At 53.3% G+C, this 142,951-nt stretch overlaps 1 protein-coding gene across 1 annotated transcript; it reads left to right on the forward strand.

The window, feature by feature from the left end:
• The first annotated feature begins 7,199 nt into the window (after positions 1-7,199).
• Positions 7,200-99,854, forward strand: LOC140393976 (26S proteasome non-ATPase regulatory subunit 13-like). Its single transcript, XM_072480686.1, has 13 exons — positions 7,200-7,348; positions 25,694-25,772; positions 28,064-28,098; positions 29,967-30,022; positions 43,059-43,102; positions 44,252-44,338; positions 58,734-58,905; positions 72,306-72,385; positions 84,092-84,217; positions 95,237-95,299; positions 97,282-97,362; positions 98,404-98,520; positions 99,608-99,854. The coding sequence occupies exons 1-13, from the start codon at positions 7,248-7,250 to the stop codon at positions 99,701-99,703; spliced, it is 1,137 nt and encodes a 378-aa protein (XP_072336787.1). The 5' UTR covers positions 7,200-7,247; the 3' UTR covers positions 99,704-99,854.
• Positions 99,855-142,951: the final 43,097 nt, after the last annotated feature.

Here is a 142,951-nt window from a genome sequence, read left to right on the forward strand (position 1 = left end):
CCTCCTTCTTTTAATTTAGGTAGAGGTTTTGTTTGCTTATCATAGTTCTCTTTGTGTTTCTCTTTTCGTAATTTGATATGGTTGTGTATCTCTTGATGATCCATATCTAGAATAGTTATCTCAGCTAATGTGGTGCGAATTCTTCTACCCATTAGCATCTGAGTAGGTGTTAATCCAGATGACAATGGTGTTGCTCTGTACCTCAACAATGCCAAAAATAGATCTTTGTTGTCATCAAATGCTTTATTTTTGATTATTCCTATGCCTTTCTCTGCTTTGCCATTTGATTGAGGATAGCATGGGCTTGATCTGATGTGATTGAAGTTGTACTTCTCTGCAAACTGTGTCCACTCCCAGCTTGTGAAACAAAAACCATTATCAGAGACAACGTGTAAAGGCATCCCATGGCGTGCAAAAATTGATTTTGCTGCCCGTATGACAGATCTTGCTGTCGAATCATTCAGCGTCATCACCTCGGGATAGTTGGAATAATAGTCGATGATGACTAGATAGTCACGGCCTTTAAAGTAGAACAAATCCATACCAACTTTGATCCATGGATTGGTGATGAGTTCAGTCTCTTCCATACTTTTTTTGCACTGCACAGGCTGGTGCATTTGACAGATTGTGCATTACTGTACACATTGATAAACATCTCTATTGATTTCAGGCCAATATACCGATTGTCTTGCCCATCTACAACATTTTTCTATGCCCTGATGATCCTCGCGAATCTGTTGCAGAATTCCTTGTCGGAGTCTGGCAGGAATCACTATTCTATCTCCTTTGAGTAGGAAACCATCTATTACTGTGAGGTCATCTTTGATACTTCGAAAGGCAGAGCAACATCCATTGGGCCATCCTTCTTTGAGGTATTTATCACCCCCTGGAGCATCAAATCCTTTCTGTTTCTTCTTTGATGATTCGTAGTTTTCGGTCAGACACTGGTAACATCTCGGCAATAAATGAGGCTTGTGCTTCTACTATGTGTACTATATCTGTATCTGATGTGTCAGTATCAGTGGTAGCTCTAGATAAGGTATCCGCAACAACTAAGTCTTCCCTTGGCTCTTCATGTTGGTTAGTCAAAGTCTTGGTTGTGTGAACCCTTTCAACTAGGTTTAATTTTTCACAAGCATCCACACCATTAGTGATGACTTATCATCTTACACAATCTCAAAGTCGATTGGCATTTCAATGTTGCCAATTCTAACAACAAGACGGCAGGATGCTCTTGTGACTATGTTGTGACCATTATAATTGGTCAGCTGACAAATAAGTTTTTTTATTAGCGGTGTCCTATAAGCTTGTCTTAAACTCTTTTCTGTTATAATATTTGCGTGTGCTCCTCTATCAATTTTAAATGGTATATCTGTGCCATTAATTTCTAACAATACAGTCCACTCTTTAATTATCTTTGAGCTGTTGTACTGGTTTGTCATTACAATCCAGCAATTTAATCCTGGTGACAGCTTCAATCATGAAAGTATCCTTTCGCATGTACGGTGAGAAATCTTCTTTATCAGTTAAGATATCAATTTTTTATCTTAACTCTGAGCACTTTGGATCCTTCTGTAGTCATTGTAGGACTTTTTAAATTTGGTCACTGGAGAAGCTGTTGAGAAAAGACACTGTGCTGCAAAGTGGTTGAACTTGTAACAATTGGAACATTGTTTGCCTTTTGCCAGACTATATTTTTTACTGTCCGCAGTGCATGGACGATATCACGAGTGGTCGTCAGCGTTGTACTCAGTTTTCTTTGCTGTGACACAGCATTAATGGCATCAGCCATGTTTCCCGATTTCACGTTCTTTTCGTTTGCCATTGAAGTAGGCCATTTTCCAAGACCATATTTTTATCTCATCTCATCAAACATTCTTCATTTATGAAACTGTTTTATTGGACTGATTGGCACCGTTTAACATTTATTGGACTGTTTTATTGGACTGATTGGCACCGTTTATAATATAATGTGCCCACAATGCAGAAGGGGACACCCGGATAGACATTTGTTTAAATCCCCTTCTGCACTGATGGAATACACTTGTTCTGCCCAGCAATAGCACGAAGCTGCATCTTAAAATGGCCCCATGGCCAGGAGATCGGGATATCTGCGAGTCAAGACCCTGGCAGTGGGATATATGGCACAAATGTATTGCAAAGACTTATGAAAGAATGAAATCATATATTAATAAAATGGCCAAGGCAGGCAAAGAAACCAGAATAGAAGGAATAAAAGAAATGTATAGATTAGATTAGCATCCCCCACACACACAGCAGGACAAAGATGACATTAACACCTCATCTAGCAAACACAGAAATAAAAGCATAGCACAGCCACAGACATCGGAGGTCGATTTAGTTAAGGAGACACATCAGGGAGATAATGGGAAACACATTAGAGAAGGGAAGGACACCGGAGCAAGCAGAGATAATCTCATCAACACGAACACACTCCATACAGATGCAAATTGACAATGGAGGGACACCGGAGCGAGCCCAGATAATCACATCAACACGGACACACACCATACAGATGCAAATTGACAAAGATGCATATTCTCAGTTTAAACCTGTCTGAGAGATCTAAATCAAAACTACCCTTTAACTATTATGTATGAGCAAATGTTCCCGCTCGAATTTGGATTCCTATAAAAATCCAGAGCGAATGTGTAATTGTTGAGATCAACGTGGACCAAGCCACTGTTTCTGAGCGGGCTGCGTGCGTCTCCCTGAAGGCTTCAGTAATTGTACAATAAAGAACAACGCTTTGAACCTTGCCTTGAGACTCGGCCTCTTGACTGCACTGATACAAGGGATTTTTCCCTACAACACCATGAACTTCGCATATTCAGAGAATTTGTTCACTGACTTTGCACATATTAATCACGTCTTCTAGCAGTAAAATTGTTTGTCTTAGCATTTTTTCACTCATACGTTCGGCATTTATCCTAAATACAACTTGATCACAAAGCATTGAATCGGTAGCAGAGGAAAAGTTTCAGGACTGAGCTCTTAACGTTAAAGCTGTTATGAAAGAATCTACTAATTCCCCTTTTAACTGCAGCCTTTTTCTGAACATGTAGCGCTCATAGGTCTCATTCACCTGCTTCTTACAGTGTGTATCGAACTTCTGTAGTACTATGTTATATTTTGTTTTACCCTCATCAGCAGTAAATTCAAAGGAATTATAAAGTTCCAATACTTGAGTTCCAGCCAAATTTAGAAGTGCTACCTTACGCTGATCGGAAGCATTTTCTAGCGCGGTGGCAGATAGGAAAACTTCAAACTGCTGTTTAAAGAATGCTCAGTTTTGACATAGTTTATCGTTTGTTCTGAAGTAGTCAGTACGGGCTGGTTTAGCACAGGCCTAAATCACTGGCTTTTAAAGCAGACCAAGGCAGGCCAGCAGCACGGTTCAATTCCTGTACCAACCTCCCTGAACAGGCGACGGAATGTAGCGACTAGGGGCTTTTCACAGTAACTTCATTTGAAGCCTACTTGTGACAATAAGTGAATTTCATTTCTTGAGACTCCATCTTACAATCAGTCTTCTTGGATTTTGTTTACTGTCACGTGTACCAAGGTACAGTGAAATGTATTTTTCTGCGAGCAGCTCAACAGATCATTAAGTACATGAAAAGAAAAGGAAATTAAAGAAAATATATAATAGGGCAACACAAGGTACGCAATGTAACTACATAACAGTGGCATCGATGGAAGCATACAGGGGTGTTGTGTTAATGAGGTCAGTCCATAAGGGGATTGTTTAGGAGTCTGGTAACAGCGGGGAAGAAGCTGTTTTTGAGTCTGTTCGCGTGTGTTCTCAGACTTTTGTATCTCCTGCCCGATGGAAGAAGTTGGAAGAGTAAGCCGGATGGGAGGGTTCTTTGATTATGCTGCCCGCTTTCCCCAGGCAGCAGGAGGTGTAGATGGAGTCAATTGATGGGAGGCAGGTTTGTGTGATGGACTCTCTGACGTTTCTTGTGATCTTGGGCCGAGCAGTGATACAGCCAGATAGGATGCTTTCTATGGTGCATCTGTAAAAGTTGGTAAGAGTTAATGTGGACATACTGAATTTCCTTAGTTTCCTGAGAAAGTATAGGCGCCGTTGTGCTTTCTTGGTGGTAGCGTCGACGTGGATGGACCAGGACAGAGATTTGGAGATGTGTAGCCCTGGGAATTTGAAACTGCTAACCATCTCCACCTCGGCCCCGCTGATGGTGACAGGGGTGTGTACAGTACTTTGCTTTCTGAAGTCAATGACCAGCTCTTTAGTTTTGCTGGCATTGAGGGATAGATTGTTGTCGCTGCACCACTCCACTAGGTTCTCTATCTCCCTCCTGTATTCTGATTCGTCGTTATTCGAGATCCGGCCCACTATGGTCGTATCGTCAGCAAACTTGTAGATGGAGTTGGAACCAAATTTTGCCATGCAGTCGTGTGTACAGGGAGTATAGTAGGGAGCTAAGTATGCTGCCTTGTGGGGACCCGGTATTGAGGACTACTGTGGGGGAGGTGTTGTTGTTTATTCTTACTGATTGTGGTCAGTGGGTTAGAAAGTCGAGCATTCAGTTGCAGAGTGAGGAGCCACGTCCTAAGTTTTGGAGCTTTGATATGAGCTTGGCTGGGATTATGGTGTTCAAGGTGGAGCTGTAGTCAATAAATAGGAGTCTGATGTAGGAGTCCTTGTTGTTGAGATGCTCTAGCGATGAGTGTAGAATCAGGGAGATGGCGTCTTTTGTGGACCGGTTGCGGCGGTAGGCGAATTGCAGTGGATCAAGGCGTTCTGGGAGTATGGTGGTGATGCACCTCATGACTAACCTCTCGAAGCACTTATGACTGAAGTCAAGGCCACCGGACGGTAGTCATTGAGGCACGTTGCCTGGTTCTTCTTTGGCACGTGTATGATGGTGGTCTTCTTGTACTCAACACCGACAACTGCCAATCTCCAGACGCAATTCTGCAACTCATCCGCTTCATTCTGGATCACAACGTCTTCACCTTCGACAACAAGTTCTTCATCCAGACGCACGGAACAGCCATGGGGACCAAATTCGCACCCCAATACGCCAACATCTTCATGCACAAGTTTGAACAGGATCTACTCACCGCACAGGACCTTCAACCGACGTTATACACCAGATACATCGATGACATTTTTTTCCTTTGGACCCACGGCGAAGAATCACTGAAACGACTACACGATGACATTAATAAGTTCCATCCAACCATCAGACTCACCATGGACTACTCTCCAAAATCAGTTGCATTCTTGGACACACTCGTCTCCATCAAGGACGGTCACCTCAGCACTTCGCTTTACCGCAAACCCACGGATAACCTCATGATGCTCCACTTCTCCAGCTTCCACCCTAAACACATTAAAGAAGCCATCCCCTATGGACAAGCGCTCCGTATACACAGGATCTACTCAGACGAGGAGGAGCGTAACAGACATCTACAGACGTTGAAAGATGCCCTCGTACGAACGGGATATGGCACTCGACTCATCGATCGACAGTTCCAACGCGCCACAGCGAAAAACCGCACCAACCTCCTCAGAAGACAAACATGGGACACAACCGACAGAATACCCTTCGTCGTCCAGTACTTCCCCGGAGCGGAGAAACTACGTCATCTTCTTCACAGCCTTCAATATGTCATTGATGACGATGAACATCTTGCCAAGGTCATCCCCACACCCCCACTACTTGCCTTCAAACAACCGCGCAACCTCAAACGAACCATTGTTTGCAGCAAACTACCCAGTCTTCAGAACAGTGACCACAACACCACACAACCCTGTCATGGCAATCTCTGCAAGACGTGCCAGATCATCGACATGGATACCACTATTACACGTGAGAACACCACCCACCAGGTACGCAGTACATACTCGTGCGACTCGGTCAACGTTGTCTACCTCATACGCTGCAGGAAAGGATGTCCCGAAGCGTGGTACATTGGCGAGACCATGCAGACGCTGCGACAACGAATGAACGGACATCGCGCAACAATCACCAGGCAGGAATGTTCCCTTCCAGTCGGGGAACACTTCAGCAGTCAAGGGCATTCAGCCTCTGATCTCCGGGTAAGCGTTCTCCAAGGCGGCCTTCAGGACCCGCGACAACGCAGAATCGCCGAGCAGAAACTTATAGCCAAGTTCCGCACACATGAGTGCGGCCTCAACCGGGACCTGGGATTCATGTTGCATTACATTCATCCCCCACCATCTGGCCTGCGAAATCCGACCAACTGTCCTGGTTTGATACAATTCACACCTCTTTAACCTGGGGTTACCCCATCTCTGGATCTGTAAAGATTTAATCACCTGCTAATGCTCGCATTCCTAGCATTGTTTGGCATCTTTGAATTTGTCTATATATATGTTTCTGGAACAGACCTCTTCAATCACCTGAGGAAGGAGCAGCGCTCCGAAAGCTAGTGACATCGAAACAAACCTGTTGGACTTTAACCTGGTGTTGTAAGACTTGGTACTGTGCTCACCCCAGTCCAACGCCGGCATCTCCACATCATAATCTTTTCTAATCTAACTGATTGTTACTTGCAGAGATAAACTCCTGGTACCATATGGTGTTCTTTGTGTTGCAAAATTCAGGATGGTTGGCATAGTGTTCACAAAGGCCACAAAATAGCTTTAACTTGAACAAAACACAAGTTTATTAACACTATTAATTTGGATTCGACATCTACTCCCAAATAATAGTTGATAATTAACATATAATCTACACTCACCTTCAACTAATCGCTACACTATTATAAACTATGATTTACTCTTACACTATCTTTCCTTCAGTCTATGCTCTAGCTAACTCCTTCACTTCACTTCCCACAAAGCTTAACATCAATGTCTTAATTACGTGTAAATCTAGCTCCATCTAGTAATTAATCTATACATTTCATTAACCCTTACAGTTCCTACATTTATGAAAGTACCACACATGGTACCAGGATTTCAGGCGGGAGGTGGTTTCCATGGTAGCAGGGGTCAGGCGAATGGAGGTTTCCATGGTACTTGGGGCAGGGTGATATGTGGTTTCCATGGTAGCAGGTAGTGGGACGAGGAGGTTTCCATGTTTGCAGGGGCGGGACAGGAGGAGGTTTCCTTGGTAGCAGGGGGTGGGGCGATAGGAGGTTTCCATGGTAGCAGGGGGCGGGGCGAGAGGAGGTTTCTATGGTAGCAGGGGGCGGGGCCGAGCTGCACTGCGGCTGTGGGCAGCGGGATGATGAAGGATCCGGTCGCTTTTCTGCGGCGGCAGCAGGAGGCGGATGACGGAGATGGCGCCGAGCGCTGGCAGCGCATGGAGAATTTCTACAACAAGAGGTAGCCGGCACCTGGTCTGCCGGTGATACACCAGGTTCCCCGGGCCCCATGCTGGCCTCAGGAGCCGCCCTCAATTAGCCTCTACGGTGCCGGGCCGGAGCGACTTGGACTAAACGCACCCCTGCCCCCAACGGCCCCGTAACCCCAACACCCCCATTGCCCTGTGACCCCCATCACCCCACTGCCCCGTGACCACCATCCTCCGTGACCCCCCCCCCCCGTGACCCTGCCCCCCCAAGAAACTCCACCCCCACTGCCCTGTGACCCCACCACCACTGCCCTGTGACCCCCCCACCCCTCACTGCCCTGTGACCCCCCCACCCCTCACTGCCCTGTGACCCCCCCACCCCCCACTGCCCTGTGACCCCCCACCCCCCACTGCCCTGTGACCCCCCCACCCCCCACTGCCCTGTGACCCCCCCACCCCCCACTGCCCTGTGACCCCCCACCCCCCACTGCCCTGTGACCCCCCCACCCCCCACTGCCCTGTGACCCCCCCACCCCCCACTGCCCTGTGACCCCCCCACTGCCCTGTGACCCCCCCACCCCCCACTGTCCTGTGACCCCCCCACTGCCCTGTGACCCCCCCACCCCCACTGCCCTGTGACCCCCCCCACTGCCCTGTGACCCCCCCACCCCCCACTGCCCTGTGACCCCCCCACCCCCCACTGCCCTGTGACCCCCCCACCCCCCACTGCCCTGTGACCCCCCCAGCCCCACTGCCCTGTGACCCCCCCACCCCCCACTGCCCTGTGACCCCCACACCACCCACTGCCCTGTGACCCCCCCACTGCCCTGTGACCCCCCCACTGCCCTGTGACCCCCCCCACTGCCCTGTGACCCCCCCACCCCCCACTGCCCTGTGAAACCCGCACTGCCACCTGACCCCCCCACTGCCCAATGACCCCCCCACCCCCCACTGCCCCGTGACCCCCACCCCCCCCTGCCCCGTGACCCCCACCCCCCCGCCCCGTGACCCCCACCCCCCCTGCCCCGTGACCCCCACCCCCCCTGCCCCGTGACCCCCACCCCCCACTGCCCCGTGACCCCCACCCCCACTGCCCCGTGACCCCCACCCCCACTGCCCCGTGACCCCCACCCCCCCCTGCCCCGTGACCCCCACCCCCCCCGCCCCGTGACCCCCACCCCCCCCTGCCCCGTGACCCCCACCCCCCACTGCCCTGTGACCCCCACCCCCCACTGCCCCGTGACCCCCACCCCCACTGCCCCGTGACCCCCACCCCCACTGCCCCGTGACCCCCACCCCCACTGCCCCGTGACCCCCACCCCCCACTGCCCCGTGACCCCCACCCCCCACTGCCCCGTGACCCCCACCCCCCACTGCCCCGTGACCCCCACCCCCCACTGCCCCGTGACCCCCACCCCCCACTGCCCCGTGACCCCCACCCCCCACTGCCCCGTGACCCCCACCCCCCACTGCCCCGTGACCCCCACCCCCCACTGCCCCGTGACCCCCACCCCCCACTGCCCCGTGACCCCCACCCCCCCACTGCCCCGTGACCCCCACCCCCCCACTGCCCCGTGACCCCCACCCCCCACTGCCCCGTGACCCCCACCCCCCACTGCCCCGTGACCCCCACCCCCCACTGCCCCGTGACCCCCACCCCCCACTGCCCCGTGACCCCCACCCCCCACTGCCCCGTGACCCCCACCCCCCACTGCCCCGTGACCCCCACCCCCCACTGCCCCGTGACCCCCACCCCCCACTGCCCCGTGACCCCCACCCCCCACTGCCCCGTGACCCCCACCCCCCACTGCCCCGTGACCCCCACCCCCCACTGCCCCGTGACCCCCACCCCCCACTGCCCCGTGACCCCCACCCCCCACTGCCCCGTGACCCCCACCCCCCACTGCCCCGTGACCCCCACCCCCCACTGCCCCGTGACCCCCACCCCCCACTGCCCCGTGACCCCCACCCCCCACTGCCCCGTGACCCCCACCCCCCACTGCCCCGTGACCCCCACCCCCCACTGCCCCGTGACCCCCACCCCCCACTGCCCCGTGACCCCCACCCCCCACTGCCCCGTGACCCCCACCCCCCACTGCCCCGTGACCCCCACCCCCCACTGCCCCGTGACCCCCACCCCCCACTGCCCCGTGACCCCCACCCCCCACTGCCCCGTGACCCCCACCCCCCACTGCCCCGTGACCCCCACCCCCCACTGCCCCGTGACCCCCACCCCCCACTGCCCCGTGACCCCCACCCCCCACTGCCCCGTGACCCCCACCCCCCACTGCCCCGTGACCCCCACCCCCCACTGCCCCGTGACCCCCACCCCCCACTGCCCCGTGACCCCCACCCCCCACTGCCCCGTGACCCCCACCCCCCACTGCCCCGTGACCCCCACCCCCCACTGCCCCGTGACCCCCACCCCCCACTGCCCCGTGACCCCCACCCCCCACTGCCCCGTGACCCCCACCCCCCACTGCCCCGTGACCCCCACCCCCCACTGCCCCGTGACCCCCACCCCCCACTGCCCCGTGACCCCCACCCCCCACTGCCCCGTGACCCCCACCCCCCACTGCCCCGTGACCCCCACCCCCCACTGCCCCGTGACCCCCACCCCCCACTGCCCCGTGACCCCCACCCCCCACTGCCCCGTGACCCCCACCCCCCACTGCCCCGTGACCCCCACCCCCCACTGCCCCGTGACCCCCACCCCCCACTGCCCCGTGACCCCCACCCCCCACTGCCCCGTGACCCCCACCCCCCACTGCCCCGTGACCCCCACCCCCCACTGCCCCGTGACCCCCACCCCCCACTGCCCCGTGACCCCCACCCCCCACTGCCCCGTGACCCCCACCCCCCACTGCCCCGTGACCCCCACCCCCCACTGCCCCGTGACCCCCACCCCCCACTGCTCCGTGACCCCCACCCCCCACTGCCCCGTGACCCCCACCCCCCACTGCCCCGTGACCCCCACCCCCCACTGCCCCGTGACCCCCACCCCCCACTGCCCCGTGACCCCCACCCCCCACTGCCCCGTGACCCCCACCCCCCACTGCCCCGTGACCCCCACCCCCCACTGCCCCGTGACCCCCACCCCCCACTGCCCCGTGACCCCCACCCCCCACTGCCCCGTGACCCCCACCCCCCACTGCCCCGTGACCCCCACCCCCCACTGCCCCGTGACCCCCACCCCCCACTGCCCCGTGACCCCCACCCCCCACTGCCCCGTGACCCCCACCCCCCACTGCCCCGTGACCCCCACCCCCCACTGCCCCGTGACCCCCACCCCCCACTGCCCCGTGACCCCCACTGCCCCGTGACCCCCACCCCCCACTGCCCCGTGACCCCCACCCCCCACTGCCCCGTGACCCCCACCCCCCACTGCCCCGTGACCCCCACCCCCCACTGCCCCGTGACCCCCACCCCCCACTGCCCCGTGACCCCCACCCCCCACTGCCCCGTGACCCCCACCCCCCACTGCCCCGTGACCCCCCCACTGCCCCGTGACCCCCCCACTGCCCCGTGACCCCCCCACTGCCCCGTGACCCCCCCACTGCCCCGTGACCCCCCCACTGCCCCGTGACCCCCCCCACTGCCCCGTGACCCCCCCACTGCCCCGTGACCCCCCCACTGCCCCGTGACCCCCACTGCCCCGTGACCCCCACTGCCCCGTGACCCCCACCCCCCCACTGCCCCGTGACCCCCACCCCCCCACTGCCCCGTGACCCCCACCCCCCCACTGCCCCGTGACCCCCACTGCCCCGTGACCCCCACCCCCCCACTGCCCCGTGACCCCCACTGCCCCGTGACCCCCACCCCCCCCACTGCCCCGTGACCCCCACCCCCCCACTGCCCCGTGACCCCCACCCCCCCACTGCCCCGTGACCCCACCCCCCACTGACCCGTGACCCCACCCCCCCACTGCCCCGTGACCCCACCCCCCCACTGCCCCGTGACCCCCACCCCCCCACTGCCCCGTGACCCCCACTGCCCCGTGACCCCCACCCCCCCACTGCCCCGTGACCCCCACTGCCCCGTGACCCCCACTGCCCCGTGACCCCCACTGCCCCGTGACCCCCACTGCCCCGTGACCCCCACTGCCCCGTGACCCCCACTGCCCCGTGACCCCCACTGCCCCGTGACCCCCACTGCCCCGTGACCCCCACTGCCCCGTGACCCCCACTGCCCCGTGACCCCCACTGCCCCGTGACCCCCACTGCCCCGTGACCCCCACTGCCCCGTGACCCCCACCGCCCCGTGACCCCCACCGCCCCGTGACCCCCACCGCCCCGTGACCCCCCACCGCCCCGTGACCCCCCCACCGCCCCGTGACCCCCCCACCGCCCCGTGACCCCCCCACCGCCCCGTGACCCCCCCACCGCCCCGTGACCCCCCCACCGCCCCGTGACCCCCCCACCGCCCCGTGACCCCCCCACCGCCCCGTGACCCCCCCACCGCCCCGTGACCCCCCCACCGCCCCGTGACCCCCCCACCGCCCCGTGACCCCCCCACCGCCCCGTGACCCCCCCACCGCCCCGTGACCCCCCCACCGCCCCGTGACCCCCCCACCGCCCCGTGACCCCCCCACCGCCCCGTGACCCCCCCACCGCCCCGTGACCCCCCCACCGCCCCGTGACCCCCCCACCGCCCCGTGACCCCCCCACCGCCCCGTGACCCCCCCACCGCCCCGTGACCCCCCCACCGCCCCGTGACCCCCCCACCGCCCCGTGACCCCCCCACCGCCCCGTGACCCCCCCACCGCCCCGTGACCCCCCCACCGCCCCGTGACCCCCCCACCGCCCCGTGACCCCCCCACCGCCCCGTGACCCCCCCACCGCCCCGTGACCCCCCCACCGCCCCGTGACCCCCCCACCGCCCCGTGACCCCCCCACCGCCCCGTGACCCCCCCACCGCCCCGTGACCCCCCCACCGCCCCGTGACCCCCCCACCGCCCCGTGACCCCCCCACCGCCCCGTGACCCCCCCACCGCCCCGTGACCCCCCCACCGCCCCGTGACCCCCCCACCGCCCCGTGACCCCCCCACCGCCCCGTGACCCCCCCACCGCCCCGTGACCCCCCCACCGCCCCGTGACCCCCCCACCGCCCCGTGACCCCCCCACCGCCCCGTGACCCCCCCACCGCCCCGTGACCCCCCCACCGCCCCGTGACCCCCCCACCGCCCCGTGACCCCCCCACCGCCCCGTGACCCCCCCACCGCCCCGTGACCCCCCCACCGCCCCGTGACCCCCCCACCGCCCCGTGACCCCCCCACCGCCCCGTGACCCCCCCACCGCCCCGTGACCCCCCCACCGCCCCGTGACCCCCCCACCGCCCCGTGACCCCCCCACCGCCCCGTGACCCCCCCACCGCCCCGTGACCCCCCCACCGCCCCGTGACCCCCCCACCGCCCCGTGACCCCCCCACCGCCCCGTGACCCCCCCACCGCCCCGTGACCCCCCCACCGCCCCGTGACCCCCCCACCGCCCCGTGACCCCCCCACCGCCCCGTGACCCCCCCACCGCCCCGTGACCCCCCCACCGCCCCGTGACCCCCCCACCGCCCCGTGACCCCCCCACCGCCCCGTGACCCCCCCACCGCCCCGTGACCCCCCCACCGCCCCGTGACCCCCCCACCGCCCCGTGACCCCCCCACCGCCCCGTGACCCCCCCACCGCCCCGTGACCCCCCCACCGCCCCGTGACCCCCCCACCGCCCCGTGACCCCCCCACCGCCCCGTGACCCCCCCACCGCCCCGTGACCCCCCCACCGCCCCGTGACCCCCCCACCGCCCCGTGACCCCCCCACCGCCCCGTGACCCCCCCACCGCCCCGTGACCCCCCCACCGCCCCGTGACCCCCCCACCGCCCCGTGACCCCCCCACCGCCCCGTGACCCCCCCACCGCCCCGTGACCCCCCCACCGCCCCGTGACCCCCCCACCGCCCCGTGACCCCCCCACCGCCCCGTGACCCCCCCACCGCCCCGTGACCCCCCCACCGCCCCGTGACCCCCCCACCGCCCCGTGACCCCCCCACCGCCCCGTGACCCCCCCACCGCCCCGTGACCCCCCCACCGCCCCGTGACCCCCCCACCGCCCCGTGACCCCCCCACCGCCCCGTGACCCCCCCACCGCCCCGTGACCCCCCCACCGCCCCGTGACCCCCCCACCGCCCCGTGACCCCCCCACCGCCCCGTGACCCCCCCACCGCCCCGTGACCCCCCCACCGCCCCGTGACCCCCCCACCGCCCCGTGACCCCCCCACCGCCCCGTGACCCCCCCACCGCCCCGTGACCCCCCCACCGCCCCGTGACCCCCCCACCGCCCCGTGACCCCCCCACCGCCCCGTGACCCCCCCACCGCCCCGTGACCCCCCCACCGCCCCGTGACCCCCCCACCGCCCCGTGACCCCCCCACCGCCCCGTGACCCCCCCACCGCCCCGTGACCCCCCCACCGCCCCGTGACCCCCCCACCGCCCCGTGACCCCCCCACCGCCCCGTGACCCCCCCACCGCCCCGTGACCCCCCCACCGCCCCGTGACCCCCCCACCGCCCCGTGACCCCCCCACCGCCCCGTGACCCCCCCACCGCCCCGTGACCCCCCCACCGCCCCGTGACCCCCCCACCGCCCCGTGACCCCCCCACCGCCCCGTGACCCCCCCACCGCCCCGTGACCCCCCCACCGCCCCGTGACCCCCCCACCGCCCCGTGACCCCCCCACCGCCCCGTGACCCCCCCACCGCCCCGTGACCCCCCCACCGCCCCGTGACCCCCCCACCGCCCCGTGACCCCCCCACCGCCCCGTGACCCCCCCACCGCCCCGTGACCCCCCCACCGCCCCGTGACCCCCCCACCGCCCCGTGACCCCCCCACCGCCCCGTGACCCCCCCACCGCCCCGTGACCCCCCCACCGCCCCGTGACCCCCCCACCGCCCCGTGACCCCCCCACCGCCCCGTGACCCCCCCACCGCCCCGTGACCCCCCCACCGCCCCGTGACCCCCCCACCGCCCCGTGACCCCCCCACCGCCCCGTGACCCCCCCACCGCCCCGTGACCCCCCCACCGCCCCGTGACCCCCCCACCGCCCCGTGACCCCCCCACCGCCCCGTGACCCCCCCACCGCCCCGTGACCCCCCCACCGCCCCGTGACCCCCCCACCGCCCCGTGACCCCCCCACCGCCCCGTGACCCCCCCACCGCCCCGTGACCCCCCCACCGCCCCGTGACCCCCCCACCGCCCCGTGACCCCCCCACCGCCCCGTGACCCCCCCACCGCCCCGTGACCCCCCCACCGCCCCGTGACCCCCCCACCGCCCCGTGACCCCCCCACCGCCCCGTGACCCCCCCACCGCCCCGTGACCCCCCCACCGCCCCGTGACCCCCCCACCGCCCCGTGACCCCCCCACCGCCCCGTGACCCCCCCACCGCCCCGTGACCCCCCCACCGCCCCGTGACCCCCCCACCGCCCCGTGACCCCCCCACCGCCCCGTGACCCCCCCACCGCCCCGTGACCCCCCCACCGCCCCGTGACCCCCCCACCGCCCCGTGACCCCCCCACCGCCCCGTGACCCCCCCACCGCCCCGTGACCCCCCCACCGCCCCGTGACCCCCCCACCGCCCCGTGACCCCCCCACCGCCCCGTGACCCCCCCACCGCCCCGTGACCCCCCCACCGCCCCGTGACCCCCCCACCGCCCCGTGACCCCCCCACCGCCCCGTGACCCCCCCACCGCCCCGTGACCCCCCCACCGCCCCGTGACCCCCCCACCGCCCCGTGACCCCCCCACCGCCCCGTGACCCCCCCACCGCCCCGTGACCCCCCCACCGCCCCGTGACCCCCCCACCGCCCCGTGACCCCCCCACCGCCCCGTGACCCCCCCACCGCCCCGTGACCCCCCCACCGCCCCGTGACCCCCCCACCGCCCCGTGACCCCCCCACCGCCCCGTGACCCCCCCACCGCCCCGTGACCCCCCCACCGCCCCGTGACCCCCCCACCGCCCCGTGACCCCCCCACCGCCCCGTGACCCCCCCACCGCCCCGTGACCCCCCCACCGCCCCGTGACCCCCCCACCGCCCCGTGACCCCCCCACCGCCCCGTGACCCCCCCACCGCCCCGTGACCCCCCCACCGCCCCGTGACCCCCCCACCGCCCCGTGACCCCCCCACCGCCCCGTGACCCCCCCACCGCCCCGTGACCCCCCCACCGCCCCGTGACCCCCCCACCGCCCCGTGACCCCCCCACCGCCCCGTGACCCCCCCACCGCCCCGTGACCCCCCCACCGCCCCGTGACCCCCCCACCGCCCCGTGACCCCCCCACCGCCCCGTGACCCCCCCACCGCCCCGTGACCCCCCCACCGCCCCGTGACCCCCCCACCGCCCCGTGACCCCCCCACCGCCCCGTGACCCCCCCACCGCCCCGTGACCCCCCCACCGCCCCGTGACCCCCCCCACCGCCCCGTGACCCCCCCACCGCCCCGTGACCCCCCCACCGCCCCGTGACCCCCCCACCGCCCCGTGACCCCCCCACCGCCCCGTGACCCCCCCACCGCCCCGTGACCCCCCCACCGCCCCGTGACCCCCCCACCGCCCCGTGACCCCCCCCACCGCCCCGTGACCCCCCCACCGCCCCGTGACCCCCCCACCGCCCCGTGACCCCCCCACCGCCCCGTGACCCCCCCACCGCCCCGTGACCCCCCCACCGCCCCGTGACCCCCCCCACCGCCCCGTGACCCCCCCACCGCCCCGTGACCCCCCCCACCGCCCCGTGACCCCCCCCACCGCCCCGTGACCCCCCCCACCGCCCCGTGACCCCCCCCACCGCCCCGTGACCCCCCCACCGCCCCGTGACCCCCCCACCGCCCCGTGACCCCCCCCACCGCCCCGTGACCCCCCCCACCGCCCCGTGACCCCCCCCACCGCCCCGTGACCCCCCCCACCGCCCCGTGACCCCCCCCACCGCCCCGTGACCCCCCCCACCGCCCCGTGACCCCCCCCACCGCCCCGTGACCCCCCCCACCGCCCCGTGACCCCCCCCACCGCCCCGTGACCCCCCCCACCGCCCCGTGACCCCCCCCACCGCCCCGTGACCCCCCCCACCGCCCCGTGACCCCCCCCACCGCCCCGTGACCCCCCCCACCGCCCCGTGACCCCCCCCACCGCCCCGTGACCCCCCCCACCGCCCCGTGACCCCCCCACCGCCCCGTGACCCCCCCCACCGCCCCGTGACCCCCCCCACCGCCCCGTGACCCCCCCCACCGCCCCGTGACCCCCCCCACCGCCCCGTGACCCCCCCCACCGCCCCGTGACCCCCCCCACCGCCCCGTGACCCCCCCCACCGCCCCGTGACCCCCCCCACCGCCCCGTGACCCCCCCCACCGCCCCGTGACCCCCCCCACCGCCCCGTGACCCCCCCCACCGCCCCGTGACCCCCCCCACCGCCCCGTGACCCCCCCCACCGCCCCGTGACCCCCCCCCACCGCCCCGTGACCCCCCCCACCGCCCCGTGACCCCCCCCACCGCCCCGTGACCCCCCCCACCGCCCCGTGACCCCCCCCACCGCCCCGTGACCCCCCCCACCGCCCCCGTGACCCCCCCCACCGCCCCGTGACCCCCCCCCACCGCCCCGTGACCCCCCCCACCGCCCCGTGACCCCCCCCACCGCCCCGTGACCCCCCCCACCGCCCCGTGACCCCCCCCACCGCCCCGTGACCCCCCCCACCGCCCCGTGACCCCCCCCCACCGCCCCGTGACCCCCCCCACCGCCCCGTGACCCCCCCCACCGCCCCGTGACCCCCCCCACCGCCCCGTGACCCCCCCCACCGCCCCGTGACCCCCCCCCACCGCCCCGTGACCCCCCCCACCGCCCCGTGACCCCCCCCACCGCCCCGTGACCCCCCCCACCGCCCCGTGACCCCCCCCACCGCCCCGTGACCCCCCCCACCGCCCCGTGACCCCCCCCACCGCCCCGTGACCCCCCCCACCGCCCCGTGACCCCCCCACCGCCCCGTGACCCCCCCACCGCCCGTGACCCCCCCACCGCCCCGTGACCCCCCCCACCGCCCCGTGACCCCCCCCACCGCCCCGTGACCCCCCCCACCGCCCCGTGACCCCCCCCACCGCCCCGTGACCCCCCCCACCGCCCCGTGACCCCCCCCACCGCCCCGTGACCCCCCCACCGCCCCGTGACCCCCCCACCGCCCCGTGACCCCCCCCACCGCCCCGTGACCCCCCCCACCGCCCCGTGACCCCCCCCACCGCCCCGTGACCCCCCCCACCGCCCCGTGACCCCCCCACCGCCCCGTGACCCCCCCCACCGCCCGTGACCCCCCCCACCGCCCCGTGACCCCCCCCACCGCCCCGTGACCCCCCCCACCGCCCCGTGACCCCCCCCACCGCCCCGTGACCCCCCCCACCGCCCCGTGACCCCCCCCACCGCCCCGTGACCCCCCCCACCGCCCCGTGACCCCCCCCACCGCCCCGTGACCCCCCCCACCGCCCCGTGACCCCCCCCACCGCCCCGTGACCCCCCCCACCGCCCCGTGACCCCCCCCACCGCCCCGTGACCCCCCCCACCGCCCCGTGACCCCCCCCACCGCCCCGTGACCCCCCCCACCGCCCCGTGACCCCCCCCACCGCCCCGTGACCCCCCCCACCGCCCCGTGACCCCCCCCACCGCCCCGTGACCCCCCCCACCGCCCCGTGACCCCCCCCACCGCCCCGTGACCCCCCCCACCGCCCCGTGACCCCCCCCACCGCCCCGTGACCCCCCCCACCGCCCCGTGACCCCCCCCACCGCCCCGTGACCCCCCCCACCGCCCCGTGACCCCCCCCACCGCCCCGTGACCCCCCCCACCGCCCCGTGACCCCCCCCACCGCCCCGTGACCCCCCCCACCGCCCCGTGACCCCCCCCACCGCCCCGTGACCCCCCCCACCGCCCCGTGACCCCCCCCACCGCCCCGTGACCCCCCCCACCGCCCCGTGACCCCCCCCACCGCCCCGTGACCCCCCCCACCGCCCCGTGACCCCCCCCACCGCCCCGTGACCCCCCCCACCGCCCCGTGACCCCCCCCACCGCCCCGTGACCCCCCCCACCGCCCCGTGACCCCCCCCACCGCCCCGTGACCCCCCCCACCGCCCCGTGACCCCCCCCACCGCCCCGTGACCCCCCCCACCGCCCCGTGACCCCCCCCACCGCCCCGTGACCCCCCCCACCGCCCCGTGACCCCCCCCACCGCCCCGTGACCCCCCCCACCGCCCCGTGACCCCCCCCACCGCCCCGTGACCCCCCCCACCGCCCCGTGACCCCCCCCACCGCCCCGTGACCCCCCCCACCGCCCCGTGACCCCCCCCACCGCCCCGTGACCCCCCCCACCGCCCCGTGACCCCCCCCACCGCCCCGTGACCCCCCCCACCGCCCCGTGACCCCCCCCCACCGCCCCGTGACCCCCCCCACCGCCCCGTGACCCCCCCCACCGCCCCGTGACCCCCCCCACCGCCCCGTGACCCCCCCCACCGCCCCGTGACCCCCCCCACCGCCCCGTGACCCCCCCCACCGCCCCGTGACCCCCCCCACCGCCCCGTGACCCCCCCCACCGCCCCGTGACCCCCCCCACCGCCCCGTGACCCCCCCCACCGCCCCGTGACCCCCCCCACCGCCCCGTGACCCCCCCCACCGCCCCGTGACCCCCCCCCCCCCCACCGCCCCGTGACCCCCCCCACCGCCCCGTGACCCCCCCCACCGCCCCGTGACCCCCCCCACCGCCCCGTGACCCCCCCCACCGCCCCGTGACCCCCCCCACCGCCCCGTGACCCCCCCCACCGCCCCGTGACCCCCCCCACCGCCCCGTGACCCCCCCCACCGCCCCGTGACCCCCCCCACCGCCCCGTGACCCCCCCCACCGCCCCGTGACCCCCCCCACCGCCCCGTGACCCCCCCCACCGCCCCGTGACCCCCCCCACCGCCCCGTGACCCCCCCACCGCCCCGTGACCCCCCCCACCGCCCCGTGACCCCCCCCCACCGCCCCGTGACCCCCCCCACCGCCCCGTGACCCCCCCCACCGCCCCGTGACCCCCCCCACCGCCCCGTGACCCCCCCCACCGCCCCGTGACCCCCCCCACCGCCCCGTGACCCCCCCCACCGCCCCGTGACCCCCCCCACCGCCCCGTGACCCCCCCCACCGCCCCGTGACCCCCCCCACCGCCCCGTGACCCCCCCCACCGCCCCGTGACCCCCCCCACCGCCCCGTGACCCCCCCCACCGCCCCGTGACCCCCCCCACCGCCCCGTGACCCCCCCCACCGCCCCGTGACCCCCCCCACCGCCCCGTGACCCCCCCCACCGCCCCGTGACCCCCCCCACCGCCCCGTGACCCCCCCCACCGCCCCGTGACCCCCCCCACCGCCCCGTGACCCCCCCCACCGCCCCGTGACCCCCCCCACCGCCCCGTGACCCCCCCCACCGCCCCGTGACCCCCCCCACCGCCCCGTGACCCCCCCCACCGCCCCGTGACCCCCCCCACCGCCCCGTGACCCCCCCCACCGCCCCGTGACCCCCCCCACCGCCCCGTGACCCCCCCCACCGCCCCGTGACCCCCCCCACCGCCCCGTGACCCCCCCCACCGCCCCGTGACCCCCCCCACCGCCCCGTGACCCCCCCCACCGCCCCGTGACCCCCCCCACCGCCCCGTGACCCCCCCCACCGCCCCGTGACCCCCCCCACCCCGTGACCCCCCCCACCGCCCCGTGACCCCCCCCACCGCCCCGTGACCCCCCCCACCGCCCCGTGACCCCCCCCACCGCCCCGTGACCCCCCCCACCGCCCCGTGACCCCCCCCACCGCCCCGTGACCCCCCCCACCGCCCCGTGACCCCCCCCACCGCCCCGTGACCCCCCCCACCGCCCCGTGACCCCCCCCACCGCCCCGTGACCCCCCCCACCGCCCCGTGACCCCCCCCACCGCCCCGTGACCCCCCCCACCGCCCCGTGACCCCCCCCACCGCCCCGTGACCCCCCCCACCGCCCCGTGACCCCCCCCACCGCCCCGTGACCCCCCCCACCGCCCCGTGACCCCCCCCACCGCCCCGTGACCCCCCCCACCGCCCCGTGACCCCCCCCACCGCCCCGTGACCCCCCCCACCGCCCCGTGACCCCCCCCACCGCCCCGTGACCCCCCCCACCGCCCCGTGACCCCCCCCACCGCCCCGTGACCCCCCCCACCGCCCCGTGACCCCCCCCACCGCCCCGTGACCCCCCCCACCGCCCCGTGACCCCCCCCACCGCCCCGTGACCCCCCCCACCGCCCCGTGACCCCCCCCACCGCCCCGTGACCCCCCCCACCGCCCCGTGACCCCCCCCACCGCCCCGTGACCCCCCCCACCGCCCCGTGACCCCCCCCACCGCCCCGTGACCCCCCCCACCGCCCCGTGACCCCCCCCACCGCCCCGTGACCCCCCCCACCGCCCCGTGACCCCCCCACCGCCCCGTGACCCCCCCCACCGCCCCGTGACCCCCCCCACCGCCCCGTGACCCCCCCCACCGCCCCGTGACCCCCCCCACCGCCCCGTGACCCCCCCCACCGCCCCGTGACCCCCCCCACCGCCCCGTGACCCCCCCCACCGCCCCGTGACCCCCCCCCACCGCCCCGTGACCCCACCCCCCACCGCCCCGTGACCCCACCCCCCACCGCCCCGTGACCCCCCCCCACCCCCCACCGCCCCGTGACCCCCCCCACCCCCCACCGCCCCGTGACCCCCCCCACCCCCCACCGCCCCGTGACCCCCCCCCCCACCGCCCCGTGACCCCCCCCCCCACCGCCCCGTGACCCCCCCCCCACCCCCCACCGCCCCGTGACCCCCCCCCCACCCCCCACCGCCCCGTGACCCCCCCCCCACCCCCCCACCGCCCCGTGACCCCCCCCCCACCCCCCACCGCCCCGTGACCCCCCCCCCACCCCCCACCGCCCCGTGACCGCCCCGTGACCCCCCCCACCCCCCGTGACCCCCCCACCGCCCCGTGACCCCCCCACCCCCCACCGCCCCGTGACCCCTCCCACCGCCCCGTGACCCCCCCCACCCCCCACCGCCCCGTGACCCCCCCCCACCCCCCCCGTGACCCCCCCCCACCGCCCCGTGACCCCCCCCACCCCCCACCGCCCCGTGACCCCCCCCCACCCCCCACCGCCCCGTGACCCCCCCCACCCCCCACCGCCCCGTGACCCCCCCCACCGCCCCGTGACCCCCCCCCCCACCGCCCCCGTGACCCCCCCCACCGCCCCGTGACCCCCCCCCCCCACCGCCCCGTGACCCCCCCCCCACCGCCCCGTGACCCCCCCCCCCACCGCCCCGTGACCCCCCCCCCACCGCCCCGTGACCCCACCCCCCACCGCCCCGTGACCCCCCCCCACCCCCCACCACCGCCCCGTGACCCCCCCCCACCCCCCACCGCCCCGTGACCCCCCCCACCCCCCACCGCCCCGTGAACGCCCCGTGACCCCCCCCACCGCCCCGTGACCCCCCCCACCCCCCCGTGACCCCCCCACCGCCCCGTGACCCCCCCACCCCCCACCGCCCCGTGACCCCTCCCACCGCCCCGTGACCCCCCCCACCCCCCACCGCCCCGTGACCCCCCCACCCCCCCGTGACCCCCCCCACCGCCCCGTGACCCCCCCCACCCCCCACCGCCCCGTGACCCCCCCCACCGCCCCGTGACCCCCCCCACCCCCCCACCGCCCCGTGACCCCCCCCACCCCCCACCGCCCCGTGACCCCCCCCCACCCCCCACCGCCCCGTGACCCCCCCCACCGCCCCGTGACCCCCCCCCACCCCCCACCGCCCCGTGACCCCCCCCACCCCCCACCGCCCCGTGACCCCCCCCCACCCCCCACCTCCCCGTGACCCCCCCCACCCCCCACCGCCCCGTGACCCCCCCCACCCCCACCGCCCCGTGACCCCCCCCACCCCCCACCGCCCCGTGACCCCCCCCACCCCCCACCGCCCCGTGACCCCCCCACCCCCCACCGCCCCGTGACCCCCCCCACCGCCCCGTGACCCCCCCCACCCCCCACCGCCCCGTGACCCCCCCACCCCCCACCGCCCCGTGACCCCCCCCACCCCCCACCGCCCCGTGACCCCCCCCACCCCCCACCGCCCCGTGACCCCCCCCACCCCCCACCGCCCCGTGACCCCCCCCACCCCCCACCGCCCCGTGACCCCCCCCACCCCCCACCGCCCCGTGACCCCCCCCACCCCCCACCGCCCCGTGACCCCCCCACCCCCCACCGCCCCGTGACCCCCCCCCACCCCCCACCGCCCCGTGACCCCCCCCACCCCCCACCGCCCCGTGACCCCCCCCACCGCCCCGTGACCCCCCCCACCCCCCACCGCCCCGTGACCCCCCCCCACCCCCCACCGCCCCGTGACCCCCCCCCACCCCCCCACCGCCCCGTGACCCCCCCCACCCCCCACCGCCCCGTGACCCCCCCCACCCCCCACCGCCCCGTGACCCCCCCCACCCCCCACCGCCCCGTGACCCCCCCCACCCCCCACCGCCCCGTGACCCCCCCCACCCCCCACCGCCCCGTGACCCCCCCCACCCCCCACCGCCCCGTGACCCCCCCACCCCCCACCGCCCCGTGACCCCCCCCCACCCCCCCACCGCCCCGTGACCCCCCCCCTCCCCCCACCGCCCCGTGACCCCCCCTCCCCCCACAGCCCCGTGACCCCCGCTGCCCCGTGACCCCCGCTGCCCCGTGACCCCCGCTGCCCCGTGACCCCCACAGCGCCCCGTGGCCGCCCCGCGCCCCGTGGCCGTCCCCGCGCCCCGTGGCCGTCCCCCGCCGTCGTCGTCCCCGCGACCCCCGCCGTCGTCGTCCCCGCGACCCCCGCCGTCGTCGTCCCCGCGACCCCCGCCGTCGTCGTCCCCGCGACCCCCGCCGTCGTCGTCCCCGCGACCCCCGCCGTCGTCGTCCCCGCGACCCCCCGCCGTCGTCGTCCCCGCGACCCCCCGCCGTCGTCGTCCCCGCGACCCCCGCCGTCGTCGTCCCCGCGACCCCCGCCGTCGTCGTCCCCCGCGACCCCCGCCGTCGTCGTCCCCCGCGACCCCCCGCCGTCGTCGTCCCCGCGACCCCCGCCGTCGTCGTCCCCCGCGACCCCCGCCATCGTCGTCCCCGCGACCCCCGCCGTCGTCGTCCCCGCGACCCCCGCCGTCGTCGTCCCCGCGACCCCCGCCGTCGTCGTCCCCGCGACCCCCGCCGTCGTCGTCCCCGCGACCCCCGCCGTCGTCGTCCCCCGCGACCCCCCGCCGTCGTCGTCCCCCGCGACCCCCGCCGTCGTCGTCCCCGCGACCCCCGCCGTCGTCGTCCCCGCGACCCCCCGCCGTCGTCGTCCCCGCGACCCCCGCCGTCGTCGTCCCCCGCGACCCCCGCCGTCGTCGTCCCCGCGACCCCCGCCGTCGTCGTCCCCGCGACCCCCGCCGTCGTCGTCCCCGCGACCCCCCGCCGTCGTCGTCCCCGCGACCCCCGCCGTCGTCGTCCCCGCGACCCCCGCCGTCGTCGTCCCCCGCCCGACCCCCGCCGTCGTCGTCCCCCGCGACCCCCGCCGTCGTCGTCCCCGCGACCCCCCGCCGTCGTCGTCCCCCGCGACCCCCGCCGACGTCGTCCCCGCGACCCCCGCCGCCGTCGTCCCCGCGACCCCCGCCGCCGTCGTCCCCGCGACCCCCGCCGCCGTCGTCCCCGCGACCCCCGCCGCCGTCGTCCCCGCGACCCCCGCCGCCGTCGGCCCCGCGCCCCCCGCCGCCGTCGGCCCCGCGCCCCCCGCCGCCGTCGGCCCCGCGCCCCCCGCCGCCGTCGGCCCCGCGCCCCCCGCCGCCGTCGGCCCCGCGCCCCCCGCCGCCGTCGGCCCCGCGCCCCCCGCCGCCGTCGGCCCCGCGCCCCCCGCCGCCGTCGGCCCCGCGCCCCCCGCCGCCGTCGGCCCCCGCGCCCCCCCGCCGCCGTCGGCCCCGCGCCCCCCGCCGCCGTCGGCCCCGCGCCCCCCGCCGCCGTCGGCCCCGCGCCCCCCGCCGCCGTCGGCCCCGCGCCCCCCGCCGCCGTCGGCCCCGCGCCCCCCGCCGCCGTCGGCCCCGCGCCCCCCGCCGCCGTCGGCCCCGCGCCCCCCCGCCGCCGTCGGCCCCGCGCCCCCCGCCGCCGTCGGCCCCGCGCCCCCCGCCGCCGTCGGCCCCCGCGCCCCCCGCCGCCGTCGGCCCCGCGCCCCCCGCCGCCGTCGGCCCCGCGCCCCCCGCCGCCGTCGGCCCCGCGCCCCCCGCCGCCGTCGGCCCCGCGCCCCCCGCCGCCGTCGGCCCCGCGCCCCCCGCCGCCGTCGGCCCCGCGCCCCCCGCCGCCGTCGGCCCCGCGCCCCCCGCCGCCGTCGGCCCCGCGCCCCCCGCCGCCGTCGGCCCCGCGCCCCCCGCCGCCGTCGGCCCCGCCGCCCCCCGCCGCCGTCGGCCCCGCCGCCGTCGGCCCCGCCGCCCCCTTCTCCCTGGCCCGCCGCCCCCTTCTCCCTGGCCCGCCGCCCCCTTCTCCCTGGCCCGCCGCCCCCTTCTCCCTGGCCCGCCGCCCCCTTCTCCCTGGCCCGCCGCCCCCTTCTCCCTGGCCCGCCGCCCCCTTCTCCCTGGCCCGCCGCCCCCTTCTCCCTGGCCCGCCGCCCCCTTCTCCCTGGCCCGCCGCCCCCTTCTCCCTGGCCCGCCGCCCCCTTCTCCCTGGCCCGCCGCCCCCTTCTCCCTGGCCCGCCGCCCCCTTCTCCCTGGCCCGCCGCCCCCTTCTCCCTGGCCCGCCGCCCCCTTCTCCCTGGCCCGCCGCCCCCTTCTCCCTGGCCCGCCGCCCCCTTCTCCCTGGCCCGCCGCCCCCTTCTCCCTGGCCCGCCGCCCCCTTCTCCCTGGCCCGCCGCCCCCTTCTCCCTGGCCCGCCGCCCCCTTCTCCCTGGCCCGCCGCCCCCTTCTCCCTGGCCCGCCGCCCCCTTCTCCCTGGCCCGCCGCCCCCTTCTCCCTGGCCCGCCGCCCCCTTCTCCCTGGCCCGCCGCCCCCTTCTCCCTGGCCCGCCGCCCCCTTCACCCTGGCCCGGTGCCCCCTTGCCTCGCTGGCGCCCCTCCGGTCCCCCTCTCTCTCCCTCCCCCTCCCACCCCATTCACCCGCCCTGTGACCCCGCCCCCCACCCCACGACCCCCCCTCCCCCGCCCCGCGAATCCCAACCGCCACGCGGACCCCCCCCCCCCCCCCCACTGCACGGTTGAATCCGCACCCCCAACCTCCCCAGTACACTTAAGGGATAGGGTGTCTCACACCTCTTTGTTTCACTCTGCAATTTCTGTGCTATTTCGTAAAGATTAATCATATCCTCTACTTTCAATCTAGGCTCTGGCACCAGCTGACAGTGGAACTGCTGGAGTTCACACTGATTCCATGTTTCCCATCTGGTGATAGCCTGTTGCAGGTATGATTATCGACATTTCTGGCTAAACTTTTAAAGGGACACTTAAAGCAGATATTTCCTCAACAAAGTAATTGTAAGAAGTCTTAGAACACCAGGTTAAAGTCCAACAGGTGTGTTTGGAATCACTAGCTTTTGGAGCACTGCTCCTTCCTCGGGTGAGCTGTGCTCCGAAAGCTAGTGATTTGAAACAAACCTGTTGGACTTTAACCTGGTGTTGTAAGACTTCTTACTGATCTCACCCCAGTCCAACGCCGGCATCTCCACATCAAAGTAATTGTGGGAGAGGAGTGAGTGGAATTGCGTTGGAGTTTTCACTGTCCTCATCTGTGATGGGTTTACAGGTTTGCATCTACAGTTGTAGAACCTTAGACTGTCACAGTCCCTTTACCATAAACAAAAACCAGAATACTACAAATACTGGAAATCTGAAGTATAAACAATAATTTCAGGAGACTGTCGGGGCCGGGCAGCATCTGTGGAAGGTTAGCAATGCAGATCATCAAATGAAATGTTCTTGAACTGAAACATCAATTCTCTTTCTATCTCCACTGATGCTGCCTGATCAAAGTTTTTATCTCCCTTGTGTTAGCCAGTGACACTTAACTTTGTGCTTGGAGTGTCCAACCCAAGTTGGGGGCTGGTTTAGCACACTGGGCTAAATCGCTGTCTTTTAAAGCAGACCAAGGCTGGCCGAAGCATGGTTCAATTCCCGTACCAGCCTTCCCGAACAGGCGCCGGAATGTGGCGACTAGGGGCTTTTCACAGTAACTTCGTTGAAGCCTACTTGTGACAATAACCGATTTTCATTTCATTTTTCATTTTCAAGCTTTGTCTGGTTTCTAAATCATTTCCTAACCTGTATTAAGGCATGTTCATCCGTTGGCTCCTAAACCTTTTCATGCTAATGATGTGCCAGTATTGTTTCTCCCAATTAGGTGTAGTAGTGACCATTGCTAAACTGGAAACTAAGTATAAAACTGTTACAGCTGCAGCAGCATTTCAAGAGCTTTTTCCCCTTCTACTGCAGAACCTCGGCAGTGTTAACCTGTTAAAACACACAATACGTGTGCAGGAGAAAACTCGCATTATATAGACTGCATAAACAAATCTCGCAGACTGTCTGGACATCTGCTACATCCTCGATCTGGATGGTTAGCTAATGTTTGAAATAGGTTGGTTCATTCAGAAAGCTAGAAGTTTTTGATTAATTTTGATCAAATGGTCACAGCATTTATGCAGCCCAGTAAAATATCCCAAGATGCTTCACCGAAACAAGGGTATTAGGAGCGAGGGTATTAGGTGGGTGCGTATGGCACTGGAGACAGCACTGGGTGGGTCAGACAGCACTGTAGAGCTTCAGCCTCAGCATGCTTTGTTTGCCGGGTTTTCCTGTTTGATTCTCTTATACACAACTGAAATGGTCCTTATCAAAGTTGCAAATGACATTCTAGGCGACTGTGAGCATGGCAAGATATTCCCCCTCATCCCTCTAGACCAGTGAGAAATCTTCAACATGATTCATCACATCATCCTCCTCTAAATCTATCTAGCTGGGTGGGATTGCATTTAACTGATTTATTTCTTCACTATCCAGTCATAGCCAGTGAATCATCTTCAGTGACTTCTCCAGCACTGTTGCCTACCCCTGTTTTCCTGATGCCCAAAAAGACCTGTCCTTAATTCCTTCTTGTCATCTACCAGCTACCTCTCAGTGACATCATCTGAAAAATCAGTGTCCTGTTCTATATGTACGCAGCAATACTTCACCCTATCGCCATCAGCTCTCTTGACTCTTCCATTGTCACTGATTTGTCAAGCTGCTTCTCTGGCATTCATTATTGGGTGAACAGACATTGGGTGAACCTCCAATTAAATATTGTCTTTGGCCCCTGGCGCAAACTCTGCTTCCTGACCATCAGTTCAATCCCCCTCTCTAGCAACTGATGTGGCCAGCCTATTCACAACCTTAGTGCTGTGTTTGATCCTAAGATGAACATTCGGCCACAGATGCACTCCACCTCTTAGACTACCTGCTTCTATCTGCAACATTTCTCGACTCCAACCCTGTCTCAGCATACCTGCTGCTGAAACCCCATCCATGTCTCCATTATCTCTAGACTGGACTAAGCATTTTCTGTCTTTTGGCATTGATGTTTAGTAACTCCGGATAAAAGCAGAAACTGTACAAACATGACCGGCTGTGAGAAGCCTGTCTATAGAACAGTAACATTCATTCATATCACATGTGTATGCTCCAAATGTAACATTGCCTTTTTTCTAATCTTTTGCAGTTATATGAACACTTCATAAGTGACTTTGAACATAGGTAAGCATTTGGCAAGATCATGCAGGCTTGGGACATGATTGCAGACAAGTTAAATTTAGCCAGTTCTGGAATGTATGATCTTTTTCTAAGAGTTTTAAAAATGATCTGAGTTTAGACCTTTCGAGCCTGCGTTCCTGACTAGAAGCATCGATGAGAATTAATAGGACTTTGGTGACTATTGTCATGTGATAGTACCTTTAAGACATGGATGCTTAAGCAATGTACCTTTAAGAAAACAGTGATGTCAGGGACTGGGTGGAGCTGCTGTCAGGTCAGCCATTTTGCAGTTTACCTTTGCAGTTTGGAGGGAAAGAGCTGTGTGTGTGTCTGTGTTTTTGCAGTGAGCGGGATCTCTGCCATGAAAGACTATCTCTGGATCATTTGGGTGATTTAAAGTAAAGCCTTTAACCTGATGTGATCTTGTTTAAAGGTGTTAAGTCTCTTGGAAGTTTGAAGGAACATTTTAAGGAATTATTTACTGTTGCAATATTTTCTGAGTTATCTTTGAAGTAAGGGGTGTTAAGAGATCCAATGTTTATTTAAGGTGTTAAGTTGAGTTCATGGAATAAACAGTGTTTTGTGTTTAAAAACCCACGTGTCCATAATTGTAATCCCACACCTAGGAAAAAGCAGTGTGCTAGGAAAAGCAACAAATCCATTAAAGGGAGAGGTTGGTTGAACTCCATGATACATTTTGGGGTTCTGAAAACGCCTCCCCATAACACTATAAAGTGTCAATGGTGGTGTGGTGCACAGTCGGGTGGGTGTTTACTCTAGTTTGTGGTATTCACCCCAGTTAAAGTGTAATAGGAGTAGAATGACCTTTAGAATCAATGGTAAAAGGGCACCAAGGGAAGTGTGAATGTTGCAATTATATCAGGGCATTTTTAATAGATGCTCAAAATGAAAGTAAAATGCACTCGAAATTCTTGGACGTTGGAAGAAAGGAAGGGCAAGTTAATATTTTGGATAGATTCCCATTGTTGTTGAAAAAGTGGTGGCAGCCATTGTCATGAATCACTGCAGTCGTGTGGTGATTGTGCCCCCATAGTGCTGTTAGCGAGTGCCAGGATTTAGATTGACCAATGATGGATGAATGGACAATAGATCCTTCCTTTCTACTCAATCTGATCCCCTCATAATTTTGTACGCCTCAGTTAAATCTCTCAGCCAACTCTTCCAAATAAAACAATCCCAGCCTATCCAATCTTTCCTCATAGCTAAAGATCTCAACTTCACTCCTGGCAACATCATTGTAACTCCTTTGGAATCTCTTTAGTGTGATCACATCTTTCCAGTACTCCAACTGTGAAAGTTCCAACATATTTTTATGTATCACAAATACCTTCATGACCACATTATCTAGCTGTCCAGCCATCTTCAGAGACTGTGAGCATGCACTCTTTTCCTCAAAGCTTCTCCAAATCCTGCCACTCATTGAATATTCCCTTGCCTTGTTTCTCCTTCCCAAATGTATTACGTCACACTGATTGAATTCCATTTGTCATTTTTTTACCCATTATCTCCAGCAATCTACAGAAAACCACAGCTAATTTTCACAACAAGTGAAGACTTAATCATGCCCGCAAATGTTGCCCACATCTCAACAACATAAGCAAAATCCCAGATGGTAGCACAGCACTCCCTACTGCAGCTGACTTCAGGATATACTCAGTGCTGCCAGTCAATGCCTACTTGAGAGCTGCCTTTCAAATGAGTGCCAAGATTTAGCAAAATGGCCAGGGGATTGATTTGTGGCCTATCCAAAGATTTTATTTCCATTCATTCTGAAGTGGTTGTATCCAGTAGTCAACACAGAAGGTTCACTATTATAACACTAATTCTGATATTAATGTTCTCTCACACAGAATAAACCCATTGTCCTTGGTGGAAATTATTCTGCGTGTAGTTCGACAGATGAATGGTATGTTTCTTAACTCTATTTTGGTGTGTCTATTTGTCCTGGTGGTTTGTATGTTACCTTGTCAACCTCACATTTGTGTGTTCGCCCCCACCCCCATATTGTAATGATTTTAAATCATGGTGTAATTGTCCTGAGTTAATGAAAATTTGCCCTGAGGTGGAATCCACAGCTAGTTGGGGGGGGATGGATTGTGTTTTTGCTGTGTTTGTTTTAACAGGCTGAGAGAGGCCACAATATCATTGTGCATTAAATTTACTATATTGTCTGCCTGTCTTGGATGTAGTTCACTGTTTCAGAGGCAGGACCCTCCCAGTACGAATTTCTGCCATATCTGGAGCACTATTCCATTTACAGTAATTGGCCACTTGTGGCTAATTGTGTTTCTGATCAGTAAGTTTAAAAAAAAAGAGACGCCATTGTTGGTCATGTGGTCTCTATGTATATTGCATAGGTGTGAAGATAAGAACATAACGAAACAGGAGCACAAGTACACCATACAGACCATTAAACCTGAATCATTCAATACAATTGTGGCTGATCTCTGCCTCGACTCCACTTCTCACTTGCTCACCATACCCTTAGATTCCTGAAGAGACCAACAATCTACCTTTTCCAGCTTTAGATCGTTGCTCGTAATTTTAGCCTTAGTTTAATTGCTCTTGTTTTATCACCTTTGCTCTTGAGTCGCCAGGTATCTTTCTGATACCGCCACGTGGTTCAAGTCCGAGTAGTGATCAATAATCCAACACACTGCTTAGTAAGAGTTAAATCAACGCACATTTATTATATACAGTAATCAATACTTAAGTATAAAATCTACTTCTAAGCTACTTCCTACAACTAACAGGCCAATACTTAACTTGGAAATGGCCCACCAGGTCAGGGAAACAAATGGCCTTTCGTATGGGTTCTGAGCCTGCGGGATTCGAAGCTGGTACAGGTCGATAGCTAGGAGCGCCTATCTCGTAGTGAGTGTTGAAGTAAGACTTACGATTTGAGCGGTTGTTGCAGAGGTCAGCAGAAGGGTCTCTAAGGGTGCGGAAGGATGAAGAAGGGTCGATTTGAACTTGGACTCTATTCTTATAGTCCCCAGGGGCTTCCCGCCTTTCGGGGCAGACCCTGTACCTGGTTCAATCACTTGGTTCGATATTCTCCAATGCTGGAGCGATTCCTTGATCAATGGGTGGTTTTGGGGTGGTCGTTCACCTCTCTTTGTGTAGGCTCCTGCTGGCGCCGAAAAGTCTGGGTTGGCTTTGTGTGTTTAATTTGTTGCACATTGTTCCTGGGGATTGCTAATTAATATTCAGATGGCTGGTGTGTTGTTATGCTGATGGCTGCAGGTATCGATTCTGTCTGGCCTCCACAGAGGCGAATACACAGTTTTACCTGCAGCTTCTTGTTTGAGTCCTGTTGGCTGATTGTCCCATCAGCCTTTTCTGTTCGCCATTTTAAATCGGGGTTGGCCATTCTAAATCGGGAGTTAGCCATTTTAACTGGCTACATTCCCTCCTTGTGATCCTAACGCGAAGCGTGAAGGATCACATCATTATGTTGCTTTCCATTCCCTGACCTGGGGAGGGGGGGACACTTCCTTCATGGCCTCTGCACTGACCATAGCTATGCACAAAAAGCTTTAACTAACAATTCTAAGGGCGCTATGTCAGACAGGGACATGCATTACAAAACAATAAACTTGGAACCTCTAGGTTATTCTTAATATACTACACTCACCTAAACATTCCATTATCCTACCTTCCTCAATCATACAACAAATTCATAGCATTTCATACAGTCTTTCCTGGCTTGGCAGTCAAGCTCCGGATCATACAATTTTTGCTCATGAACAAGTTCTTTACATCTCTATTTACAACAACAATAAATGCAAGTGAATGCACTTTATTATTTTATTATAGATCGCCGGGGTCTGGTCGTAACCGAACATGGGGGATCTGATCCTATATACCGGGGTTCGAGCGCGGTAGGCTCTCCTTCTCCATTTTCGTAGACGCATAGTCTGCACGATGCAGCAGAGTATCGCCACGCTAGTAGTGTTTCGATCACATAGGACAGGGAGTACCAGGTTATGAACCTGGCACACCAAGAAGATGTAGTGTCGCTGGTGACTGGGCTCTGGGTACTGTGGGGCAGTGAAACATTAACGGCGGGGGGGGGGGGGGTTTGAAGTCATGGGGTTCGCGGTCACGCGCAACCAAATGTCCAATAACATTATGTTGATCCATATGAAGGAAGTCCTCATGGCTGTTCTCTTTCCTTTTCTTTCTTTGTTTTCTCCGGTCCTGGGGCTTCTGGAGTTCTGTATAAACAAGCATTGTGTCTGTAACTATCTTTGTTTAATATCTGGTATGCTAGTGTGTCTGTCCTTTGGTGCCAATTATTCCCTTTATAATTGGTCACTATGTGTGACTCCCTCATTTTTTCTCAAAAAACAAATTTCAGGACAAGGCACACTTCCCAATAATGAACCAGTGCTGATTTAGCATCCAAATGTTCCAGGATGTAAATAGCAGATGGCCGGCAACCTAAAGGATACCTAAACAAACAAAACTTTTTGAAATGAAAATGCCAAAATGAGGTGCGTATGGGTCGCGACGGGTAAGAGTTGGATGGAGTCCCCGGGTAGGACGGCTACCAATGCCGTATCTCTCCTACCCGAGCGTAGTTGACCAGCGGGGGGTTCCCAGGCAGGGCGGGTCTCAAGCCGTTTCTCCACTGCCTGAGCAACCGACAAGTACGGGCAAAAATGTAGTCATCGTGGTGGGGCTGCCGTAGTGGTTCTACCCTTCGAACCAGAAGGGCAGTTACGATCGGGCGTCTGGTACCTGAACCAGTGTCTGCCGACAAGCTAGTTCCTCTGAACAAGTGTCTGGCAACGGTGAGTCTCTGTGGGCAAGTGCTCAGGTTTCAGGTGAATTGGCGTCTGGCAATGGTTAGTCTCTGAAGGCAAGTCCTCCGAGGTTTCGGCCGAATAGGCGTGTGGCAGTGAGAAAAAAGTCTCCTGTCGGACATACAACATTTAACAAACGTACACAACATAAAACATTCTGCAGGTTCCATCAGAAAGGACAACACCTCTCCCAAGTGGTTCCTTTAAAACATCATCTGGACACCTCCGTTCTCGGCTGCGAACAGGGTCGCAAAGGGGTTGGCGGTTTGGGAGTCAAACCTAAGGTCGTCCTCTTCTCCCGGGTGCCAATGGAGTGGATTAGGGCTGAAAGGGCTGCATGGTGTGAGTTGGGGTCGCTCTCGTCGTTGCGTACGAGTCGGTATGAGTTGTCACGGTGCCAATAATTGGTGTCTAGTTATGTGGGGACAAAATCGGGGTCGTCAGTGTGGTTCGGTGGTCGGTGGTGTGGTTTGTTCAGGAAAGTGATCAGGAAGGGATCATTTGGATCGAAGTAGGAGTCGCTGGGTGTGGGTCCTGGTGCATGGGGATAGTAGGGAGGCGTGCTGTGGCTATCATCCGAGTCACAGTCGCTGTCTCTGCTGCTGCAGTCTGTGGGCGTTCCGGGGCAGAGTGTATATTTTGGGGGTGGAGTCGAGGTCGAGTCCATGGCTGGGCTAGCCGTGGTGGGGGTTGGTAGGGTTACGTTGGCTGTGGGCGGGGTGTGGTGTGCTGCGTCGAGTATGACGTGGTGTGACTGGTTCGACTGTGTTCCATAAGCCTTCAGTTAGTTTATATGAAACCACGCAGTCTTACCATTGGTGTACTTTATTTTGTAAACGGAAGGGCTTACTTTATCCGCAATGGAATACGAACCCGAGTATTTTGGTGACAGGAATGTGCTGGGGTTATATGCAGAAAGCAGCACTTGCTGTCCGATACTGTACTCAGTCGCATGCACTGTCTTGTCGAAACAAGCCTTGCTCTGTTTCTTTCTGGTGCCCAATTTTACTGCGGTTGCTAGCTGAGCCGTTTTAACATTTGCAACTAATTGCTCCACAGCTTTCTCGTGTGTGAGGGCCGTCACCTCGGGGCTGGTCAGGTCCAAACCTAACAAATATTCTGTGCCTTGCATGGGGCGTCCGGTCATGAGGGTGTGTGGGGTGTAACCTGTGGATGTAGAAATAGTGTTACGCAAAAACATCAGCGCAAAAGCTTGAGTCCCAAGTGGTGGTGTTCTGCTGGACCATTTTTCTGAGGGTGGTTTTTAGGATGCCACTCGACTGTGGGTGGTATGCTATGTGGAATTTTTGGGTGATGCCAAATATCGTGAGGACGTTCTGCATGACACGTCCCGTAAAATGGGAACCTTGGTCGGATTCAATGCTGCGGGAGAGTCCCCATCTTGTAAAGATGTGGTGGGTTAGAATCTTGGCTGTGGTTTTTGCAGTGTTTGTGCGGGCTGGAAATGCTTCCACCCATTTTGTAAATGTGTCTATGACCACAAGTACATATTTATAGCCATTCCTGCAAGGGGGGCAATGGACCTATAAAATCAATCTGGAGGTTAGTCCTGGGGCCATTAACGGGTCGGGTGTGGCTGAGTTGGGCCTTTTTGGCATATATGTTGGGATTATTCTGCGCACAGATAAGACAATTTTCTATGTAATGGCTTACATCTTCCTTTAAATTTGGCCACCAACAAAGCTGTTTGAGATGGGCTGTAGTGGGATCGATTCCCTGATAATGGAGTCCCGGGTAAATGGAGTTGAAATCAGCCATGATTGAATGGCGGAGTGGACTCGATGGGCCGAATGGCCTTACTTCCGCTCCTATGTCTTATGGTCTTATGATGTCCATGACCGTCATGGAACAAACAAATCAATTGATTCAAGTCCTGTTCAGGAACCACATAAAGGGTGTCCTTTAACACCACACCGTCATGTGTGGTCAGTGTATTTCTAAACCTCTTGTAGGATGCTGGATACTTCCCTTTTACAATCTCCGTGAGATTGCTGTCCTGCTTCTGGGCCTCTACTAGATCCTCGGTCTTTGCGAGACCTGAACTGCACACACTGGCGCGCTTTCGAGGAGTTTCCAAAAATACCCATGTCTGGAACCTGCTTTAGCCAGTGCGTCGGCTTTTACATTTCCAGAGGGGAGGAACGATGGTGGCTGTGGACTTTGATGATCCCAAAAGTCCTGTTCTGAGCTTTTTCTAAAATATGATGGGGCTGGGGGGAGGGGTTTTCCGTCTGCGGAAACAAATCCTCTTGCTTCCCACGGGCAGAAATTCCGTAAGGCTGTTACAGACATAGAGGCTGTCCGAGTATATGTCTGCTGGGCTGGGGAAGGAATCTGGGTGCTCAACTATATATGCAATGGCCGCGAGCTCTGCTGCCTGCCCGCCTAAGTGTCCGGGTAGTTTCAACGATATTTCCTCGAGGGCGCGTCCCTGCGCGTCCTCGACATATATACTGCAACCTGTTATGCGTTTCCCATCCAAGACTGGAAGATCCATCCACATAAATCTTTATGGGCTCACACGTGTCCTTGTGCGGGGGGCTCTGAGTTGAATTACCTATCTTTCTGGGGGGTGTTTTAACGATAAAGGGGCCTGTGTTGTAGTGTGGAGAGATAATCTCAAATTCATGGGGGGTTCCGGGGTACTGTAAATTGTTGGCTAAGTAGGTGTGTGTCTTTGTCCTTTTCACAGTGATGTCCTGTCCCTGCAAGAGAAGGGTCCACCTGGCTGCTCTTATTTGGCTTACTGTACCGTCCTTCAGTCGTCCATCCAGTAAAAGTTGGGTGGGGGTGTGTTCGGTCAGAATTATGATGGGGTTCAGTCCGGTAATATACGAAAAGTACTGGACTGCCCAGAAAACTGCGAGCAGGTGCCTCTCACAGGCTGAAAATCCCTGCTCCACAGCATCTAAAAGTCTGTAGGCGTAAGCTACGGGCCTTAACTGTTCGTGCCGTTCCTGGAGGAGCATGGCTGAAAGGGTGCGGTCTGTGGTCGCTAACTCTCTGGCGTAAGGGGAAAGCGGGTCTGGAACATGTAGTGCGGGGGCTGCTATGAGTGCCTGTTTTAAAGAGTCCACAGCATCCGTATGCTGCGGAAGCCATTCCCAGGGGGCTCCTTTCTTTAGGAGGTCTGAGAGGGGCGCTGCCTTGCTGGCGAAACCGTCAATGTGGTTTCGGCAGTAGCCAACCAGTCCTAAAAACGACCGGAGGGCTGAAACGTTCTGGGGAAGGGGCAATTTAGCAATCGAGTCAATCCTTTTATGCTCGATCTCGCGTTTACAGTGCGTGATAACTGTTCCCAAATATATCACTTTTTCTTCCAAAATCTGGGCCTTTTTGGAGTTGACTCTACAACCAATTGAATGTAATAGTTCCAGGAGTTCGGACAGAAGCTCAATGTGCTCTTCCTTGGTGTCTGTCTGCAGTAGTAGGTTGTCTACATACTGTACCAGACATTTGGGGTGAGAGAATTTTGCCAATCCATTTGCCAGCTGTCGGTGGAAAATGGAGGGGGAGTTGTGGAATCCTTGTGGAAGGCATGTCCACGTGTACTGCTGTGCTTTAAAGGTGAAGGCAAATTTGTACTGGCACGCCTTTGCCAATGGAATGGACAGAATCCATTATGTCCAAAACCGTGAAGTAGCGAGAATTGAGTCCCTGCTTGAGCATGGTCTCGGGACTTAGTTGCTACGGTGGGGGCAGCTGCAGGGGTGACTTTGTTGAGTTCCCGATAATCAATGGTCAGTCGCCATGATCCATCGGGCTTTCTCACTGGCCAAATCGGGGCATTATTAGTTGGTGGCTACTGATCTAAGTATGCCCTGCTCTAATAAGCTCTCTATTACTTTGAAGATTTCTCCCTCTGCCTCCAGGGGAAATCCGTACTGTTTCTGGGGTCTAGGGTCAGGTCCTGTTATTGTGGCAGGCATGTCCACGTGTACTGCTGTGCTTTAAAGGTGAAGGCAAATTTGTACTGGCACGGAGCCAGTCATCCGTCCACAGTCGTGCTTGTGGGTCGCGAATGCTGCCCTGTTCTTTTGCAGAACTGCCCTAACCTGCTTGTCCGTGCTAAGCGTGGTCGGGTTGAACCAAAATTCGCCTACTGCCCTAATTTTGTTCATATACTCTCCTATGTTGGGCGTTGCGGAGGCTCTTGCTGATTTCGCTATCTTCCAGACACACTGGTTGACTGGATCGAATGAAAGGTGGTGGGATTCATGAAATCAGTTCCCAGAATGTGTTCTGCTGTGTGGGGCAGGTCAACTAAAATCACGGGGTGTTTGGTGGTGATGGTTCCGATTTGAATGGGTACAGGAGCTGTGATGTGTCCCTGCTGTGAGTGGCCTGTAAAGCCGCTGAGGGTGATCGTGGCTGTAGTGGGCCACGTGTCCGTTTGAAATAGGGTGGAGGAATTTATGGTGGTGTGGGACCCTCCTGTGTCCCCGAGAAATTTGATAGGCTGTCCCCGAATTTTAGCTGCAACTACTGGTCGTCCTGACCTATCCCAAAGGGTGTTGCAGACCCAACTGGGGGAGCCCGTACACCGTCAGTCCGTTCCGGTCAAGTCCGTCTGATCCGAACGGGCGCTAATGCTATGAATGGGCTCTGTCTTTTTCTTCACCAGAGTGCCAGTCTGCTGGGCTCTCTGTGGCTTTTTAGGGGCATTGCATTCTTTTGTGAAATGTCCCAACTGTCCGCAGTTGTAACACTCCTGTGACTTGGGTGGGGGGCTGTTCTTTCCCTCATTTACCCATGCGGGGTTCTGGTGTGTTGTTTTTACTGCCTGCATATCTGCGGCGGCCTGCTTTTCCTCGCTATTTTTAACGGTGGGTTTGCTCTGAACAGATTGCTCCCAAATGCGGGACAATCTTTTCACTACCCACTTCTCGTTATGGGCCTTCTCTGAGGGATCATAACTCGTACAGGCTTTCTGTCCTGTATCTGTGGCATGGGAGATAAGGGTGCGGGTCCATTTGGCCATGTTGTCTGGGGACAAATGGGCATGGTCTACGTCTCCAAAGACTGCTGCGAAGTGAATCCACAGGCGTCCAGCGAACGTTGTGGGGTGCTCAGATTTCTGCCTACATTTGTTGAGGCCATCTGCGGGGTCACCCCAGTTATACCCGATCGCATTCAGGATCGCGGTATGCATTTCTGCAAGGGTGCCTCCTCCTACATTCTGTGGGTCGGGAAGGGCTGCTACTACCGATGGATCTAAACTTAAAACCATGAGCTTTACATGCTCTCTCTCGTCCAGGCCGTACATGTTCGCCTGATGTCTAACTGTGGCAAAGAAATGGAGGGGGTCTGAGGCAGGGAGGAACAATGTGATCTTCTCGCACGCGTCCCGTAATTGGGTCACTGTTAAGGGGGTGGAATTTAGATATTCCGCATCGTCCGATGTGGCTGTGCGGTGGGTGGTTACAGGGTTCATTGGAGCTTGAACTATCTGCTGTGTGGGGGGTTGTAGTGCTTTTCTCTTTTGGGGCTTTCCCTGCGCACATGTTGCCTGAACATATCCCTGCGCTGTTTTTTGTAACTCTTCCCAATCAGAGCCGTCTTCCTGGTCTAACTTTACCCCAAAGGTTTCCTGGAAGCCTTTCTGAACAGAAAGCCGTGATTGCAGCTCTGCAATCTGCTTCCAGCACTTTGCGTGATCTAAGGTGCTTTGTCTTTGTTCTGTGGTGGCAGCATGGAGTGCTCTTAATGCTGCCTTGAGATCACTACACTGTTTCTGTAATGCCTCTACCTGTTTTTCTGTTTCTTCTCTTACCAGGACTGCACGTTGCGTGTCCTGATAGGCCTTTTCATATTGCGACCGGAAACTGCGTAAATGCGCCAGACAAGACTGGTGAGCCCGTTTGGCGTTATCCACCTCTCCATCTTTTGCTGCCAATTTCCTCCTCAATTCCATATTCTTTCTTTCAACTTCGCTTACATCGACCTTACTCATCCGATGTGTGCCCTTAACTTCTTTGCGGAGCGTCTTAACGACCTCCTCTGTGCCTCACAATTGTGCCAAACAGGACACGATTGCCATCGGCTTGCGAGCTTTTCCCAAGCTCTTTTTGTGGATCTTGCTCAGGTTCTCCCACCAAGTATGTCCTATACTCCCGGCACCTGATTCCTCATTGTCACAGAAATCATTCCAAAGGGGCCATCCTTTCCCTTTGAGATATTTACTGATTTCCTCCTCCCAAATGGGACACTGTCCCACTCTACTGCTGCTGGTCGCTGCGACCGCAAATTCCTCAGGGTTCATGAGGCGCTGCATTGCCATCTTTCCTATCCGACTGCTTCTAAATTTGGAACAGGGGGCTAAGGCGGTGTTGTGAATACGGGTACGGCTTTCGGTACTTTCCGAAAATTCAAACGTCCGACAGTTTTGACTCAACAAAAATCCATCAGTTTTACCTTATAGCCCTGTTAGTTACGCATGCATACACACACTTCTGAATTATGAGTATTGATCAGAGGTGCTTGAACACTTGTGGTTTTCTGTGTCCAATTGGGTTTCTAATTCAAATTCTTGGGTTCTCCTGGAGTGGTTTTCCACTTCTAGATCGGGTCCCGGCGGAGTCGCCAAAATGTTGCTCATAATTTTAGCCTTAGTTTAATTGCTCTTGTTTTATCACCTTTGCTTTTGAGTCGCCAGGTATCTTTCTGATACCGCCACGTGGTTCAAGTCCGAGTAATGATCAATAATCCAACACACCGCTTAGTAAGAGTTAAATCAATGCACATTTATTATATACAGTAATCAATACTTAGGTATAAAATCTACTTCTTAGCTACTTCCTACAACTAACAGGCCAATACTTAACTTGGAAATGGCCCACCAGGTCAGGGGAACGAATGGCCTTTCGTATGGGTCCTGAGCCTGCGGGATTCAAAGCTGGTACAGGTCGATAGCGAGGAGCGCCTATCTTGTAGCGAGCGTTGAAGTAAGACTTACGATTTGAGCGGTTGTTGCAGAAGGTCAGCAGAAGGGTCTCTAAGGGTGCGGAAGGATGAAGAAGGGTCGATTTGAACTTGGACTCTATTCTTATAGTCCCCAGGGGCTTCCTGCCTTTCGGGGTGGACCCTGTACCTGGTTCCAAGTGATTGGACTTTGTCCCAATCACTTGGTTCCATATTCTCCAATGCTGGAGCGATTGCTTGATCGATGGGTGGGTTTGGGGTGGTCGTTCACCTCTCTTTGTGTAGGCTCCTGCTGGCGCCGAAAAGTCTGGGTTGGTTTTGTGTGTTTAATTTGTTGCACATTGTTCCCAGGGATTGCTAATTAATATTCAGATGGCTGGTGAGTTGTTATGCTGATGGCTGCAGGTAGCAATTCTGTCTGGCCTCCCCAGAGGCGAATACACAGTTTTACCTGCAGCTGCTTGTTTGAGTCCTGTTGGCTGATTTTCCCATCCGCCTTTTCCGTTTGCCATTTTAAATCGGGGTTGGTCATTCTAAATCAGGAGTTAGCCATTTTAACTGGCTACAGGATATACTCTTTCAAGCAACTGCAACCTCGAGTTGAGAATTCCAAAGATTCACAATCCTTGAGTAAAGAAACTTTTCATCTTGGTCTGCTATGGTCCCTTATCATGATAATTGTGAATTTTAACCTGGGTTTGTTTGTTGGTAACATAGTGAGATGAAATGCAGAGAGGGCAACATTTTTGTTCATTGAGTGCTTTATTTCCTTGGTTACTGGCTGTTGGTAAATGTTTATATGTTATTAAGATCTCGGACCAGACCCTAAAACCGCAGTATTTTATTTTAATTTTGTAAGACTTTGAGGAAAGGACACTTTGCTCCAGGAATGATTTAACGCAAAATAGGGATACTAAATGCGAATGGATTAGAGAAGAATGTTAAAATTGAGGCTTAGCTATACCTGTGCCTTATGTTCCTTGGGAGCAATGAAGGTTAAAAATAAACCAGTAGATCTTTTTGACATGACCTTTGCTCTCTGAAGGGGCTGACTATTACTCGAGTTTTTGTCCTGGGGCACTCTTTGCACTCCAATTTCTCTTTTCGTATGACCCTTGACCATGCATAAGCTGCTAATCTCAAACTATACAGCATAATCACTGGATAATAGTTGGTATGAGAACCAGAAAGATTTATTTTCCTCCTGCAGCCCTCCCCTCAGCCCAGAGGTGTTAGAAGCAGTTATCAAATTCCTCCCGCTAAGATCAGTTAGCTAAGCACAGCCAGCTGCTGTTGAGGCAGTAGAAATGAGCGGTTATTTCAGTTACAGAAGGTGTATTAAAGCCTGTAAACATCAAACACTGTCTCACCATTCCTGCTGCTTTGGTAAATTAGTTGTTGGTCAGTACTGCACGGAGTCATGTGGACCAGAAGGTTTAGTCAATGATCCATGCCATTGGCCCATCTGAGCCATGACAGCTATTGAGATGCAGCAATCTGTTTTTGAATGCCGAGACACTGTGCAGATTGGAGGGAGAAGCTATTCTGAACTCCGACTACTTGTGTAATCCATTGAATCCTGCTGGAACGTGCATGTCTGTGAAGGTTAGGACGTAGAACATAGAACATTACAGCGCAGTACAGGCCCTTCGGCCCTCGGTGTTGCGCCGACCTGTGAAACCACTCTAAAGCCCATCTGCACTATTCCCTTATCGTCCATATGTCTATCCAATGACCATTTGAATGCCCTTAGTGTTGGCAAGTCCACTACTGTTGCAGGCAGGGCATTCCACGCACTTACTACTCTCTGAGTAAAGAACCTACCTCTGACATCTGTCCAATATCTATCTCCCCTCAATTTAAAGCTATGTCCCCTCGTGCTAGACATCACCATCCGAGGAAAAAGGCTCTCACTGTCCACCCTATCCAATCCTCTGATCATCTTGTATGCCTCAATTAAGTCACCTCTTAACCTTCTCTCTGACGAAAACAGCCTCAAGTCCCTCAGCCTTTCCTCATAAGATCTTCCCTCCATACCAGGCAACATTCTGGTAAATCTCCTCTGCACCCTTTCCAATGCTTCCACATCCTTCCTATAATGCGGCGACCAGAGTTGCATGCAATACTCCAAATGCGGCCGCACCAGAGTTTTGTACAGCTGCAACATGACCTCCTGACTCCGGAACTCAATCCCTCTACCAATAAAGGCCAACACTCCATAGGCCTTCTTCACAAACCTATCAACCTTAATAGAGACTTAATAGAGGCATACAAAATGATCAGGGGGTTAGATAGGGTGGACAGTGAGAGCCTTCTCCCGCGGATGGAAGTGGCTGGCACGAGGGGACATAGCTTTAAACTGAGGGGTAATAGATATAGGACAGAGGTCAGAGGTAGGTTCTTTACGCAAAGAGTGGTGAGGCCGTGGAATGCCCTACCTGCAACAGTAGTGAACTCGCCAACATTGAGGGCATTTAAAAGTTTATTGGATAAGCATATGGATGATAATGGCATAGTGTAGGTTAGATGGCGTTTGTTTCGGTGCAACATCGTGGGCCGAAGGGCCTGTACTGCGCTGTATCGTTCTATGTTCTAAATCCCATCCGGCCCAGGGGACTTATCTATTTTCACACTTTCCAGAATTGCTAACACCTCCTCCTCATGAACCTCAAGCCCTTCTAGTCTAGTAGCCTGAATCTCGGTATTCTGCTCGACAACATTGTCTTTTTCCTGTGTGAATACTGACGAAAAATATTCATTTAGCACCTGTCCTATCTCCTCGGATTCCAAGCACAACTTCCCACTACTGTCCTTGACTGGCCCTACTCTTACCCGAGTCATTCGTTTATTCCTGACATATCTATAGAAAGCTTTAGGGTTATCCTTGATCCTACCTGCTCAGTGTGTGTGTTGGAGGGGGGAGTGGCTGTGTGCAGTGGGATCCTGAATTACCTGTCATGGGTAGGTGGTGACAGATAAACTTTGCATCAAATAATATTTCTGCCGCTTTTCTCATTCGGGAGTTAAATGTGGCATTGCATCATAAATATGTTGAATCATTTTGTGTAAAATCCTTCACAATGGAATGGATGGTTCGTGGTAAAGGGCCAATGAAAGCGTTCATTGGTGACCACCCTGCAAATTGGAGATTTGCACCTTGACTTTGGTTTCTTTATATTTCTTCCTCAGATGCACAAATGGCTTTAAATCTACTTGAAAAGACATGGGAGAAGGTAAGGTGAAGAAGGCAGTATTAAACTGCTTCAGTACTTTAATATCCAATTTATACTATACTTCAACCTGTACTTGCATCCATAGCTTTCAGAATCTTGTGTTGCATGCTCACTGAATCAAAGAATACTTATACAAAAGCCAAATACTGCAGATGCTGGAAATTCAAAATAAAGACAAAATGCTGGTCAGGTTGTTTGTGGAGAGAGAAACAATCAATGTTTCACCTCAATCTTTCATTAGAACTGGGCAAAGTTAGAAATGTAATAGCTTTTAAGGAAGTGAACCAAAGGGAAGGTCTGTGATAGGGTGGAAGATGTGAGAGATTAAATGGGAAAAGAGTTGGTGGTGCAAGGCCAAAAGGAGTGGTATATAAAGGGAGTGATATATCAGGCAAGTAATTGGGATTGGATAGTGGTTCCAGGGAGACTCGGGATTGTGTGTAGTTCCATCTGAGGTGGTCAGATACGGTTCCATACAGAACGGGAATGGGTCAGGTTTGGTTATGGTTCCACAGCGACAGAGTTGGTCAGATTTAGATAAGCTTCCATGCGGGCTGGGAGTAGTTCAGATTTGGGTAAGATTCCACAAGGAATTCAAATACCAATTCCTGGATTTGTGCTTGGAAATTGGCAAAGCAAGGAATTAAGGCAAGTGGCAGTTCTGCCAAGGCCCACAGGGTGTGGAAGGCTGTATGGGCTGGCGTTGATGGGTGTGGGTATGGATTACCAGCAGAAACAGAACAGTTAAGAGCTCCCATTGGAAGGGAGAAGATGGGCTGTTAAATTTTAGGAAACCAATAACTGGGCAAATGAGGTTGTGAATCGGTGGGCATCTGTCCAGGGCTTCAAGCTAGAATTCTAGAAGTAAAGATCCACTTACGCTCCTATTTCTGAGAAACTGAAAGGTTAAGTATAATTGCAAGTGTCCAAACCTCCAGCATCAACTAGACCCGAGGAGTGACAGAAATAACATGCATGACCTTCTTGTCAGCATTGGAAGTTTTTTATATTTATAGATAAGATTACAGAGCATGTGCATGTACTAACTTTATTTCAGAAATCATACAAAAATGTCTTGGGGTGATTCCAAAGCCACCCATGTGAAGTGTCCCAAGAACTGATAGCAACCTTTTGTCTTTGATCTAACAGGTGAAGGGCAATGATGAAGCCATGATTCTCTGTAGGACTGCTATTGCTGCTATTAAAATCAAAATTGGAGACCTCCAGGAAACCAAGGTACCACGTAATCATAGAACCATAGAATCCTACAGTGCAGAAGGAGGCCATTCGGCCTATCGAGTCTGGACCAACCCTCTGAAAGAGCACTCTGCTTAAGCCCACTCCCCTGCCCCATCCCCGCAACCCTACCTAACCTGCACATCTTTGGACTATGGGGTGAAACCGGAGCGCCCAGAGAAAACCCACCAGACAAGGGAAGAAAGTGCAAACTCCCAAGGTCAAATTAAACCCAGGTCCCTGGTGCTTCTGAGGCAGCAGTGCCAACCACTGTGCCACTCTGGACATAGGAATTCTGCAGCAGGTGGTCAGAGCTGGAGAGAAAGCCGGTGTCCATCTTGCGCAGGGAGTAAACGGAGTACGATTTGAAATGGAATATCAGTGCTTCTTTGCTAATTGTGAATGGAAGGGCACACCCAAGAGAGACAAATGGGGTTATTTGCTTTATTTGTTGTTATTTTGGCGAACTTTTCCAGAATATAGTTGGTGTTTGTTTGAGTGCTGTCGAACAGGTCTGTCTTTTGAACTAAATCTTTAACGCTACTACCTGCCACTAAAAAGAGAGCTGCTGGTGGAAAGGGTTAACTTCTCTGCTTGTTAGCAAGAAGACAGAGCGCAACAATCTGAGATTCTTGAACTCAGTTGTGTGCTTCATGCTTTGAAAACAAAATTCCCATTTGAAGATGGAACAAACACTGTTTTTGGTTGAACTCCAATTATTTCTAAACCTCTCTTTTTTTTTTCAAAGATGATTTAAGATTTTCCACATCAATCAATATGATTAAACAACCAGATTGCCTCAAATGTCCCAAATTCTAATTTAGATCATGAAGCATTCAAGAAATTTAAAATTGCAATTTTTATATGTGGGAACTCCATGTCCGGAGCTGAAGACCCACATAATTCAACACCAGCATTGCACTCTGGTCACAATGAAAGCCAGGCTTTCACAAGTTGACATGTTTGTCCACCACCTTAATTCAAAAGAAAAGATAATGGGTGCAATTTTATGGCTGCGTAACGCCTGAGCGAGAGCGCGATGCGGCTGTTCGATTGCGGGAGAGGCCAAAATCGAGAGCCGCGCCAGGCGCCGATCAGTTTGCGATCTGACCGGCCCGCTCCCATTGGCGAAATCAGGATTGTGGCGTAATCTCCATACAATTAACGGGAAAGACCCCTTATCTAACAGCCTTCCATGATCTAATTGCCACCCCAGCAAGTGGTCACGTGGGCGCTGCAGGAGACTCTGCCTCAACAAGGGGTCTGTGCGGCACCTGTGCCATGTCCTTGTGGACTTGGCACCACATGGAGGATGAAGATACCCTCTCCCGGTGGCCGTCAAGGTCACCGCAGCTCTGAACCGTTACCCCCTTAGGATCATTCCAGGGCTCAAACTCGGTCTTGTGTGGCATCTCCCAAGATACAGCCCACAAGTACATCTGTGAGGTCATGGATACCCTGTTTGCTTGGGCAGCGAACTACATAAACTTTGACATGGACCAGGCCCAACAAGGTGCCTGGGCAGTAGGATTCTCTGCCATCACTGGGATGCCTCGGGTCCAGAGGGTAATAGATGGCACCCGTGTTGACTTGCGTGCACCGGGCTGTCAGGGTTCCATTCATTGAACGTCCAGCTCATGTGTGACCACCACATGAAGATCATGCACGTGTGTGCACGCTTCCCAGGGAGTGTGCACGACAGTGACATCCTGTGGAATTTGTTACCACAGGAAGTAGTTGTGGCCAAAACCCAAGAGCATGAATACTAATACTATGGAAGCCAAGTTTCCAGACTGTGTTCGGGATGGTTTTCTATGTAGAGGAAACAATTAGAGAACAGGTTCTTTTAGACTATTATGTAAAGAGAAAGGACTGATCAAACCGGGGCAGCACGGTAGCCTTGTGGATAGCACAATTGCTTCACAGCTCCAAGGTCCCAGGTTCGATTCCGGCTTGGGTCACTGTTTGTGCGGAGTCTGCACATCCTCCCCGTGTGTGCGTGGGTTTCCTCCGGGTGCTCCGGTTTCCTCCCACAGTCCAAAGATGTGCAGGTTAGGTGGATTGGCCATGATAAATTGCCCTTAGTGTCCAAAATTGCCCTTAGTGTTGGGTGGGTTTACTGGGTTATGGGGATAGGGGGGCGGTGTTGACCTTGGGTAGGGTGCTCTTTCCAAGAGCCGGTGCAGACTCGATGGGCCGAATGGCCTCCTGCACTGTAAATTCTATGATAAGCAGTTGGATACAGCACCTGGGCGAAGGAGATCAAAGGAAATGGGTGGAAAGCGGCTTAGGCTATTGAATTGGTTGATCAGCCAAGATCATAATGAATGGCGGAGCAGGCTCAAAGGGCTGGATGGCCTCCTATTTCTATAATATCAGGCCCCGGGGACTTGGCAACCTTCAGCCCCAATACAACCTTTTTTACCACTACAAATTTCCTTCAATTCCTCATTCTCCCTAGTTCCTTGGATCTCTAATTCTGGGCATTTCTTGTATGTCTCTGTGTGAAGACAGACAAAAGGGCAGTTTATCTACCTGAATATAGGCAAAGGCCAATAATGGGTGGGTAAAGCGGCGTTTAAGCCGCTTGGGTTTCTCCTCCGTATCATTCGGAACACAGAAATAAAAGGCAAGGGGCTGGTCCCACAATGTCTCACTGACGGGATGGCTTCTGAATGAGCTTGTCCTCCCATCAGCAATTTAGTTCTTCGAAAACTGGGGTTCCTTTTTTAAAGGCTGGCCTGCTGCACAAAAGTTCTCTTGGCAACCCCCGCCCCTCCCCATCTGCCCTTGTGCCGATGTGAATGGATGTTCTTACGGTGGGAGATGATTGAAGCATAAGAAGCCTTACAATGATATGCTAATGTAAGGAAATGATGGTACTGATGGTGACTATCAGGAAACGCGCTACGTCACTGGAGGGCGAAGGGGACAATCACATCATACTTTCATGTCTGCGTGAAACACGATTTGAATTTCACACACTATGCACTATGTTCCGCTCCCATCACTAATATTGTCAGAAGAAAACGGGAGCGGAAAATCTTAACCAAAGTAATCATTTAGCTTCTCTGCCGTTTCTCTATCCCCATTTCAAATTCTCCTGACTCAGCCTGTAAGACAGCCACATTTGTCTTACCCAAATGTTTCCTTTGTAAAAAGGTAAAGTGGCCATAGTTCCAGATGACCATAGGCTACTTCCCCCTTTGAGGCGGAGAGCTGACTGGTGGTGATTTAACCTGAGGATCACCACACCTCTGGCAAGGAGCAAGGTTGAAAAACCGCCTTGCTCTGTATAACTGCTGTCCAGCCAACTGAGCTAAACCGGCCCCGGTTATTTGTCTCCTTTGTACGTACCTACAGAAGTTTTGACGGTCAGTTATTATATTTTTGGCTAGTTTACACTCCTATTCTATTCTCTCTTTATCAATTTCTTGGTCGGTCTTTGCTATATTTGAAAATCCTCCGATTTACTCCTATTTCTGGGAAACTTGTGTGTTTTTACTGATTACCGTTAACCACAGTTGACTGACTTTTCTTTTTGAGTCTTGGTGCCTTAAAGGAATGAATTATTCCTGTAAACTGTGTAATCATTCATTACGCACTGTCCATTGCATATGATCAGACAAAACTTTTAATGTATTTTCCCATCCACGTGGCTTCTGATTGAACTACCTCACATTCAAACATAATAGAAAATTCTGTTATATTATGGTCACTCATTCCAAAAGGTTCTTTTACAACCAGATTATTGATTAGCCCTTTCTCTTTACATAATAGTCTAAAAGAACCTGTTCTCTAATTGTTTCCTCTACATAGAAAACCATCCCGAACACAGTCTGGAAACTTGGCTTCCATAGTATTAGTATTCATGAGATTGACCTAGTCGACATGCAGATTGAAGTCACCCACGATTACTGTATTGCCCATGCTACATGCTTAATAATAATCTTTATTATTGTCACAAGTAAGCCTACATTAACACTGCAACAAAGTTACTGTGAAAATCCCCTAGTCGCCACAATCCAACACCTGTTCGGGTACACTGAGGGAGAATTCAGAATGTCCAATTCACCTAACAAGCACGTGTTTTGGGACTTGTGGGAGGAAACTGGAGCACCCAGGAAAACCCACGCAGACAAGCAAACTCGGCATGGACAGTGAAACAAGCAGGAATCGAACCCGGGTCCCTGGCGCTGTGAAGCAACAATGCTAACCACTGTGCTACCATGCCAACTATCTCCTGATTCTATGCCTCACACTGTTTGGTGGCCTATAAACAACTCCTATTGATGTTTGCCGTCCCTTGCAGTTTTTCAGCTCCACCCAGATTCCACATTTTGTTCTTCCGATCTGAGATCCTCCCTTACCATTGTACTGTTTCCATCCCTTATTACCAGTGCAGCTCTGCCTCCTTTTCCTTTTTGCCTGTCCTTCCTAAATGTCGAATATTCTTGAATATTCAGTTCTCAGCCGTGTTTCCGTAATGGCAATTAAATCATACCCAGAAGTTGAGATCTCCGCATCTTCTCTTCGTCTGATTCTTATCACACTCGTCATTTTTAAACTGCTGTCATACCGCTTTCATTATTCCCAGATGGCATGTGGATTCCCAAGTCTACATTCCACCTCACATACTGGGTCATTACCATCTATAATAGACCATATCCACCCTGCCTGGAGAGGTATCTTTCCCACATCATACTTCATCATCAATTCTTCCATAGTTTTTCCACTCATTTTGTCAGATCTACTCTGGTACCATCTGGGTTGCCAAATCAATAAGTCTTCAGCCTTGTGCATTGCAGGTTTAAGCTTCTTTACGTTCTTTACGGTAGCACAGTGGGTAGCACTATTGCTTCACAGCGCCAGGGTCCCAGGTTCGATTCCCGGCTGGGTCACTGTGTGAAGTCTGCACGTTCACCCTGTATCTGCGTGGGTTTCCTCCGGGTGCTCTGGTTTCCTCCAACGGTTCCGAAAGACGTGCTGTTAGGTGAATTGGACATTCTAAATTCTCCCTCCGCGTACCCGAACAGGCGCCGGAATGTGGCGACTAGGGGCTTCTCACAATAATTTCATTGCAGTGTTGATGTATGCCTACTTGTGACAATAAATATTATTATTATTTATCTGAAGTTATAAGAAATGACAATCATAGAATAATTTACAGTGCAGAAGGAGGCCATTCAGCCCATCGAGTCTGCACAGGCCCTTGGAAAGAGCACCCCACTTAAGCCCATGCCTCCACCCTATCCCCGTAACCCCAGCTAACCTCACTAAGGACAATTTAGCATGGCCAATCCACCTAACCTGCACATCTTTGGACTGTGGAAGGAAACTGGAGCACCCGGAGGAAACCCACGCATACACTGGGAGAACGTGCAGACAGTGACCCAAACCGGGAATCGAACCTGGGATCCTGGAGCTGTGAAGCAACTGTGTCAACCACTGTGCTACCACGCTGCCCAATAAAGATTCAAAATTACAGTTGGAGCAGATACAAAAGATTATACGGGAAATTAAGTCTGAGTTGGTTAGATCAGTCACACTATACTGATTTGGGTACCAATTGTCTTTTTACAACATCGTATATGTGCTTTTCAGGGTGGATCTGGATGTTATATTAACAGGATGCTAGGAATTTTGAATACAAAATGTTCATAGTATAGTGACTTCTTTGTCTAATACTATGGAGTAAAAGACCACCTTTTTAAAAAATAATAATTTTTATCCAAATTTTCACAAAGTATCAACAACAAAATACAGAAAGAAGAGAACAAACCCCCCCCCCCCCCCCCCCCCCGTATACATAAATAATAAATTAACAGCCTTCATCAACACAAAAGCAAATATACACGCCCACTCAAAAAAAAAAATTAACCAACCCCCCCAGAGCATGTGGGTGTGGTTTGCTGGGCTCCCTGAGCACCTAACACACCTGTCCTCGCACCCAAAGACCCGGCTTATCCTTGCCCCGGTCATGTGAGCCCTATGCAGCCCCTTAAATTGCATGAGGCTGAGCCTCGCGCAAAAGGAGGAAGAGTTCACTCTCGCCAGGGAATCCGCCCACGTCCCCTCATCAATCCCCTCGCCCAACTCCTCCTCCCACTTACCCTTTAGCTCCTCCACCGAGGCCTCCTCCTCCTCCTGCATCACCTGATACGTTGCCGAGATTCTCCCCTCTCCAACCCACACCCCCGACAGCACCCTGACCTGGACCCTGCCTGGCGGCAACAGTGGGAACTCCACCACCTGCCACTGAACAAACGCCCTTACCAGCATATATCTGAAGGTGTTCCCCGGGGGGAGCCCGAACTTCTCGAGCTCACCCAGGCTCGCGAACTTCCCATCCACAGACCGGTCCCCCATCCTTCTAATACCTGCACTGTGCCAGCTGAGGAACCCTCCGTCCATCCTACCCGGGACAAACCGGTGGTTCCCCCGTATCGGGGACCACACTGAGGCCCCCTGTGACGTCTCCATTGCCCCCAAATCTTGAGGGTAGCCACCACCACCAGGCTCGTGGTGTACCTCGTTGGAGGAAGCGGCAGCGGCGCCGTCACCAGCGCCTCCAGGCTCGTGCCCACACAGGACGCCATCTCCAACCTCTTCCATGCCGCCCCCTCCCCCTCCCCCTCCATCACCCACTTACGCACCAATAATACCCACAGAGGTTAGGCAGTGCCAACCCCCTCCCTATCCCTGCACCGCTCCAGGAACACCCTTCTCACCATCGGGGTCTTCTGCGCCCACACAAACCCCATAATGCTCCTATTAACCTGCCTGAAGAAGGCCTTGGGGATCAGGATGGGGAGGCACTGGAACAGGAACAAGACTGATCATAATATGGTAGAGTTTAATGTTTAGGTTTAGGGTGAGAAATGTGTGTCTAAAACTAGTGCCTTAAACACAAAGGGTATGAAGACAGCATTTGCTAAAGTGAGCCATAACAATAGGTTAAAAGTGATAGAGAAGCAGTGACCGATATTTAAGGAGATGTTCCATTAAGACAAACACTCCATGAGAACGATGCACATCGTGACTAAATACGGAAGATAGGAAATTGAAAGAAAAGGCATCCAGCGCAGCAGATTTGTAGTAGCCCAGAAAATTGAACATTTTTGAAAGGAGCAAAGTATGTCTTTAAAAAAGTTACAGTATGAGAGAAAACAAGCAAGAAATATAAAAACAGTGAAAGCTTTTACAAGTATGTAAAAAGGAACAGTAGTTAGTGAGGTTGGTCCCTTCGAGGGTGCAACTGGGGAATTAATCATGGGAAACAAGGCAATGGCTAAGAAAACGTATTTTGTATTTGTCTTAACCATAGAAGACACACAAAACAATCACAATAATAAAATCATGGAGCAAAAAGGAGGAACTTGAAACAATCACTCGGAGGAAAAAGTACTGAATGACTGAATAGGAGGAAAGGCTGATATGTCCCCTGGACCTGATTGCCTGCACACTAGGGTCTGAAAAGAAGTGGTACCAGAGATGGTGGATGCAATGGTTGTAATCCTCCAAAATTTCCAGGTTCCAGCAGTTAGGAAGCCACAAAAGTAACACCTCTATTCAAGAAAGGAGGGAGGTCGAAAGCAAGGAATTCTAGCCACTTCGCGTAAAGGCTATCATTGGGAAAATGCTAGAATCTATTATTCAGGAGGTAGCAGCATGATATTTAGAAAATCATAATAGTCTGACGGACTTTGTGAAAGAGAAATTACATTTGATAAATTTGGGCAAAAACTTGGCAGATGGAGTACAATGTGAGAAAATATGAAATTGTTCACTTTGGTAGTAAGAATATAAAAGCAAAACATTATTTAAATGAAGAGAGATTTCAAACTCCTGTGGTAGAGGTGCCAATACCGTAAGTAATTAGAAAGACATGAAATTAGGGCAGCACGGTGGCACAGTGGTAGCACTGCAGTCTCACGGCGCCGAGGTCCCAGGTTCGATCCCGGCTCTGGGTCACTGTCCGTGTGGAGTTTGCACATTCTCCCCGTGTTTGCGTGGGTTTCGCCTCCACAACCCAAAGATGTGCAAGATAGGTGGATTGAACACGCTAAATTGCCCCTTAATTGGAAAAATGAACTGGGTACTCTTTATATATTAAAAAAAAAAAAAAAAAATGTTTTTAATGAAGAAAGCCATGAAATTAGAAAGACATGAGGAATAGTTGGCCTTTATTAGGGGTGGAGAATGAAATTGGAAAGACTTACTACCATTGTCGTCGTCTTCTTCGGTGATCACTCTCTAACGAGTATGATTGTCCACTTAAGATACTCCGTATTACTAGTCAGGGGTTCTGTGGATTGTCGCATGGCTGATGAGCCCGATCCTAGAGCCACATCTTCGCCAGCACAGTTGACAGGTGTTTCCGGGTAATAGGATAGGTCCTTGGATTCTAGGTCACTAGTATTCCTTTCTAAGGCTCCTTTTCCAGGCCTCCCCGTGCCGTCGCGTGTCCTTGAAGAATTTTATCCCTTTAGTCAGCAGGTTCCTCTAATTAGATCACTTCTGAGCAAGGGTCTCCCAGGCGTTGACACCTTTGTTGCCTGAGAGAAAAGGTGGCTCCCCAGGTAGGGAAAATGTTCCACGTTTTGGTAGTGTTTCTCCATGGACCTTGATAGAAACATAGGAAAAAAAAGGAGCAGGAGGAGGCCATTCGGCCCTTCAAGCCCCATCCACCATTCATTATGATCATGACTGATCATCCAACTCGATAGCCTAATCCTGCTTTCCCCCATATCCTGGAGAAACATAGAAAAAAATTATATTTTTTATATATAATATTTATATATATATATATAGATATTTTTAATATAATTAATAATTATATACAATATATAATGTGGCCGAGTCCGGATGTTGCTCTGGGATGGGTTGGTAAAGGACTTGGGCCTTCTTGAGGTTGAGGCTGAGACCGAATCTTTGGTTTGCTCCTGCGAAGGGGTCAAGCATGGTTTGGAGATTCTCTTCTGAGAGAATGGAGATGGCAATACCATCTGCATATTGAAGCTCCAGGAGCGATGACGTTGTTGTTGTCTTCTTGGATTTCAACTGTTTGAGGTTGAAAGGTTTTCTGTCCATCCTGTAGATGGTGTTCACTCCATCATGAAGCTTGTTCTTGACAGAGCAGCACGGTAGCACAGTGGTTAGCACTGTTGCTTCACACCAGGTTTGATTCCTGGCTTGGGTCACTGTCTGTACGGAGTCTGCACGTTCTCCCCGTGTCTGAGTGGGTTTCCTCCAGGTGCTCGGTTTCCAACCACAAGTCCTGAAAGATGTGCTTGTTAGGTGAATTGGACAGTCTGAATCCTCCCTCCGTGTACCCGACCGAACAGGCACTGGAGTGTGGCGACAAGGGGATTTTCACAGTAACTTCATTGCAGTGTTAATGTAAGCCTCCTTCTTACAATAATAAAGATTATTACAAGGTGAAGGATAGGATAGCAGCGATGAAGATGATGAAAAGGATGGGGGCGATGACACATCCCTGATTGACTCCAATCTTGACCTTGAAGGTTTCTCTTTTATTTCCATCGGTGAGGACTGTTGCCGATATTTTGTTGTGGAAGATTCGGAGGATGTTGATGAATTTCTCTGGACAAAAGCCTTGGTCAGATCGATTAAGGCCTGGAGAGTGGTTGATGTTCCTGGCATGAAATTTCTGAGCAGTGAAAATCATGTTTGTTGTTCCACAGTTTGGATAGAAGCCACACTGGCTTTCTGGAACAATTTCTTCAGAGACTGAAGAAATGGAGAGTAAAGCGATTCCTTGATCGTTCGCACAATCCGCTTTGTCTCCTTTCTTAAAGATGGTGGCGATGACGATATCCTTGAGGTCGGTATGAATTTCTTCTCTTGTTCCAGATTTTCAGGAACAACGGATGGAGATGGCGTGTAATCTCTTCTCCTCCAAGTTTGAAAATCTCCACTGGAATCCTATCCATTCCTGCGACTTTTCCAATCTTCACGTGTTTAATGCCGGCATTGACTTTGTCCACATTTGGTGTGAGTCCGAGATAATCTTTGATGGGGAGATGGCAGATTTCCTCAAACAGGTCCTCATGGCTTAGGTGTTCTTCGAAGTGTTCTCTCCATCGGAGGCTGATGCTTTCTCTGTCTCTCAAGAGGGTTCCGTCTTTACTCTGTACTGGCATGAGGCCTAGGGTATTGGGTGCATACATTGCCTTGGTGGCACATAAGCCCTGGGTGCCATGCTTGCTGGTGAGGAATTGCAGCTCCTTTGCTTTCTCAGTCCACCATTGGTTCTTGATTTTCCTAGTTCTTATTTGTATCTCCACCTTTGCTGTTTGATGAGCTCTCCTCTTTGCCTTGCTGGTCATGTTGTTTTTCCAGGCGTGGAGAACTTTCCACTTCTTGTCGAGTGGTCGTTCTCGTCGAACCAATCTTGGTGTTTTCCTGGTCTTGTAGCTGATGCTTTCTTCACAGCTTGAGATGATGGCTGCCTTCAGCTCTTTCCAGTTTCCCTCCATGCCATTAGAATGGACAATTTTGAGATTTTGGAGAAGACATTGTTGGAAGTTCACGAGCATGCTTGGCTCTTGAAGCCGCTCAACGTTGATCTTTTTTCTGAGCTGCTTCATCTTCCTCTGCTTCTGATGGAGTTTGATGGACATAGCGAAGCGGATGAACAAGTGGCCTGTCCAGCAGTCATCTGCACTGGTCATTGCGTTGGTGCTAAGGGCATTCTTTTGGTCTTTGGATCGGATGATGACAAAGTCAATCCTGTGCCAGTGCTTTGATCGTGGATGTCTCCAGGAAGTCTTGAACTTGTCATTTTGTTGGAACATTGTGTTGGTGATGATAAGCTTGTGTTCTGCGCATTTGGTAAGCAGGGGAGCCCCATTGGAGTTGCAATTCCCAACTCCTTCCTTCCCAATGGTACCTTTCCAGAGATGAGTGTCCTTTCTAACCTTGGCGTTGAAGTCCCCAGGGAGGATGATCTTCCTTAGGAATGATGTGGAAATGCCGGTGGTGGACATAGTAAGAAGTCTTACAACACCAGATTAAAGTCCAAAAGGTTTGTTTTGAATCACTAGCTTTCAGAGCGCAGCTCCTACATCAGGTGAGTCACCTGATGAAAGAGCTGCGACCTGGTGTTGTAAGATTTCTTACTCTCCAACATTCCTAAGGAACAGTATGGTGTCCAGGTGGAGTAGAAGCCACCTTTTGACACCTCATCATTGGCACCAAAGATTGGGGCGTAGGCACTCGTGACTGTTGCCTGCTGATTCTTGGCAAACTGTAGACAAAGGGTCATGAAGCGCTCGATGATGCCAATAGGGGGCTCACAGAGTCAGTTGATGAGTTTGCTCTTAATGACAAATTCAATTCCATGCGTCCTTGGCTGATCCTCGGGTCTTCCTGGACAGAAGTAGGTAGAACCACTGCCATCTTCCCTCAGTTCCCCTTCGCCTTCTCTTCAGGTCTTTTGCAAGGCAGCAAGTCGATGTTGAAGTGCCTGACTTGTCTGCAGTTTTCTGTTCCAGTTGAATGTTTTGCTAATTTTCCATGAGGTTTCGTACATTCCAGGTTCCGAAATTGAGTTTAACTTTTCTGACTGCAGGTAGATGAGACTGCTGGATGCGGTTTTCCTGCCAGGTTGGAGATGAAACAGACTATTTTTAGAGCACCTTTTCTAGCTTCCCCATGAGGAGTTAGCAGAGTGGATCCTGAAGAATCATGAAGGAAGTTGCCGAAATCCTCTCCTGTTCCTATTCCAAGAGCGAGACGACTGAATCAACCGCCTACGTACCAGTCTGAAGCTAAGGACTTCTTGATCCCACAATCCTGTCCACGTCCCCTCTCGCTGATCGCCGCAGGGCTTATCTGTATGTTGGTTTCCTCTCGGTAGAAGCCTGGTGTGGAAGATCTATTGACGTGGATGTGCCATTGCACATCAACAGACACATGGTCCCTGCAGAAGATGGGCCTAATTCAAGTTGACAACTGGTGATCTCCCTACTGCTGCATCCTTCATGTGCCATTGCAGCCTTTGATACCATACGAGTATATTCCACCTGATCCACTGTTGAGGACTTGTTTTGGATTGAACTTTGTCTGGTTCCTCCCCTTCGACCTTGACCGTCATCGATGACCATGCCAGAAGTTTAAGACTTCCGACGGCATTGCTCTCTGGATCAATAAATACATTCAAGCTCTCCACCATGGCAAGGTGACAATCCACTGAAAGGGTTACAACTGTACAGAGCATTGGTGAGATCATACCTAAACTACTATTTACAATTTTGGTCTCCTTCCTTCAGAAGGGGTATATTTACTTTGGAAGCAGCTGAGAGGCTGTTAACTCGCCTGATTCCTGGAATTAAGGTATTTTCTTAATGAGAAAGGGTTGGCAGGTTGGCCCTATGTTCATTGGAGTTTAGAAAATGACAGGGTAGATGCTAAGAGGATATTCCCCCTTGTGGAGGAATTTAGAATTAGGGGAAACCGTTTAAGAATAAGGCATCTCCCATTTAATTTGGAAGTGAGGAGGATTTCCTCTGAGAAACATGGATCTTTGGAATTGTCTTGCACAGAGAGCACAAGAGACTGGGCCTTTGGAAATATTCTCGGCCGAGTTAGCAGATGTTTGATGTACAAGGCAGCGGAGGTTTATTTGGGACAGGCCGGAAAGTAGAGTTAAGGCTACAATAAGATCAACCATGATCTTATTTAATTTATAGGTGGAGCAGGGTCATTGCGCAGAATAGCCGACTCTTGCTTCTATTATGGTCTCATTGCCTTGCGCTTGATGTGAGTTAGGATAAAGGTGGCAGTTTTGGATGAGCTCAGGTTAACAAAGGGTTCAAGGTGGGAGGCTGGCCAGGAGAGCATTAGAAAATTGTGCAGAGGTAAGAAAGGCATGGAGGCGTGTTTCAGTTGAGACAGGGACAGAGATGGACAATGTTATGGATGTGGAAGTGCCAATCTTGGTGATGCAGAGAGTCGGGTTGGAAATTTAGCTTGGGGTCAAGTAGGATGCCACGCTTGTAGTCCTAGACTGAGGGAGGGTCTTTCTGATGAGTGTTTAAACTAAGATGCAGTCAGATCAGTGTAACATATCTCGTAGCAGCCTGTGAAGAACAAAGTTCTCCTGCTGGCCTGACCAATATTTACCCCTTGGCCAACACCCTTGAAATAAACTAACTCCATTCCTTTGTGTACTCTTTGTGGGTCTTTGCTATGCACAGATTAGCTTTCATAACACCAGACTACCCTTCAAAAGTAGTAGATTGCCTGCAAAGTATTTTGGTATGTCTTAAGCATGTAAATTGTGTTCTATAAGTGTTCTGCCTTCCTTACTGAAGGTGGCACTTGACCTCTCCAATGTTACAGTCTGCTGAACAATTTGAAGTGATTACTGGGCAGTATTACTACCAAGGGGCATGAATGATGTTGAACATATTGAGAATTCCTTTAATTCCAGAAAAAATAATCACTCCTATGCATTTGTGATTTTTGTACTGTTCAGGCGCTGGAATATTCTGTACAGCTGCTGTGAAAATGTGCTCAGTGAAAGATAAATGGTTATGAAATACACTTGAGAGCTTCATGGACAATCTGAATCTACCGAGAATATCTTTGTATGTGAAACCTGTATGAATCAATATACTCCAAAATATAGAAACATACTGAGAGCAGCAAATAACTTGCATGCTAAAATATACAAGAGGCATTCTGAAATCACATACATTTGCAAGTTATAAACTATGATCGGCCTTGAATTCACCAAGCTCTTTTACAGCTTAACATGGGCATAGTGGGTCAGTATGAGACAGTAAGGGTTTTGTGACAGAATTGCTTATCCCAGTATCAATGATGTGGAGATGCCGGCGTTGGACTGGGGTGAGCACAGTAAGAATCTGTCTATATATGTTTCTGGAACATACCTCTTCATTCACCTGAGGAAGGAGCAGCGCTCCGAAAGCTAGTGACATCGAAACAAACCTGTTGGACTTTAACCTGGTGTAAAACTTCTTACTGTGTCCAGTATCAATAGCAGCAGAGAAACCACTCTGTCTCTGGGATTACCTGTTTGCAAGGCTCTATATCCCAGGGAGAGAGTAGTTTCTCAGTCTCCAAGGATACTGGGTAAAGAACTCTACTAAATTTCTTGCAATACGTACAATGACCATTTTGAAAATTGAGGCATTAGCCTTAAAAAAAAAAAAAAAAGCTTGATGACAGTGCCGAAAGGTGTTATAGAATTTCCAGGTTTCACTGTATCTCAATTGGAGGCCGTGTACAGACCTAAAAGATGTGATACTCGTGTGCATTGTAATCTTCCATGAGGTCATTATCTCTTCCTTTGGTCAGTGATATTCCCACTCTAACCTGTTGCATTGATCCTTCCACTTGTTAGAAAATCATTGAGGAAGTTGACGAGATGCTGCAGAAGTTGCCAGGAGTGACATCCGTCCACGGCAGGTTTTATGATACCTCCAGCAGTTACTATCAGGTGGTGGGTGATCATGCTGCTTACTACAGGGAGGCTCTGCGGTATCTTGGCTGCACCGAACTCGCTGACTTGTCAAGTAAGTGTCGAGCTCTGTTCCTTTTCGAAATATTGCAGTTCAGCTCTTTTAGTGACTGCTGGTTTTGCAAGAGCTGATTACAGAGACGCTTCATAATGTCTCGCTCTTTTCTCATTCCTCCTTTAAGTTTTTCTTTCTCCTGTTGTGAGACAGGGTTTAGAGAACCCCAAAGTGTATCATGGAGTTCACCTGACCCACAACTTTTACTAGATTGTGGTATGGGGAGCACTCGGCCCACTCTACAGGTGTGGTACAGCAGAAAAGCAAAAGTGTTTTTTAAAGCAAAGCAATGTTTATTCTATGAACTCAAGTTAACCTTTTTAAAACACAGTGAACATCTTAGCAACCATTAATTCAAATACAACCCCCAAAGACTACAACACTAAGTAATCCTTTAAGCTTTCCTTTTAACATCCATAAGACTTGAAAACAAAACTTTTAACAGAAGCACCTCAGGTTTAACTTCACTACTGAGAACAGTTACCACGTTGAAATCAGCAAATGGACACTCATAAGCTTGCAGAGATTCACACAGATCCTGCTGTAATTGCAGGTTCTCCAAAACTAAAATGAAACCAAACCCACCCTGCAGCAAAAAGCCTAAAGTGAAAGTAAAAAGCTGACAGACATCCCAGCTCCACCCACTCTGACATCACTGCAGTAATAAACACCCATTTCTTAAAGGTACTCTCACTACAGATATTTATATACACACCCATTTCTTAAAGGTACTCTCACATGACACTCCATTTTTTATCCACAAACCTTCTCCAAACTAATGTTGATTCTGCTTTCATCATTGTTTCTGATTTTGCATTCCATGTGGAGGAATACGTTGGGTAATTATGAATCTTAACTTTGCTATGAATTCAAAATGTCTCTCAAGGCAAGACCATTTAGAGACCTTGGGCGGGATTCTCCACTCCCGCGCTGAAGTGCCCACGGCGTCGTGAACGCCGTCGAGATACAGCCCCTATCCCGACCGATTCAGGGCCCGATAATGGGCTACGATCGGGGCCGCGTCATCTACACGCGCCAGGCCTTGTCGCTGCGTAAAGGCGGCGCCGCATACATGACGCGGCTGGCGCCGCATAACTGGCGTCACCTGCGCATGCGTGGTTGCCATCCTCTCCGAGTCTGCCCAGCAAGAAGATGGCGGAAGGATCTTGCGGGGCCGCGGAAGGAAAGAGGTCCTCCTTCAGAGAGGACGGCCTGACGATCGGTGGGCACCGATCGCGGGCCATCCCACATTTGAGGTACCCTCCGGTGCAGGATCCCCCCCTCCCCACCCCGCAGGCCACCCCCCCAGCGTTCCCGCGCTGTTCCCGACGGCAGCGACTAGGTGTGGACGGCGCTGGGGGGGAACCCGCCGTTTTGGCCTGACCGCTCGGCCCATCCGGGCCTGAGAATAGCGGGGGTGCTGGAGAATCGCCATTTTGGGTGTCTCCGGCGATTCTCCGGCCTGCGTCCCGCGGAACTCGACGGGGCCGTTCCCGCCGCTTGGGAGAATCGCGGGAGGGCGTCGGACTGGCGTCCCGGGAAATATCGGCGGCCCAGGCGATTCTCCCAACCGGCGCGGGAGTGGAGAATCTCGCCCCATGTTTCTACACAGGCAGGCAATAGTGACTTTGAATGAAATGGGAGCAATCCAGCAGTCAGAATGACACAACCTTATCTGCAAGGTGCAAAATATGCTTTTTGCTTTTAGACAAATTCCTTGCGTGTCTGTGTGCGTGAGCACGCAGGCTCTGTTTGTATTAAGCAGAGCAGCAAGCCTGATTCCATTGGAACATGAAAGTTGTCTGGTACTCTGCCTCTGTAATTTAGTAAGTAATTTACTCTTGTGTGCTATGTGTAATTAAATCATCACCTTGATTCTTTATAGAGGTACAGCTTTATGATTTTACTGACCATATCACATAGACACCACTCTTGCCCCTTAAGGCAGCCATGGCTCAGTTGGTATCACTTATGCCTAGGAGTCCGAAGGCTGCAGGTTCAAGCCCCAGTCCAGAATCTGAACGTAAAATTCAAGATTGATGATATCCAGTGCAGTAATGAGATGGTGTATTTCAGTTAAGAAACTAAACATGGGCCCAATCTGCGCTCTCATAGAATTTACAGTGCAGAAAGAGGCTATACGGCCCATCGAGTCTGCACCGGCCCTTGAAAAGAGCACCCTACTTAAGCCCACACCTCCACCCTGACCCAGTAACCCCACCTAACCTTTGGACATTAAGGACAATTTAGCATGGCCAAACCACCTCACCTGCACATCTTTGGACTGTGGGAGGAAACCGGAGAACCTGGAGGAAACCCATGCAGACACTGGGAGAACGTGCAGACTCCGCTCGGGCAGTGACCTAAGCTGGGAATCGAACCTGGGACCTTGAAGCTTTGAAGTAACTGTGCTAACCACTGTGCTACCATTCCACCCATGTGGACAGAAAAGATCCCATGACACAATTCCATGCCAAATAACCTCCTTCTGCAATGTACTAATTCACTGGTGATCAGGAGTACAGCAAAACACACCACAATGGCCCAGATTTTATCTAATTCCCTTTTGCAGGCTGCTGTTAAATCTGTATCCTCCAGTTAAATCCATGCCACTTGCTGTGTTTACAAAATCCTTCTACCTCGTGTCACCTCTGGTTCCTTTGTCGGCCATCTTAAAACTATGCCCTCTGGTCATTGACCCTTTAGCCATTGGAAACAGTTTATCTTTAGTAATATGCCAAATCTCCTCTTCACATATGCTTGTCCATTCCACCTGTCTCCTTGTCGTCTTGAAATCTAGCACTACCATTGCTGTTTACTAGTCCCAGTTTTGTATTACCTGCAGATTTCAAAATTGTGCCCTGAACGTCTAAGTTATTGCTGTATATCTTAAAACATCAATGTACCCTGGGAAACATCACTCCATCCAGTCCGAGAAACAGAATCATAATTGTTCGAGCAGGAGGGGACCATTTGGCCATTGTCTCTGTACTGGCTCCCCAATGACTCGTGCCATTCCCTGTAACCCTTGCATGTTTTTTTTTAAATTCATTCATGGGACGTGTGCCAGCATTTATTCCCTAAATACCTTTGAGGGGGCAGTTAAAAGTCAACCAAATTGTTGATTCCCAAAATTCTTTCTCCGTCAGTCTGGCCTCAATAAAAGTCGAGATGGATTTGCACGTAAATATAAGTTATTTTATTCAGCTTGCAAGCTTGATTCATTTCACAGAAACATAAGAGACATCCAGTCTCCTACATCCCAGAAAGCGAATGAACAAAGAGACAAAGGGATCTCTGCAAATCAATTCAAATGGTATCAAGTTTCACATACTCGACACCCATAGGTCATCCTATGTCCCTCCTGACTTGTTTGATCTATTCTGATTGGCTCACTTCCAATCCCTTTCTCTGGCCCCTATCAATGCAGCATCACTCTCATAGACACACCTCTTCCTGCTTTTTCCATGCGGTCTCAAATCCCTTTGTCTCTATCTGCCAGAATCAAAGTGGCTTATTTCTACATTACATTAACTAATATCTCTAAAGTAACTATTTTATATCACATTCGTCATTCCCTCCTTTTATCATTCCATGATAACCGAACTATCCAATCCATAGCTACGGTTCCTCATCTAAAAAGATCCGTCGCTGCATTTCCAATTCCTGTCTTAGCCCCCCTTCATCTGCCTCACCCTCATGGATTTTAACAGTTAAATCTTTTTTTTTCGGTGATTGGGGCGCTGATCTGATCCAGTGCACCCCGCATTCTACCCATCACACATTTAAGGATGGCCAGGCCCACAAAGATGCAGCCAATAGCTACCACTAGATACATGGCCATGTTTATCAACCAGTCCTTCCATCCTCCAAATCCCCAGTTACCCCAAGAGCCAGGATCCTGCATCCCGCCCAAGTGATCCCGTATGCGATCCATAAATTTAGTGATGTTAGCGGTCAAGTCCTGAACTCCCATGATACACTTGCCCTGTACTATGGCGCATACCCCACCCTCACGGGCCAGAAGATAGTCAAGAGCATACCGGTTCTGCATTGCAAACAACCGTAGCTGAGACAACTCCTTAGTTATTGCCCCGAGGGCTCCCAAGGTTTCATTTCCCAAGATGGTAAGGCCGCAAATAAAATAATTCCGATCACTGACAGCCAAGGAACCCCCCACACCTCCCAGTGTCAATACGCTCAGAATGCCCCACCCGGCTGAGTGGCCCCGGTTGGGTGCAAGAACCTGAGGTTTTTTCCAGTTCTCGCAAATTCAGCAGAGACTGCCCGGCGTGCTAACTGATTATGCAGGTTCCACGCCGAAGGGCAGGGGACTGTGGTAGGGACTAGAGTCCCTATAGCAATTCGGCGGGGAAATGGGGGTGACAAAACGTTGGTCGCTGTACCATTAAATAAAAAGTAGTATCCTTGTTCCGTGTGGAGGCTAGCATCACAATCAGCATATCGGTTGCGTAAGGACCCCCCAGTAGCCCAGTTTATCCAACTTTGAAATGCCCATTCGGGCCGCCCAGCAATGCGGAAAGCCCTAGTCCCAACAGTGATATGAGAGACATTCGCCCAGCCACAGAGGAGCTGGAGGCCGGCGTTCAATGGAACGCAAGTGGTGTTGTAACCAACGCATTAGCCAGACGCCTGGGTGATATGGCACCTCCTGTCCGTACAGGTGGGAAACAGACATGTTATATTTGTGTCCACCTCCACCAGCAAACAGCCGTATCCTTCAATGCTGAAGCAATTCTCGTACGACCGGGAATCCCTATTGGGAGTGAAGTGGCTAGGTATGTACGCCCTCCACCGTCGCAGCCTATCGTACTGTGAATGGGAATTATCCCGAGGAAGGGGAAGGCAAATAGCCGGTGGTGCTGAACCCGGATCGTAAGGAAGAGTGACCTGATCGGGCAGTGGTTCGGAATGCTGACAATGAACCACCGTTTGGGGAGTGCCCCAAAGCGGTGAAACAGAAAATAACCTCGACACCGCTGCGGGGTTTGGGTAGCAGACAACCCGTCCCTGGCCATACAGACGGTGGTAAATCTGGTAGAAGAGATTCATACTACCCGGGTTTTCCTCAGTTTGGCCTTTAATTAACTTAAGTGTATCTCCCGGTAACCTACGTACTTCCCTTCTCATACGCCCCGTCCTCTCTCTAGTCCCTTTCTCTTTCTCATAGCCTCTTCCTACACTCTTCTGACAGCCTGATTTTACCTTTATTGTACCACTCTTAACACATCCAAAATCAAATTTACATGTATTCCAAAAACAAGGCAATGTCCATGCAATGTTCCCTTCCCATCGCCGGGACCGGTGCAACTGCTTCATGACTCCTGCATTCTCCTTAACTTTGATGACCTTCCATGAGTCGATACCATGTCCTCGTATATGGGGGCAGCGAAGAACATCACCTTTGCATAGGTGATGTATCCTTGTAGATTGGTTGGGGCTACACAGATACATAATATTCCCCTTTTCCATGTCCATCGCCAATAACACGCCAAACTAAGTGAGGCCAAATATCAGACAGACGATGCGTAGCCACTCCATCATGCTCCACACCTGTAAAATAGCACTGGAGAAGGGAGGCAGGTTAGTATCCGACCTTTTACAGCAGTGGAGATGGACTCAATTTACAATGATGTAGGTGGACCCAAGCACTTCGCCCCTCCACTTTAACTGCTGTGGGGGTGGTAAGGAGAACTTGGAAGGGCCCGTCCCATCACGTCTCCGACCCCTTCCTAGTCCAATTTTTGACCATGACATAACTACCGGGCTGGACTGAAAGTGAGCTAGGTACTGGGGGCAATGGCTGGTGAGCCGCGCGGACCTGGCCATGGAGTTCCTTGAGCACTTGCGTGAGGGCTAGAACATAGGTGGTCATTTCTTCAGTCATCTGATGAAACTGAACCAGTCTGGGAACCTGCAGGCTCCAGGGAGTTCTAAGAGGCCTGCCATAAAGAATCTCGGCGGGAGAGAGCCGGGCCGGTCCCGCAGGTGTAACCCGCAGCTGGAAGAGGGCAACGGGGAGCAACTTAAGCCATGCCAGTCCCGTGTCTGCTCTTAATTTAGCCAATTTAGTTTTGAGGGTCTGATTGTGTCTCTCAACCAACCCGGCCGCCTGCGGTCTGTAAGCACAGTGTAACTGCTGGCGTATGCCTAACTGGGAGCAAAACTCCTTGTTAATTTGTCCAATAAAATGAGGCCCATTATCAGAACTTAACTGAGCTGGTATACCGAACCGGGGAATGATTTCCCTCATCAAGACTTTAACCACAGTAGCAGCTTTATTATCGATAGTCGGATACGCCTCGACCCATCTGCTGAACACATCCACAATGACCAAAACATATTTGTAACATTGACACCTTTCCAACTCAATGTAATCCATTTGGAGCGTCTCAAAGGGACCACTGGGCAACGGGGTTTGCCCCTTCCCACAAGGGATACCTTTTCCGGTGTTATATTGCTGACAAATCAAACACCGATTACTGATACTTTGGGCCAACCCCTGCATTTTAGGGTGCCACCAAGTGTCCAGCAACAAATCACTAGTCCCTCGATCCCCACAATGAGTTGCAAAGTGTACACATTCAATGACCCATAAAGCCAGCACATCAGACATACAAGTTTGATGTGCAGGCGTGGTCCATAAAGAGGAAACCGAATCATATGTACAACCTAACCGTTTCCACATTTGTTTATCACTCTCAGGAGCGTCCTCCTGTAACCTTATGACGTCTTGGATGGTTGGCATTGACTTGTCAGAAGCAGACATATAGTAGATCGTTTAGTCTGACTAAAGATCTTAGGCACCATCACTTGCTGAATTTGCGCGGCTGTTCGCGCTGCACGATCTGCTCGTTCATTACCAACGTCAACTGGGGTTGTACCATTCGTGTGGGCAGCGCATTTAATACCGGAAATCTGCGCTGGCATAAGGAGGGCCTGCAGTAGGTCATTAACTAAACCCCGGTGGGATATTTGACCACACATAATCATGTCAGGTTGTTCTGACGAAATGTCACTCAAATCGCCCCTTATTGTGGTAGTTTCCTGAATCAAGGCTAAACAGTCGTGACCAGGCGCGTCCTCATGGACAGGGGGACCGCTAAGAAAACAGGCTGGATTGATAGTGGTACAGTATTTAAATGTCAGACGTGGATTGTTCAAAAGGTATATCTCATACCTATTCTGACGAGCTGCGGTAAGATGCTGAGTCTGCAGTTGCCTCAGTAGCGCGATGACCGAGTGGGAGCTATACAACGTAATATCCTGTTGGAGGGTGAGAGCATGTAATGGCTATGCGATGGCATTGATTGAACGTAAATCCTGTACTAATCGGCACTGGTCTGGTTTGGCTGGTTTAGGCACAGCAAGTATGGGGGTGTTACATTCTGATTGGCAAGGGACCAAAATACCCTGTTTCAACAGCTCTTGAATTAATTTATCTATTGATGGAGCAGCTTGAGATTTCAGGGGGTATTGTCGAATGGAAGGTAGCTTTACATGATCCTTAATCATCACCTTAATAGGTGTAACATTTGTCTTTCCCACTTGTGATGGGTATTCCGCCCAGACCTGTGGATTGACATATTCCAACACATCATGTCCCCTGTGATGCTGCAGTCGAGTGTTAATCGTTTCAGGGTCCTCAAAATATTTTATGGTAGTGCCGTCCGGCATGACTTGAAGTGCGTAGTCTGTTGGATCTGAATGATCCACTGCCCTCCTGACCATTCGCCCCATATCCCTGGCATGGTACTGGTCATGGACCTGACGTGTAATATGAGGGTTTACCGAAGCTGACTGTGGCCATAAATGTGGTGGTATTGTAACAAAATCGGCTGTACCTTCTTTTCCCGTGACTGTGGCTGTAACCTTGACTGGCCATTCGGTCTCAAGTAATGGCTGGTATTTGTCCTCCAACTCCCTGTTTCGTCCAGTTCTGTCATAGGCCAGGGTAACGTGATGCAGTGACTGTTCAACGTCTAACGTCCACCACTGGGGGGTGATAGAAATATAGCACTGTTGTCTCATCCTCCTCTTCGCTGATCCACCCACCCAAAGTCACTATATTGGGGCTCCTGCTGGTAAACTACCATTTCTGCCGCTTGTTGGGGTCGCAGATCATCCTTTTTCATTACATACTCAGTCTTAACCTTTGTAACTGAGCCTCCTTCTTGGTCTACACCCTCCTTCCAGTAAAATCTGACTGCCCTTGCCATCTGGGAAGGGTCGTTCTCTGTCCAATTCATGTTATTACATTTCACAGCAGTAACCACAGAAGGTGGTAGGCAATGCATTAACATAGCACAGTATTGAGGGGAATTCTGACCATTTTGATACAGCAAATCGCCTGACTGCCCCCGGTAGATTTCATTAAAACGCTCCAGAAATTCCTCTGGCTCTTCAGTCTTCCTAGGTTTTAGGTCTAAGATAACAAAGATTTATGGGCCTTTGAAATGTGCTATTCAACGCATTCAAGATCTATGTCCTTCTATCGTCGTCTAACGCATAGGCCTGCTGGAGTGCGGCATGACTAGCATAATTCAAGTGGTTAAGATAATTGCGGTACTCTGCTGGGGTTAAAATCTGCTGGACTAGGGCCCAGAGGTCCCTTGAATCAGCTTGATAAATTGAGATGGTAGTTCTCAAGGAATCCACGAAGGCAGCAGGAGATTTTTTTCTATCTGGGATTGTAGCCATAATAGCCATCATCTCACTGGGTGTCCATGGGAAGTAAACGTCTATCGTGGGGTTCGCTCCCGCAGTCCCTGGGTCAGGGTTTCGCATCTTCCTAATCGGTAACTGTCTCCGAATGTCACCAGGGGGCACTCTAGCTATTTCCCCTGGTTGTTCCAAGACTTCAACGTCTCTCCCTGTCACTAGGGGGAGTTCTTTCTCTTCAAACAAAGTTGTTTCAGCTTCCTTTGTTCCCGTATCTTGTGATTTCTCCTTAGTTTGGGGAGACTTAGGTGATATGCTTAATTGTTTCTGGTGAGCGTCAAGCCCCTCTCTCGCTGTCCGAGATCTTGTCCTAGAGCTAACTGGGCTTGTGGGACAGAGTTCCTTTTGCTCTTCCGGTTGTGAAGTTGGTAAATCAGGACTCACACTATCACCCAAAAGGGCTTGAGTTTCTGGCATATTTGAAATCTGGTGAGCAATGACTGGGTATATATTATTGTACTCTGGTGGTTCTGGAATGAGCGCAGACCATGCTATGGGTGCAGACGGAACTTTTACTGACTTTTCCAAATTATTGAATTTCTCTTCTTCTGTCAATTCAAGGCCAGCCATTGAACTACGTAGTTCGTCTCTTGTGTGACCCGGGTCCTTCCTGTCTCTATTTGCTCTTTTTTTTTTTAAACTTAAAAATGTTTGAAAATTCAAATTGAATTACTGCAACTTGCAAGCTTAGCTCTGATAGACAAAGACAGAGAAATGTACAGCACAGGAACAGGCCCTTCGGCCCTCCAAGCCCGTGCCGACCATACTGCCCGACTAAACTACAATCTTCTACACTTCCTGGGTCCGTATCCTTCTATTCCCATCCTATTCATATATTTGTCAAGATGCCCCTTAAATGTCCCTATCGTCCCTGCTTCCACTACCTCCTCCGGTAGTGAGTTCCAGGCACCCACTACCCTCTGCGTAAAAAACTTGCCTCGTACATCTACTCTAAACCTTGCCCCTCTCACCTTAAACCTATGCCCCCTAGTAATTGACCCCTCTACCCTGGGGAAAAGCCTCTGACTATCCACTCTGTCTATGCCCCTCATAATTTTGTATACCTCTATCAGGTCGCCCCTCAACCTCCTTCGTTCCAGTGAGAACAGTGATCTCAACTCAGAACTAAATTTACAATTTGCTTAACACAAACTTGTATAACATTTACAACTTAATTATTTCTTTATCTTAACAATTTTTCTTTTAACAAGTTTTTTTTTCTTTTACATACACATAAGTATTAGCAAAATCAACTATCATCTCCAGATTGACACTTTTTAAAATGGTGTCCATGATCTTCTTTAAGTTTCTATTCATCTCCAGATAAAATGAGATAAACCTTATTTCAAGTAAGTAAAACTTAAGATTCTGGCAATTTCAATCAATTGCTTTCGAAAATAATAACTTTTATCAAAGAGGTGGAGAAACCCACTGGTTTCCTTTAATTAATTCAAAACGTAACTTTGCTGGTGTTCACTGACTCAAAGGAAAGGTATCCGATTACACTAGCGACTGGTGCTGTTATCTCAAGGCCTGAGTGAGAAGCACTGTCTGTCTTTCACTTTGCCTGCTGCTGTTAACCCTTTGAGAGACTTCTGCTTCAACCAATATGCAGCATTCCCCACAATCTCAACTAGTCCTCGGAACTGCGTTTTTCGCCAATACAGTCCAAGGAGACAATTTTAGTTTAATCAACTATATATTTAAAACACTCTCACATAGAGTTGAACCATCTTCAGATTTAAAAACAGTTATACTGGACTGAACCTTCAGTACTGAAGTCCCATCAGCCCCTGAACCCATATAATAGACTGAACCTTCATTACTGAAGTCCCATCAGCCTCTGAACCCTTATACTTGGAATTGAATCATCATTTGAGATGTCACATCAACCCAAAACCCTAACCCAAGCCGAAACAACAATATGAAATCCCATCAATTAAATTGCTAATCCCCAGACTGAACTGTGATTTCGTCGAGGCGGTCTTTCTGTGCCAACCGCGAGTGACCAGACTAATCAGACGATAAGAAGAGGGGAACAATCAATGCGCGGTCGTTTTCCAGTTCTACATTGAGGGCCCTTTGTTCCCCATCCTCCTGTTCATAATCAGTCTAATTCTGATTTCGCAGTTGGATCAGGATCGCCCTGAGAAATCCCGGTTTTCGGCACCAAATGTTGATTCCCAAAATTCTTTCTCCGTCAGTCTGGCCTCAATAAAAGTCGAGATGGATTTGCACGTAAATATAAGTTATTTTATTCAGCTTGCAAGCTTGATTCATTTCACAGAAACATAAGAGACATCCAGTCTCCTACATCCCAGAAAGCGAATGAACAAAGAGACAAAGGGATCTCTGCAAATCAATTCAAATGGTATCAAGTTTCACATACTCGACACCCATAGGTCATCCTATGTCCCTCCTGACTTGTTTGATCTATTCTGATTGGCTCACTTCCAATCCCTTTCTCTGGCCCCTATCAATGCAGCATCACTCTCATAGACACACCTCTTCCTGCTTTTTCCATGCGGTCTCAAATCCCTTTGTCTCTATCTGCCAGAATCAAAGTGGCTTATTTCTACATTACATTAACTAATATCTCTAAAGTAACTATTTTATATCACATTCGTCAAATTGCTGTGGATCCGGAGTCACATGTAGGCCAGGTAAAGACGGCAGAGTTCCTTTCCTAAATAACAGTGAACCAGATGGTTTTTTACGACAATCGACAGTGATTTCATTCGACTTCTGAATCCAGATTTTTTAAAAAAAATTGAATTCAAATTTCACCATCTGCTGTGGCGGGATTTGAACCTGGATCCCCAGAACATTACTCTGGGTCTCTGGTTTACTAGTCCAGTGACAATACCACTACACCACAATCTTCCCCTATTAATCTGATGCCTTCTTGAATGCCTTGAGTGAACCTGCCCCCACAACACTCCAGGCAGTGCATTTCAGACCCAAACCAGTCATTTACCACAACTTGTATCCTTTAGCCCAGCAGTCATCAATCTTTTACTTTATGCGGACCATAGATCGTCACCAAAAGCTTTTGCAGACCTCAAAGTACGCAAGCCATTTTAACATTTTTTACACCGCCTACGGATGACGATAGTCAAGCTAATATATCAACGGGCTACTTGTAATTATTTACGTTGCACATTCTCAAGTATATTGCGGATTATATTACACAAGGATGTTTGTGATGCAAATTACATTGTGAATAATAATGTAATATTGATTATGATACATGATTAGCGCCAAATTGTATTCATTTTTCCACAGACCACCTGCAGTACTCTGGTCATCAGTGGTCCACGAACCACAGTTTGGGAACCACTGCCATAGCCAATTTTGTACCATACTCCTACAGCCCCCTTCAGCCTATTGGCCCAGTTTGCTTGCAAACCTAATATGTAGTATCAAATGACTTTTGAAAGACTGATGTCCTTGTGCATGAATCACAGAAAGTTGGTTTGCAGGTGCAGCAGGTAATTAAGAAGGCAAATTAAATATTGTCCTTCATTGTCAGAGGGATGGAGTTTAAAAACAGGGAGCATATGTTGCAGCTGTATATGATGCTGGTGAGGCTACACCTGGAGTACTGTGTACAGTTTTGGTCCCCTTATTTGAGAATGGATGTACTGGCACTGGAGGGGTGCAGAAGAGATTCACTAGGTTGATTCCAGAGTTGAGAGGATTAGCTTAAGAGGAGAGACTGAGCAGACTGGGACTATACTCATTGGAATTTAGAAGAAGGAAAGGGTTTCTTGTAGAAATACAAAATATGAAGGGAATAGATAAGATCAATGCAGGGAGGTGCTCTGGCTGGTGAAACTAGAACTAGGGGGCAAAGCCTCAAAATAAGGGGGACAAATTTAGGACTGAGTTGAGGAGGAACTTCTTTACCCAAAGGGTTGTGAATCTGGAATTCCCTGCCCAGTGACGCAGTTGAGGCTACTTCATTGAATGTTTTTAAGGCAAAGGTAGGCTTTTGAACAGTAAAGGAATTGAGGATTATGGTGAGCAGGCAGGTAAGTGGAGCTGATCTTATTGAATGGCGGAGCAGGCTCGAAGGGCCAGATGACCTCCCCCTGCTCCTAGTTCTTATGCATACTGCATCCCCTTCATGCACCCTCACTGTTACCTCATGAAAAATCTCAATCAAGTTAGTTTGCCCTCAGTAGTTTTCTGTTGGATCTCCTTTGTTATATTGTGCTTATCCAAGTGGCTGGTAATTTCCTCCCAGATTATTGTTTCTCTGAGGTTCCCACTACCAATTTGAAACTTGTTAAACCTATAATTGCCAGATTTATCTTGTCTCTTTTAAGCAAGAGTGTAAAATTAGCAACTTGCCTGCCTTTAGCACCACCAAGAAGATTGTCCAGCACCTCCACAAGTTCTTGCTCTCTTCAACAATCTACGGTGCATTCTCATCCAAACGAGGTGATTTATCCACATCCAGCCTTTCCAGTATTGTCTTTACTTTTATCTGTGCCATCACAAGTTCCTTGCTTACCATAACTTTGGCAGAGTCCTCTTGGTGAAATGTTTGTTTTACTGGGTGACATATGCTTGTTGCATTTAATTTCCACTTGTGCTTAGTATGAAGCAGTTCTCAAGCTAGTTGTTTAATTGTTTGTTTTCGTTCTCGATAGTGGGTTCACAGCAGCAGAGAGCATTCACTCTGGGCCTGGCTGCACTACTCGGTGAAGGCATTTATAACTTTGGTGAACTGGTGAGTATCAAACGAGAGGACTTGCAATCAGTCCTGACTTTGCTCATGAATTTCCTTCCCACATGCAGTGCTTCAGAATTGTTATGGTTACTGAGCATGCAAATGGGATTCCCACCCTGTGGGTTGTATACATTTATGAAATTGTTCTTAAATGTACAGTTCTTAAAAGCTGTAGAATTCATGAAATAGTGATGTGAATTTGTTATGTTCAGTGCATTGCTAATCGCCTTTTAGTGCTGTGTGTGATACTGCGCATTTAAATTTTAGCAGTGCATTATGAGGAGCCCATTGTGTTTGCTGATCTGATTGGCAAACATATGAATTAGGAGCTGGCATAGGCCATTCGGCCCCGAGTGCCTGTTCTGCCATTTGATAAGATCATGGCTGATCTGATTGTGGGCCTACCTTTTCAATTCTACCTTTCCTGTTTACCCCCTATAACCTTTGATTCTTTTGTCAATCAAGAACCTATCTAATTCAGCATTAAAAATATTCAACGACCCTACTTCCACTACTCTGGGGAAGCAAATTCCACAGATTTACAGTCCTTTGAGAAATTCCTCCTAACCATCTGAAATGGGGTCCCTATATTTTTAAAATGTGTCCCCTAATTTTAGTCTCAGCATGCACCCTGTCAAGTCCCCTCAGGATCTTACGTTTCAATAAGAATGCCTCTCATACATCCCTTTCTTCATGTTGTTTGTTACCTCAAAGAACTCTGATAAATTAGTCATACTTCCTTTCCCTTTCAGTTCCCAAAGGACTGTAAATCTGTGGAATTTGCTTCCCCAGAGTAGTGGAGGTAGAGTCATTGAATATTTTTAAGGCTGAATTAGATAGGTTCTTGATTGAAAAAAGGGAAAGGAAAGTGTTGACTCTGCCTGATTGCAGAAAGATTTTCTGAGTGCCTTCCTTGGGCGACACGGTGGCGCAGTGGTTAGCGCTGCTGCCTCACAGTGCCAAGGACCTGGGTTCAATCCTGGCCCTGGGTCACTGTCTGCACCATCTCCCCATGGGTTTCTCTGCTTTCCACCCACTAGTCCCAAAAAGACGTGCTTATTAGGTGAATTGGATATTCTGAAATCTTTGGGCGGGATTCTCGACCCCCGCCGGGTCGGTGAATCGCCGGGGAGCGCTGTGAATCCCACCCCCGCCAGCTGCCGAATTCTCTGGCACCGGAGATTCGGCGGGGGCGGGAATAGCGCCGCGCCGGTCGGCGGACATCCCCCCCCCCCCCCCCCCCCCCCGGCGATTCTCCGGCACGCGATGGGCCGAAGTCCTGCTGCTTCTATGCCAGTCCCGCCGGCGTAAATTGAACCAGGTCCCTTACCGGCGGGTCCTGGCAGTGCGGGTGGGCTCCGGGGTCCTGGGGGGTGCGTGGGGTGATCTGGCCCCAGGGGGTGCCCCCACGGTGGCCTGGCCGGCGATCGGGGCCCACCGATCCGCAGGCGGGCCTGTGCTGTGGGGGCAATCTTTTCCTACGCGCCGACCATCAGCCCCTGCCATGGCAGATGCGTAGGTGACCCCCCCCCCCGCGCATGCACGGGGATGACGTCCGCAGCCGTTGACGCTCCCGCGCATGCGCGGACTCGCGCCGGCCGGCGGAGTCCCATCGGCCCCGGCTGGCGTGGCGCCAAAGGCCTTCCACGCCAGCCGGCGGGGCGCCAACCACTCCAGGGCAGGCCTAGCCCCTAAAAGTGCGGAGGATTCCGCATCTTTGGGGCAGCCCGACGCCGGAGTGGTTCACGCCACTCTGTCCCACCGGGACCCCCCCGCCCCGCCGGGTAGGGGAGAATCCTGCCCACACTCTGTGTACCCGAACAGGTGCCTTAGTGTATCGACTAGGGGATTTTCACAGTCACTTAATTGTAGTGTTAATGTAAGACTACCTATGACACTAATAAAGATTATTATTGATAGATAGATTCTAGCTGTCAGTAAAGTCACCATAGTCCAGATGACATTGGCTGCTTTCACCTTTTTGAGGGGGAGAGCTGACTGGTGGTGACACACCTCAAACAAGGTGTCAGGTTGAAGAAGGCAGGGCCTTCATGATTAATCTCAGCCGGTATGGAAATTGAACCCATGCTATTGACCTTGCTCTTCATCACAAACCAGCTGTCTAGCGAACTGAGCTAAACCTGCCCCCTAACATTTTCCCCATGACAGATGTTAAGTTAACTAGCCTGTTCTGTCTCCTTTCTTGAAAAGAGAAATTATATTTGCTGGTTTCCAATCTGATGGGACCTTTCAGAATCAATGGAATTTTGGAAAATTGCAACTAATGCATACACTATCTCAGCAGTCACTTTTTAAGACCACTTTTTTTTTAAAGTTGTGGTCCATCAGGTTGTGGGGACTTGTACACCTTTGGTTCTAATTGTTTTCTCAATACACCTTCCCTGGCAATTGTAATTCTTAAGTTCCTCCCTCCTTTTCACCTCTTGATTTACATTTATTTCTGGAATGTCATTTGTATCTTCCACAGTGAACGCAGACACACATCTGTACAATGCATCCTCCATTTTCTTATTTCCCATTACTAATTCCCCATTCCCCCACTCCAGACGACCAATGCTCAGTTTACTTTTCCCTTTTAAATACCGATATACATTCTTACTATCTGTTTATATGTTTCTAACTAGCTTTCTCTCAAACTCTTTCTTCCTCCTCATTATTTTTAGTCATTCTTTGCTGATTTTTGAGTTCTGCCCAATCTTCTGACCTACTACTAATCTTTGCAGAATTGTATGTTTTTCTTTTGATTTGATATTATCTTCTAACTAACTTCCTTAGTTAGCCAAGGATGATGCAGCCTTCTCCTAGAGTCTTTCTTTCTCACTGGAATGTATCTTTTCTGAGTATCAATGAAATTTCTCCATAAATGTCTGCCACTGCATGTCTACTGTCCTACCTTTTAACCTAATTTCCCACTTAACTTTAGCCAGCTCTGTCATCTTAACCTTTTAATGACCTTTCCTTAAGTTTAGACTGACTATTCTCACCCCTAATCTCGATGTGAAATGTAAACATGTTATGACCACTGCCACCAAGAGGCTCCTTTACTATGAGGTCATGAGTTAATCCTGTCCGATTGCACATTACCAAGTCTGGAATAGCTTTCTCTCTGATTGGCTCTAGAATGTGTTGCTCTAAGAAATTGTCCTGAAAACAATCTCTGAACTCCTCTTTAGAAGGATCATTTAGATCTGAGTTGTTTCTCTCCACAGATGCTGCCAGATCTGCTGAGTTTATCCAGCATTGTCGATATTTATTTCTGAACTCCTCTTCCAGGCTACCTTTGTCAATCTGATTTGTCTTATCGTTATGTGGATGAAAATTCACCCATGATTATGCAGTGCCTTTCTTCCTGTATGCTTTGTCCTAAATGTAGTTACTTTTAGATATAAATTACTCCCACAGGTGGTTTCTCACTATTGTACTAATAGCATCCTTAATTAACAGCTACCCACCACCTTTTCTTAGTTTCCTGTCCTTCTGAAATGTAAGTGCCCTTGAATGTTCAGATCCCAGCCTTGGTCACCTTGTAGCTACATATCTATAATGGCTATCTTCCTGTTTGAGCTGACAATTGATCCGTTTTGTTATGAATGTTGCGCGTGTTCAGATACAGAGCTTTTAGTTCTATTAGTTACTAATTGTGCAAACTCTGGCCTTATGTTCTGATTCACTCTAGGGTTTGTATGCTCTGTTCCTTCCTGCCATACTCTGGTTATCATTGCCCTTGTCGCTACCATATATCATTGCCTTGTCACTTCCCTTTAATTTACTACATCTCTCCTCATTTGATTTACACCATCCCCCCCCCACCCCCACTATTTAGACTACTATACTAGTTGTATGACTCACCAGAACACTGGTCCCAGCACAGTTCAGGTGAAGACCATCCCATCGGTACCGCTCCCACTTACTCCAGTACTGATGACAGAGCCCCGCGAATCGAAAGCCATTTCTCCCACAGCAACCTTCGAGCCACACATTTAACTCTCTAACCTGATTTACCTTGTGCCAATTGGCTCAAAGTTCAGGCACTGCTGTTCGATTTAGAACCATAGAATTCCTACAGCACAGAAGGAGGCCATTTGGCCCATCGAGAAAGCACCGACTTTCTGACAGAGTACCCTACCTAGGTTCACTCTCCCCCGCCTTCTCCCCATAACCCCATCTAACCTGCACATCCTTGGATAATAAGGGGCAATTTAGCATGGCCAATCCACCTAACCTGCACACCTTTGGACTGTGGGGAGGAAACCCACGTAGACACTGGGAAACATGCAAACTCCATACAGTCACCCAAGGCCGGAATTGCACCCTGGTCCTGATCATAATTTGCCCCCTTGCTGCTCATAAGACCATAAGACATAGAAGCAGAATTAGGCCACCCGGCCCATCGAGTCTGCTCCGCCATTCAATCATGGCTGATATTTTTCACATCCCCATTCTCCTACCTCTCCCCATAACCCCTAAATCCCTTATTAATCAAGAATCTATCTATCTCTGTCTTAAAGACATTCAGTGATTTTGGCCTCACCATTCTTCTGCAGCAAAGAGTTCCACAGATTCACCACCTGCTGTTATGGGCCAGGGTTTAGAGAACCCCAAAGTGTATCATGGAGTTCATCTGACCCACAACTTTTACTAGATCGTGGTATGGGGAGCACACGGCCCACTCTACATGCGTGGGCCAGCAGAAATGGAAAAGTATTTTTTAAAGCAAAACCATGTTTATTCTATGAACTCAAGTTAACCTTTTTAAAACATACAGTGAACATCTTAGCAACCATTAATTCAAATGCAACCCCCAAAGACCACAACACTAAGTAAACCTTTAAGCTTTCCTTTTTAACATCCATACGGCTTAAAAACAAAACCTTTATCAGAAGCACATCAGGTTAAAGTCACTACTGAAACCATTTATAATTCTGAATTCACCAAATGATCAAGAGATAGTCTTTTGATGGCAGAGAGAACAGCAGTACACCTGCTTGGTCTGGCTTCAGCTCCAACATTGAAAACAAAACTAAAACACACCCTGCAGCCTGCTCGAAAACGAAAGTAAAAAGCTGACAGACAGCCCAGCTCCACCCACTCTCTGACATCACTGCAGTAGTAAACACCCATTTCTTAAAGGTACTACAGATATTTATATGCACACCCATTTCTTAAAGGTATTCTCACATGACACTGCTGGCTGAAGAAATTTCGCCTCATCTTTGTTTTAAAGGATCTTTCCTTCAGTCTGAGGCTGTGCCCTTTGGTTCTAGTTTTTCCTACTAGTGGTAACATCCTCTCCACGTCCACTCTATCCAGGCCTCGCAGTATCCTGTAACTTTCAATAAGATCCCCCCTCATCCTTCTAAACTCCAACGAGTACAGATCCAGAGGCCTCAACCATTCCTCATACGACAAGCTCTTCATTCCAGGGATCATTCTTGTGAACCTCCTCTGGACCCTTTCCAAGGCCAGCACATCCTTCCTGAGATACGGGGCCCAAAACTGCTCACAATACTCCAAATGAGGTCTGACCAGAGCCTTTTACAGCCTCAACGGTACATCCCTGTTCTTGTATTCCAGCCCTCTCAACATGAATGTTAACATTGCATTTGCCTTCCAAACTGCCAACTGAACCTGCACGTTAACCTTAAGATAATCGTGAACAAGGATTCCCAAGCCCCTTTGTGCTTCTGATTTCCTAAGCATTTCCCCATTTAGAAAATAGTGTATACCTCCATTCTTCTTACCAAAGTGCATAATCTCTCACATTTCCACATTTTATTCCACTTCTTTTCCCACTCTGCTAGCCTGTCCAAGTCCTTCTGCAGCCCCCTACTTCCTCAATACTACCTGTGCCTATGCATATCTTTGTATCATCTGCAAACTTAGTAACAGTGCCTTCAGCTCCTTTTCCAGATCGTTAATGTATATTGTGAAAAGTTGTCGTCCCAGCACTGACCCCTGAGGCACACCACTAGTCACTGGCTGCCATCCTGAAAAAGACCCCTTTATACCCACACTCTGCCTTCTGCCAGTCAGCCAATCCTCTGTTCATTGCCAGTATCTTGCCCTTAATGGGCTCTTAACTTATTTAACAGCCTCCTATATGGCATCTTGTCAAAGGCCGCTGGAAATCTAAAAAGATCATGTCCACTGGTTCTCCTTTGTCTAACTTCCTTGTTACCCCTTCAAAGAATTCTAACCGATTTGTCAGACATGACCTCCCCTTGACTCAGTCCTATTTTATCATGCACTTCCAAGTACTTGCAATCTCATTTTAATAATGGAATCTTAAAATCTTACCAATGACCGAAGTCAGGCTAACTGCCATATAATTTCTCATTTTCTGCCTCCCTCCCTGCTTAAACAGGGGTGTTACATTGTCCATTTTCCAGTCCTCTGGAACCCTCCATGCCTCCAGTGATTCCTGAAATATCACCACCAATGCCTCCACTATCTCCTTTAGAACCCTGGGGTGTAGTCCATCGGTCCAGGTGATTTATCCACCTTCAGACCTTTCAGTTTCACCAGAACCTTCCTCTTAGTGATGGCCACTGCACTCAACTCTGCCCCCTGGTTCTCCTGGAGCTCTGGTATCTCACTGGTATCTTATACCGTGAAGACTAGGTCATAGAAGGCAGAGAGTAGCAATGGAAGGATGCTTTTCTAATTGGAGGGCTGTGACAAGTGGTGTTCCGCAGGGATCAGTGCTGGGACCTTTGCTGTTTGTAGTATATATAAATGATTTGGAGGAAAATGTAACTGGTCTGATTAGTAAGTTTGCAGACGACACTAAGGTTGGTGGAATTGCGGATAGCGATGAGGACTGTCAGAGGATACAGCAGGATTTAGATTGTTTGGAGACTTGCGGGGAGAGATGGCAGATGGAGTTTAATCCGGACAAATGAGAGGTAATGCATTTTGGAAGGTCTAATGCAGGTAGGGAATATACAGTGAATGGTAGAACTCTCAAGAGTATTGAAAGCCAGAGAGATCTAGGTGTACAGGTCCACAGGTCACTGAAAGGGGCAACACAGGTGGAGAAGGTAGTCAAGAAGGCATACGGCATGCTTGCCTTCATTGGCCGGGGCATTGAGTATAAGAATTGGCAAGTCATGTTGCAGCTGTATAGAACGTTAGTTAGGCCACACTTGGAGTATAGTGTTCAATTCTGGTCGCCAAACTATCAGAAGGATGTGGAGGCTTTAGCGAGGGTGCAGAAGAGATTTACCAGAATGTTGCCTGGTATGGAGGGCATTAGCTATGAGGAGCGGTTGAATAAACTCTGTTTGTTCTCACTGGAATGTTGAGGGGCGACCTGATAGAGGTCTACAAAATTATGAGGAGCATAGACAGAGTGGATAGTCAGAGGCTTTTCCCCAGGGTAGAGGGGTCAATTACTGGGGGGCATAGGTTTAAGGTGAGAGGGGCAAGGTTCAGAGTGTATGTACGAGGCAAGTTTTTTTACACGGAGGGTAGTGGGTGCCTGGAACTCGCTACTGGAGGAGGTGGTGGAAGCAGGGACGATAGTGACATTTAAGGGGCATCTTGACAAATACATGAATAGGATGGGAATAGAGGGATATGGACCCAGGAAGTGCAGAAGATTGTAGTTTAGTCAGGCAGCATGGTCAGCACGGGCTTGGAGGGCCGAAGGGCCTGTTCCTGTGCTGTACTTTCCTTTGACTGATGCAAAGTAACTATTCAGTTCCTCTACCATTTCTTTGTTTCCTATCACTACTTCTCCAGCCTCATTTTCCGGTGATCCAATGTCTATTCTGGCCTCTTTCCTTTTTATGTATTGGAAAAAAAACCTCTCCTATCTTCTTTTATATTACTAGCTAGCTTACACTCATCTTCTCCCCCCTTATTGCATTTTTAGTTGTCCTCAGATCGCTTTTAAAGGATTCCCAATCCTCTGGCTTCCCACTAATCCTCGCCACCTTGTATGCTTTATATTTTGTTTTTATGCTGTCCTTTACTTCCCTTGTCAGCCACGAATGCCTCATCCTCCCTTAGCATGTTGTTTCCTCCTTGGGATGAATTTCTGTTGTGCTTCCTGAATAATTACCAAAACTGCTGTTGCTGTTCCACTGACTTCCCTGCTCGGCTCCCCTTCCAATCAATTCTGGCCAGCTCCTCCCGCCTGTCTTTGTAATTACCTTTACTTAATTGTAATGCTGTTACATCTGATTGCAGCTTCTCCCTCTCTAACTGCAGGGTAAATTCTATCATATTGTGGTCACTGCCCCCAAGGGGGAACTTCACTTTAAGTTTCCTGATCCAAGTCTGCCTCATTACACACCGCCAATTCCAAAATTGCCTGTTCACGAGTGGGCTCTCTGAGAAGTTGCTCTTTAAAAACTTTTTTAAAAAATGTTTTAATCTCTTAGACATTCCACAAATTCCTTTACTTGGGATCCACTACCAACCTGATTTTCCCAGTTCACCTGCATATTGAAGTCCCCCATGATTATTGTAATATTGTATTTCTTATATATCTTTTCTATCTCAGATTTATTTTCTGCCCCACATCCTGACTACTGCTAGGGGGCCTGCACCTAACTCCCATCAGGGTCTTTTTACCTTTGCGATTCCTCAACTCTACCCCCATGGGTTCTGTGCCTTCTGATCCTATATTGCTTCTTGCTATTGATTTAATTTAATTCCTTACTAACAATTCAACCCTGTCCCTTTGCCCATGTCCCTGTCCTTTTGATAGGACACACATCCTTGGATATTTCGATCGCAGCACCAATCCCCTTGCAGCCATGTCTCTGATGCCCATCGTACCGGCCAATTTCAATCTGCGCAACGAACCATGAATTCAAACCTATTTCTCCCACACCAATTTTTGAGCCACGCATTTACCTCCTTAATCTTTTTTTTTTACATTTAGAGTAGCCAATTATTTTTCTTTTTTCCATTTAAGGGGCAATTTAGCATGACCAATCCACCTAACCAGCACATCTTTGGGTTGTGGGGGTGGAACCCACGCAGACATGGAGAGAATGTGCAAACTCCACACGGACAGTAACCCGGGGCCGGGATTCGAACCCGGGTCCTCAACGCTGCAGTCCCAGTACTAACCACTGCACCACATCCTCCTTAATCTTCTTGACCCGTATGCCAATTAGCTTGTGGTTCAGGTAGTAATCCAGAGATTATTACCTTTTTAGTTCTGCTTTTTAATTGAGCTCATAATCCCTAAGCAAAGCCTCTCTCCTAGTCTTGTCTATGTCATTGGTGCCCATGTGGGCCATGACCACTGGACCCTTAACCCTCTCCCACTGCAAGTTCTTCTCCAGCCCCAAGCAAGTCTTCTCCAGCCCCAAGCAAATGACCTGAACCCTGACATCATGCAAACAACAGAGCCTTCTAGACTCCTGCTTTTGGCTGCCGAAAATTGTGTCTGTTCCTCTGACAATGTCCCCTATACTTCTGGAGGACACGGTAGCACAGTGGTTACACTTGGGGCGGCACGGTAGCGCAGTGGCTGGCACTGTTGCTTCACAACTCCAGGGTCCCAGGTTCGATTCTCGCTTGGGCTACTATGTGCGGAGTCTACACGTTCTCCCTGTGCCTGCGTGGGTTTCCTCCGGGTGCTCCGGTTTCCTTCCACAGTCCAAAGATAGGTTAGGTGCAGGTTAGGTGGATTGATCGTGCTAAATTTCCCTTCGTGTCCAAAAAAAAGGTTAGGTGGGGCTACTGGGTTACGGGGATAGGGTGGAGGTGGGGGCTTAGGTAGGGTACACTTTCCAAGGGCCGGTGCAAACTCGATGGGCTGAATGGCCTCCTTCTGCACTGTAAATTCTATGACTACATTCCTGTTTGCTCCCTGCGCCACAGTGCCGTGGTCCGTTCACACATCCACCCTGCAGTCCCGGCAAGTTGCAAGAATCTTGAATCTGTTGAACAACTGCAAATTCTACGGCTCCTCCACTTCTACCTTCTCGACACCCCCCCCCCCCATACCTGCCGATTTTATACCTTTTCTGAATCAGGCATCATTCCTTCTGTCATGACATATTTGAAATGTGACCTTGTATTTCACTTTCTTTTTTTTTGTGTATTTCACTTTCAACCGATATGTTGGTGCCTGTATGTATCTCTCCATCTGTTTTTAATTTCACCTTCCTTATTATTAAGCTTAATGCAAAACCTAGTAAGAGTTCAGTGGATCTGATAAACAGTGATGAGTAGGAATTTGGTACAGCAAGGGAAGGAGGTGCTAAGTAATTCAATCTAACGTTCAATAATCATTTTCTTCATTTTTCCATGGGATGTGGGCGTCACTGGCGAGGCCAACATTTGTTGCCCAACCCTAATTTCCTTTGAACTGAGTGTTTCACTCTGCCATTTCGGAGGCAGTTAAGAGTCAACCACATTGTTGTGGGTCTGGAGTCACATGGAGGCCAGACCAAGTAAGGACGGCAAGATTTCCTTCCCTAAAGGACATTCGTGAACCAGATGGGGTTTTATGGATGTTGATCATAGTCATGTACGAAGTCTTACAACACCAGGTTAAAGTCCAACAGGTTTGTTTCGATGTCACTAGCTTTCGGAGCGCTGCTCCTTCCTCAGGTGAATGAAGAGGTCTGTTCCAGAAACACATATATAGACAAATTCAAAGATGCCAAACAATGCTTGGAATGCGAGCATTAGCAGGTGATTAAATCTTTACAGATCCAGAGATGGGGTAACCCCAGGTTAAAGAGGTGTGAATTGTACCAAGCCAGGACAGTTAGTAGGATTTCGCAGGCCAGATGGTGGGGGATGAATGTAATGCGACATGAATCCCAGGTCCCGGTTGAGGCCGCACTCATGTGTGCGGAACTTGGCTATAAGTTTCTGCTCGGCGATTCTGCGTTGTCCAGATCATAGTCATGGTCACGGTTACTGTGACGAGCTTTCCATTCCAGATTTTTTTTAAATTTAATTTAAATTCCACCAGCTGCTGTGGTGGGATTTGAACCCATGTCTCCAGGGCATTAGCCTGGGCCTCTGGATTACTAATCCAGCAACATTACCGATGTGCCACCTCCCCATTAAATACATAAATAATTGCTGACTGCCCCACAGGGAATAAAATTAAAATGAACGAAACAGCAGATACCAGCAGTAAAGGAATCTGAATTGCATCAAATAAACATCTGTCTACTTTTCAATCTACCTGACTGTTTACCCATGTAATCTTCGAGCATGATACCTGAAAGAGGAGGCGATGAAGGGGAACCAGTGGATGTTGTATATTTGAATTTTCAAAAGGCATTTGATAAGCCACACAAAAGGTTGTTGCATACGATTAGGGCTCGTGGGTCAGGGTTATACATTAGCTAGAGTAGAGGAAATGAAAGGACAGAAAACAGTAGAGACAAGTGAAGAGAGCCCTCTGTAGAGGAAAAACACCCACCTTGCTGTGCTGACTCAACGTTATTACAATTACACAGCTCTTCCTGAAGCAAAGGAAGAAAAATGTAAAAATTGGAAAAGAAGGCTTGCTCTGAGTTGGTTTTACTGGAGCAGGATTTATGGTGTGTCCTTCGTATGTTTGGAAGTTGTTGACAATTACAGACATCCTCTGAAACTAGCCCAGGATGATAACATAACTTGTAGAAGTGTATTACTTCTAGGTAGACTGTTGCTTTTCTCTGTGGACTGTTATTGATGCAACTCCTTCATCTTTTGCAGCTGATGCACCCAATCCTGGATTCGTTGCGCGATACAGAGAACCAGTGGCTGATCGATACTCTTTATGCTTTCAATAGTGGGGATGTGGAGACCTTTTACTGTCTGAAAACCAATTGGGGAGCTCAGGCATGTTGGATCTTTCTGTCAGTTTATAAAACTTAGCTGAATAACTGTACAATGTGGCCTACAAGTACAGTGGGATTTATATGATGTGAGCAGCCTCAATCCTTATTGAATGAAATAGTTGGGGCCTGATAAACTCCAATTGAGAACCTTTGGGTGCGATTCTCTGGTTGCGTTGCGCATGAGCGCAACGCGGCCGAAGAATTGCAGGAGAGCCCTCTCGCTCGCTTCCCAGCAACCACCGCGCCTCACGGGATTCACCCAAGTCCCGCAAGACATCGGATTCAGAACTCTGCCCAAAAGGGACTTGACCAAATGTTGCTTGCGGAAGTAGGTCGTAAAGCTACCCAAGGCCTACTCACCCGGGATACTCCGGCCTCCCTCGATTATCTGGCCTCCCCAGGGAGGCTGCAGCCGGGTACCGATCAGTGCTGACCTGGGTGGTCAAGGTCAGTGCACCTAGTTCCCTGCCCCTCCCCTCGAAATGTGTGCACTGTCAAGCAGGTTGGAGCACTTAGAGGGTGCCAAGGTGGCACTGCCAACGGTCAGGGCCCAAGGGGACCATGCTCATGAAAGAGGGTGGGAGGGGTTTGAAGGGTGGGGGTGTGCAGGGCAGATAGGTAAGGGCCTGAAGAAGTTGGGGGGTTGACGGGTGAGGATCCTGGATGGGAGAGGGCACCCTAAGGGGATTTGGGGAGGGGGGTGCCCACGGACACCACAGCGGGTTGTCCTCACTTGGGAGGTGTGGGGTAGTAGTGCCCGTGTACGTGGGGGCTTACATTGCCCATGGGTGGGGCAGTAGGGGACCCACAAGCTCACCTCGGGATCAGGGCACCCTTTCAAAATGGTGAGTTCAGCTCCCCAGTGCTAAAACAAAATTCGAAGTGTGGGTTAAACCAGTGAGAAACTCCCCAGGGCCCAAACAAATGACTAACTGTGATTGAATAGCGATGGGAAACCCACCGGCTGAAACTCCCTGAAAAATCCCGCCACAAATTAACTTGGAAATTTTGGGGGAGAATCGCGCCCTTTGTCTGTAATGCAATTGCGAGCAATGCCATTCATGGGGCAGGTTGGAGCAGTACCATGAAGGTGGGCAGTACATTCAGGAAGGCAACAGTGGAGTAAATTAATTCATCCCTTGTTGCACTGAGATGATGGACAGCAATTGTTTTCTAGGCAGATGAGACTGCCATTTTGTGTCAGCACTTCTTGACACACCGATTTAATCATTGTGCTTACCTGTGGAAAGATTGTTTATGTGCTGGTCTTTGAGGGGAGGCGGTCTTTGAATGTATGGCCAAGAACTATGACATGATAACAAATGAGTTCATGGTCCAATGACTGTGGAAATATGGTCTGACCCATGTAGACTTGGAAAATTGCTGACTTCACGAACGCTTTGAATTGTGTTTTCCAAAGTCGCACGTGAATCGCACGTGTGGTGTGTAAAATTCAATTTAAAATAACCCAGCAAAAAAGCCCCTTTACCTACAAAAGAAAAGAAGTGCTGTCACTCTGTTGCATTGAACGTTACCTAAGAAATGATAAATTTACAAATACATACACATACTAAGATTAGTTATGGAGGAAGATAAAAACTATACTTCTAAAAATTGGAATCAGTTCAGTGTCTCTATTATTCCGGTGTTATGTTGTCTGAAGTGAAAGTCTTAAGACATTGGATGGAATTCTACGACCCCCCGCCGGATTGGAGAATCGCCGGTGGGCCGCGCGAATCGCGCCACGCCGCCCCGATGCCGGGACGCGATTCTCCGCAGAGCGGAAAATTGCCGCCATTGGGGCCGGGGTGGTTGGCGCAGCGGCAGTCGGGGTATGCGCCGACATTCCGGCCCGGGCCGGCGTGCCTATCCGGCTCGGATGGGCCGAGCGGCCGTCATCAAAAAGCCGAGACCCGCTGGCGCCGTTCTAACATCCCCTGAGCCGGCGGGACCTCAGCGTTGAAGGGGCCGGGGGCGGCCTGTGGGGGTGGAGGGGGGTCCGACCCCGGGGGGCCTCCGTAGTGGTCTGGCCCGCGATCGTGGACCACCGATCGGCGGGCTGGCCTCTCTGCCCCCCGGCCTCCTTTCCTCCGCGCCGGCTCCTGTAGCCCTGTGCCATTTGGCGTCGGGGTCGGCGCGGGGAAGAAGACCACTGCGCATACGCTAGTTGCCGCCAGCCCGCAGTGCTGGGTTCAGGCCGGGATCGGCAGCTGGAGCGCCGTGGGCTGCTCCAGCGCTGTGCTACCCCACTGTGGGCCGCAGAATGGGGTCCCGGAACGGGCGCCGACGCCGGAGTAAAACACTCCCGATTTTGCGCCGGTGTCAGCACTTAGCCGCCCGATGGGAGAATCCCGCCCCAAGTCTCTGCAGCTGGGATGGCTTGTACTGTCAAATTGCAACTTTCACAGGTAGCTTAGTAAATGGAAACATGTTGGGAGGGGGAACGAGAGGAAGTTTATTTCTCTTTCAAGGACCTGCAGTATGGTCCTTTCTTTAGTCTGTTGACAGCTATTCAATGGCTCTATTTGTTGGTCTCTCTCTCCCTCCTCTGTTGAGCTCTTGTCTGCTTCTCTGAAGAGATGTCTTTATGGATCTCTGTGGACCTGCCTTTTGTAGGCCACTGTCTCAACAATGCTGCATCATGCTCCAAATCAGAAAACTGGTTAGCCCAGTCGTGGGGTCTATCTTAGCCATCGTCTATTTGAGGACCCATTGAATTCCAAATGTCTTTTATAAACCTCTTGAGGTAAACATAGTCTGGTCTATCCACAGGAGAAGTCATGTGACCATCAGAATACATTTTATTTCAGTATTTTAAAAATCCATTCAAAGTTTTTTAAGATGATCTTAAAATACAGTTTCTTTTGAAATTCATACACTGTCATGACAACTAACTTGTGGCAGTTGGATGAAGATGGAAGCTGGCAAGTTCGTTATGTCTCACTAGCAAGGCCCTTCCTTGACGTTAGTATTGGAAAGCCAGGAAATTGACTGGATGAGAAGGAATGGAACTTGGTATGTGTCAGGTATGGGCAACAAGCTGAAGTTTGCAGAGGAATTTGCAGGATGGGAGGATGGCCAACAATCGTGAAGTCTGATGGTGACAAAAACATGGATGTGGGTTTCAGTAGCAGGTTGGCTGTGACAGGAAAGAGATGGGTAAGATGTGGAAATTTTCGTAAATTCACAAACTTCAATTAGACAACAGTCTGAAGTCGGAGGATTCCCAGGCTGTGAGGTGGCCACTTCCAAGACCATGACCACCTTTACCCTCGATGATAGAGGGGGCAGAGTTAGTCATTTACATAGAAACAGTCTAGGATGGCCTATTCACTAGTTGGTTCCTCAACATATTGGTCCAGAAAACCTTTTTTACATTCCAACCTCCTCTAAGGTATTGTTACTAATTTGATTTGCCCAATCTATATGCAGATTAAAGTCACCCATAATTACAGATGTTCCTTTATCGCACGCATCTCCAATTTTCTGTTTAATGTCATTCCACTACAGTTTGGGGTCTATATACAACCCCACTAATATTTCTTGCCCCTAGGTGTTTTTCAGCTCTACCCATACAGATTCCACATCATCTTAGAAAATATTCTTTCCTCACCATTGAGTTACTTTCTTCTTTAACCAGCCATGTTCTCCATCATCTTTTCCTTTTTGTCTGTCCTCCCTAAATACTGAATACTCCAGGATGTTCAGTTCGCATCCCTGTCCACCCTGCTGTCATGGCTCCATAATCCCGACTGTATCATACCCGTTTACATCAATTTGCACAATTAATCTGCGTTATTGTGAATGCTCTGTGCGTTAAGGCACAAAGCTTTCAAGCTTGTCTTTTTAACATTAATTGTCCCGTTCCCACTATTTTTCACTTGAGGTCCTGTTTGAATCTGGCCCTTGATTTCTCTGCCTATCACTTTTCTAATTCCCCTTACTGTCTTTTGTAATTGTCCTTGATTCCCCCATTTCTGACTCCTTGCATACATTCTCATCCTACTGCCTTTTTAGTTCAAACCCTCCCCAGCCACTTTAGCAAATAGTCCTCGTCCTGCCCAGGTGTAACCCATCCAGTTGTACTGGTCCCACGGGCCCCAGAACGGGCCCCAATGCTCCTGAACCTTCACAACATCTCTTGAGCCACGTATTCATCTGATATAGCCTGCTCTGACCAGCACGTGGCACTGGTAGTAATTCTGAGATCACTACCTTTGAGGTCTTACTTTTCAACATACTTCCTAACTCATCCTTATTTTTTAAAGCCTATGTTGTTTGTGTACCACGACAACTGGCTGCCCACCCTCCCCCTTCAGAATGTCCTGCAGCTGCTCTAACACCTCGTTGATACTAGCACCTAAGGCATCATACTCTCCTGGAGTCTTGTGTGGGGCCACAGAAACACCTATTTATTTCTCAATTAAATCCCCTAAAACTTGCATTCCCACACTTTTTACTCCTCCCCTGTGCAGCAGAGCCAAACATGGTGCAATGAATTTAGCTGTTTCTTCTTTCCCTTGAGAGGCCATTCCCCTCAACAGTTTACAAAGCGGTATATCGTGGGTAGCATAGTGGTTAGCACAGTTGCTTCACAGCTCCAGGGTCCCAGGTTCGATTCCCAGCTGGGTCACTGTCTGTGTGGAGTCTGCATATTCTCCCCGTGTCTGCGTGGGTTTCCTCCAGGTGCTCCGGTTTCCTCCCACAGTCCAAAGATGTGAGGGTTAGGTGGATTGGCCATGCTGAATTGCCCTTAGTGTCCAAAAAATGTTAAGTGGGAGTTACGGGGACAGGGTAGATACGTGGGCTTCAGTAGGGTGCTCTTTGTAAGAGTCGGTGCAGACTTGATGGGCCGAATGGCCTCCTTCTGCACTGTAAATTCTATGATTCTCTGATCTGTTATGCAGAGGAATAACCACTGCCTGCCTAGTCCACTTGCTCTGCATGGTGGTCACCCATTTCCTTCCTACCTGTGGAGTCTTAGCCTGTGGTGTGACCACCTCTCTTTATGTGCAATTCTCAATACTCTCCGCCTTGCAGATGACCAAGAACAAAGAAAATTACAGCACAGGAACAGGCCCTTCGGCCCTCCAAGCCTGCACCAATCATGCTGTCCGTCTGAACTAACCCCCCCCCTACCTTTCTGGGGACCATATACCTCTATTCCCATCCTATTCATGTATTTGTCAAGATACCCCTTAAACGTCACTATCGTATCTGCTTCCATTACCTCCCCCGGAAGTGAGTTCCGGGCTCCCACCACCTTCTGTTTTTTTAAAAAAAGAAATGCCTCGTGCATCTCCTTTAAACCTTGCCCCTCGTACCTTAAACCTATGCCCACTAGCAATTGACTCTTCCACCCGGGGAAAAAGCTTCTGATTATCCACTCTGTCCATGCCCCTCATAATCTTGTAGACTTCATTCAGCTTGCCCTTTAACCTCCGTCGTTCCAGTGAGAACAAACCAAGTTTCTCCAACCACTCCTCTTAGCTAATGCCCTCCATACCAGGCAACATCCTGATCAACCTTTTCTGTATCCTCTCCAAAGCCTCCACATTCTTCTGGTAGTGCGGCGACCAGAATTGAACACTATATTCCAAGTGCAGCCTAATTAAGGTTCTATATGCAACATGACTTACCAATTTTTAAACTCAGATGCTCCAGCTGATGAAGGCAAGCATGCCGTATGCCTTCCTGACTACCTACCAGTAGGGGCTGGTTTAACACAGGGCTAAATCGCTGGCTTTGAAAGTAGACCCAGGCAGGCCAGCAGCACGGTTCAATTCCCGTACCAGCCTCCCCGAACAGGCGCCGGAATGTGGCGACTAGGGGCTTTTCACAGTAACTTCATTTGAAGCCTACTTGTGACAATACCGATTTCTTCTTCTTCTTCTCCACTTGCGTTACCACTTTCAGTGACCTGTGTACCTGTACACCCAGATCCCTTTGTTGTCAATACTCCTCCGGGTTCTGCCATTCACCGTATATTTCTGATCTGTATTAGACCTTCCAAAATGCATAACCTCACATTCGTCCGGATATATATTACAAATAGCAAAGGTCCCAGCACTGATCCCTGAGGAACGCCACTAGTCACAGCCCACCATTCAGAAACGCACCCTTCCACTGCTACCCTCTGTCTTCTATGATCAAGACCGCTCTGTATCCATCTTGCCAGCTTGCCTCTGATCCCATGTGACTTCAGTTTCTGTTCCAGTCTGCCATGAGGGACTTTGTCAAAAGCCTTACTGAAGTCCATGTAGACAACATCCACTGCCCTACTCTCATCAGCCATCTTCGTCACTTCCTCGAAAAACTGTATCATGCTAGTGAGAAACGACATTTCCTTCACAAAACCATGTTGCCGCACGCTAATACGTCCACTTATTTCCAAGTGGGAGTAAATTCTGTCTCAAAGAATCCTCTCCAATAATTTCACTACCACTGACGTAAGGCCCACCAGCCGGTAATTTTCCGGATTATCCTTGCTACCTTTCTTAAACAAAGGAATGACATTGGCTATTCTCCAATTCTCTGGGAACTCCCCTGTAGCAAGTGAGGAGATAAAGGTTTCTCTCAAGGTCCCAGCAATTTCCTCCCTTTCCTCTCAGTATTCTGGGGTATATCCTGTCTACCTGAATGTTCTTCAAGACCCCCAATATCTCCTTTTTGGTCTCAACGTGACCCAAACTACCTACACACCCTTCCCCAGACTCATCATCGACCAAGTCCTTCTCTTTCGCGAATACTGACGCAAAGTACTCATTTAATACCTCGCCCATTTCCTCTTGCTCCACGCATCGATTCCCTCCCTTGTCCTTGAGTGGGCCTACCCTTTACCCTGACTATCCTCTTGCCATTTATATATGTATAAAAAGCCTTGGGATTTTCCTTAATCCTGCTGGCCAATTACTTTTCGTGACCCCTTTTAGCAGTCCTGACTCCTTGCTTAAGTGTCTTTCTACTTTCCTTGTATTCCACACTTGTGTTCCCAGCCTCCTAGCCTTGACAAATGCCTCTTTTTTTATTTTTGACAATTTCTCTCGTTATCCAAGGTTCTTGAAACTTGCCATGCTTATCTTTCATTCTTATAGGAACATGCCGATCCTGAATTCCCATCAACTTACACTAGAAAGCCTCCCACATGCCAAATGTCGATTTGCCCTCAAACATCTGCCCCCAATCTACTTTCTTTGGTTCCTGACGAATATTGTTGAATTTAGCACCTTCACCTGAGGACTACACTTGCCTTTATCCATCAGTACCTTCAAGCTTACTGAATTGTGGTCATTGGTCCCGAACTGATCCCCTACTGAAATGTCGACCACGTGGCCGGATGCTTCAGTGTCCCCAGCTGCCACTTCAGCTCTGAAACCCAGGCTTCCAAGAGCTGTGGCTGGAGACAACTCCTGCACACATGCTGGCCTTGGGCACAGGAAATGTTCCCGGCTTCCCACAGGTAGCAGGAAGAGCACACCATGGCTTTGAGTTCTACTGCCGTGGTTTACCCCTTTAAATTAAATTAAATTTTTTTGGGGAAGATGCTTTAATATCAAATATCAATTACTCCATGGCCCTTCTTTCCTGTCCCTCATTATTAGAGAATATAGTCTTATAAGCAATGAACCACTAAATAAGACCATAAGTGATGATAATAGTAAATACTTGCCCAACTGTATTGGCGGTATTCAGAGGATCACTGACCGTACTTAAAGGATCATCTCATTCACTCCACACTGAACTCCCTCAGATCCAAACTCCCAACTTAAGCACTCTACTGCAGCCCAAAGCAGTACTCCAGTGCAGACCAAATCAGCACTGTAAGATGGCCTGCTTTTATACTCTCTGAATCTAGCTTCTGAGAACCTGTTTAAGCCAGTTATCTAATTAACCAGCTGTAGCTGTAAGCAGAGCCTGTTTTAAAGCTGGCCTAAAATTCACCTTCCTCCACCCAAACGGCAACTTTTAGCTAATTACTAAATTAATGAGGGGCGAGACTTTAGATTCCCTTAAACTCCCTCAGTCACTAAACTCTACTGCAGTCCAAAGCAGCATTTCAGTACAGAAAAAAGACAAATTTGAGCTCCAACAACCCACACCCAATGAGGGTGGGGTGTTGGGATCCTACTCACATCCACCATCAGTATCCACACTGGATGGCAATCCAGATTTCACAACCAATCTTCACTCTCTGGGATTATCTGGAGTGCATTTTTTTTTTTTTTTTACTGAAGTCCCTGTAGACAGCATCCACTACCCTACCTGCATCAATCATCATTGTGACCTCCTCGAAAACTCGATCAAGTTAGTGAGACACGACCTCCCCTTCACGGTAACCGTGCTTTGGAGAAGGAGCCCAGCAGGAAAGACAGTGGAACAGCAATGGCAGGAGTTTTTGGGGGTTATTAGGGAGGCACAACAGAAATTCATCCCAAGGAGGAGGAAACATGCTAAGAGGAGGACAAGGCATCCATGGCTGACGGGGGATGTCAAGGACAACATGAAGGCTAAGGAAAAAGCACACAAAATGGCGAGGATTAGTGGGAAACCAGAGGACTGGGAAGCCTTTAAAAGTGAGCAGAGGACAACTAAAAAAGCAATAAGGGAGGAGAAGATGAAGTACGAGTGCAAGCTAGCTAGTAATATAAAGGAAGATAGGAAGAGATTTTTTCAATATATAAGATGCAAGAGAGAAGCAAAAATAGACTTTGGACCACTGGAAAATGTGGCTGGAGAAGTAATAATAGGAAACAAAGAAATGGCAGACGAACTGAATAGTTACTTTGCATCAGTCTTCACGGTGGAAGACACCAGTGAGATACCAGAGCTCCAGGAGAACCAGGGGGCAGAGGTGAGTGCAGTGACCATTACTAAGGAGACGATTCCGGGGAAACTGAAAGGTCTGAAGGTGGATAAGTCGCCTGAACCGGATGGACTACACCCCAGGGTCCTAAAAGAGATAGCTGAGGAAATTGTGGAGGCATTAGTGATGATCTTTCAGGAATCACTGGAGGCAGGAAGGGTTCCAGAGGACTGGAAGGTGGCTAATGACCACTGTTTAAGAAGGGAGGGAGGCAGAAGACGGGAAATTATAGGCTGTTAGCCTGACGTCGGTCATTGGTAAGATTTTAGAGTCTGTTATTAAAGATGAGATCTCGAAGCACTTGGAAGTGCATGGTAAAATAGGACCGAGTCAGCACGGCTTTGTCAAAGGGAGGTTGTGTCTAACAAATCTGTTAGAGTTCTTTGAGGCGGTAACAAGCAAGTTAGACAAAGGAGAATCAGTGGACGTGATTTGTTTAGATTTCCAGAAAGCCTTTGACCAGGTGCTGCATAGGAGACTATTAAAGAAGTTAAAAGCCCATGGCGTTAAGGGTAAGATCCTGGCATGGATAGAGGATTGGCTGACTGGCAGAAGGCAAAGTGTGGGGATAAAGGGGTATTTTTCAGGATGGCAGCCGGTGACTAGTGGTGTGCCTCAGGGGTCTGTGCTGGGACCACAGCTTTTTACAATATACATTAATGATCTGATGAAGGTACTGAAGGCACTGTTGCTAAGTTTGCAGATGATGCAAAGAACTGTAGAGGGACAGGTAGTATTGAGGAAGCAAGGGGGCTGCAGAAGGACATGGACAAGCTAGGAGAGTGGGCAATGAAGTACAATGGGGAAAAGTGTGAGGTTATGCACTTTGGAAGGAGGAATCTAGGCATAGACTATTTTCTAAATGGTGAAATGCTTCGGAAAGCAGAAGCACAAAGGGACTTGGGAGTCCTTGTTCACGATTCTCTAAGGTTAATGTGCAGGTTCAGTCGGCAGTTAAGAAAGCAAATGCAATGTTAGCATTCATGTCAAGAGGGCTAGAATACAAGACCAGGGATGTACTTCTGAGGCTGTATAAGGCTCTGATCAGACCCCATTTGGAGTGAGCAGTTTTGGGCCCCATATCTAAGGAAGGATGTGCTGGCCTTGGAAAGGGTCCAGAGGAAGTTCACAAGAATGATCCCTGGAATGAAGAATTTGTCGTATGAGGAACTTTTGAGGACTCTGGGTCTGTGCTCATTTGAGTTTAGAAGGATGAGAGGGGATCTTATTGAAACGTACAAGATACTGTGAGGCCTGGATAGAGTGGATGTGGAGAGGATGTTTCCACTTGTAGGAAAAACTAGAACCAGAGGCCACCATCTCAGATTAAAGGGGCGATCCTTTAAAACAGAGATGAGGAGGAATTGTTTCAGCCAGAAGGTGGTGAATCTGTGGAACTCTTTGCCACAGAAGGCTGTGGAGGCCAATTCACTGGAATGTCTTTAAGACAGAGATAGATAGGTTCTTGATTAATAAGGGGATCAGGGGTTATGGGGAGAAGGCAGGAGAATGGGGATGAGAAAATATCAGCTATGAATGAATGGCGGAGCAGACTCGATGGGCCAAGTGGCCTAATTCTGCTACTGTGTCTTATGGTCTGATGCCATCCTCTCTTGACTTGGGTGAGAATGGTACAACTGAGCTAATGGTTCACTCTGTTATTGGTATGAAAGGTGGGCTCTAGTGGACAGGATGTGGGTCAAATGTTCTATTGTGTGTGAATTTTTCAATGAAATTAAAGCATGAAGATGACCTTGATAACTAGATTTTTTTCTCGTGAGCCATGTGCAATATGATTGTGCTGTGTTGGTTGTCAATCAAATAACTTGCTAATGTGGAAACTGTCTAACTGCTGCAGTAATTGTTCAAGCAGCGACAGAAAGAGAAACTAAAACTGTTCTGCCCAATGTAGGTTAATTCTAACAGCTCAGGTGGGCACTGCGTGGGAGAGAGCCCAAGGGTGATGTTCATAACAAACTGCCAAGTGTGGGAACAGCTGTTTCCCTTTTCATTAATTAAGTTAAAACAGAATGTTTAACAGTTGCGTGCAAAAAGATAGTGAGAGAACTGCTCCAGCATAGCCATACCCTGGGCCTGGGACAGTTCTCCCTGTGGAATAGGGACAAAAGCACTAATTCATCTTTTGTTCTCTGACAGTCTGACCTGGCCAATAATGAGCATCGACTGAAAGCAAAACTCCAGCTGCTCTGCCTGATGGAGGTAAATTCTGCAGTTACAGAGTTGCTATGATCATGTTACAGTAGTAAATGAATAGGTAATCTGAAGTAAGCAATTCCTAGAATTGTCACTCCTGAATTTAGATAGAATGTCCCAAAATGAGCCTTGTCGAAAAATGTTCCCTTTCCTGCCAGTCTCGTTACTGCACTTTGATGTGCTGAAATGTCACTCGCCTAGTAATCCAGAGACCTGAGCTAATACTCCAGCACAACAGTTTGAGAATTTGAATCAAGTATTTACAATGCAGCATCAGTAAAAGTGGTTAATAATTGTCACGTAAAGCGTAACTGGCTCACTTCTGCTTGCCTATATGACACATATGACTGCAGACAAGCATAAGAAATTGATATATCAAACTGCTACTGAAGGCAGCTAGGGAAAGGGTAATTAGTGCTGGCAAATGTCCCCAGTGCCCATATCCTGAAAATTAATTTTGAAAGCTCAGAAAAACGATAGATTTTATTGATGACACATCATTGCACTTCATAACATTGAATTAGTTGCAGATAAGAGTCCTCTATTGTCAGGTTCCTTATCCCATATTAACACTTGTGCCATTCTCAAGCTGGCCACTCTGAGATATATGAGTGAGATTGGGCTAACGTGTCTGCCAGTTCTCTCTCTCTCTCTCTCTCTCTCTCTCTCTCTCCCCCGCCCCAACTGTTTCCCGGCACTGTGCCAAGTAAGATTGAAACTGTGCCGTTTCTTGTAAACAAAGGGACCAGCAGTATGATTCCTGGTAAAGGTTTGTGCCATTTTATTAAAACAAAAGAGCCCAATGAGGTTTCAACAAGTTGTGAAGCCCGGAATGTTACAACTGCTGTGTTAGCTGTTAAAAGATTTATTGCTGTCTCAAGCACTAATCTGAATAGAAGACAACGGAGAGAGCCAAGCTTAGAATAATAGGCAGTTAACTTTCGCAATTCATTCGGGGGAGATCACTTGAAGAAGCAACCTCTGTATCTGGAATAGAAACCAACCAAACTAAGGATGTGAGGTTAGGGTAGGCAGGAGAAGTTGATGTAGAAGCTTAACCATAACATTGAATAGAGAAGCAAGCTCAGTGGACTATTTCGCCCATTCCTCCTTTATTTCTCATATTCTTTTTGTGCACTTGGCTTAGTAACAGATAATAAAAAATGTCACCGATAATTTTTTTAAATGTGACCGAAAAATAATGTAAAGTTATGGGCCAATCTTTCAGTCTGGTCCTTAGGGGAGCTGAGAAAGATTGGAAACTTGATATACAATATTGAGCAGTAAGGTCACCAGTTTGATGCAGCTAAATATCGCTGCAGTAAGTCCACGGGTTCCTTACACTGCTGTGTATGGTGCAATTACAGATGTCATTGTCACAGTTCTAGAGAAAAAACCCAAAGGCGATTAAAAGCTTGGAACCTCAATAGTAAACAATCATACCTGTAACCAGTTACAAAGGATTCACACAACCTGTGGTTTGTGTCGAGGCCCTGCTCCAAGCCTCACGATTGTGGTTGATCTCTGGCTGTATTGTGCAACAGAAAATTAAAGGAAATGCTCAGCAGATCTGACAACATCTGTGGAGAGATAAATAAAGTTAACATTTCAAGGCAGTGACATTTTGTCCGTTCCGTCATCAGCCTGAAACATTAACTCTGTTCTTCCCTCCACACAGAGACTGCCAGACCTGCTGAATATTTCCAACATTTTTGGTTTCTATTTCAGATGTACAGAATTCAGTCTTCTGCTTATGTTGCACTTTGGGTGGGAGAAGTGCTGATTGTAGGTCTCTCTCTCGTGCACGCTCCCTTTCAGTGGAAAGGAAAGTTGGACAGGTGTATAATGTGGGTGCCGGTAGTCCCCACTTACCTGTAAAACCCGTCTCCCTGCAGCTTAAAGTGCACATTACTAACGTTGTGTCTAATCAGTTAGTTTTTGTTGGCTTTCATTCTGTTGTTTTTATTGAAGTTCTTTGTATTTCTGAGATGGTGTTTACAAGACCGGCAAACCACCGGCAGATGACCTTCCAGGAAATATCCCACCAGGCCAAAGTATCTGTCAATGAGGTGAGTTTGAGGTTATGTCTTTAAATAGGTTCTCACAGAGAGTTTGTCCTTTGTGGCATGGGCCTGCTACCCCCATCCAGGTGCAATAGGGCTTGCCACCCATTTCACAGGGCTTCAACATTTCCTCTCTCTCTAGATTTGAAATTTATAACTTTGTTAGCATATCAATGATCTGGGATATTAAATCTTTCAACTTCCATTTCCTCATCTTGTTGGCGGTGTGAGGGCTTGCACAAAGTGTAGGTTGAGCCTCTTTCAAATGCCGAGGTTACTACTGCATAGTGGTTGATGAATTATTGCTCTACTAAATAACGGTTCATAACTAAAATTTTGCCCAACTCTGTCATTACTATTTGCCTCTAGTGCTTCTATGTTTGATCAGCTTATTTCTGAATTGGAGAGAACTGATCCGCCAACTAGAATTGAATTCTGCATTTTTGTTTTTATTTTGTATTTGTGTGTTTTCGCATTTCACTTCCTTTTGGATTCGTGACCGAAACAGCAACGAGGTTAATGGGACTGGTATTAGGCCATGTCACTGCTGATATCTGCTGCGAGCACACACAGGAGGATTACTTTGCTCTTGACGTCCGTTGAACACTGAGCTCAGTGCAATGGGTTTGTCAGCTACTGGCCCACAGCCCCACCTTCAGGCATGTTCTAATAGACAAGGTGCCATTCTGGGGAGGTTGCCATTGGCAAGTGGCATGTGAGGGTGGGATTTATTAAGCTAGCTGACGTGAGGTAAGTCCTGCACTATTTTAGGGCCGCAAGTTAGCACAGTGATTACCATTGTTGCTTCAAAGCTCCAGGGTCCCAGGTTCGATTCCCGACTTGGGTCACGGTCTTCCAGGTGCTCCAGTTTCCTTCCACAGTCCAAAGATGTGTAGGTTAGGTGGATTGGCCATTCTAAATTGTCCTTGGTGTCCAAAAAGGTTAGGTGAGGATACTGGGTTACGTGGATAGGGTGGAGATATGGGCTGAATGGCCTCCTGCACTGTAAATGTTATGCTATGATTAGTCCCTGTTCTGTCCTATCAGGTTGAAATGTTGGTGATGAAAGCACTATCTGTGGGCCTGGTGAAAGGGAGCATTGATGAGGTGGACCATAAAGTTCACATGACCTGGGTTCAGCCGCGAGTCATGGACCTGCAACAGGTAAAACCCATCAGATGGCTACTTCCAGTTTTGTAGCCTGTGGACATACTTGTTGTGTTTTGAAATTGAAGGTCTCAAATTAGGAAGCACTGTTTCCCCACACAGTAGTGAGCATTAGGAACACATTTTCCCCTAAAAGCTCTGGATAGCTTGACCAAATGAAACACCATCCAGGCTGACTCCCTCAATGCAGCACCAAGGAAGAGATGTTAAACTAAAGCCCCCTGTTTAGATGGATGCAATGCACTTACCTTGGCCAGCATTTCACCCCTACTGACCTCTGGTTCCTACATGACAGTACTTGCAGCAGTTCCAAAATAATCCATTCTCTGTGAAGCATTCCTAGTGACAGCCTGAGGATGTTTAGCTATGTAAGCATAGGATCTTTCATTTTAACTGCACATACCACAGCCTAGAATTTCTATGAGGCATATTTTACAGAAACAAATTCAATAATTATTGCACTGATGGCTCATTGGTTGTTGCAACATTTCAGCTTGTAATCTAAAGGGGTTTTTGTTGCATCTAACTTAAACCTAGTCACTTGTATCAGTGTTTCAGACAATTTTGAGCTTAAAAATCTGGAATTAACAGTCTAATGATGACCATAAAACTATCCTCGATTATCATAAAAACCTATCTGGTTCACGAATGTTCTTTTAGGGAAGGAAATCTGCCGTCCTTGCCTGGTCTGGCCAACGTGTGACTTCAGACCCACAGCAATGTGGTTGACCTTTAAGTGGCCTAGCAAGTCACTTAGTTGAAGGGTAATTAGGGATGGGCAATAAGTGCTGGCCTTGCCAGTGATGCCCACATCCCATGAATTAAAACAAAAGCTCACCATAGATATTTCTGACACAGTCTGACTTTATCCTGACCACCTCCCAGCCCCAACCAGCAGCAGTGATTGTATATTTACAATGAATCTAAGAAACCATAGCCTTCGGGCAGGTGGGGGAGTTATTCAGTGTATCCAAACACATCCCCATATCTTGTGAATAAATGTCCACATGAGGCAGTGTTGTTCTGGCGCTGATTTCTGGTTAGATGAATTACGTGAACGTGTGACTATCTTTGTAACCTTCAGGTATCAGCCATGAAGGAGCGGCTAGAAGCTTGGTGTGCTGATGTGAAGAATATCTCCATCCTAGTTGAAGACCATGCCCATGAGGTTCTTGGCTGAAACTCCATTGTACTCGCTTGTCATTTGCATTATAATGTTCAATCTTGCAAAACTTGAAAAAAAAACTTCTAATGTTTTGTTTGCTGCAGAAGAAAGTTAATCCTGTTATTTCCTTGTGAATTTAAATAAACATATACCATTTTGTGTGTTACACAGGATATCATAGATTATCATAGATTATCATAGAATTTACAGTGCAGAAGGAGGCCATTCAGCCCATTGAGTCTGCACCGGCTCTTGGAAAGAGCACCCTACCCAAGGTCAACACCTCTATCCTATCTCCGTAACCCAGTAACCCCACCCAACACTAAGGGCAATTTTGGATACTAAGGGCAATTTAGCATGGCCAATCCACCTTACCTGCACATCTTTGGACTGTGGGAGGAAACCGGAGCACCCGGAGGAAACCCACGCACACACGGAGAGGATGTGCAGACTCCGCACAGACAGTGACCCAAGCCGGAATTGAACCTGGGACCCTGGAGCTGTGAAGCAATTGTGCTATCCACAATGCTACCGTGCTGCCCACTGGGGTTTGAATGTCTTAAGAGTGCATTTACCAGAGAGCATTCTCGATCAGTATGTCCCCAGCCCTGAGGAACAAAGCAGACCTGCATCTAGTTCTGTGGAATACATAAGAAATCAGACCAACAGTTAGCCCTTCTAGCCTGCTCTACTCTTCAGTAAGATTAGGGCTGATCTACTGTGGTCTCATCTTTCCTGCCTATCCTATAATTGTCGATCTGTTGTAAATCAAAACTCTGTCCAACTCGGCCTTGAATATATTCAATGACCAATCCTCCACTGCTCTCTGGCTATAGAGTTCCAAAGATTAACAACCCTCTTGAGAGAAAATATACTCCTCATCTCCATTGTCAATGGGAGATCCTTTATTTTGAAATTGTCCCCTTGTTCTAGATTTGCAATTGAGAGGAAATCCTCTCCGCCTCCACCCTGTCAAGAATCGTTCATATCAATCAGATTACCTCTCATTCGTCTAAATATAATGGGGCCGACTTTCCCCCGATCATCCTCTTGCCCTTAATATACTTATAAAATATCTTTGGATTTTCCTTCATTTTCCTGCTAGTGTTTTTCATGCTGCCTCTTCGATCTCCTAATTTATTTTTAAATGTTTCTTTATTCTCCTCCTTTTACACATTTTCTCCCAAATTTACACCCACCAACAAAAAACAATAATCAGTAACAAATATGTCAATCCCCATAACAATAACAACGATCCCATCCTCCCACCAAACCCCAAACATTCGCCCGCATGTTCACGTAAACAAATGACAAAAAGGAATCGGGAATCACCCATAGACACCATTAACACACACCGCTTCCCACTCACCCCTCCCCCAACTAATGTTCAGTGTTATCCAGTTCTTGAAAGTGCATAATGAATAATGCCCATGAATTGTAGAACCCCTCTATCCTTCCCCTCAGTTCAAACTTAACCTTCTCAAGAGTCAAGAATTCCAGCAGATCCCCCCGCCACGCCAGGGCACAGGGTGGAGAGGTTGCTCTCCATCCCAACAGGATCCGCCTTCGGGCGATCAACGAGGCGAAAGCTACAACATATGCCTCTGCACCCGTTTCCAACCCTGGCTGGTCCGACACCCTGAATATGGCCTCCCGTGGGCCTGGGTCCAGTTTCACGTGCACCACTTTAGAAATTACCCTAAAAACCTCCTTCTAGTAATCCCCTAGCTTTGGACTGGACCAAAACATATGAACGTGATTAGCGTGCCCCCCCCCCCCCCCCCCCCCCCGGGCAACATTCACACACATCTTCTACTCCTTCAAAGAATCGGCTCATCCTCACCCTCGTGAGGTGTGCTCTATATACCACCTTCAGCTGTATCAGCCCCAACCTCGCGCACGAGGTGGAGGCATTTACTCTCCGGAGCACCTCACACCAGAACCCCTTCTCCATATCCTCTCCCAACTCTTTCTCCCACTTTGCTTTGATCCCTTCCAGTGGTGCCTTCTCCTCTTCCAAAATAGCTCTGTAAACCGCTGACACTACCCCCTTCTCCAGTACCCCTGTCGTCAGCACCTCCTCCAGCAATGTGGAGGCCGCTCCTCCGGGAAGCTCTATCTCCTATTTGGCAAAGTCTCGAACCTGCATGTACCTAAACATTTCCCCCTGCTCCAGCCCATACTTTGCTTCCAGCTCCTTCAATCCTGCAATCCGACCCCTAAGAAACAAATCTTTCAGTGTCTTAATCCCCTTCTCCTCCCATTTCCGAAAATTTCCATCCTACCTCCCTGGCTCAAATCTGTGGTTCCCCAGAATCAGCATTTTCCTTGACCCTGCCCCCAACCCGAAGTGTTGGCAAAACTGGCTCCAAATTTTCAATGAAGCTATTATTACCGGACTCCCTGAGTACTTCCCAGGGGCTATCTGGAGCGGCGCTGTTGCTAGTTCTTTCAATCCCGACCCCCTGCACAAACTCTCCTCCATTCTGACCCACTGAGATTCAACCCCTCTTACCCAGCTCTGCACCTTCTCCACATTCGCCGCCCAGTAGTAATACATCAGGTTCGGAAGACCCAAACCCCCCTGCCTGTTTTCCCCTCAATGAAATGAAAATCGCTTATTGTCACAAGTAGGCTTCAAATGAAGTTACTGTGAAAAGCCCCTAGTCGCCACATTCCGGCGCCTGTTCGGGGAGGCTGGTACGGGAATCGAACCGTGCTGCTGGCCTGCCTTGGTCTGCTTTCAAAGCCAGCGATTTAGCCTGTGCTAAACAGCTCTAGTAGCACCTTACTAACTCTGGTCACCTTCCCCCTCCATATGAACGAAGGTAATCCTTCCCTCAATCTCCCTGAAAAAAGCCTTTGGCAGGAAAATCGGCAGGCATTGAAAAATAAACCGAAATCGCGGCAACACGTTCATTTTAACCGCCTGTACCCGACCCGCCAGTGACCGAGGGAGACCATCCCACCTTGCCAGATCAGCTGTCACTCTCCCCACCAAACTAGAAATGTTGTACCTGCGGAGCCCCCCCCCCCACTCCTGGGCAACCTCCACCCCCAGGTACCTAAAGTGAGCCCCTGCCCTACAGAATGCCCCCACCCCCCCCCAGCCGAGACACCACAAAATACTCTTGTCTAGATTTAGTTTGTACCCCGAGAAAGACCCAAACACTCGAAGCATCTCCGGTATTCCCCCTATTGATACACTTGGTTCCGACACGTATAACAGCAAGTCGTCGGCATATTAGGACGCCCTATGCTCTATCTCCCCCCCCCCCCCCCCCGTACTATTCCTTTCCATATCCCCAAACTTCTTAATGTGATGGCCAATGGCCCGATCGCGAGTGCAAACAGCAGGGGGGACATAGGACATCCCTGCCTAGTCCCACGGTGGAGAGAAAAGTATCTCGAGCTGATGTTGCAGACACTCGCCCTCGGTTCCTTATATAGTAGCTTTACTCAGTCCACAAATCTTGGTCCAATCCCAAACCGCTCCAGAACTGCCATCAAGTACCCCCATTCTACCCGGTCGAACGCCTTCTCAGCGTCCAATGCCACAACTACCTCTGTTTCCTTCCCCTCTGCCGGTGCCATAACAATGTTCAATACTCTTCTAATGTTTGAAAAGAGCTGCCTCCCTCTCACGAACCCCGTCTGGTCTTCACCTATCACCTTCGGGAGGCACTCTTCCAGCCTACCCGCCAGAACCTTCGCCAATACTTTTGCGTCCACATTCAGAAGTGATATGGGCCTATACGACCCACACTCCATCGGATCCTTATCTTTTTTTAGCAACAGGGAAATCGATGCCTGCCCCAAAGTTTGTGGCAACACCCCCTTCCCTATCGCCTCTTCAAACATCCCCACCATCAGGGGTGCCAGCTTATCCTTGAATTTTTTATAATATTCCACCGGAAACCCATCTGGCCCTGCCACCTTCCCTGACTGCATCTTCCCAATCGCATCCTTTATCTCCTGCTCCACTATCGCTTCTTCTAATGTAGCCCTGTCCCCCTCCACTAACCTCGGGTACTCCAACCCAGCTAGAAATTCCTGCATCTCACGGTCTCCCCCGGGTGGCTCTGACCTGTACAACCCCTCATAAAACTCCTCAAAAACCTTGTTAATCAGCTCCGGAGCCACCACCCACTTCCCTGCCCTATCCCTCACCTGCACAATTTCCCTTGCCGCTGCTTCCCTCCAGAGCTGACCTAACATACCTTATCCCCATGTTTGTAAACTGCACCCCTTGCTCGTCTCAGTTGACGCACCGCCTTCCTGGTAGATAGTCGGTCAAAGCTCGCCTGTAGTTCCATCCTCTTCCAGCTTTGCTGGGTCCCCATCCTCTGCATAACTCCTATCTACCTCCAATATCTCATCTATTACCCTCTGCCGCTCCAACCTCCTCTTTGTCCACCCTGGCCTTAAACGAGATCACCTCCCCCCTCACCACTACCTTTAGAGCCTCCCAAACTACTGCCTTCGACACCTCACCCGTACAGTTAAAACCTACATATTCCTCAATTACCTTTTCAATTTTGTCACAGAACACTTGGTCCCCCAAAAGTCCCTCATCTAATTTCCACCCCGGCCTCTGCGCTACCCCCTTCTCCAGCACCATATCCACCCAATGCGGAGCATGATCTGACACTGCAATTGCCGAGTATTCCGACCCCTTAACCCCAGCCAGCAAAGCCTTCCCCACCACGAAAAATTCGATCTGCGAGTATACCTTACGGGCTGCTGAGAAAAACGCGTACTCCCGCTCCCTCGGGTGCAGAAACCTCCAAGGGTCCACCCCTCCCATTTCCACCATTAGCCCAGCTAACACCTTCGCCCCCTCCCTGATGGGACCAGCGAGCGCAGCCGTGACCTGTCCAACCTTGGCTCCGACATCAAGTTCCAGGCCCCCCCCCTCACTATCAGTTCGTGTGTGTCCAAGTCGGGGATGGCCCCAAACACTTTCTTTGCGAATCCCACATCGTCCCAATTGGGGCCGTTTACACTTAACAGCGCCACTAACCTCCCCTCCAGCACTCCTGTCACAATAACATATCTACCCCCTGATCTGTCACCACCTTCTCCATCTGGAAGCGTACTCTTTTGCTGACCATTACCGCTACCCCCTCGAGCCCTTCCGTCAAATCCAGAGTGAAACACTTGACTAACCCAGCCCTTTTCAAGTCTCACCTGGTCCTTCACCCTCAAGTGAGTCTCCTGCAGCATTGCTACATCGGCTTTCAAACTTTAAGATGCGCAAGCACCCTTGACCTCTTGACCGGACCTCCTAACCCCCTCACGTTCCACGTGACTATCCTAACTGGGGGTCTCTCACCCCCCCCCCCCCATCCTTCTTATCTACCATCATCATACCACCGGGCCCTACCCCATGCGCCTGACCTGCCCCTATCCATTATTAACATCAAACCCCTTCCCCCCCCCCCCCTCCCAAAACCCCTCCCTACATTTCCTCTCTCAAAACATCTCCCAGCATCAATCCCCCCCCCTTTCACCTCGTAGGCCCATCAAAACCTGCTAACCAGGCTCCAATGTCCACAGCCCTCCTCTCACCTCACCTCCGTTCACTAGCCGACTTTAGTTCGCTAACGCGGGTGGCTCCCCCCGCCAAGATATACCGTCCCCTCCCACCCAGTCCAAGGGAAAGAAAAAACAAAAACAACAATCCAACCCATACAATTCACTAAAATAAGATATAACCGTCGCAACACAGAATGCCAATCAACCTAACCAATAACTTGAACTCTGTAACAATGTGAAGAGAAGTAAATTACAATACACGTCAGTAAAAAGAAAGTTAGAGCATTTCTACATTTTCCAGCTCCCCAATCACAGTCCACAGTCTCTCTTCCAGCTCCGCTCCTCACGTCTATCCCAAGTCTTCTGCCCTCATGAACGCCTCAGCCGCCTCCGATATCTCGAAATAAAAGTAGTGCGGCCCCACCATTCAGTCCGGCCTCCGCCACCTTGTCAGCACTTTTGCTCGTCCTCATTCAGGCGAGCCCGCGTTTCCTCCCTTCCTCCGCTGCTTTTCGCATCCTTTAACGGCTTATTATTTTTCCTTTTTCTCACTCATCTTCAATCTCAAATTTCTTTAAAACTTCTTTCACTACTTTTTTGTATACCTCCAGAATTTAACTCTGACCCGGCTTCAGTCTTCTTACCACGTTCTAGGCGGGAGCCATCTGATGTGGGACATATCACCTACATCGCGCCCTGGCTTCGGGCCTGCAGTCTCTGCCTCCGTTTGGCTCCGCCCCCGCTGCTCCTTTCAAGTTTTCAGGCGAGAGAGAAAAACATATATATTTTCTCTCCGTGCTCTTTTAGCCCTTCGGCTTTCAGGGTGTTCCTTAGGGAACAAAGTCGCAATCCCCGCTCCTCCTCCACGTGCAGCGGCTCCACCGAACCCACCGGGACCAGTCTCTCCCTTCCAACCCTCCGGCTCTGTGAAACGGAGTGTTGCTAACTTTTGGTTGGCTTTTAATTCGTAATTTGCTCTGTTTGTTTAACTTTTGCTCGAGAGTCGCCAGGTATCTTTATGATACCGCCACGAGGTTCAAATTCAAGTAATGATCAATAACTCAACACACCAATTAGTAAGATTCAAATCAAAACACATTTATTATATACAGTAAATCACTACTCATGCATAAACTCTACTTTCTCGGCTATTCCTTTCACTAAAAGGCCTATACTTAGCTTCGGACTGGCCCCCCAGGTCAGGGGAACAAATGGCCTTTCGTTCAGGTCCTGAGTCTGCAGGATTCAAAAGCTGGTATGGACTGGTAGCTAGGAGTGCCTATCTCGTAGCGAGCGTTGACTTGAGACTTACTTGGTTGGCGGCCACTGGACCGTTCACTCTCCGGGGTTGCTGAGCGTTGCTGAGTGACTCTGTCAAGAGGGACGATTTGAACTTGGGGGCTTTACTTTATAGTCCCCAGGGGCTTCCCGCCCTTCGGGGCGGACCCCGTAGCTGGTTCCAAGTGATTGGACTGCATTCCGATCACTTGGATTGATATCTCAAATACTGGAGTTGTTCCCTGATCACTGTGCGGTCCCTAAATGTCCGTTGGCCCTCCTTTGTCTTAGCTCCTGCTGGCGCCGAGGAGTCTGACTTGGCTTTATTCACCTTAACTGTTGCAATTGTGCCTTGGAATTGCTCATTACTATACAGATGGCTACTGGCTTCAGCGCTGTCTGGTTTCTTACAGGTTTCAATACACATGATTTCTGTATTTGCTAGTCTTTGCCTGTGTTGACTGAATTTCCCTTCAGCCTTTGCGGATCTCCATTTTAAGTCGGGAAGTGGCCAACCCAGGTGGCTACATGAGCTTTGACGCTTTCACAGGGCGAGGGAGGCAGGGCCGACCCCGGAGAGGTTTAATTCTTCAAAAATATCAGCAGGGAATCCCCTGAAAAAGACCGCGATATCGCCGACTGGCGGGAGCTTCTGAACGCGGCTGCTCTGCTCATGAACGCGGCTGCTCTGCTCATGAACGCCACTAGAAGTCCCCTAATTTATTTTTAATGTAAACCCCAGCACACACTATACTCCTCGAGGGCGTCTGCTGTTTTGAGCCCTCTATCTGCCTTAAGCCTCCCTTTTTTCCTCATCCAACCCTTGACATCAAGGGTTCTCTGGACTTGCCGCTCCCACCCTTCACATGTCAGCTCTGTGGTCTCCATTTCCTTTTTCAATGAAGCCCACTACTCTGATGTAGATTTTCATACAAATCGCTGCGGCCAGTCGACGTTTGCCAGATCCTGTTTTATCCTATTAAAATTGCCCCCCACCCCCAATTCCGAACCTTTATTTCAAGTCCATCCTTGTCCCTTTCCATAACTACCTTAAATCCTACTGAGTTATGGTCACTATCCACAAAACATTCGCCCACTGTCATCTCTACCACTTGCCCAGCGTCATTCCCTCAAACTAGGTCCATTACCGAGTCCGTCTTTCTCCATAATGACATAAAATGCATTTTTAAAATTCCTCCCCATCTGAGCCTTTCAGACTTTGACTATGCCAGCTAATATTGGAGAAGTTGAAATCCACTACTGTTATTACCCTATTATTACATTTTTCAGAGATTTGCTTACATATCTGCCCCTCTATCTCTCCCTGACTGTTTGGGGGGCCTATAGTATATGAGCAGCAATGTAATTGCCCCCTTTTTGTTTCTAGGTTCTACGCAGGTGGCCTAATTTGAGGAAACTTCTAAGGTATCTTCTCTCCTTACTGCAGTAATTGACTCCTTGATCAATATTTTGATAGAACTTCCTCTTTTACAACCCAGCCCCCCCGAAGATTCAATATCGCAGAATATTGAGCTGCCAGTCCTGTCCCTTCAACAATGTCCCTATGATAGCAATAATATCATGTTCCCATGTGTTAATCAACACCCTCAACTCCTCTGTCTTACATTCAGGACTCCTTGCATTAAAATAAATGTCATCCAGCCTTGCCATACTACTCCCTTGTGCCTTATGTTGTCTATAAACTCTCTGACTTGGGGCGCGATTCTCCGATGCCGTGCCGGGTGGGAGAATCGCCGATCGCGCTAATTTTTCCACGCGATGCCGGTCCGATGCCCTCCCGCGATTCACCCAACCGGCGAGATCAGCCCCATCGAGTTCTGCGCGGCTCAGGCCGGAGAATCGCCCGGGACACCCAAAATGGCGATTCTCCGCTACCTCCGCTATTCTTCGGCCCGGATGGGTCGAAGTCCCGACGGCGTGACTCCAGTTCATGCCGTCGCCGTTCACACCTGGTAAATCAAGTTGTCAGCCAGTCGTGCTGGCTGACGCTGAGCAGTGAGAAGGTGAGTGGACTGTTCCGGAGCTCCTGCAGACTGAGTCGGCTTCCCCGAGAACGCTGCGGCCAATGGGTGGGGAGGAGGGGGGGTGGGGGGAGGGTGAGGGAGAGTGGGTGGGGGGGAGGGTGAGGGGGTAGGGGGGGTGAGGGAGACGGGGGGTGAGGGAGAGGGTGGGGGTGAGGGAGAGTGGGGCGGGGAGAGGGGGGTGAGGGAGAGTGTGGGGGAGAGGGGGGAGGGTGGGTGGGGGGGGAGTGGGAGGGAGAGTGGGTGGGGGGGAGGGAGAGTGAGTGGGGGGGAGGGGGAGGGAGAGTGGGTGGGGGGGAGGGTAAGGGAGAGTTGGGTGAGGGAGAGTGTGGGGGTGGGGGGGTGAGGGAGAGTGTGGGGGTGGGGGGGGTGAGGGAGGGAGTGGAGAGGGGAGGTGGAAGGGGGGTGATGGAGGGAGTGGAGGGGGGTGAGGGAGGGAGTGGAGGTGGTGAGGGAGCGAGTGGAGGTGGGAGGGGGGTATGAGGGAGAGTGTGGAGGGTGTCTTCCATTCGTGGATGCCACATGTCAGCCGCCCTGATATGGCAGGACGGTGACGAGGACACGGCCGCAGGTTGTCGTGTGGCTGATGGGCACAGGCGACTGGCACACTGGTGAGCAGTACGGTGTGAAGTGACCGTTGGACGCAGACAGTGACCAGGTGTTAGGCTGGCTGCGTATCTGCAGTGCGACCAGGCCACCGGGGCACACAGGTATCCCCTGCAACCCGGCTGACGAAGTGTGGAAGAACCTCAGTGTAACATGTCGTTTCTCTGCCCCCCACCACCCTCCTGCAGGTCACCATGTATGCCAACCAGACAGCGATTTCACTGCCGAGGTTGGAGCCGTAGCTCTGCAGGTGGCCATCCGGCAGCATAGACTCAGACGGCCCACAGTGCTGCAAATGCAGCGGCTGCTGCTGCAGCAGAGAGGATGGCCGCGGAGTGGCCCGTCGTCGCCGCGCAGGCCGCAGGCGCTCAGTCCCGGGATGTCCAGGGGGTTGCCGAGAGGAACATTGACCCCCCGACGGCGAGGAATGCACAGGAAGCGGGCACTGATATTGAAGTGCTTAGTGGGGGGGAGGAGGTGCCACAGGCGTCCAGCAAGGCCGAGGGTGTACCGTGACAGAATGTCGTTCGAGGCCCTACCGGACATCACATGCAGGAGGAGACTACGGTTCTGCAGGGAGACAGTCGCACATATATGCCACCTCGTGGCGCACCTCGCACCACTTGGAACGGGTGGAGGACACGCTATACCAGTCTCCGTCAAGGTGACGGTGGCCCTAAACTTTTACGCTACCGGTTCCTTCTAGGCGCCAAGCGAGGGCCTATCCGGGATCTCACAGGAATCAGTCCACAGGTGCATCAGGGCCATGACTGACGCCTTGTACGCCATCGCGGACAGGTACATTAAATTCCCCGAGGACCGAGCACAGCAGGAAGCACGGGCACGTGGATTCGCCAAGGTGGCCGGGATACCGATGGTCCAGGGTGTCACCGATGGTGTTCACGTCCCCATGCGCCCACCTGCAGACAACGGAAGTGTTCATGAACAGGAAGGGCGCATACTCAATGAACATTCAGGTGGTGTGCGACCCCCACATGAAGATCATGCATGTGTGTGCAAAGTACCCCGGCAGTGTGCATGACGCCTACATTCTGGCACAGTCGTTCACCCACGCAATGTTCGATGGATACCCCTCCCCCCCCGGCTGAGGGGCTGGTTGCTGGGCGACAAGGGCTATCCGTTGAGGTCATGGCTGATGACGCCAATACGGAGGCCTCAGACCAACGCGGAGAGCCTATACAACGAGGCCCATGCAGCAACCAGGGGTGTGGTGGAGCGGTGCTTCGGCCTGCTGAAGATGCGGTTCAGATGCCTGGACTGCTCCGGAGGGGCGCTGCAGTACCGGCCCGACAGGGTCGGTCGCAGAGTTGTGGTCTGCTGTGCGCTGCACAACATTGCCATGCAGAGGGGAGATGCCCTGGTGGAGGAGTCGGAGGGAGGACCCGACGGCACCGGAGCCAACGCAAACGAAGGGGAGGAGGAAGAGGAGGAGGAGGAGGATGGCGTGCATCAGGGTGGGGGAGGGGCGCAGGACACAGACACTGCCCGGGTGCTAGTTACGTCCAGGAGGCTGCACGACGGCACCGTCGAGCACAGCGGGCACGCAATGCGTTGGTGGCCGCACGGTTCACGCACCGTGGGGGAGGGATTCGCTGAACACTGCCACTTGCACCGTCAGTCCTGCACACGGGCACCACACATCACCCCCCCCCCCCCCCCCCACACCGCGTTCACGGCACCAATTCCACATCACCTTACCACTGTGGCACTACGGGATTGCACAACATTGATGACTGGGTAAGCGGGTGTGATCAGTGCCATGTTGAATGATGACAGCCCGCTCTGCGATGAGCTGTGAGCTCGGATTCGCCAGCCAAGGTCTGACTCATGGCTATAGCTGAACCATGCACTCCGGTGGTCACAGCGTTCATCACGGACATTTCATCACGGCCCATGTGGGGTAGCTGGCGTCCGAGTGCCGAGGACTATGGTGTCCGATTTTGGGAGGCAGAGGGGAAAGGGACAGCACGTCCGGCACCGACGTTGAACCGCTCGTTAACCACAGCGCCACTCGGTCACCCTCACGAGCCTCCTGGCACCGGACATAGCACAGAGTCTTACAAGTTAAGTGCAACAGTGAGTTTATTTGTGACATTCACATACAGATGCCCTACCCCCTACAACTAAACTGTGCCCTGCACCCGTGCCAACTTATTATGTGCCTAACTTCTTTGCCTTACGGGCCCTACCACTACGTCTAGGCGTCTCCTCAGATGGTACAGCAGGAGTGGAGGCGGACTGCTGAGAATCACGCCCTGCGACATGGCTCCCCGTCGGCACGCGTTTCCTGTGGCGGCCCGGCTTCGATGGGCCAGGCTGTTCGACGGGCGTGCTGGATGGCGTGGTGCCACCCTGTCTTGCCCGCTGCCCACCAGATGCGCCAGGGACGGAACGGGGGGTGGCCGGGTGTTCCGGGACGTCCCTTGCTGGAGGTACCGGGACGGGCCCCAGAACCTCCCCCTCCCTCGGGGAGCCTGGTGGCCCCCGGGCCTCACTGTGGGACGGAGGTGCGATCGGAGACATGCCCCGTCGCAACACCGACACCTGGCGCTGCCAGTCCTGGAGGCCTGCAGCGGTATCGACCACGGACCGAATGTTCGCAGAGACGGAGCCCAGGGAGTGCGACATTCCTGCCCATGGACTGTGCTATCTCAACCTGTGAGTGCGCTACGCCATCCATCACGTGCGCCAAGCGGGTCTATGCTCTCCGCGACTGACTGCTGGGACTGTGCCATCGCTTGCTGGGACCGGGCCATGGCATGGTGAGACTCGGCCAGGGCCCAGAGAGCGGAGGCAATGTTGTGTTGGCTCTGGCGCATGGCTACCTGTGAGAGGGCAGCCCTCTTCTGGGCCATGGATGACGCGTGCACGTGAAGCCCAACGCCTTGCAGAACCTGACCAATGGCCAAAACCGTTTCACCCATTGCCTCCACCGCGGACGCCACCCGTGCGGTGTCGGCCTGGGTGGCTGCGATGAGCGGCACCACTCCCTGCTCCTGGATGCGAATGGACTCCTCCAACTGCAGGTCCTGGAATATGGCCCTCATCCCGTTACTCAGTCCCTCGGTGTCCACATGCATCGGTTGTCCGGGTGGGCCAAGTACATCCAGGAACCCGGGAACCATCTGGGCGGCAGCTGTTTGCTGGGCCTGGGCCGCCCTCCGACCGTCCAGCCCCTCGGCTGCTCCAAACTCCACCTGCTGTACCGGCTCGGCTATGGGGTGCGCACCAGACCGTGACCCGGGAGCCTCATCACTTATCTGCCCAACCGAGGTGAGTGTCTCTGTGATGGTGGATGGTGTGGGGACAGCAGTGCCACTAGCTCGAGGTCATCGTCCGTTAGGAAGTCTGGTGTGTACTGGTCCCCCTCATGGCCCGTCGCAAGGTGCATGCGGCCCATGTCATGTTGCCCTCCAGGTGAATCCGTGGATGGTGTGGCCGTTCTCTGTGCGTCATCGTCACTGTCCGTCCTGTGCCCCTCAGTCTTGTCTCTGTCCATCGTATGTGCGTCCCCGTCCAGCACCCATACTGAGAGGGTGGCCCTCCTGTCCGACCGACTGCCACCCTCTGGCGTGCGTCCCTGGGTGCGCTTGAGGTTGGAGATGGTCGGCTGTGTCTTGGCCGAGACGACCCTGGACGTTCGGCGGCTGGCCCTGGGGAACACAACGATACGGGGTTCGTTAGACACGCTGGGCCATGTGTATGGTGGTGGTGGGGGCAGTGTGTGAGGGGGGGGAGGAGATCGAGGGTGCAGTGGCATGAGTGTGAGGGGGGAGGGGATCGAGGGTGCAGTGGCCAGAGTGTGAGGGGAGGGGATCGAGGGTGCAGTGGCCAGAGTGTGAGGGGGGAGGGGATCGAGGGTGCAGTGGCCAGAGTGTGAGAGGGGAGGGGATTGAGGGTTCCAGTGGCCAGAGTGTGAGGGGGGAGGCGATCGAGGGTTCCAGTGGCCAGAGTGTGAGGGGGGAGGGGAGGGGATCGAGGGTGCAGTGGCCAGAGTGTGAGGGGGGAGGGGATTGAGGGTGCAGTGGCCAGTGTGTGAGGGGGAGGGGATTGAGGGTGCAGTGGCCAGAGTGTGAGGGGGGAGGGGATCGAGGGTGCAGTGGCCAGAGTGTGAGAGGGGAGGGGATTGAGGGTGCAGTGGCCAGAGTGTGAGGGGGGCGATGACTGGCTGGGGGGGAGGGGGGGTGAGGACATGCAGGGTTCTCTCACTTGCTTCTGTGCCTCCGACCTGGCATGTCGCGACCTCGCAGGTGGCGAATCCCCCAGCGAGGTCCAGGGCCCTCTGTTCGTGAATATTTAGGGGATGCAGCACAGGAGAACCCCCTCCAGTTCTCATACATTGGCTGTGTGCTGTCTTGTTCTGGGGTGCATGGGGGGGGGGGGGGGGTTGGATAAAGCATCACAATTAGGCGGGTATCATCAGGGCGTGCGGATATAGGCTATATTAATGCTGGGTGAGGAGACAGTTGGAGCCACGCCTTGGCATCTCTCCAGGGGGGGCCTCGGTGCTCATGTGGGTCGAGTACAATGGTGTGCACCCTGAACCCACACCCCCCACCCCACTTCCCCCCCCCCGCGTGCCCGGGGGGGGTGGGGGGTTGGTTGTGACCCGGGGGCACCGTCATGGCACTTACCCTGGCAGCCCGAATGAGGTCGTGCAGCTTCATCCGACACTGCTCCCCGGACCGGGGGGGTGTGCCCCACAGCACTCACAACGGTGCCAACTTCACGCCAACCGCGCCTCACCGTGCTGGACGGCTGGCGATGCCCACGTCTTGGCAGAGGGTGACCCTTCGGTTTTCAACCTCATCGAGGAGGCTGTCCAGGTCCGTGTCCCGGAACCTCGGTGTGGCTCGTCGGGGCTCAGCCATCTCTTCTCCTTCTCCTCCTCCTGGGTCCTTCCGTGCGCGGATCGCGCCATTTATGGCGCAGCGCCGCGTCATTCTGGCGTTGTGCGCTTACGACGCTGCTTTCGCGCCACGCCCCCCGAATTCCTCGCGGCCCCGCTCCTAGCCCATTTTCGGGCCCTGAATCAATCGTGATCGGGGCCGTTTCGCGCCGTCGTGAAGCTCGACGGCGTTCACGACGGCGTGGGCACTTAGTCGCGGGAGCGGAGAATCGCGCCCAGGGTTTTTCTTTTGTTTTTGCCTGTGAATCACTCCGTACTTTACCTCCACCCCCTGCCAAATTAGTTTAAACCAGCCCCCCCCAAAAGCACTCCCAAAACTCCCAGCAAGGATGTTAGTCCCATGCCAGTTTGGGTGCAACCCATCCAACTTTAACAGGGCCACTTTCCCCAAAAACAAACCCAATGATTCAGGAACCTAAAGCCCTCCCTCCACCATCGCTTCAGCCACACAGTGATCTGCTTTGCCCTCCCATTCCCATACTCACTCGCACATGGCACTGGGAGTAATCCAGAGATTACAGCCTTTGAGGTCCTGCTTGTCAATCTGCTACCTAGCCTCCTAAATTCTTGCTGCAGGACCTCAGCCCTCTTTCTACCTATGTCATTGGTACGTATGTGAATTATGAACTCTGTCTGTTCGCCCTCCCCTTCAGTGACATCAGGGAGACAACACACCATCCTCATGTCACGTCTGCGGCAGCAGAAATGTCTGCACCCTTCAGTATTGAATCTCCTCCCGTTATTGCTCTTCCATTCTTACTCCTCCCCCACTGTGGAGCTGAGCCACCCACAGTGCCGTGAACCTGGGTCTGGCTGCACTCCCCAGAGGAACCATCACTCTCACTGTTTTCCAACAGAGAGAAATAGCTGTTGAATGAGATGCACCCTGGAGCTTTTCTAACTTCTTGCTTGCTTCCCTTCTTCTGATTGAAGGTCACCGGATGCTCACCCATTCCCCCTCTGACTGCACTTCCTTAAGCTGCGGGGTAACTAAATCTAAAAATGTACAATCCACGAATCTCTCAGCCTCGCGGATACACTGCTGGGCCTGCAAACAACGCTCAAACTCCGAAACCCAGAGCTCAAGTTGGTCAAACCGGTGGCATTTTCTGCACATTGATCATCCAGACTGCAAGGAGCGTCTGCGAATTCCCACACGCTGCCAAACGCAGGACTGAGCTCCCCTGCCATAACTTTAGCTAAAACACTTTTTAAAAATAAATTTAGAGTACCCAATTATTTTTCTTCCAATCAAGAGGCAATTTAGCATGGCCAGTCCACCTAACCTGCACATCTTTGGGTTGTGGGGGTGAAACCCAGGCAGACACAGGGAGAATGTGCAAACTCCCCATGGACAGTGACCGAGGGCAGGGATTCGAACCCGGGTCCTCAGCGCCGTAGAGCTGAAAGACTCTTACCTTAAATTTATGCCCAGTAGAAATTTATTGAAGTTTTTATGAAAAGCTAGAACTCTCACCTTAATGTTAATGTAGCTTTAAAGTGGAAAAAACAACTTACCCGCTACTTACCCAGTGTGTTGGGAGTGCTCTGTTATGCCCTGCTGCTGTCTTGCACCAGCTCCTGTAGCTGGAACACCCCCCCCCCCCCCCCCCCGCCACCCCCCCACCCCCCCCCCCCCCCACCCCACCCAGCCCGCCTTTTTCTGAATTTCCACTATGTCCAAATTCCCAATTAAACCACTCTGTTCAGATGTCACCCCATTTCAAAACCCCGCTGCTCAGTAAAGTGCCACGAAAATTCAGATAGCCAGCTGGGGGTAGACGAATGCCAGTGAGCTAACTGAAAGGAGATCTGTGCCAGGTGGATTTGAATCAAAAGCTTGGATCAAGTCGGGAGACGGTTCATAATTCTGTGATTCCTGCCCCATTCCTGTTTTCAGCTACTTTTGCCAATGTGCGATAAAGGTATGGAGAGCCAGCCCACATGCAGCACTCCTGTCCTTGTTGACTCCATTGCATTGGTATGCATTTCAGACCCTTGCCCCCACCCCAGTTCTGACAGTCAGGCCCATTCTTTAAGGAGACATGGGTCATAGCTTCTCAGAGGAGTCATGATCCAAGGCAAAACCCCTCATCCTGAGTGGGGAACCAAAAACCAATTAGCATTTCCTTTGAACGATATTGTCGCTCATAACAAAAAGCTATGTGAACTTCACACCTCTTGTTAAGTAAATACAGGCATTGAGATACCAAAGTCAAAGAATGAATAACTTATTACAAGGTGGTAAAGATGTCAATCAAACACCCCTCTGCAAGCAATTGACTGCTGAGCTGAATGAGTTTGTCATTATTGGATTTAACTGGGCATTCATAATGAGACCATCTGGAAAAAAACAATGTCATAGCCATATGTTCTAGCTGCTTTTGTGGATACAATTGCCAAATGACTGCTTGCTTTTACAAAAAGAAATTAGTCTCATAATCTGCCCTAACTGCTGAGCATCCTATATTATGCAACTTTTGTTTGAACCCTCAGCTTTGGAAGAACCTCACCCTCTGAAACAGTGCAAAGTTAAATAGAAGGGGAACCAGCCTAAACCCAAGCCAGTGAGACAGAATTATTACAATGCAGAAGGAGGCCATTCAGCCCATTAAGTCTGCACTGGCTCTCCGATGGAGCAATTCATTTGTTCTAATTCCCCCTCCTCCCTGTAACCCAGCCCTGCACATTCTTCCTTTAAAAGTAACGGTCGACTTCTGTTGAATGCTTCAACTGAACCCACCCCCGCCTCATTTACAGGCAGTGTATTGCAAACCTTAACCACTCACTGCGTGAAAAAGTTTTTCCTCATATTGTTTTTGCTTCTTTTGCCAAATACTTTAAATTTATGCCCTTTCATTCTCGATCCTTTCACATGGGAACAACATATTCCTATCTACTCTGTCCAGACCCCGCATGATTTTGAACACCTCTATTCTCAGCCTTCTGCGAGAACAGTCCTAACTTGTCCAATCTATCTTCATAGCTGAAGTTCCTCATCCCCGGACCCATTCTTGTGAATCTTTTCTGCACTCTTTCCAATGCCTTCACATCTTTCCTAAATTGCAGAAGCCAGAACTGAATGCAACACTCAATTGTGTTATGATAATTATGAATGATAAAATATAGTCAAATTACATTCTTGAATAAGTTGAGTTATCCCTGAACACACCTACTCAAGTATCCCTGCTTATGGCAATCTGGAAAGCCGCTTGATCTGGGGTATGTTTGTTGCAGCATCAGTAAATTAAATGGCCATAAAGATAAGAGGTCAGCAAACTCTACCCATGCCGCATATGAGCAAATGTAAGGCTTTGGTGTCCTTATCTGAGGAAGGATGTTCTTGCTACAGACAGAGTGCAGCGAAGGTTTACCAGGCTGATTCGTGGGATGGCGGGACTGTCATATGAGGAGAGACTAAATCCGTTAGGATTACATTCATTGGAGTTTAGAAGAGTGAGAGGAGATCTCTTAGAAACTTACAAAATTCTAACAGGATTAGACAGGGTAGAAAAGACATTTGCGAAATGTACACTAGGATTGAAAGATGAACTGTCAAAAACTAAAGCTCTCCCGTACTCATATCACGTGTCACTCTCAGAAAATAATTTTAAAAGGACTTGCATTGATAAAAAATGACTTGCATTGATCAACCCTCAATACTATCGATTATATTGTACTGCCATGTAAAATAGCTAATTTTCACACAGAGGGATCACTGTGAAGGAGAACTTACTCTGTTCTTGGTGACGTTGATTTGAAAGGTGAGTGTTGGACTGGATACCCAGAGAACTTACTTCACTCTTCTTGGAATGGGGTTCTTAACATCCACCTATTAAGACAGGCCTCTGTTTTGAAGTCTCAACTCCATTAATGCAGAACCCCCCTCAGTACTACTCCACCTTGCCTAACCATCGACCATATATTACAGTAGTTATGGATGTACAAGGCGTTCTAATGTTTGCAACAGATTGGTGCAGGTGGAGTTCAACGTCAATTCACTGCAAAACCAGTGATTGTAGCCAATTTATTTCCAACCACAAAAGTTGTCACTGTTCCATATTGCCTGGTTACTTTGGGTTTCATTAGCGCTATTTTATAAAACCTTAGCCCAAATTAGAATGAATTTGAGAGACCAGACTATACTTCGGACCCCTTTTCAGAAAATGACCAATAGTTTTTTTAAATGATGCTGACTGAAGGATAGATATAAGGCCCGGGGAATAACTCCTCTAACTTCTTCAAAATAGGATCATTCACATGTACCTGAGAGGACACAGAGGGCCTCTGTTTTAACACCTCAGCCAAACTCTGACTTTATAACATTCACACAGTTCTGCAGTGGAGTAATAAACATTTTTTTTAAACTTGAGTGGGTCTTGAACTCATCAACCTTCTGATTTAGAGGCAAGCATGCTTTCAATGAAACCATGGCTGATTCAAGCGCACAATGGTTAGATTTTTGAGCTTCAGGGGAATCAATGGATTTGGTAGGAAAGTAGATTTGAGCTCCAAGACCAGCCATGTGCATATTTAAAAAAAAAAAAATTTAGAGTACCCAATTCATTTTTTCCAATTAAGGAGCAATTTAGTGTGGCCAATCCACCTAGCCTGCACCTCTTTGGGATGTGGGGGCGAAACCCACGCTAACACGGGGCGAATGTGCAAACTCCACACGAACAGTGACCCAAAGTTGGATCGAACCAGGGACCTCGGCGCCGTGAGGCAACAGGGTTAACCCACTGCGCCACCGTGCTGCCCCTAGCCATGTGCTTATTGATTGGTGGAGCAGTTTCAAGAGGCTGGATGGTCTACATTTGCACCAAATTCTTCTGTTTTTATATTCAACATACAGCTAGCAACCCAATCAAACCAAGATTAAATGCTTTTAAATTTACATTGTATGGTGGCACAGTGGTTAGCACTGCTGCCTCACAGTGCCAGGGACCTGGGTTCAATTCAAGCCTTGAGTGACTGGCTGTGCGGAGCTTGTACATTCTTCCTGTGTCTACGTGGGTTACCTCGGGTGTTTTGGTTTCCTCCCACAGTCCAAAGATGTGCAGGTTAGTTGGATTGGCCATGGTAAAATTGCCCCTTAGTGTCTGGAGGCTATGGGGATAGACGAGCGACTGGGCCCAGGTAGGGTGCCCTTTTGGAGGGTCGGCGCAGGCTCGATGGGTCAAATGGCCTCCTTCTGCACTATAGGCATTCAATAATTTCCTCCAGGCTGTAGCCCATGATGGTCATTCGGTATTTTTCACAACCACACCACCGCAATGTTCACTGCACAGCAGCCTGTTCAGTGCAGGTACGAATCCAAGTGGAAGACATCCTGTGACTATTTCACAGAGTGCAGCTTAAATTGCATTATTGCTGTGTTTGATTCCTGTTTGGGAGGTTTTACCAAACTTATGTCCGAATAGTTGAGAGTGGTTTCGTAGGATTTTGTCTGCACTGTGATCCAGAGCTCCAGGTGAGGACCATTTCGAGGCCCGGGCTGAAGATTGTACAAAGGGGTAGGTTTGAAGGAGTTTCTTAAAAGGAGGAAGCAAGGTCGAATAATGGAGATGTCTATAATGGGAATAGCAGAGCCTGGGGCCCAGGCAACTGAAGGCATGGCTTCCAATGGTGCAGTGATTGAAATCACGGATACTCAAGGGGCCAGAGTTAGCGGACCACAGATATCTTGGAGCGTTTTAGGGCCCTAGGAAATGACAGAGATAGGGAGGGACCAGACCATGGAGGGATTAATGTAGATTTTAAATGAAAATAAAAATACTGCAGATGCTGGAAATCTGAAATAAAAACAGAAAGTGCTGGAAACACTCAGCAGGTTTGGCAATCTCTGTGGAGAGAGAAACAGAGTTAATGTTTCCAGTCTGTATAACTAATCTTCAGAGTGAATTTTAAAAGTTGCTTAACTGGGAGCGAGCATGGGTCAGCAAGCACCGGGGTAATGTGAGTTAGAACAGAAACAACAGAGTTTTGGATAACTTCTAATGTAGGGTGTGGAAGGTCACCAAGGAGTTAAGTCTGGAGGTAATAAAGGGATGGCTGAAGGTGTCAATAGCGATGATCTGTGGCAGGGTTGGAGTTGAGTGATGTTATAGAGCTGGAAATAAGCGGTTTTAGTGACTACACTGAAATGTGGTGGAATTCCCATCTCGGGGTCAAATATGACATGAGGTTGCAACAGCTTCAGCCTCAGCCAGTTGTCTATGCGAGGGATGGAGTCACGAGTTAGGGAGCAGAATCTATGACAGGGACTGTGGGTAACAGTCCCCCCAATATTTAATTGGAGGAAATTTCTGCTCATTGAGAACTGGATGAATGACAAGCAGTCTTGAAGTAAAAAAATGAGGGGATTGAGAAAAGTGGTGCTGAGGTGGAGCTGGGTATCTTCAGCATACACGTGGAAACTGATATTGTATTTTTGGATGATGCCAATGAGAAGCAGCACGTAGATGAGAAATCAGAGGGGCCAAGGGTAGATACTCGGGTACCATGGAGGTACCTTTCCGAGAGTGGAAGAGAAGTCATCTATTGCGATTCTTTGGCTATGATTAAATAGATAAGAACGGAGCCAGGAGATGTGCAGGCCCATCCAGCTGGACAAGAATGGAGCGAGCAATGGCATGGTCAAAGGCTGCAGACAGGTTGACATGGACAAAAAGAGATGGTTTACCTTTGTGACAATTACATTGGATGTCATTTGTGACTTTGATAAAAATACATTTCAGTACCAAAGCAGCAACAGAAACCTGATTGGTGGGATTCAAAACATGGAGTTTGGAAAAGGCGGATACAAATTTTGGATGCAAAAGAGAAGCTGGAAATTGGATGATAGTTTTCAAGGATGGTGAGGTCAAGGCTTGGCTTTTCAGGAGAGGGGTGATGATGGCAGATTTGAAGGAGGGGAAACTGAACCCATTAACAATGTTAATGAATGTTGGTGCCAGGGAAGAAAGTATGATGGTAAATAGTTGAGTGGGAATACCACTTGCCAATGACTCCCTTGAGTCGCCACCATATGAGATCAACAATTTATTAAATGAGTGTGGGTAAACACTTCCGTGCCTGCCATACTCATTAATCCTGTAGCTGGTGCTTTAATAGACTGAGTGTTAGAGGTGTCACATTATATGACACACAATGGATGCTAATCTATAATGACAACCTGTGATGATGTGATCTGACCAATGGGTTCCCATAAATTCCTCATTCAGAAAGCTTTTCCTTTTCCCATTTTTCCTCAAAAAACAAAATCGTTGAACAGTTTTTAAAAAACATAGCATCATTCACAATAATACGATTAAATTTGTTAACTGAAATGTTCGCTGTGTCTTTTAATGCTTTCATTAAAGAGATTATTTGGAGACTGAGCGCCTCTGATAATCCTGGGCTGATCAGTGCTGTCAGTCCGTGAGTCAAAACATGTGTGTCTGAAGCATGTACAGTGTGCAGAATTTGCCATATCATTATTACAACTGTTTGGATGGTATATTGTCCTCCAGTTCTGAGCCCTTTCATTTGCCAGATTTTCTCAACATGTTTTGAAAAACAAGAGGACCGAGTTTGAAAGCTTGAAATGTATTTAGAGTGTTGTTCTCAAAGATACAAAGAATGAGGGAAGGATGTATAACTGAAATGGTACAGCCCATCCAGGGATAGTTGGATGACAATGTCACAAAGTGCTTGTAGATTAGCAACAGTGGATATGGGAGGATGCTGCAGGACAGAGGGGTGTAACATACCATGACAGCAGATGTCCAGATAGGGGTAATTACACAGGCAACAGCAGCAAGTACAATTGCAAAATGGTTTGGAGGATCAGAGAGACTTGGAAGTGAATGGACACGAGTTTTTGAAGATGGGAGGACAATTTGAGAAAGCTGTTGAGAGAAGATTTATGAATTAATAAATTAATAAATAGACACATAGGATGCGATTTAACCACCGCGTTGCACCTGGCCCGGATCTGGGCGCAGCAGTTAAATAGCGGGAAAGGTGCAAATCGAGATTCGCACCTGTGAGAGTCAGTTTGCTATCTAATTGACTCATTCAGCACTCTTTTTAAAAACGTAAAGCTGGTGCAATGGCTGCTGAAGGGAACTGAGAAAGTGAGTTGCCATTTCCATTTTCCTTTACCCCAGTGCTCAGGGCTGGGGAGAGGGGTGGGGAGGAACTCCTCATGGGAGTGGGGGTCCCCTCAGGGGGGTTGGGCTTTGTCAGAGGTTACCCCTGGGCCGGTAGTGGGGGGGAGGGACATTGAGCGACCTTTTAATCGGTGGAGGCTGCTGTTGCTGTTTCCTTCCTTTTCTGTAGCTGGAAAGAGGGACAGTGTCTTCTAAGATACCTGGGTCCTGGAACAGGGGCTTAGGGGGACATGTGAGTCCAGAAGGCAATCCGGTTTGAAGTACGAAGATGCTGCGGGACCTGGTGCGCGGCACTGATCCAAATGAGCCACCTGCTAATGCCGTCAAAGAAATGATTTTGCAGTTTGCTGATGCTTTTGCTGCTGGTGTGGTGAGTGCTGCATGTAACTGGCACATCACCGCGGGTTAAACACATTGGAAGTCAAGGATGCTCAACTGCACCTTGAGTGCCAGTGAAATATGCGGATGCCAGGATTTGGTTCCGGTGAGATTGGGCCGTGTGGGAGGGCCTGCACTGCTGCGGCTCCTGGACAGAGAATGGCACTGATACGGGGAACAAGTAACCCATTGACGGACAGATTTCTATGACAAAGTTCTGGACATGATAACACATTCCCAGGTTAGCCTCTGTTTCTGTTGAACAACCTGCGAGAGGTGATACTGTGTTTTTTTTGTGAAAATGAGCTGATATCACTTTGTATTGGTACCAACATGGAATGGTGACATTTCCTTGTTGTTTAATGGTTAGTGTGATATGTGGAGTGTTGCGTAGTTGATTTTCAAATCTTTGTTGCTGTTGACCGCTTAATAAACAAAAATATTCTCAACTCTCAAGTGGATTCTCGTGGGTACACATGCCGTGTCTCAGACAATGATTATTGCATCGCGTTTCAGTCAAACTTTGAAGCCTGAACAGTTTACCTGAACTCTAGAAGATCAGCATCATAGAGTCAGCAGGCAAACAATCAAACACTCAAGAGCTGGGTTTCAGCACTGGGAATATCCTCCCGACCGAAGGGTGAGTGTGTGGATCAGGGGAGGGCTCCTGGGCACGGTCTCTCTGATGTTCCCGGCAGGGGTCTGGGATTTGGAGTCTAGGGGTTCCTGCTGTGGCTGGGGCGAGTGTGCAGAGCAACACTTCCCAGCACAACTGGCTCTGTGGAAGACAGTCTGAGAGAAGGCAGGACATGTAAGGGTTGGGGAGGCTTGGGGAATTTGAGGGTCCAGGGTGGAAGGCCTAACTGATTATCAGTCTCTCGCCTTCTCCAATTCCTTACAAATACCAAAATGGATGGTGGTGTTGGTCCCGCAGAGGATGCCCTCGCCGTGCTGGTGGCAGCCCTGGCGGCCAGACACTAGAGAAGGTAGCAGCAGCATCGACACAGGTTGGGGGTGGCACCCCATGTGCACGGGGCCGCCGCTCACACTGAAGACCCGGCCACCCATCAGGACAAGGAGAAACCCAGAGGGTGACACCAGCGAGAGTTCAAGGTGTACAAGCGCCGTTGGTCTTCAGAGGAGTTGACGGACAACATGTGCCGCAGGAGACTCTGTCTCAACAAAGAGACAGTGCGGCACCTGTGCCACTTCCTCGTGGACCTCGCACCCTGTGGAGGAGATGGACACCCACTCCTGGTGGCTGTGAAGGTGACCACAGCCCTGAACGTCTATGCCACCGGTTCATTCCAGGGCTCGAACGGGGACTTGTGCGACATTTGGATTGGATTGGATTGGATTTGTTTATTGTCACGTGTACCGAGGTACAGTGAAAAGTATTTTCCTGCGAGAAGCTCAACAGACCATTAAGTACATGGGAAGAAAAAGGAATTAAAAAAAATACATAATAGGGCAGCACAAGATATACAATGTAACTACAAAAGCACTGGCACCGGATGAAGCATACAGGGTGTAGTGTTAATGAGGTCAGTCCATAAGAGGGTCATTTAGGAGTCTGGTGACAGTGGGGAAGAAGCTGTTTTTGAGTCTGTTTGTGCGTGTTCTCAGACTTCTGTATCTCCTGCCCGATGGAAGAAGTTGGAAGAGTGAGTAAGCCGGGGGGGGGGGGGGGGAGGGGTCTTTGATTATGCTGCCCGCTTTCCCCAGGCAGCGGGAGGTGTAGATGGAGTCAATGGATGGGAGGCAAGTTCATGTGATGGACTGGGCGGTGTTCACGACTCTCTGAAGTTTCTTGTGGTCCTGGACCGAGCAGTTGCCATACCAGGCTGTGATGCAGCCTGATAGGATGCTTTCTATGGTGCATCTGTAAAAGTTGGTAAGGGTTAATGTGGACATGCCGAATTTCCTTAGTTTCCTGAGGAAGTATAGGCGCTGTTGTGCTTTCTTGGTGGTAGCTTCGACGTGGGTGGACCAGGACAGATTTTTGGAGATGTGCACCCCTAGGAATTTGAAACTGCTAACCATCTCCACCTCGGCCCCGTTGATGCTGACTGGGGTGTGTACAGTACTTTGCTTCCTGAAGTCAATTACCAGCTCTTTAGTTTTGCTGGCATTGAGGGAGAGATTGTTGTCGCTACACCACTCCACTAGGTTCTCTATCTCCCTCCTGTATTCGGACTCATCGTTATTCGAGATCCGGCCCACTATGGTCGTATCGTCAGCAAATACTTCACAATCTACAGCCCGCAAGTGCTTCTGTGAGGTCACAAATGACTTGTATACCTGGCAGCAGACTCATCAACTTTTAGCTGGACCACTAAGATGCCCGGGCTGAAAGATTCTCTGCCATCGCCGGGATGCCCCAGGTCCAGGGGGTAATTGATTAATTGATGGCACACATGTCACCTTACGTGCACCATTCCATCATGGAGTTCCCTTCATTACCATGAAGGGGTTCTATTCCCTGACTCTTCTACTCCGGTGTTCCCACCACCTCCGGATCATGCACCTGTGTGCACGCTTCCCAAGGATCGTGCATGACAGCTACATCCTTAGATACTTGGAGATCACCGGCATCTTCGAGGACCACCGCAGAATAACGGTTTCCTCTTGGGGATAAGGGGTACCCACTGAGGTCCTGGCTGATGATGCCAGCGCAGAGGTTGGAGGTCAAGGCGGAGCCGATATAATGAGGACTATGTGGCCACCCATGCTGTCATTGAGCGGTGCATCTGACTGCTCAGAATGCGGTTCCGATACCTGGACCATGCAGGTGGTGCTCTGCAGTACACCCCTCAGAGGGAATGTCACTTTATGGTAGTATTCTGTTATCTCCACAATCTGGCAAAGCAGTGGGGCTGTATGCTCGAGGAGAAGAAGGGACATGTGGCTTCATCTGAGGAGGAGGAGGAGCCTGACAAGGAGGGGATGGAGGATGGGCCCATGGTGAGCCGCAGGGGGAGCCGGAGAGTGGAGGACAGGCAGCAGTAAGGATCCGGCATGCCCGGAGGACCAGAGAGGCCGTTGTCTTTACCAATTTCACATAGGTCGAGGCTTTGTCCGTCAGTTCACCCCCCCCCTCCCCAATCACCTCCTTCCCCATTCCCTTCCTTCCCAATTCCCCTCCTTTCCCCCATTTCTCTCCTTCCCCCATTCCCCTGCTTCCCCCAATCCCCTCCTTCCCACATTTCCCACCATCCCCCATTTCCCCCCTTCCCCCATTCCCCTGCTTCCCCCATTACCCTCCTTTCCAATTCCACTCCTTTCCCCCATTTCCCTCCTTCACCCATTTCCCTCCTTCCCCCATTCCCCTCCTTCCCCCTTCCTCCCATTCCCCTCTTCCCCCATTCCCCTCCTTTCCCATTCCCCCATTCTCCTCCTTCCCCCATTCCCTTCCTTCCCCATTCCCCTCCTTCCCCCATTCCCCTGCTTCCCCCATTACCCTCCTTTCCAATTCCACTCCTTTCCCCCATTTCCCTCCTTCACCCATTTCCCTCCTTCCCCCATTCCCCTCCTTCCACCTTCCTCCCATTCCCCTCCTTCCCCCATTCCCCTCCTTTCCCATTCCCCCATTCTCCTCCTTCCCCCATTCCCCTCCTTCCCCCATTCCCCTCCTTTCCCATTCCCTCATTCTCCTCCTTCCCCCATTCGCCTCCTTCCCCCATTCCCCTCCTTCCCCCAATTCTCTCCTTTCCCCATTCCCCTCCTTCCCCATTCCCCTCCATCCCCCATTCCCCTCCTTCCCCATTCCCATCGTTACCCACATTCCCATCCTTCCCCCTTTCCTCCATTCCCCTCCTTTCCCCCAGTCAATTCCTTCCCCCATTCCCCTCCTTCCCCCATTCCCCTCCTTCCCCATTCCCCTCCTGCCCCCATTTCCCTCCTTCCCCATTCAATTCCTTCCCCCATTCCCCTCCTACCCCATCACCCTCCTTCCCCTCCTTTCCCGTATTCCCGTCCTTCCCCCATTCCCCTCCTTCCCCCAGTCCCCTCCTTCCCTCATTCCACTCCTTCCCCCATTCCCCTCCTTCCCCATTTCCCTCCATCCCCATTCCCCTCCTGCCCCATTCCCCTCCTTCCCCATTCAATTCCTTCCCCCATTCCCCTCCTTCCACATCCCCCTCCTTCCCCCTATTCCCATCCTTCCCCCATTCCCCTCCTTCCCCATCCCCCTCCTTCCCCTCCTTTCCCCTATTCCCGTCCTTCCCCCATTCCCCTCCTTCCCCCATTCCCCTCCTTCCCCATCCCCCTCCTTCCCCTCCTTTCCCCTATTCCCGTCCTTCCCCCATTCTCCTCCTTCCTCATTCCCCTCCATCCCCTCCTTCCCCATCCCCCTCTTTCCCCATTCCCCTCCTTTCCCCATCCCTTCCTTCCCCATTCCCCTCCTTTCCCCCATCCCGCTCCTTCCCCCAATTCCCTCCTTTCCCCATTTCCCTCCTTCCCTTCCTTTCCCCTATTCCCGTCCTTCCCCCATTCCCCTCTTTCCCCCATTCCCCTCCTTCCCCATCCCCCTCCTTCCCCTCCTTTCCCCTATTCCCGTCCTTACCCCATTCCCCTCCTTCCCCATCCCCCTCCTTCCCCTCCTTTCCCCTATTCCCGTCCTTCCCCCATTCCCCTCCTTCCCCCATTCCCCTCCTTCCCCATCCCCCTCCTTCCCCTTCTTTCCCCCATTCCCCTCCTTTCCCCATTCCCCTCCTTTCCCCATTCCCCTCCTTTCCCCATTCCCCTCCTTTCCCCTATTCCTGTCCTTTCCCATTCCCCTCCTTTCCCCATTCCCCTCCTTTCCCATTCCCCTCCTTTCCCCCATTCCCCTCCTTTCCCCATTCCCCTCCTTTCCCATTCCCCTCCTATCCCCATTCCCCTCCTTTCCCCTATTCCTGTCCTTCCCCATTCCCCTCCTTTCCCCTATTCCCGTCCTTCCCCATTCCCCTCCTTTCCCCCATTCCCCTCCTTCCCCATCCCCCTCCTTCCCCTTCTTTCCCCCATTCCCCTCCTTTCCCCATTCCCCTCCTTTCCCATTCCCCTCCTTTCCCCCATTCCCCTCTTTCCCCATTCCCCTCCTTTCCCATTCCCCTCCTTCCCCATTCCCCTCCTTTCCCCTATTCCCGTCCTTCCCCATTCCCCTCCTTTCCCCTATTCCCGTCCTTCCCCCATTCCCCTCCTTCCCCCATTCCCCTCCTTCCCCCATTCCCCTCCTTCCCCAATTCCCCTCCTTTCCCCATTCCCCCCTTCCCCATTCCCCTCCTTTCCCCCATCCCCCTCCTTCCCCCAATTCCCTCCTTTCCCCATTTCCCTCCTTCCCCCATTCCCCTCCTTCCCCCATTCCCCTCCCCCCATTCCCTTCCTTTCCCCCATTCCCCTCCTTCCCCCATTCCCCTCCTTCCCCATCCCCCTCCTTCCCCCAATTCCCTCCTTTCCCCATTTCCCTCCTTCCCCCATTTCCCTCCTTCCCCCAATTCCCTCCTTCCCCCCATCCCCCTCCTTCCCCCCATTCCCCTTGTTTCCCATTCCCCTCCTTTCCCCTAATTCCCTCCTTTGCCCATTTCCCTCCTTCCCCCATTCCCCTCCACCCCCCATTCCCCTCCTTCCCCCATTCCCCTCCTTCCCCCCTTCCCACCTTCCCCATTCCCCTCCATTCCACTCCTTCCCCCATTCCCCTCCTTCCCCCCTTCCCCCCTTCCCCATTCCCCTCCATCCTCCATTCCACTCCTTCCCCCATTCCCCTCCTTCCACATTCCCCTCCTGCCCCCATTCCCCTCCTGCCCCATTCCCCTCCTTCCCCCATTCCCCTCCTTCCCCATTCCCCTCCATTCCCCCCTTCCCCATTCCCCTCCATCCTCCATCCCCCTCCTTTCCCCCTGTCCCCTCCTTCCCCCATTCCACTCCTTCCCCCATTCCCCTCCTTCCCCCATTCTCCTCCTTCCCCAATTCCCCTCCTTCCCCATTCCCCTGCTTTCCCCCATTCCCCTCCTTCCCCATTCCCCTCCTTTCCCTCATCCCCCTCCTTCCCCCAATTCCCTCCTTTCCCCATTTCCCTCCTTCCCCCATTCCCCTCCTTCCCCCATCCCCCTCCTTTCCCCCATTCCCCTCTTCCCCCATTCCCCTCCTTCCCCATCCCCCTCCTTCCCCCAATTCCCTCCTTTCCCCATTTCCCTCCTTCCCCCATTCCCCTCCTTCCCCCATTTCCATCCTTCTCCCATTTCCCTCCTTCCCCCATCCCCCTCCTTCCCCCCATTCCCCTCCTTCCCCCCATTCCCCTTCTTTCCCATTCCCCTCCTTTCCCCCAATTCCCTCCTTCGCCCATTTCCCTCCTTCCCCCATTCCCCGCCTTCCCCCTTCCTCCCATTCGCCTCCTTCCCCCATTCCCCTCCTTCCCCATTCCCCTCCTTCCCCATTCCCCTCAATCCCCCATTCCCCTCCAACCTCCATTCCCCTCCTTTCCCCCAGTCCCCTCCTTCCCTCATTCCACTCCTTCCCCCATTCCCCTCCTTCCCCCATTCCCCTCCTCCCCATTCCCCTCCTCCCCATTCCCCTCCTTCCCCATTCCCCTCCTGCCCGCATTCCCCTCCTTCCCCCATTCCCCTCCTTCCCCCATTCCCCTCCTTCCCCATTCCCCTCCATCCCCCATTCCCCTCCTTTCCCCCAGTCCCCTCCTTTCCCCCTTCCCCCATTCCCCTCCATCCTCCATTCCCCTCCTTTCCCCCAGTCCCCTCCTTCCCCCATTCCACTCCTTCCCCCATTCCCCTCCTTCCCCCATTCCCCTCCTTCCCCCATTCCCCTCCTTCCCCATTCCCCTCCATCCCCCATTCCCCTCCTTTCCCCCAGTCCCCTCCTTTCCCCCTTCCCCCATTCCCCTCCATCCTCCATTCCCCTCCTTTCCCCCAGTCCCCTCCTTCCCTCATTCCACTCCTTCCCCCATTCCCCTCCTTCCCCCATTCCCCTCCTCCCCCATTCCCCTCCTCCCCATTCCCCTCCTCCCCCATTCCCCTCCTTCCACATTCCCCTCCTGCCCCCATTCCCCTCCTTCCCCATCCCCCTCCTTTCCCCCATTCCCATCCTTCCCCCATTCCCCTCCTTCCCCCATTCCCCTCCTTTCCCATTCCCCTCTTTTCCCCCATTCCCCTCCTTTCCCCGTTTCCCTCCTTCCCGATTCCCTCCTTTCCCCCATTCCCATCCTTCCCCCATTCCCCTCCTTCCCCCATTCTCCTCCTTCCCCTCCTTTCCCCCATTTCCCTCCTTCCCCCATTCCCCTCCTTCCCCATTCCCCTCCTTTCCCCCATTTCCTTCCTTCCCCCATTTCCTTCCTTCCCCCATTTTGCTCCTTCCCCATTCCCCTCCTTCCCCCATTTCCCTCCTTCCCCATTCCACTCCATCCCCATTCCCCTCCTGCCCCCATTCCCCTTCTTTCCCAGTCCCTTCCTTCCCTCATTCCAATCCTTCCCCCATTCCCCTCCTTCCCCCATTCCCCTCCTCCCCCATTCCCCTCCTTCCCCATTCCCCTCCTGCCCCCATTCCCCTCCTTCCCATTCCCCTCCTTTCCCTCATTCCCCCATTCCCCTCCATCCTCCATTCCCCCACTTTCCCCCAGTCCCCTCCTTCCCTCATTCCACTCCTTCCCCCATTCCCCTCCTTCCCCATTCCTCTCCTTCCCCATTCCACTCCATCCCCCATTCCCCTCCTTTCCCCCATTCCCCTCCTTTCCCTCCTTCCCCATTCCCCTCCATCCTCCATTCCCCCATTTCCCCCAGTCCCCTCCTTCCCTCATTCCACTCCTTCCCCCATTCCCCTCCTTCCCCCATTCCCGTCCTCCCCCATTCCCCTCCATCCCCCATTCCCCTCCATTCCCCCATTCCCCTCCTTTCCCTCCTTCCCCCATTCCCCTCCATCCTCCATTCCCCCCTTTCCCCCAGTCCCCTCCTTCCCTCATTCCACTCCTTCCCCCATTCCCCTCCTTTCCCCCATTTCCCTCCTTCCCCCATTCCCCTCCTTCCCCATTCCCCTCCTTTCTCCCATTCCCCTCCTTCCCCCATTCCCCTCCTTTCCTCATTCCCTCCTTTCCCCCATTTCCTTCCTTCCCCCATTTCCCTCCTTCCCCCATTCCCCTCCTTCCCCCATTTCCCTCCTTCCCCCATTTCCCTCCTTCCCCCATTCCCCTGCTTACCCCATTCCCCTTCTTTCCAGTCCCTTCCTTCCCTCATTCCAATCCTTCCCCCATTCCCCTCCTTCCCCCATTCCCCTCCTCCCCCATTCCCCTCCTTCCCCATTCCCCTCCTGCCCCCATTCCCCCTCCTCCCCATTCCCCTCCTTTCCCTCATTCCCCTCCATTCCCTCCTTCCCCCATTCCCCTCCATCCTCCATTCCCCCCTTTCCCCCAGTCCCCTCCTTCCCTCATTCCACTCCTTCCCCATTCCCCTCCTTCCCCATTCCCCTCCTTCCCCATTCCCCTCCTCTCCCATTCCCCTCCATCCCCCATTCCCCTCCTTTCCCCCATTCCCCTCATTTCCCTCCTTCCTCCCATTCGCCTCCTTCCCCCATTCCTCTCCATCCCCATTCCCCTCCTTCCCCATTCCCCTCCATCCCCCATTCCCCTCCTTCCCCCATTCCCCTCCTTCCCCCATTCCCCTCCTTCCCCATTCCCCCTTCCCCCATTCCCCTCCAACCTCCATTCCCCTCCTTTCCCCCAGTCCCCTCCTTCCCTCATTCCACTCCTTCCCCCATTCCCCTCCTTCCCCCATTCCCCTCCTCCCCATTCCCCTCCTCCCCATTCCCCTCCTTCCCCATTCCCCTCCTGCCCCCATTCCCCTCCTTCCCCCATTCCCCTCCTTTCCCCTATTCCCGTCCTTCCCCCATTCCCCTCCTTCCCCCATTCCCCTCCTTCCCCCATTCCCCTCCTTCCCCCATTCCCCTCCTTCGCCAATTCCCCTCCTTTCCCCATTCCCCCCTTCCCCATTCCCCTCCTTTCCCCCATCCCCCTCCTTCCCCCAATTCCCTCCTTTCCCCATTTCCCTCCTTCCCCCATTCCCCTCCTTCCCCCATTCCCCTCCCCCCATTCCCTTCCTTTCCCCCATTCCCCTCCTTCCCCCATTCCCCTCCTTCCCCATCCCCCTCCTTCCCCCAATTCCCTCCTTTCCCCATTTCCCTCCTTCCCCCATTTCCCTCCTTCCCCCAATTCCCTCCTTCCCCCCATCCCCCTCCTTCCCCCATTCCCCTTGTTTCCCATTCCCCTCCTTTCCCCTAATTCCCTCCTTTGCCCATTTCCCTCCTTCCCCCATTCCCCTCCTTCCCCATTCCCCACCACCCCCCATTCCCCTCCTTCCCCATTCCCCTCCTTCCCCCCTTCCCCATTCCCCTCCATCCTCCATTCCACTCCTTCCCCCATTCCCCTCCTTCCACATTCCCCTCCTGCCCCCATTCCCCTCCTGCCCCATTCCCCTCCTTCCCCCATTCCCCTCCTTCCCCATTCCCCTCCATTCCCCCCTTCCCCCATTCCCCTCCATCCTCCATCCCCCTCCTTTCCCCCTGTCCCCTCCTTCCCCATTCCACTCCTTCCCCCATTCCCCTCCTTCCCCCATTCCCCTCCTTCCCCAATTCCCCTCCTTCCCCATTCCCCTGCTTTCCCCCATTCCCCTCCTTCCCCATTCCCCTCCTTTCCCTCATCCCCCTCCTTCCCCCAATTCCCTCCTTTCCCCATTTCCCTCCTTCCCCCATTCCCCTCCTTCCCCCATCCCCCTCCTTTCCCCCATTCCCCTCCTTCCCCCATTCCCCTCCTTCCCCATCCCCATCCTTCCCCCAATTCCCTCCTTTCCCCATTTCCCTCCTTCCCCCATTCCCCTCATTCCCCCATTTCCGTCCTTCTCCCATTTCCCTCCTTCCCCCCATTCCCCTCCTTCCCCCCATTCCCCTCCTTCCCCCCATTCCCCTTCTTTCCCATTCCCCTCCTTTCCCCCAATTCCCTCCTTCGCCCATTTCCCTCCTTCCCCCATTCCCCGCCTTCCCCCTTCCTCCCATTCGCCTCCTTCCCCCATTCCCCTCCTTCCCCATTCCCCTCCTTCCCCATTCCCCTCAATCCCCCATTCCCCTCCAACCTCCATTCCCCTCCTTTCCCCCAGTCCCCTCCTTCCCTCATTCCACTCCTTCCCCCATTCCCCTCCTTCCCCCATTCCCCTCCTCCCCATTCCCCTCCTCCCCATTCCCCTCCTTCCCCATTCCCCTCCTGCCCCCATTCCCCTCCTTCCCCCATTCCCCTCCTTCCCCCATTCCCCTCCTTCCCCCATTCCCCTCCTTCCCCATTCCCCTCCATCCCCCATTCCCCTCCTTTCCCCCAGTCCCCTCCTTTCCCCCTTCCCCCATTCCCCTCCTTCCCTCATTCCACTCCTTCCCCCATTCCCCTCCTTCCCCCATTCCCCTCCTCCCCATTCCCCTCCTCCCCATTCCCCTCCTTCCCCATTCCCCTCCTGCCCCCATTCCCCTCCTTCCCCCATTCCCCTCCTTCCCCCATTCCCCTCCTTCCCCATTCCCCTCCATCCCCCATTCCCCTCCTTTCCCCCAGTCCCCTCCTTTCCCCCTTCCCCCATTCCCCTCCATCCTCCATTCCCCTCCTTTCCCCCAGTCCCCTCCTTCCCCCATTCCACTCCTGCCCCCATTCCCCTCCTTCCCCCATTCCCCTCCTTCCCCCATTCCCCTCCTTCCCCATTCCCCTCCATCCCCCATTCCCCTCCTTTCCCCCAGTCCCCTCCTTTCCCCCTTCCCCCATTCCCCTCCATCCTCCATTCCCTCCTTTCCCCCAGTCCCCTCCTTCCCTCATTCCACTCCTTCCCCCATTCCCCTCCTTCCCCCATTCCCCTCCTCCCCCATTCCCCTCCTCCACATTCCTCTCCTCCCCCATTCCCCTCCTTCCACATTCCCCTCCTGCCCCCATTCCCCTCCTTCCCCATCCCCCTCCTTTCCCCCATTCCCATCCTTCCCCCATTCCCCTCCTTCCCCCATTCCCCTCCTTTCCCATTCCCCTCTTTTCCCCCATTCCCCTCCTTTCCCCGTTTCCCTCCTTCCCGATTCCCTCCTTTCCCCCATTCCCATCCTTCCCCCATTCCACTCCTTCCCCCATTCTCCTCCTTCCCCTCCTTTCCCCCATTTCCCTCCTTCCCCCATTCCCCTCCTTCCCCATTCCCCTCCTTTCTCCCATTCCCCTCCTTCCCCCATTCCCCTCCTTTCCTCATTCCCTCCTTTCCCCCATTTCCTTCCTTCCCCCATTTCCTTCCTTCCCCCATTTCGCTCCTTCCCCATTCCCCAACTTCCCCCATTTCCCTCCTTCCCCATTCCACTCCATCCCCATTCCCCTCCTGCCCCCATTCCCCTTCTTTCCCAGTCCCTTCCTTCCCTCATTCCAATCCTTCCCCCATTCCCCTCCTTCCCCCATTCCCCTCCTCCCCCATTCCCCTCCTTCCCCATTCCCCTCCTGCCCCCATTCCCCTCCTTCCCATTCCCCTCCTTTCCCTCATTCCCCCATTCCCCTCCATCCTCCATTCCCCCCCTTTCCCCCAGTCCCCTCCTTCCCTCATTCCACTCCTTCCCCCATTCCCCTCCTTCCCCATTCCTCTCCTTCCCCATTCCACTCCATCCCCCATTCCCCTCCTTTCCCCCATTCCCCTCCTTTCCCTCCTTCCCCATTCCCCTCCATCCTCCATTTCCCCATTTCCCCCAGTCCCCTCCTTCCCTCATTCCACTCCTTCCCCCATTCCCCTCCTTCCCCCATTCCCCTCCTCCCCCATTCCCCTCCATCCCCCATTCCCCTCCTTTCCCCCATTCCCCTCCTTTCCCTCCTTCCCCCATTCCCCTCCATCCTCCATTCCCCCCTTTCCCCCAGTCCCCTCCTTCCCTCATTCCACTCCTTCCCCCATTCCCCTCCTTTCCCCCATTTCCCTCCTTCCCCCATTCCCCTCCTTCCCCATTCCCCTCCTTTCTCCCATTCCCCTCCTTCCCCCATTCTCCTCCTTTCCTCATTCCCTCCTTTCCCCCATTTCCTTCCTTCCCCCATTTCCCTCCTTCCCCCATTCCCCTCCTTCCCCCATTTCCCTCCTTCCCCCATTTCCCTCCTTCCCCCCATTCCCCTGCTTACCCCATTCCCCTTCTTTCCCAATCCCTTCCTTCCCTCATTCCAATCCTTCCCCCATTCCCCTCCTTCCCCCATTCCCCTCCTCCCCCATTCCCCTCCTTCCCCATTCCCCTCCTGCCCCCATTCCCCTCCTCCCCATTCCCCTCCTTTCCCTCATTCCCCTCCATTCCCTCCTTCCCCCATTCCCCTCCATCCTCCATTCCCCCCTTTCCCCCAGTCCCCTCCTTCCCTCATTCCACTCCTTCCCCATTCCCCTCCTTCCCCATTCCCCTCCTTCCCCATTCCCCTCCTCTCCCATTCCCCTCCATCCCCCATTCCCCTCCTTTCCCCCATTCCCCTCCTTTCCCTCCTTCCTCCCATTCGCCTCCTTCCCCCATTCCTCTCCTTCCCCATTCCCCTCCTTCCCCATTCCCCTCCATCCCCCATTCCCCTCCTTCCCCCATTCCCCTCCTTCCCCCATTCCCCTCCTTCCCCATTCCCCCCTTCCCCCATTCCCCTCCAACCTCCATTCCCCTCCTTTCCCCCAGTCCCCTCCTTCCCTCATTCCACTCCTTCCCCCATTCCCCTCCTTCCCCCATTCCCCTCCTCCCCATTCCCCTCCTCCCCATTCCCCTCCTTCCCCATTCCCCTCCTGCCCCCATTCCCCTCCTTCCCCCATTCCCCTCCTTTCCCCTATTCCCGTCCTTCCCCCATTCCCCTCCTTCCCCCATTCCCCTCCTTCCCCCATTCCCCTCCTTCCCCCATTCCCCTCCTTCGCCAATTCCCCTCCTTTCCCCATTCCCCCCTTCCCCATTCCCCTCCTTTCCCCCATCCCCCTCCTTCCCCCAATTCCCTCCTTTCCCCATTTCCCTCCTTCCCCCATTCCCCTCCTTCCCCCATTCCCCTCCCACCATTCCATTCCTTTCCCCCATTCCCCTCCTTCCCCCATTCCCCTTCTTCCCCATCCCCCTCCTCCCCCAATTCCCTCCTTTCCCCATTTCCCTCCTTCCCCCCATCCCCCTCCTTCCCCCATTCCCCTTGTTTCCCATTCCCCTCCTTTCCCCTAATTCCCTCCTTTGCCCATTTCCCTCCTTCCCCCATTCCCCTCCTTCCCCATTCCCCTCCTTCCCATTCCCCTCCTTTCCCTCATTCCCCCATTCCCCTCCATCCTCCATTCCCCCCCTTTCCCCCAGTCCCCTCCTTCCCTCATTCCACTCCTTCCCCCATTCCCCTCCTTCCCCATTCCTCTCCTTCCCCATTCCACTCCATCCCCCATTCCCCTCCTTTCCCCCATTCCCCTCCTTTCCCTCCTTCCCCATTCCCCTCCATCCTCCATTTCCCCATTTCCCCCATTCCCCTCCTTCCCTCATTCCACTCCTTCCCCCATTCCCCTCCTTCCCCCATTCCCCTCCTCCCCCATTCCCCTCCATCCCCCATTCCCCTCCTTTCCCCCATTCCCCTCCTTTCCCTCCTTCCCCCATTCCCCTCCATCCTCCATTCCCCCCTTTCCCCCAGTCCCCTCCTTCCCTCATTCCACTCCTTCCCCCCATTCCCCTCCTTCCCCCCATTTCCCTCCTTCCCCCATTCCCCTCCTTCCCCATTCCCCTCCTTTCTCCCATTCCCCTCCTTCCCCCATTCTCCTCCTTTCCTCATTCCCTCCTTTCCCCCATTTCCTTCCTTCCCCCATTTCCCTCCTTCCCCCATTCCCCTCCTTCCCCCATTTCCCTCCTTCCCCCATTTCCCTCCTTCCCCCCATTCCCTGCTTACCCCATTCCCCTTCTTTCCCAATCCCTTCCTTCCCTCATTCCAATCCTTCCCCCATTCCCCTCCTTCCCCCATTCCCCTCCTCCCCCATCCCCCTCCTTCCCCATTCCCCTCCTGCCCCCATTCCCCTCCTCCCCATTCCCCTCCTTTCCCTCATTCCCCTCCATTCCCTCCTTCCCCCATTCCCCTCCATCCTCCATTCCCCCCTTTCCCCCAGTCCCCTCCTTCCCTCATTCCACTCCTTCCCCATTCCCCTCCTTCCCCATTCCCCTCCTTCCCCATTCCCCTCCTCTCCCATTCCCCTCCATCCCCCATTCCCCTCCTTTCCCCCATTCCCCTCCTTTCCCTCCTTCCTCCCATTCGCCTCCTTCCCCCATTCCTCTCCTTCCCCATTCCCCTCCTTCTCCATTCCCCTCCATCCCCCATTCCCCTCCTTCCCCCATTCCCCTCCTTCCCCCATTCCCCTCCTTCCCCATTCCCCCCTTCCCCCATTCCCCTCCAACCTCCATTCCCCTCCTTTCCCCCAGTCCCCTCCTTCCCTCATTCCACTCCTTCCCCCATTCCCCTCCTTCCCCCATTCCCCTCCTCCCCATTCCCCTCCTCCCCATTCCCCTCCTTCCCCATTCCCCTCCTGCCCCCATTCCCCTCCTTCCCCCATTCCCCCTCCTTTCCCCTATTCCCGTCCTTCCCCCATTCCCCTCCTTCCCCCATTCCCCTCCTTCCCCCATTCCCCTCCTTCCCCCATTCCCCTCCTTCGCCAATTCCCCTCCATTCCCCATTCCCCCCTTCCCCATTCCCCTCCTTTCCCCCATCCCCCTCCTTCCCCCAATTCCCTCCTTTCCCCATTTCCCTCCTTCCCCCATTCCCCTCCTTCCCCCATTCCCCTCCCACCATTCCATTCCTTTCCCCCATTCCCCTCCTTCCCCCATTCCCCTTCTTCCCCATCCCCCCTCCTTCCCCCAATTCCCTCCTTTCCCCATTTCCCTCCTTCCCCCATTTCCCTCCTTCCCCCAATTCCCTCCTTCCCCCCCATCCCCCTCCTTCCCCCATTCCCCTTGTTTCCCATTCCCCTCCTTTCCCCTAATTCCCTCCTTTGCCCATTTCCCTCCTTCCCCCATTCCCCTCCTTCCCCATTCCCCTCCACCCCCCATTCCCCTCCTTCCCCCATTCCCCTCCTTCCCCCCTTCCCCATTCCCCTCCATCCTCCATTCCACTCCTTCCCCCATTCCCCTCCTTCCCCCCTTCCCCCCTTCCCCATTCCCCTCCATCCTCCATTCCACTCCTGCCCCCATTCCCCTCCTGCCCCATTCCCCTCCTTCCCCCATTCCCCTCCTTCCCCATTCCCCTCCATTCCCCCCTTCCCCCATTCCCCTCCATCCTCCATCCCCCTCCTTTCCCCCTGTCCCCTCCTCCCCCCATTCCACTCCTTCCCCCATTCCCCTCCTTTCCCCCATTCCCCTCCTTCCCCAATTCCCCTCCTTCCCCATTCCCCTGCTTTCCCCCATTCCCCTCCTTCCCCATTCCCCTCCTTTCCCTCATCCCCCTCCTTCCCCCAATTCCCTCCTTTCCCCATTTCCCTCCTTCCCCCATTCCCCTCCTTCCCCCATCCCCCTCCTTTCCCCCATTCCCCTCCTTCCCCCATTCCCCTCCTTCCCCATCCCCCTCCTTCCCCCAATTCCCTCCTTTCCCCATTTCCCTCCTTCCCCCATTCCCCTCCTTCCCCCATTTCCGTCCTTCTCTCCCATTCCCTCCTTCCCCCCATCCCCCTCCTTCCCCCCATTCCCCTCCTTCCCCCTATTCCCCTTCTTTCCCATTCCCCTCCTTTCCCCCAATTCCCTCCTTCGCCCATTTCCCTCCTTCCCCCATTCCCCGCCTTCCCCCTTCCTCCCATTCGCCTCCTTCCCCCATTCCCCTCCTTCCCCATTCCCCTCCTTCCCCATTCCCCTCAATCCCCCATTCCCCTCCAACCTCCATTCCCCTCCTTTCCCCCAGTCCCCTCCTTCCCTCATTCCACTCCTTCCCCCATTCCCCTCCTTCCCCCATTCCCCTCCTCCCCATTCCCCTCCTCCCCATTCCCCTCCTTCCCCATTCCCCTCCTGCCCCCATTCCCCTCCTTCCCCCATTCCCCTCCTTCCCCCATTCCCCTCCTTCCCCATTCCCCTCCATCCCCCATTCCCCTCCTTTCCCCCAGTCCCCTCCTTTCCCCCTTCCCCCATTCCCCTCCATCCTCCATTCCCCTCCTTTCCCCCAGTCCCCTCCTTCCCCCATTCCACTCCTTCCCCCCATTCCCCTCCTTCCCCCATTCCCCTCCTTCCCCCATTCCCCTCCTTCCCCATTCCCCTCCATCCCCCATTCCCCTCTTTTTCACCAGTCACCTCCTTTCCCCCTTCCCCCATTCCCCTCCATCCTCCATTCCCCTCCTTTCCCCCAGTCCCCTCCTTCCCTCATTCCACTCCTTCCCCCATTCCCCTCCTTCCCCCATTCCCCTCCTCCCCATTCCCCTCCTCCCCATTCCCCTCCTCCCCCATTCCCCTCCTTCCACATTCCCCTCCTGCCCCCATTCTCCTCCTTCCCCATCCCCCTCCTTTCCCCCATTCCCATCCTTCCCCCATTCCCCTCCTTCCCCCATTCCCCTCCTTTCCCATTCCCCTCTTTTCCCCCATTCCCCTCCTTTCCCCGTTTCCCTCCTTCCCGATTCCCTCCTTTCCCCCATTCCCATCCTTCCCCCATTCCCCTCCTTCCCCCATTCTCCTCCTTCCCCTCCTTTCCCCCATTTCCCTCCTTCCCCCATTCCCCCTCCTTCCCCATTCCCCTCCTTTCTCCCATTCCCCTCCTTCCCCCATTCCCCTCCTTTCCTCATTCCCTCCTTTCCCCCATTTCCTTCCTTCCCCCATTTCCTTCCTTCCCCCATTTCCCTCCTTCCCCATTCCCCTCCTTCCCCCATTTCCCTCCTTCCCCCATTTCCCTCCTTCCCCCCATTCCCCTGCTAACCCCATTCCCCTTCTTTCCCAGTCCCTTCCTTCCCTCATTCCAATCCTTCCCCCATTCCCCTCCTTCCCCCATTCCCCTCCTCCCCATTCCCCTCCTTCCCATTCCCCTCCTGCCCCCATTCCCCTCCTTCCCATTCCCCTCCTTTCCCTCATTCCCCTCCTTTCCCTCATTCCCCCATTCCCCTCCATTCTCCATTCCCCCCCTTTCCCCCAGTCCCCTCCTTCCCTCATTCCACTCCTTCCCCCATTCCCCTCCTTCCCCATTCCTCTCCTTCCCCATTCCACTCCATCCCCCATTCCCCTCCTTTCCCCCATTCCCCTCCTTTCCCTCCTTCCCCATTCCCCTCCATCCTCCATTCCCCCATTTCCCCCAGTCCCCTCCTTCCCTCATTCCACTCCTTCCCCCATTCCCCTCCTTCCCCCATTCCCCTCCTCCCCCATTCCCCTCCATCCCCCATTCCCCTCCTTTCCCCCATTCCCCTCCTTTCCCTCCTTCCCCCCATTCCCCTCCATCCTCCATTCCCCCCTTTCCCCCAGTCCCCTCCTTCCCTCATTCCACTCCTTCCCCCATTCCCCTCCTTTCCCCCATTTCCCTCCTTCCCCCATTCCCCTCCTTCCCCATTCCCCTCCTTTCTCCCATTCCCCTCCTTCCCCCATTCCCCTCCTTTCCTCATTCCCTCCTTTCCCCCATTTCCTTCCTTCCCCCATTTCTCTCCTTCCCCCATTCCCCTCCTTCCCCATTTCCCTCCTTCCCCCATTTCCCTCCTTCCCCCCATTCCCCTGCTTACCCCATTCCCCTTCTTTCCCAGTCCCTTCCTTCCCTCATTCCAATCCTTCCCCCATTCCCCTCCTTCCCCCATTCCCCTCCTCCCCCATTCCCCTCCTTCCCCATTCCCCTCCTGCCCCCATTCCCCTCCTCCCCATTCCCCTCCTTTCCCTCATTCCCCTCCATTCCCTCCTTCCCCCATTCCCCTCCATCCTCCATTCCCCCCTTTCCCCAGTCCCCTCCTTCCCTCATTCCACTCCTTCCCCATTCCCCTCCTTCCCCATTCCCCTCCTTCCCCATTCCCCTCCATCCCCCATTCCCCTCCTTTCCCCCATTCCCCTCTTTTCCCTCCTTCCCCATTCCCCTCCATCCTCCATTCTCCCCTTTCCCCCAGTGCCCTCCTTCCCCCATTCCCCTCCTTCCCCCATTCCCCTCCTCTCCCATTCCCCTCCATCCCCCATTCCCCTCCTTTCCCCCATTCCCCTCCTTTCCCCTCCTTCCTCCCATTCGCCTCCTTCCCCCATTCCTCTCCTTCCCCATTCCCCTCCTTCCCCATTCCCCTCCATCCCCCATTCCCCTCCTTCCCCCATTCCCCTCCTTCCCCCATTCCCCTCCTTCCCCATTCCCCCCTTCCCCCATTCCCCTCCAACCTCCATTCCCCTCCTTTCCCCCAGTCCCCTCCTTCCCTCATTCCACTCCTTCCCCCATTCCCCTCCTTCCCCCATTCCCCTCCTCCCCATTCCCCTCCTCCCCATTCCCCTCCTTCCCCATTCCCCTCCTGCCCCCATTCCCCTCCTTCCCCCATTCCCCGCCTTCCCCCATTCCCCTCCTTCCCCCATTCCCCTCCTTCCCCATTCCCCTCCATCCCCCATTCCCCTCCTTTCCCCCAGTCCCCTCCTTTCCCCCTTCCCCCATTCCCCTCCATCCTCCATTCCCCTCCTTGCCCCCAGTCCCCTCCTTCCCTCATTCCACTCATTCCCCATTCCCCTCCTTACCCCATTCCCCTCCTTCCCCCATTCCCCTCCTTCCCCATTCCCCTCCATCCCCCATTCCCCTCCTTTCCCCAGTCCCCTCCTTTCCCCCTTCCCCCATTCCCCTCCATCCGCCATTCCCCTCCTTTCCCCCAGTCCCCTCCTTCCCTCATTCCACTCCTTCCCCCATTCCCCTCCTTCCCCCATTCCCCTCCTCCCCATTCCCCTCCTCCCCATTCCCCTCCTCCCCCATTCCCCTCCTTTCACATTCCCCTCCTGCCCCCATTCCCCTCCTTCCCCATCCCCCTCCTTTCCCCCATTCCCATCCTTCCCCCATTCCCCTCCTTCCCCCATTCCCCTCCTTTCCCATTCCCCTCCTTTCCCCCCATTCCCCTCCTTTCCCCGTTTCCCTCCTTCCCCATTCCCTCCTTTCCCCCATTCCCATCCTTCCCCCATTCCCCTCCTTCCCCCATTCTCCTCCTTCCCCTCCTTTCCCCCATTTCCCTCCTTCCCCCATTCCTCTCCTTCCCCATTCCCCTCCTTTCTCCCATTCCCCTCCTTCCCCCATTCCCCTCCTTTCCTCATTCCCTCCTTTCCCCCATTTCCTTCCTTCCCCATTTCCTTCCTTCCCCCATTTCCCTCCTTCCCCATTCCCCTCCTTCCCCCATTTCCCTCCTTCCCCAATTTCCCTCCTTCCCCCCATTCCCCTGCTTACCCCATTCCCCTTCTTTCCCAGTCCCTTCCTTCCCTCATTCCAATCCTTCCCCCATTCCCCTCCTTCCCCCATTCCCCTCCTCCTCCATTCCCCTCCTTCCCCATTCCCCTCCTGCCCCCATTCCCCTCCTTCCCATTCCCCTCCTTTCCCTCATTCCCCTCCTTTCCCTCATTCCCCCATTCCCCTCCATCCTCCATTCCCCCCTTTCCCCCAGTCCCCTCCTTCCCTCATTCCACTCCTTCCCCCATTCCCCTCCTTCCCCATTCCTCTCCTCCCCCATTCCCCTCCATCCCCCATTCCCCTCCTTTCCCCCATTCCCCTCCTTTCCCTCCTTCCCCATTCCCCTCCATCCTCCATTCCCCCCTTTCCCCCAGTCCCCTCCTTCCCTCATTCCACTCCTTCCCCCATTCCCCTCCTTCCCCCATTCCCCTCCTCCCCCATTCCCCTCCATCCCCCATTCCCCTCCATTCCCCCATTCCCCTCCTTTCCCTCCTTCCCCCATTCCCCTCCATCCTCCATTCCCCCCTTTCCCCCAGTCCCCTCCTTTCCTCATTCCACTCCTTCCCCCATTCCCCTCCTTTCCCCCATTTCCCTCCTTCCCCCATTCCCCTCCTTCCCCATTCCCCTCCTTTCTCGCATTCCCCTCCTTCCCCCATTCCCCTCCTTTCCTCATTCCCTCCTTTCCCCCATTTCCTTCCTTCCCCCATTTCCCTCCTTCCCCCATTCCCCTCCTTCCCCCATTTCCCTCCTTCCCCCATTTCCCTCCTTCCCCCCATTCCCCTGCTTACCCCATTCCCCTTCTTTCCCAGTCCCTTCCTTCCCTCATTCCAATCCTTCCCCCATTCCCCTCCTTCCCCCATTCCCCTCCTCCCCCATTCCCCTCCTTCCCCATTCCCCTCTTGCCCCCATTCCCCTCCTCCCCATTCCCCTCCTTTCCCTCATTCCCCTCCTTTCCCTCCTTCCCCCATTCCCCTCCATCCTCCATTCCCCCCTTTCCCCCAGTCCCCTCCTTCCCTCATT

This window comes from Scyliorhinus torazame, chromosome 17 (assembly GCF_047496885.1).
Source record: "Scyliorhinus torazame isolate Kashiwa2021f chromosome 17, sScyTor2.1, whole genome shotgun sequence".
NCBI classification, from domain to species: domain Eukaryota; kingdom Metazoa; phylum Chordata; class Chondrichthyes; order Carcharhiniformes; family Scyliorhinidae; genus Scyliorhinus; species Scyliorhinus torazame.

Bases quoted from the DNA above. Each gene is read 5' to 3' on its own strand.
- LOC140393976 (XM_072480686.1), top strand. From the start codon at position 7,248: ATGATGAAGGATCCGGTCGCTTTTCTGCGGCGGCAGCAGGAGGCGGAT. The intron at 44,339-58,733 runs GTACCACGTAAT...TCCACTTGTTAG, and splicing joins GAGACCTCCAGGAAACCAAG to AAAATCATTGAGGAAGTTGA. The intron at 58,906-72,305 runs GTAAGTGTCGAG...CGTTCTCGATAG, and splicing joins CGAACTCGCTGACTTGTCAA to TGGGTTCACAGCAGCAGAGA.